The sequence below is a fragment of the Quercus lobata genome, chromosome 5, assembly GCF_001633185.2.
Source record: "Quercus lobata isolate SW786 chromosome 5, ValleyOak3.0 Primary Assembly, whole genome shotgun sequence".
Taxonomy (NCBI): Eukaryota; Viridiplantae; Streptophyta; class Magnoliopsida; order Fagales; family Fagaceae; genus Quercus; species Quercus lobata.
Genome location: NC_044908.1, coordinates 82,136,593 through 82,280,771, shown reverse-complemented (window position 1 = coordinate 82,280,771; position 144,179 = coordinate 82,136,593). Strand labels below are relative to the sequence as shown.

The window sequence follows — 144,179 nt, the reverse complement described above, 5'->3', positions numbered from 1 at the left end:
AATGCGGAGGCAGCTATAGTTTTAGATATTTGTTGGCCTTATCTCTTTCATCTTTAGTCGGCTACTCTACCCCTTGAGATGACCTACTTCTGAGGTCTGATCGTGGTGATACCACGTCCTGATCGTCTTCGGACGCGATCGTCCTCGGACGCATACTGCCGAGGAGGATGGCGTCCTCGGACGGGTGCACGACCTCGGATGGGCCACTGGCCCAACAATCCTCAACCAATTCTGAATCCTATGGGCCTATCGACCGAATGATCCCCACAATAGCCCCTCAAAATCCTACTTTTCGACTCCTCAGGAGAAAAGGTGGGTTTTGACGTCATGAGCCTGCACCTGTGCGCGTTTCGGGGCATGCCCCTGACGCTTCAGCGCCCCGATTTTGGCAGCATTAAATTCTGACAACTCCCTTGTCTCCCACGTTCGACGGTTAGATCCAAATCGAACGGTAGGGGGCTTCTCTTGTTCTGTGAGCGGGAATTTCGCCGCTCACAATCTTCACATGACTATAAAGGCGTTCCCAGATTAAACCTGTACCTTACCCTTAATGGTTACGCGGTTCCAAGGCCTATACACTGAACCTGCCTTCTTCCTGTCTTCACTGTTCTCCTGGCGACTACAAATAATCGTACGTTGTCCGAGGTCCTTCCTTTGAACCTGTAAGTCCTCTCGAAGCTTTTACCATTTTTATTCAAAATCAAAAAGTTTTTTCTCTACTAAGTTTCTTTAGAAAAAAGAAAAAGAAAAATGGGGAAGCAGAGGAATCCCTTTCGGTGTCTCGTCGACTCCGAGGAGGGTATTAGAAACTTCCGCATGAAGTACAGTATCCCACCAACGGTAGGGATGAGGTATGCGGCCCAAGGGGAGTGGGTTGACGCCAGGCAAACTGGGGAAGTGGTTATCCCCATGATCGCCTTTATTGAAGGAGGGATGACCATCCCCATGGGTAGTATCACCAGGGGTTACCTTAATTTCTTTAGGCTATCCCCCACCCAATGCGCCCCCAATATGTTTAGGATTCTGGGAAGTATAGACGCTCTGAATCAGAGAATGGGTCTAGATCTATCCCATCACGACGTGAATTGGGTGTACAGCCTTCACCGCTTAGCTGACCAGGACTACTATCTCAAGTCGAGATATCCTGAAGTAAGGTTGATTCAGTGCCTTCCTACTTCAAATAAGCACCTAAAAGAAGATTTCCTCATTTTTTCTGGGGAATGGCATGATGGTCTATCTTGCCCGACTGTGGAGGGAACGCCAGGTGGGTGCGAAGTTATAGACCTATGCTACTTAGCTCATAATCACATTTTAATCACCTTTACTATTTTCGCGTCTCGCAACTTTTAACTTTAAAATCAACGGTCTTGCAGATAGACGCTACACAAAGCCCAATCTCAGATTGGTCAATAAAGCGAGCCTAGACAGATTATTGAGAGCTGAAATATACGTGAACGAGGCTGATGGTCAATTACGAGCAGCACATTTAATTCTCGGATATACCCCCCTTTCTTTTGGCTTTCAGGCGCCGAAGTGCGTGATTAGGGCACGCGATCCTCGGCTTCGCCGTATCAGTGTTGCCTACGAAGGATTCATTGTCCCCGAGGGTATTCCACTTCCCGAACACACACCTCTCACAGAACCTCTTTCCGTGGCCAGCGTCTCAGCGGGGCTTTCTTTACCCTCACCTTCCCTCAAGAAAAAGGGCACCAATAGGAGAAGGAAAAGGGAAAAAAGCAAGCAAACCGTTGTAACAGTATCGGAATCCACGGACGATTTTGAGATTTTCGATCAGCCCTCAAACCCCGAGGAAAGTTCTGACGAGATGGGGGTAAAAAGGATACCCCAAAAAAGCCTAATGGAGCTGATAGGAGGTCAACAGGGAAAGTCTACACCTGCCCAAACAGTACCATCCCAGGTTTCATCTCTTCCAGCCAGGTCTCCTCCTCCAGTCCCCCGCCACCCTCCTCAATCATCCTCGCAAACAGCACCGCCAAGCATTGCCGAGCCAGAGAAGCGCAGAGAGCAAAAAAGTAAGGGGGTGGCAGATGCGAGCAGATCCCGCCCCACTCGAGAGGAAGATGTCCAACGAGCGGCGAAACAGCAGAAAACCAGACAATCTTCTACGCGGGGCCAAGAGAAATCCGATTCCCCACATCCCGATTCACAAGCATGGCTGCCAGTTCCTATGCTCGGTGGGGAACCCCTGCGAAACGACGCCTCTGTAAGGGATTATAACGGCGGCATAGGGTGTCATGTGGCCTCGGCCATAGAGGAGGCCTTGTTGCTCCCAAAGGATATGGCCGAGCTAAAGAATGTGAGGAAGAATCAACTCATCCTTGACAATAAACGATATTTGGGCATGGTGGGAAGCTATCTTTTATACTGCTTCATTCTGTGACTGCTACTCACTAATGCGTACTTTTCATTAACTATAACACTAACTCACCCCCCCTTTTTATTTTTTACAGATCATCCAAAATACCTTCAAGCTAGATGAGATGCTTAATGCTTGTTCTAACCAGCTAGATGGTGAAAGGAAAAGAAGGGTAATGGCTGTTCAGACCTTGTCCAAATCTGAACAGGATCTAACCGTCGCAAGGAAAAAGCTACTGGTCGAGGAAGAAGCTCGCAAGAGTGCTGAATCGTCATCAGAAGGCTACCAGAAGCAGGCCGAGGAACAGGCCAAGCTTCTGCGCGAGGCGAATGCCGAGCTGAAGAAGACTCAGGAGCAAGTTCTTGTTTTTAAGAAGCATCTAGAAGAAACTCAGAGGTTAAGGGAGAGAGCTGAAAAGCTTAAAGAACAAGCCGAGAAAGCAAAAATCGAGTCTGAGAAGGCAAAGGATGAAGCCGAGCAGAGGGGCTACGAAATCGGGATAGCTGAAACTGAGAAAGCGTTAAGAGCCGAAGTTCCAGAGGTTTGCCGTATTTTCTGTGCGAGAACCTGGAGCGAGGCTCTTAACCGCGCTGGGGTTGAAGCCTCATCTGAACTACGTAAGCCAGAGAACGTATACTACCCCGAAGCGATACGCCCCTCCGCTCCTCAACCACACCAAGCTGATATTCCAGCCCCAGCCATTAACCCCGGCGAGGAGGTTTTACCTCGCACCTCCTCTCCAGGAGCTTCCCCAAGCAAATCCATCACTGCTTCGAAGACCTATACGGTCTCACAGGGTTTTCAACAAGAATTGGACTCTACAGTTCAATCGGCTGGGGGCATCATCAAAAAGTAAAAAGATAGAAACTGCTTTGTAATTTTAGTTTAGACACTTAATAGAGGACTTTCTTGCTTACTTTCTTATCATTCTAATGGTTCTAAGTTATCTTTACACTTACTTACTTTGTCGTCGTAATTTTGGATGGATTTATTTCAGACGCCTCTTTCATTGTACGCCAATCTTGCATTTGAAGCTCTCTCTTTCTGACTCCTTAACGAATGTTCATAAGGCATTACTTTTACTAGGATTATGATTTAGAAAAACTCATCACCACTTTTTCTGCCGTTTAATAATTCAATGCACAACTTAGCAGGTAAGTTTCTACCGAATTAGTGGTCTAAGAATTTGACATAACATAGTTTCTGTTTAGCAATTCAGTATGAATGACAGGATGTTAATTTCCACTAAGTTTGCGGTCCTGGGACCTGGCATAACTCGGTTTCTGTTTAACGATTAAGTATGAATGATAGGATGTTAATTTCCACTAAGTTTGCGATCCAAGGACCTGGCATAACTCAGTTTCTGTTTAACAATTCAATATGAATGATAGGATGTTAATTTCCACTAAGTTTGCGATCCAAGGACCTGGCATAACTCAGTTTCTGTTATGAACCACTAAGTTGCGATCCGATAACTCAGTTTCTGTTTAACAATTCAGATGAGGATGTTAATTTCCACTAAGTTTGCGATCCAAGGACCTGGCATAACTCAGTTTCTGTTTAACAAGTCAGTATGAATGATAGGATGTTAATTTCCACTAAGTCTGCGATCCGAGGACCCGGCATAACTCAGTTTCTGTTTAACAATTCAGTATGATAGGATGTTAATTTCCACTAAGTTTGCGATCCGAGGACCCGGCATAACTCAGTTTCTGTTTAACAATTCAGTATGATAGGATGTTAATTTCCACTAAGTTTTGCGATCCGAGGACCCGGCATAACTCAGTTTCTGTTTAACAATTCAGTATGATAGGATGTTAATTTCCACTAAGTTTGCGATCCGAGGACCCGGCATAACTCAGTTTCTGTTTAACAATTCAGTATGATAGGATGTTAATTTCCACTAAGTCTGCGATCCGAGGACCCGGCATAACTCAGTTTCTGTTTAACAATTCAGTATGATAGGATGTTAATTTCCACTAAGTTTGCGATCCGAGGACCTGGCATAACTCAGTTTCTGTTTAACAATTCAGTATGATATGACAGGATGCGGAAATCATAGAATGCATATTTGACGTAAGTTAAAAGAGAATATTTGAATTAAAACTTCTTTACTAATAATAATACCTTCTGAGATTATTTACATTCCAAGGATGGAGTACAGGTTTTTCGTCTAGATCCTCTAGATAATAAGCCCCTATTCCAGCTACAGAAGTAATTCGATACGGTCCCTCCCAATTGGGTCCCAGTTTTCCCCAGCTTGGATTCTTAGTGGCCCCCAGGACCTTTCTTAGCACCAGGTCGCCTATGGCTAATGGCCTCATCCTCACATTGCTATCGTAGCACTGCTTGAGTTTGTGCTGGTAGTAAGCTAGCCGAACCATCGCGCTTTCCCTCCGTTCTTCAATCAGGTCTAAACTTTTTTCCAACATCGCATCATTATTACTCGAAGAGAATGCACTGGTCTTTAATGTCGGGAATCCAGTTTCCAGCGGAATAACGGCCTCGGCTCCATAGGTCATGGAGAAAGGAGTTTCTCCCGTCGAACGCCTGGGCGTTGTCCGATACGTCCAAAGCACATGTGGGAGTTCCTCCACCCATCTTCCTTTCGCGTCGTCTAGTCTCTTCTTAAGCCCATGGACAATGACTTTGTTAACAGCTTCAGCCTGCCCATTGCCTTGCGGATAAGCTGGAGTGGAATATCTGTTTCTTATTCCCAGTTCTGAACAGTAATTCCTAAAGGCATTGCTATCGAACTGGAGCCCGTTGTCCGAAACAAGAGCTCTTGGGATTCCAAATCGCGTAACAATGTTCTTCCAGACAAACTTCTTCACATCTATGTCCCGGATGTTCGCCAAGGGTTCAGCCTCAACCCATTTGGTGAAGTAGTCTGTGCCGACCAGCAGGTACTTCTTGTTTCCTATAGCTTTAGGAAAAGGGCCGACGATGTCTAGCCCCCATTGTGCAAAGGGCCAAGGACTTGAGAGAGGGTTAAGAACTCCTCCAGGTTGGTGGATATTCGGAGCATATCTTTGACACTGATCGCACTTCTTAACGTACTCCTGCGCTTCTTTCTGCATATTCGGCCACCAATAACCTTGCGTCAGTGCTCGGGATGACAGGGATCTTCCTCCTGTGTGGCTTCCACAAATACCCTCATGCAATTCTTCCAGGATTAATTCTGCTGCCTCGGGAGACACGCAGAGCAAGTATGGCCCAGAGAAGGACCGTCTATATAGCTTTTTATCTTCGGATAACCAGTACCGAGGTGCTCTCCTTCGTATTTTCTCAGCTTCTACCTTATCTTCGGGCAGCACATCACTGTCGAGAAATTTTAATATAGGGTCAATCCAGCACGGCGTCAAACTAGCTTGACGAACTTGGCAAATCTCCTTTTCTGGTGAAGTGGGAGTATGCAAGTCTTCCACGATAATTACCCGAGGGAAATTTCGTGCTGAGGAGGTGGCAAGGGTCGCTAAGGAGTCCGCGTGGGTATTCTCGCCTCGTGGAATATGTAATACGTCGAACGACTCGAACTCTGTTCGCATATGCCTAACCCGGTTCAGATACCCTTGCATTCTCGGGTCTCTGGCCTCCAACTCTCCAGTCACCTGGCCAACGACCAGCTTCGAGTCCGAGAACAGTTTTACTGCCTTTCCACCCATTTTACGGACCATACTCATTCCCATTATCAGAGCTTCGTACTCTGATTCATTGTTAGTAGCTGAGAACCCCAGCCTTAGCGACTTCTCAATGATGACCTCTTCGGGAGATATCAGGACCAATCCCAGTCCAGCTCCCCGTTGGTTTGCGGCCCCATCCACATATGCCCTCCATACCGGCCCTCCTGGCGCGGATATTATGCCAACCGATTTTTCATCCATGTGGTCTTGACTCCTACTAACTTCCTCAGGGCACTCAGCGAATTCCGCTACTAGATCGGCGAGTACTTGACCCTTCACAGAAGTGCGGGGCATGTATTTGATGTCAAAAGCACCCAGAATCGTTCCCCACTTGGCAATTCTGCCGGTATAGTCAGCACTTCTAAGTATGGATTTGAGAGGCAATTGGGTCAAAACAACTACAGTGTGAGCTTGAAAATAGTGTGGGAGTTTACGTGTCGCATGGACGACCGCCAGTATGGCCTTCTCCAACGACAGATATCTCACCTCCGCTTCATGGAGGGATTTACTTACATAATATACCGGCCTCTGGACGCCATTGTCTTCTCGCATCAAGACAAAACTGACTGCGTGTGGAGCTACCGCCAGATAGGCATACAATATCTCATCCACTTCAGGGCTAGACATGATCGGCGGTTTGGATAAATAATTTTTCAACTGCTGGAACGCCTCAACACACTCCTCGGTCCATTCGAATCCCTGCCACTTATGTAACAGACGGAAGAAAGGACGACACCTTTCGGCTGACCTGGAAATGAATCGGTTTAACGCAGCAGTCATCCCCGTCAACCTCTGCACTTCCTTTGGATTCCGGGGCGCTTGCAAACTGTTAATAGCCCTAATCTGATCTGGATTAACCTCAATTCCCCTATGGGTCACCATGTACCCCAAGAATTTTCCTGAACCTACTCCAAAGGAGCACTTCGAAGCATTCAGGCGCAACCTGTGTTCTCTCAGTATCCCGAAGATGCTAGTGAGGTCCTCCACATGTTCAGTCACTACCTTGCTTTTCACCACCATGTCATCAATATAAACTTCAATACTTCTGCCCAGCTGTGGCTCGAACATTTTCGTCATCATGCGTTGGTAGGTAGATCCAGCATTTTTCAGACCGAAAGGCATCACCTTGTAATGGTAGTTCCCAACCGGGGTCACGAAAGCGGTCTTTTCTTGATCATCGGTGGCTAACGGTATTTGGTGATACCCTTGAAAGGCATCCAAGAAGCTCATTCTAGGGTGGCCCACGGTCGCGTCCACCAGCTGGTCAATCTTTGGCATAGGAAATGGGTCTTTGGGACATGCCTTATTAAGATCCGTGAAATCCACGCACACTCGCCACTTCCCCGTCTTCTTCTTCACTACCACCGTATTGGCCAGCCATTGGGGGTAAAAGACTTCTTTGATAGCCCCAGCCTGTTTGAGCTTGGCAACTTCACTTCGGACTGCCTCGGCATGCTCTTTCGATGGTCGCCGAGGAATTTGCCTTCTAGGGGGAACGGCAGGGTTTACATTGAGTCGATGACAAATAAAATTTGGGTCTACTCCTGGAGCCTCATACGGGTCCCATGCAAAGACGTCCACATTAGTTCGAAGGAACTCCAGCAAACTCGCTTTCTCTTCCAGAGGCAACTTGGCCCCAACCCGAAAGAATTTCTCTGGATCATCAGCAACGGTCACCTTCTCCAGATCTTCACACTCTACCCCATTGGTTGGTACGTCTAAACCTGATGCTGGGGTCTTTAATTGCTATGACTCATTATCGGCTGTAGCCGAGGTTTCTTCCTCAGGCCGATGCAGTATAGCCGCTACCTGGCATTGCCGAGCAGCCGCTTGGTTCCCTACTATCTCCAGCACTTGGTCTCCGGACGGATACTTCACCTTCTGATGCAGGGTAGATGAAACCGCTTTAAGTGTGTGAAGCCAGGGTCTGCCCAGGATAGCCGTATACGGAGAAAAAACATCTACGACAATAAAATCCACCTCCACCACCTCCGTGCCTGACTGCACGGGCAACCTGATTAGTCCCATGGGAATGACTAACCTTCCCTCAAAACTGACCAGAGGGGAATTATAGGTTGTCAAGTCCTGCTGCTTCAAACCAAGCCCCTTGTACAAATCCGGATACATCACATCCGCTGCACTTCCCTGATCAACCATCACCCTTCGGACATCGTACCCACTGATCCTCAGCGTTACCACCAAGGCATCCTCATGGGGTTGTATGGTTCCCTCCAAATCTTCGTCTGAAAAACCCAAAACCAAGGGGACACGCTTCTTGGCTCTCTTCCATGCTTGAGAACGATCCTCAGCCGGGGATCGGGACACCGATAACACTCTGGTGGGGCAAGATCCAGTCCTCCCTGGGGCCGCAAAGATGACGTTGATTGTTCCCCGAGGGAGCCTTGATGAAGCATCCCCACGCACCTCGGAACCTGCTTGGCTCACCCTTCCACTAGAGTGATGCAAGAGCTGCCTTAATTTTCCTTCCCGGACCAATTGCTCCAAATGGTCCCATAAATTTCTGCAGTTGTCTGTCGTGTGTCCATGGTCCTGATGGTAATGGCAATACAAACTCGGGTTACGTTTTGTAGGCTCTCCTGCCATCCTGTTAGGCCATTTGAAAAATGGCTCGTCCTTTATCTTCTCCAAAACCTGCTGAACAGGCTCCCGAAATACCGCATTAACGACCTGGGCATCTGCCGAGACCGACTGGCCAACAAAGTCCCGCCTTGGTCGGTTGTTATTATAACGATCCGACCTGAAATCCCTCCTCTCCTGAGGGATCATCTTGGCCTTTCCTTTCCCCTGAAACTGATCCTCCTCTATCCTTTTGTACTTCTCTATTCTGTCCATCAGTTGGCGCACACTGGTAACAGGTTTACCCGTCAAGGATTTCCTCAAGTCGTGATCAGCTGGGAGGCCGGCTTTGAAAGTAGTTATGGCCACAGCGTCATTCTTCCCTCCTATTTCGTTGAACATCTCCCAGTACCTATCCGAATAACTCTTGAGAGTCTCGCCCTCTCGCATAGACAAGGTCAACAAGGACCCCAGCGGCAAAGGAGTCCTGCTGCATGTAATAAAACGAGCACCAAAAGCCTGGGTCAGTGCTTTGAAAGATCCAATAGAGTTGGCCCTTAAGCCATTGAACCACCTCATCGCCGTCGGACCCAAGCTCGACGGAAAAATCTTGCACATCAGGGCATCATCCCTGGAATGAATAGCCATCTTCTGGCTGTAATAGCTTACATGTTCCACCGGATCCGAATGGCCATCATACAGAGAGAACGTAGGTTGATTGAATCGCCGAGGATGGGTAGCATCATCTATGCTTCTTGTAAAGGGTGACCTGGAAATTTGACTCAAGGCTTTGTTCATGGCATCGTTTCCCACGCCCCTACTGGTTGGACTTTTACGCCTACGCCTATGGCGACGCTCCTCTTCGTAGGAGAAAGTCTCACTCCGCGGAGTTCTCGATCTCCGACTGTAACTAGTTCCATCCGACTCCCCGGATGATAGTTCGGAGCGAGGTGGGGAACGCTCCCGCCGTGCATGACGTAACTCTCTCTTCAAGTCTACAATTTCTCGTTGCAGATCCCCATCATGCTTCACGTGGGAAACGTGACTCTTCCCGCGTGTACGGGTTCTCGTGGTGTGAGTAGTATGTATGCTCCCCTCTTGGACCTCCCTCCGTTCGGGACTTTTTCGAGGACCATCATGCTGAGAGCCCCTTGACTCCGCCTGATGCGGGCTGATATCACCCTGATGCAGCCCCGCTGCGGGGTGAGGCAATTCCACTCCTTCCATCGAAAACGTTGTGTCGGAGGTTGTACAAGCTAACACAAGCTCTTCCCACAGACGGCGCCAATTGTAAGGACACGATTTGGTGACGAACCTAAACAGTATTGGGTTCGTACGTAAAAGGCCCAGACAATATGATTTGTAGAGCGTGGGTGTAAAGAGCTAGATTAACGGTGGTATCTACCTCCAAAATTTTCTTTCAAGCCCATACCATGTTTTCCTTCTCTTTTGTTGGTATAATCAACGTCTTTTCTTAAATCCCTAGTGTTACTCTCTCTCCCTCTCTTCTTCCTTCTTTCTCTTCAGTTTTATGTGTGCTCTCCTTTTTTTCTCGATCCCCTTCTTCATGTTCCTCTTTTAGTTTATATACTCCCCTTCGCGATCCATCTTCACCGAACACGTGTAGATTGTGCCCGGGGGATTTCTTTCTGTCCCATCTGGCGCCTCCTGGAACTTCCTATGGGCAGCTATAAGGCTGCTTTCCTGCTGCTCAGGTATCACCTCCACATTAATGCGGCCAGAGAGTTGGTTGAGAGGTCATTAATGCGGAGGCAGCTATAGTTTCAGATATTTGTTGGCCTTATCTCTTTCATCTTTAGTCGGTTACTCTACCCCTTGAGATGACCTACTTCTGAGGTCTGATCGTGGTGATACCACGTCCTGATCGTCTTCGGACGCGATCGTCCTCGGACGCATACTGCCGAGGAGGATGGCGTCCTCGGACGGGTGCACGACCTCGGATGGGCCACTGGCCCAACAATCCTCAACCAATTCTGAATCCTATGGGCCTATCGACCGAATGATCCCCACAAGACATATTAGTTTTTTTTTTAATTTAAAATATTGGTAATTAGGGATTTATTAAAGGAGTAAATTCAGGGTATTGTACATTTGGACTCTATAAGGGGCATAGCCTGAGGAATGAGCAAGATGGGTAATGTTATATTTGGATTTTTTGTACCAATTTAAGTTTTGGAGGTTTCTAGAATAGTTCAAAAATTTTGGGGAGATTTATAAAATTTTAACATTTGAGATAGTCAAATTCTAAAACTTGAAGATGGATCAGTGAGCAAATTTTTATTTAATTTTTTATTTTAACTCAATCACTAAAGATAAATTTTAAATTGTTAGAAGGGCACTTGCTCTCTAACTTTGCCATTGGTTGTATGCAATAATAAACTAAATATTTTAAGAGCAAATATCGAATTATTCCTTGGGTGTATGTAGTCCTCCCATCACACACACACACTAAGTGATTAAAGAAAGGAATTCGGTATGGGAGGCCCTAAGATGTTGATTAGAGGTTTCAATTTGAGAACATTATGAATTTTAGGAATCACTAAGTTAACCCCTTGGGGTTGCTCATTAGCAAGTTACATGCAGCTTATTGTTAACAATGTATAGCCCAAGAATCTATCTTTTATCATTTGAAGGTAAAGAAAGCAGCATGCTTGGAATCATTTGTGGCAAGAACTTTGTAGTTTGATAGTGTAGTTTGTTCTAATTAATAAGGAGAACTAGGGTCAAATCCTCCCTCCTCATTGTTATAATTCTCGAATTATCATCATAGAAAGAAGAGAAGAAGAAGAAGAAAAAATAATTCGTTGGAAGATACACAGAAAAACCGAGCAAGTTAACTTCACGTTATAGAGACAACCGGATACGGGTCAAACTCAAATGCCCTCCTCCTCAAGTTACTTGGCAATTGGTTCATCTTTTATGGTTGGTTATCTAATTTTATTTAGTTTCTGTTATGTTGACGTTAGTTCTCTTAGCCCGGTCGCACTTTCAACATGCTTATTCTGTTAGTAATTCAGTGCAGCCAAGTCATGTCTTTGACATCTCTCTAGTGTTCTGATTAAAATAACAATGTAAATCTATTTAAGTGTACAGTTTGTCCTTGGGCTTATGTGGCTGCCGTGACAAGTTAAATTCACAAGAGCAATCAATCAGGCCCAGTCTAAGAAGGTAAGTATTATTTTGGCTAGGACTTAGGTTGAACTGTTGAACTATAAATATGCCCTACACTTCATTTATTTTAAATCTGAACTGTTAAATATTAGCATTGATACACTATGTTGAATATGCTAGTATGGATGCGGAAGCGATATCCACGGAGGAAACCCTAAAGGACTACATCAATAATATATTAGAGTGTAATACAAATCCTGTGTTATAATAAATCATAACATGTGTATATATAGTAGACTAAACCCTAGATTAATAGATTTCTAGTACAAGTAGGAGACTTGGCTTGCACACAAAATAGAATTAGGTTTGGGCCTATACTAATGGGCTAATATATCTCTAACATGAACAAACAAATAATTCTGGACACCAGAAAAGAAAAAAGAAATATTATATAGGATTTCCGATCCAAGTGACAAAAAAAATATATAATCTTGAAAATTTATTGTTGCTTTATTCATGCCAAAATGCCAATTGCATGGTTTTGAAATTGCTTACTGCACATAAAACAGAGAGAAGAATAGCATGAACCATGAAGAGTTAGTTTTGAACACAATTTAATAACAATTCAATGGGCTTTAAATTTTTTTTCTTTCCACCCTGCTGTTTCCATTGTGATTTTATTGTGTGCGGCAATGTTCTGAGTTGAGATGAATTTTGCATGAAATAAATTGATTCAACAAGATAATGACATTGCAGCAATCTCATCCTAATGGCATGATTATTTTTAGTAAGTTTTAAAGAACATAAATCATTATTCATTCTCCGCCATATTGCAAACACCAATCTCTCATTTTTCTCATTACCACGCAGTACAGATCCTCAGGAATATTCTGACTCTCCAGTGGTATTTTCTACTCCATCAACTTCACTTTAAAAATAAAATATAAAAATCTATGGCAATTAAATTTCCTTCTTATTTTGTTAGTTTATTACTATTAATTTTTAAACTTGCCTTTTTCATGTTTTATGCTTCTCTATGCTAGCTGTTAAACCGTATTAGCAAACAATTCCAACTGCTGCAACAGTTGGCTGAAGTAAAGTTACCATTACACAATGACTGAGCTAGAATTTCAACTCACGGAAAATTTTTTAAATTAAATTAATCTAAAAAATATTAATCAATATTAATTAGAATTCTAATACTAAAAATTGTCAAACTTAGGACACAATATGCTTGTGCCTATAGGAGGCAAAAATTTGTCGAGCCAATTACAATATGCTATGTCAAAATTTAGTGAAAATTTCCAAATTTATGTCTCATTAAATTAATTAAATCAAATGATGACATATGTCATTTAAATTGACATCACATTGGCATATTAAAATTTGCCATATGTCATTTGGTTCACAAGATAAAAATAAATTTTTTATTCAAAATTTATATATAATTATCTTTATTAAAATAAATAAATGAAATAAAGATAAATTTTCTATTCAAAATTGATAGATAATTATCTTTATTAAAATAAATATATAAAAAATAGAGATAATTATTTATCTATGTTAATTATTATCTTTATCAAAATATGATCTTTATAAAAATAGATAAATATAGATAATTATCTCTAAGCAAAATTTGGGCCAATCAGAATCTACTACATATCTTCAAGCATATCAATTCAAAGTAAAGCGTATACTCTAAAACCACTATAAATAGAGAACATCTTCTCTCATTTTCAATGTCAAGTTTTCCAGAAGTCAAAGTCCTGGAGAAATTTTTCCTTAAGAATGAATGAAGAACATTCAAAGAAATTCACTTGAATCATTCTTCCAAGACTTGAAGTTCTATTGGAATCAAGCTCAAGAGCCTCCATAAACTTCAAAAGTTCTAAATCATTGAAGTTCAACGGATCAAGCCTCTAAAGCACTGAAGAATTTCAACCAAAAATCCAAGAATTTTTTAAGAACTTGAAGAACAACAAATCTCTAACAAGCTAAAAGCCAGAGATTCTTTGCGAAGACCATTTGATCAATCTTCCAATCACAATGAAGAAGATTTACGTGTTCTAATATGGGCCTAAGAATGCTGTGAGGCGGCTGTGAATGCTCTTAATTGTCTTTTTTTGAGATTTAGTGTGTGTTTGGCAAAAATTAAAAAGTCAGCTTATTTTAGTATTTAGCTTATTTTTGCTACTATTTATGGGTTCTACTGCACTTTTTTATACTATTCATAAGTCTCACTATACTATTTCAGCTAACTTTTACATTTATCTACAATACTTTCAACAAATTTTTTTAATTTTAGCAAAATAAGTAGATCACAAATAGACTCTTAAAATCAATAAATTACTAATGAGTAATATTACAGTCACGAACTATTTTACAACATTTCTACAAATTATTGATGTGACTAATTCTTACTAATTTTAATATTGGCCTGCCACTAACATCACACTTTTGCTTACCAATAATTATTTGGAGAATGTTAAATTAAGTCACATTAGCTGTTTGTAAAAATGCTGTAAAAAAATTTGTGTCTGTAGCATTATTCAATTACTAATTTTTGGGGTGTGATGAAATTTATGCATCTATGAGTGAAATAATTTTTTGGTATAAATATCTTCAAACCCCTAAATATTTTTGTATTTGAAAAATATAGTAACTTCCAATAACAACGAATGAAAACTTTACAAATGATAAATATAGTTTTTTTACAAAAGAAATTTTTTTTATAACAATTTCTTAGATAACAAGTGCTTCATGTGAGGTTTGAATCATAACAACAATTTCATTTATTATTATTCAAAGTTGCTACATTTTTCAATCACAAAAAAACCTAGGGTGTGATGAAATTTTTGCATCTATGAGTGAAATAATTTTTTAGTATAAATATCATCAAATCCCTAAATATTTTTGTAATTGAAAAATATAGTAACTCTCAATAATTATGAATGAAAGCTATTAACTTCTGCAAAACAAAAATATTATGAAGGAAAGCTATTAACTTCTACAAAACAAAAATAGAATAGCCTCTAAAAGCGTGGCTCACAGACTAGTATGATAAAGTGAAAAGTTTTCATTAGAATCGTAGCCCTTAAGGTTCAAAGGATAGGTCTGTCCAAAAAAAAAAAAAAAAAAAAGTTTCAGCGGATAAGAATTTGGTGTGTTAGAAAACGTAAGATCAAAAAGCGAAATATAATTTAACAAAAAAAAATTTGAAAAATAAATAAATAAATAAATAAATAAGTATTCTGACCTTTGATATGAAGGGCCACCATGATCTTGTCCATAAATGAGATTCACCTACACATGAAGGCACAAACATTGAGAGAGAAAATGTTATTGTTAAAGTGTCATCCACTATATGTGGTTACCGGGTAGTCATCATATTTGATGTCAAACAGTGGCTAGTTGGGTTTTCTTCAAGGGAATATGGAAACACTTTTTTCTTCTTTAATTTTTCTACTGCCTAGAATAATTCTAGAATAATTTGAGATAATGGAGGAATTATCACAGAGTTGGATGAAACTATCATTATTGGAGAGAGAAGGAACGGGGTGTCAATTAGAAGAAGAATTCATCTCGAACGAACATATCATTGCAGCTAAGTTTCTCACAAAAAGGGCTCTTAACACTAAGGCCATTGCAAAAACATTCACTCCACTGTGGCGTTCAAGAAATGGTTTCAAGATTAAAAATTTGGGAGATCATGTGGTATTGTTCATTTTTGAAAGCGAAACTGAAGTAGAGAAAGTCCTCAATGCTGAACCATGGTGTTTTGATAAGCACTTGGTAATAATGCAAAAATACGATAAGAGCAGGGCCTTGGAAGAATTGAAATTTGAGAAGACTTGCTTTTGGGTACAAGTCCATGGACTTCCCTATAAGTTTATGAATACTAAGGCGGCGGAGAAAATCTGTGAAGTTGTTGGACAAGTGATTCATTCTAATGATCCAACTGAAACGGAGGGAAGTAATTTCATGAGGATCCGTGTGGAGATGGACATATCACTACCTCTTTGTCGTGGTAGAGTGGTGTCTATGGAGAATGGTAAGAAATCCTGGGTAACTTTTAAATACGAGCGCCTTCCCAACATTTGCTATTGGTGTGGTAGAATGAATCACACAGACCGTGATTGTGGAATTTGGCTGGATAGCGAAGGTAGCTTAGAAGAAACACAAAAGCAATTCGGGCCATCACTACGTGCTCCACCTTTTTTCCCTTCCAAACGGAATGTGGTGGCTGTCCCCGGATTTTTCAGTCAAAAACGAACAGCCCAAAACGTGCAGCCAACAGAAGCCAGGCCAAAGGAAGGGGGCGAACCCAATGCTACTCCACGAGTCAAGGAGGAGCCCACGGTGGTGCAAATTCCGGATCCTACGGACAACGAATTGAATGCTCAATTAAAGGAAAAATCCGAGAACATTAATGTCCCTCAATTTTTAGAAAACGGTGAAAGGGATATTAACTCTCAAGACCCCATTAATTTCCCACAATTCTCGGTCCATTTGAATTCAAAAATGATAGGGATTAATGATCCCGAAAAATCTGGCGCCATGAAGTCAGTAACCCCAACGACAAAATTTGGAGTTAATTCAATTTATGGTCTGAGAAAGTCCACCAATAGCATTCAAGGAGGAGAGGCGGCCCATACTAAACCTAATGCTAATACTTCTATCTCAAACCCTATGTCACGTGAGGAGTTTGAAGTGGCTAGGGCAACAAAAAAAACAGGCACGTGGACACAGCGAGATAGGGGTCAGATCACGCAGCAACCAATTCAGGATGCATTCTCAGGTCTAGGCAAACGAAACTTCTTAACTATTGATAATCATTCCGATTTACCTTGTAGTAAGAAACAGGTTTTGAAGAATGATGAAAAAATCTCTATTCAAATGGTGGAGGCTGGTGCTTAGCCCCGCCAGGAACAATGAGTTGCCTAGTGTGGAACTGTCGTGGGCTTGGGAACCTACGTACAGAGAAGGAGCTTGGTGTTTTAGTCTGGGCAAAAGATCTCTCTATCATGTTTTTAGCCGAGACATGGTCAGATGAAGCAAGGCTGAAAGATATTAAACGGAAATTGGAGTTTGATCAGGTGTTTGTTGTGACTCGAGAAAATAGGGGAGGAGGTTTGGCGTTGTTTTGGAAAAATACTATTGATGTTACAGTGGAGACTTTCTCAAAAAACCATATTGATTCAATTATTAACAAAGGAAAGGATGGTGCATGGAGATTTACAGGTTTTTATGGGAAACCAGTAACACATTTGAGGCATGAAGCTTGGGTGAAGTTAAGACTTTTAAACTCCCGTTCTAACCTCCCTTGGCTTTGTGCAGGAGATTTTAACGTAGCTTTTAAGGAGCAATGAAAAACATGGAGGAAGCATGAGATCACAACCCCAAATGCAGCTTTTTCGAGATGTTGGTGACGAATGTGGGTTTCTTGATCTCGATTTTGTAGGACCTCAATTTACATGGAGCAAGATTATGCAGCGGGACACTTAGTGTGGGAAAGACTTGATCGGGGATTAGCCAATTATGAGTGGCTCACAAAATTTGCAGGGGCACAAGTTCATCATCTTCATTTGGATTCATCTGATCACCGCCCACTTCTGATCATCCTCACAGAATTGGAGGTGGTTCGTAAGAAGAAAATTTTCAGATTTGAGGAGATGTGGCTGTCCGACAAGGGTTGCTCTGATACAGTTGAAGCTGTATGGCTAACCAATGATTCCGATCACTCCAACAATCAGATCCTTGGGAAAATTGAGAAATGTGGTGTCGAACTCACAAAGTGGAGCCGTGAGAAGTTTGGTAGTGTGAGGAATGAGTTGGAAAAAAAGAGAAGACAATTAGCTGAAGTGGAAAAAATTGCAATGGAGTCAGGATTGAACAGTAGGGTGAGGGAATTGAAGAGTGAAATTGAAATTCTCTTGGATAGAAAGAACCGAATGTGACTGCAACGTTCCAAAATTCAATGGGCAGTACAAGCAGACCGTAACACACGGTTTTTTCATAGTAAAGCAACCAACAGGTACCGGAAAAATTTTATTCATAAGCTTAGGAATCCTAATGGGTAATGGAGCGCTAATAGTGAGGAAGTAGCAGATATCATCATCCAATATTACAAAGATCTCTTCACTTCCGCTAATCCCACGTTTCCTGAAGAAGTTTTGCTGACCATTGAAACTCGAGTTAGTGCACAAATGAATGAGAAGCTATCAGCTGATTTCAAGGCTTGGGAAGTACATGAAGCAGTGAAATAGATGGCCCCTCTTAAGGCACCAGGTCCGGATGGAATGCCCCCACTCTTTTTCCAACACTTTTGGCCTTTGGTTGGTGATGAGGTAACAACCACTATCCTACAATTCCTTAATATAGCCATGTTCCCTTGTCATTTGAATCATACTTTCATCTCCCTAATCCCCAAAGTAAAAAACTAGGAATTAGTTTCTGAATTTAGACCTATAAGCCTTTGTAATGTGCTGTATAAGATTTTTTTTAAAGTATTAGCTAATAGGTTAAAGAAAATTTTGCCCAATCTCATAACAGAACATCAAAGTGCCTTTACAAAGAGTCGCCTTATTTCTGATAATGTTTTGGTTGCTTTTGAGAGTCTTTATAGCATGCAGAATCACAAATCCAAAAAGGATGGATATATGGTAGTTAAGTTAGACATGAGTAAGGTGTATGACAGAGTGGAATGGTCTTTCTTGGAAGCAGTTATGAGGCGAATGGGGTTTACAGAAAGGTGGATCCAGTTGATGATGGTGGGTGTAAAAACTGTATCCTATTCTGTATTGGTGAATGGTGAGCCCAAAGGAATGATCGAGCCAACCCGAGGAATTAGGCAAGGAGATCCTCTCTCTCCTTTCCTATTCTCGTTGTGCACTGAGGGTTTGCATGGTCTCTTTTCACAAGCAGCCGGCCAAGAAGAAATTCATGGATACTCACTTTGCAAAAATGGTCCCAAACTAACCCATCTTTTCTTTGCAAATGATAGTTTGTTATTTTGCAGATCTACTCCTCAGGAATGTGACAAAGTTTTGGAACTCTTGGATACCTATAGCAAATACTCGGGGTAGCACATCAACAAAAGCAAAACCACCATTTTCTTTAGCAAATCAACTAAGCCAGAGAGAAAGCAATACATCAAAAATGCCTTAGGAGTTCCAGAAATTAGAAGCTATGAAAAGTATTTGGGCTTGCCCTCTTTGACAGGGAGAAGGAAGAAAGCAAGTTTTGAATATATCAAGGAGAGAGTTTGGAAAAAAATTCAAGGATGGGGGGAAAAATTGCTATCTCAAGCTGGGAGGGAAGTGCTCATAAAAGCCGTTGTTCAAGCCATTCCCACCTACACTATGTCTTGCTTCAAACTTCCGGTGGGATTATGTAATGAAATTGAAGGTCTTATTAGAAAATTTTGGTGGGGCCAAAGAGGAGATAGACGCAAGATCCATTGGGTAAAGTGGAGCACTATGTGTAAATCGAAAAAGGAGGGGGGGGTATGGGCTTCAAAGACTTGGCTTTGTTCAATGATGCTCTCCTAGCAAAACAGGCTTGGCGGCTCCTTCACAATGAAAACTCACTTTTCTATCGGGTTTTCAAAGCTAAGTTCTTCCCAAATTGCTCTATCTTGGAAGCCTCGGATTCAGCCAAAGGGTCATATGATTGGCGGAGCATATTGAAAGGAAGGGAAGTTTTGAAAAAAGGAGGGAGATGGAGAGTGGGAAATGGCAAGGACATCAGCATTTGGAGTGATGCTTGGCTGCTGTCTACCTCTACACCAAGGGTGAGTAATCCGATGGGGATTGACTTTCCAGAAGTAAAGGTTAATTCCTTGATCAATGCCCAAACACAAAACTGGGATGTGGACTTGTTGCATGCTTTATTCAAGCCAGAAAAGGTCCAACTGATTCGGGGCATCTCACTTGGTGATGTTTCAGCTAGAGATAAAATGGTATGGCCTAATACACAATCTGGAACCTACACGGTTAAATCAGGATATAATTTACTTTCAAAGGAGAAGGAGAATTTAGACCCTCTTAATACAAATCCTGCCCCACCATAGAAACTATGGAAGATCATTTGGAGCCTCTCGGTACCACCAAAAGTCCGAAACTTTTTGTGGAGGGCTGCAAGAAATGCCATCCCTGTTAAAACCAGTTTGGTCAAACGGCAGGTGCTTCAGAAAGAGATCTGTGATCACTGCAAGGCACATTCAGAGGACGTGATTCATGCCTTGTGGTTGTGCCCCTGTTTGAACGAAGTCTGGGAAACGGATATGTGTTGGAACTTCAGGAACACAGGCCATTGGGATGATTTCCAAAAACTCATACTGCATGTTCATGAGGCCGGGCTTGACTTGGAATTGTTCGCCAAGGTTGTTTGGTTGTTATGGCATCGAAGAAACCAAATCAGAGTTAGTAGTAACTCAGCAACTTCGCTCGGTCATATAGCTGCCAGTGCTTGACAGCAGTTGCAAGATTACAGCCGGGTGTAACCAGCGAAGTCAGCGACTGAGACGGCAAATCTCCACACAGCAGTGAACTGGTCTCCCCCACGAAGTCCATTCCTGAAGATTAACTATGACGGGGCAGTGTTCCGGGACTCAAACAGTGCAGGTTTAGGAGTTGTGGTCCGTGACAGTATAGGAGAGGTGCTTGCCTCACTAGCAAAGAACATTCCTCTTCCTCAGATAGTGGTAGATGTGGAGGCAGCAGCTGCAAGAAGAGCCATCATGTTTGCAAGGGAGCTCAGCCTTAGCTCGATAATCTTAGAGGGTGATTCGAAGATCATCAACAGAGCAATTCAAGCGGAGGAGCAGTCCCTAGCCTCCTATGGTAACCTCATTGAGGAGATAAAATTGCATGCAGAATCTTTTCTCAGCTTTAGAATTTCTCATATTAGAAGAAATAGGAATTTTGTAGCACATAGCCTTGCTAGACATTCTAGACATATTAGCGGTTTAGTAGTTTGGATGGAGGAGGTTCCATCCCACATTTTACCTATACTCTTAGCTGACGCTGGCTAACCTTACATATTAATAACAGTTGATTCAATTTGCTTCTCAAAAAAAAAAAAAAAAAAAAAAAAACTGCTTTAGTTTTTTTAGAAGTTGTTATCCGAATGAACGTGGTCTTTTTTTCTTTTGCATTTTTTGATAGGATCTGAACGCGGATTTGAGGCAAGTGTTTTTTTTTTCAATGGTGGGAATGTTACAATACGCAGAGGAAATGGAGGAGATGGAAGAAATTGTGTGTGTGTGTGTTTTTATTTTTATTTTTTTTAAGTTATCTAAAATTTAGGATTTTTTAAAATGATTTATTTAATTATTTTACATTTCTAACCCTCTTATTTGAACTTTTTAAATAGTTGTTTTGAAAAAGTGAGTTAGTGGAAAAATGTTCCTATTTTGTAGGCAATGTTTTAGTACAAATTAGCTATGTATTTTTACAGGATTATCCTTTACTTTTGTCTCTACTTAAACCTAGGGGTGTAGGGGTATTTTGGAACGAAAAAAAATCTGGTCCAAACAGGGAAAACCCCTTAAATAGTAGTATATATATATATATATATATATATCCTAATTGAGTAAGTTTCTTCTAAAGAGTGTCGACAAAGACATAATACTTTTCATAAATATTTTGTCAAAAATCAAAATACACTGTAAAGTATTATGAGAAAAGTTAACAAACGCTCTAAGAGTGTAAGTTTAAAAAATAATTTATAGAAATATTTTATGAAAAAAGAAAAAATAATTTCTTTTTTAATGGTTTTTTTTTTTAATATTTCTTATAAAAGTGGTATAGAACTTTTTCTAAAATGATTTATTAACAATTTCTCTAAGCGCACCCGTTAACGGGATCCAAGTATTATTAACTTCTAAAGTTTGTGCCTGTCTCTATATATTGTCACTTCTTCAAGTCCCAAAATTTATTTAATTATAATTACATTGCTAAGGAGGTTCAAATGATAGTTGAGTGCTATCATCATTTTCTATGGTGCTTGATGTTTGGGTTTGAAGTTTGAACTCCATCTCCCCCTATCCCAATTTACCTGGAAAAAAAAAAAAAAAAAAAAAAACTAGGGTTTGAATAGATGTCTACATTTTGTTAGTTCCATACATCTAGTTAGCTCAAGTAGTATACTCTATTGTTATCAAATAAAGTACTTGGTTTGAATTTTGTTTATACAAAAAATTAATTAATATCTTAACTTAATGATAAAAATAATCATCATGAAGCATGCATAATAAAATCAAGTCCTATCCCAACTTTAAAAATATTTATTAAAAAAAAAAAAAAGTCTACTTCTTTAAATGACGTGTAGCACATTTTGCATGCTTGGTTTGCAAGAAACGTCGGGACAAAGTAAATCCATTCAAGTCTATAGTTTATTGACTCTACCAAAAAAGAAAAAAAAAAAAAAAGTCTATATAGTTTGCCCTTTGGCTTACGTGGCTACTACGACAAATTAAAATTACAAATGCAATCAATCGGGCCTAGTCTAGGAAGGTAAAAATATTATATTGGCTAAAATTATGTTGACCTATTTTAAATCTGAACAAACAAATTACTCTGACACCAGTAAAGAAAATGAAAGATGATAAAAGATTTCTGACCAAGTGACAAAAAAAAAAAAATATATAATCTTGAAAATTTATTTAAGCTCCGTGTAAAATTGTCGGAGAGACTAACATTGCTAAGTTTGAATGGATGTCTTTGGGAGAAAATGGGCAAATGCTCTTTTCAAAAAAAAAAAAAAAAATTCTAGCATTTTGCCTATTTTCCTAAACTAATTAAGGAAATGTCTCTCTTTTGAAACTCGATTTTTTTAAAATCAAGTTATAAAAAATAAAAAAAATTTCAGAGCCTTATAGTGGAGTTTTAAGGAGCCTATAGTGGCGTTTTGTAACTTGACTTCAAGGAGCTCGAGTTTCAAAACGCCACTATATGTTCTTAAAACGCCATTATAGGCTCCTTGAAAACGCAACTATAGGGCTTAATTCGATTTTGAAAAAATCGAGTTTCTAAAAAGGGACATTTCCCTAATTAGTTTGGGAAAAATGGCAAAATGCTGGATTGTTTTTTTAAAAAGAGCAAAGGCCAATTTTGTCCGATGTCTTTGTTAACAAATGATACGGCTTAAGTCCAATTTTGAATATGTGTCTATATATTGATGCACTGGAGCAAAGCTTAACCAAAACGACAAAGTCTACAGAATAATATTTTATCTTTAAACATGCTTGTAAAAATAAGAAAATTTAACCAGTTTATTACTCTTACTGGGCAAATGCATTTTAATTTTTTTTTGACAAACTACACATGCAATATTTAGTGAATTTAAAACTTCAAGCTGTACCAGTTTTTATAGGAACATCAAAATGCTATCTGAGTTAAGACTATCGAGTTCATCGGTTGTATGCAACAGTAACTAAATATTTTCCGTTGAATTAGAGAACTCATTAGCAAGTTAAATTATGCAGTTCATCGCTATCAATGTATAACTCAAGATGCTATCTTCTATAATTTGTAGGAAAAGAAATCAGCATATATATTAGAAATAATTAATTCTTTTGCATTTGTCAATCAGACTAGTTTATGTTATGTTGACTTTTGTTCTCTTAGAAAAAAAGAGTTGAACCAGTCGCACTTTCAAATATTTAACATGGTTATCAAAAAAAAAAAAAAAAAAAAACTGAAACATGCTTATTCTATTAATTAGAAATTCACTAAAATTTATTTTTTACGCCGCTACATGCATGGAGCGAGTGTTTCAGAAGCCTGTGACCCAATAAACATGGGATTTATATGCTTATGAGTGGTCTGCTCTATGTGATGACCGTAGGAGATACTTTCTCTAGTACACATACTAGACAAAAAATTGTAGCTTTTGTTTATGCATGTACGTGTTTATATATATATATATATATATATATATATGTATATATATGTGCCCACTCTCTTTGCTAATATCACTTTTATTGTAGGTCACTCATGAAATGTTAAGCAACTATTGTGAAAACGAAAAAATGAAAAAGTTCTACAACTTTTATTCAATATGGTGTATCATAACTAATATTTAACACACCAAAGAAAAGTTTGAGAAAACTCTGCAATTTTATTTATAATAATCTGATTTGTCTTTGATGGTTACAAAATACATAAATATTGAGAAAGTAATATCCTAAAACGATTAAGAAACGTCTGAAATCCTAAATCACATTAATTATGAGATTAGGTGGCAAAATACCGAATTTTACCAAAAATAATAAAGTTAAGTAAAATGCAAAATCATAAATTATTGATCTTAAGGGTCATCCTAAATCAGATGGGACCTTATTCTAACTTTTAAACTAAAAATTATTAAAGAAAAAAAAATATTACTATAAATGATTGCATCTTAATATATTAAGAAATAATGATTTTATGTATTTATAATTTGTTAATATTATATGGATGCCTATTTGGAAGGGTTTTTTTTTTTTTTTTTTTTTTTTTTGGCTTATACTCAGAGTCACACTAGCTTGAAATCCTGAGTCTATCCCTGATTCACTCCGTTGTTATCCCTATTATCCCTACATGTTGATATATATGAAAGTGATGGTATTATAAATAAATAAATAAAAAATTGTGTGTGGCACTACCATAGTTTTAACCCTTTTTTTTTTTTTTTTTTTTTAATATCCGCCCGTTGAATCTTGAGAGAGCGCATTGTATCCCATGAGGGAAAGAATTGGTTCTCTTTCTATATATTATTATTATTTTTATAATAAAAAATTGTTAGCAAATGGCCTTTGGACCATTACCCAGACGCATTGCTTCATTGACAGCTGAGCTGATCCTCATAAGTCATAAGGATTGAAAAGGAAAGGCCAGTCGGTCTGACCAAGTGTTGGATTTTGTTGTAAAAAATAATATAAATAAATAAATAAAAAGAGCGCAAAATAACATTTTCCAAGCAAGTTCGCCAGGAACAAAATAACTTTTACGATTTGTTTTCACAATTGTTATTACGATCCGACGTTTTTTTTTTTTTTTTTTTTTTTTTTTTTCACCCCCCCCCCCTCCCCCCCCGCGAAACCGACTCAAACTGCATTCATTCATTCAAAAAATTCAAATCCAAGGACAAAGCCCCAGTTTCAACATCAACAGACTTAGCAAAGCGGGCTAACATGTGTGCTGTGTGCAACATTATTGGCACTTCTTCTAACACATTTAAACTTTATACACCTAAACCCCGCAGCAAGACAGCTAATGTCCTCATGAAGGTGACCGAGTCTGGACCAGCGAGCTCGTTGAGAAAGAATAGCCTTCATCACTGCACTATTATCTCCCTCAACAACAACATCTCTGAAACCTGCATCAACAGCAAACTCTAGAGCCTTCCTGCAAGCTAAAACTTCTGCTTCCTCGCTTGTAGACACCGAAGGGCCCGCCAGAGGAATCAGTGCTTGCAAAAACAGAGGCATCAAAGTTCACCTTGTAAACTGAACCCGATGGAGGTCTCCACCGTTGAACGGCCCCAACAGACACCGGTATGGCCAAGTGAACCTGTGAATCTTTGAACTAATCAATGTAATCCGTAGCTCTCTTAGTCAGACCCGAGGGATGCTGTATCTTACCACCATGTACCACCGTGTTCCTCTGATTCCAAATCAGCCAGCATTGCACCCAAAATAGCTCCAGTTCATCCCTGCTTAATCTATCCCTCATGTCCTCCATTAGATGGAAAAAATCCACCTGATCACACTCTTCTGCAATATACCTCGGCAACCAGCCAAAATGTCCTGAGCAACTCCACACTCCCAAAGCACATGGACCACCGTTTCTGAATAAGTTCACATCTTACATCGTGCACCACTCTCCTCTTGAATAAGTTCTCTCGGGTTGGCAGGGCATTATTCCAAGCCCGCCACCCAAAAATCTTTATTTTATTTGGAATCTTGAGCTTCCACAGCATATTCCAGATCAGACCACTCATCCCCGTCCTTGAACACTCCCCCACCTCATCCTTCTCTTTAGCAATCTGCCTAGCAATGTAATAGCCCGATCTCACCGTATACTCACCACTCTTAGTGTGAAGCCAGTACAAAAATCTGGTGCATACCTCCTGCATAGTGGAATAAGAAGAATTGCTTCGGCATCCTCTTTGTGAAACTTGGCGGTAATGAGTTCACGATCCCACCCCCACACATTCCAATCAATAAGCTCATTAACTCTCCACTCCCCTTCTTCCTCCAATGGTGGATGCAAAACCTTATTTGTAGGATTGTTTGGGATCCACCGATCATGGATCACGCTAATGGAAGATCCATTCCCCACTCTCCAACATCCCTTCTCAAGGATTGGTTGAGCTGCCAGTAAGCTTCACACGTAGGAGCTAAATCTATAATTTGAAGTGACAATTTGCGAGATCCAATCATCAAAATTCATATGTCCAGATAAATTTCATAATATTTTCTTTTTAAGTTGTTATTCTTGTTCTCCTATATCAGATTCAAAACAACCATAATATAATTAACTTTAAGTGAATAAGTAATATTTTCAGATTGATTACTTCATTTCCTCTCTAAGAAAGCTCAACTATTCATTATCCTTTTACCTTTTAGTAGGGTAGCATTTTTTTTTATTTTAAATCTCTTTAAATATACATTTAACACCTATTATATTCCAATTCCCTCATTTTGCAATAGTTTCTGCAACTTTAGTCTCCATGTGTTTACATGTATTTTTTCCCTTGCTCAAACTATATATATATTTTTTATCAAACATTTTAATTTATCAAAACTATGATCTTTATCTTACTTTTTCTATTTCATAGTGTTGGATCATGTGTTTTCATTTCAAAAATTCGTCCCAGATAATGTTTTGATGAAGAAGATATAGGTGTATAAAATAATTTTTATTTAAATATTAAGATAACTAATGAATAATTATTCATCCAAAAGTTTCCAATTTACAAAAATTTGTTAACTACTATGGCATTTAACTTCATGAAATTTCATTTAAAAATCTAATAATTTGATATATCTTTACATTAGTATTCTAAACTAATTAAAATTGAATGGGGTAAATTTAAATTTCAGAATGACGTCCTTCTTGGATAAATATTAAACTTATTAACATAAGAATAAACATATGTTAATGCGTTTATATCTTCTATGTTAAAAATTATTCCATGCTAAATTTAAACATAAATTCGATACAATGTTTATAGTTTGCATGTTTACATGTACTTTTTCTCATTGCTCAAGTTAATTTAAAATTAAAAGAAATTTTGACTTATCAAAACTGCAATCTCTCATTAATGCGATTACATAGTGTTGGAAATGTAACACAACACTTTAACGAAAAATTATTTATCTAAAAAATTACAATTTATAGAAATTATTTACGACTTTGGTATTTAACTTCATGACGTTTCATTTTAAAAATATAATTTTTAATATAGTTTTAACATTAATATTCTAAACTAATTAAAATTGAAATGACTAAGTTTAAATTTAAGGATGGCATACTGATAAGATAAGTATTAAACTTATCTTCTGCAATATACCTCGGCAACCAGCCAAAATGTCCTGAGCAACTCCACACTCCCAAAGCACATGGACCACCGTTTCTGAATAAGTTCACATCTTGCATCGTGCACCACTCTCCTCTTGAATAAGTTCTCTCGGGTTGGCAGGGCATTATTCCAAGCCCGCCACCCAAAAATCTTTATTTTATTCGGAATCTTGAGCTTCCACAGCATATTCCAGATCAGACCACTCATCCCCGTCCTTGAACACTCCCCCACCTCATCCTTCTCTTCAGCAATCTGCCTAGCAATGTAATAGCCCGATCTCACCGTATACTCACCACTCTTAGTGTGAAGCCAGTACAAAAATCTGGTGCATACCTCCTGCATAGTGGAATAATAAGAATTGCTTCGGCATCCTCTTTGTGAAACTTGGCGGTAATGAGTTCACGATCCCACCCCCACACATTCCAATCAATAAGCTCATTAACTCTCCACTCCCCTTCTTCCTCCAATGGTGGATGCAAAACCTTATTTGTAGGATTGTTTGGGATCCACCGATCATGGATCACGCTAATGGAAGATCCATTCCCCACTCTCCAACATCCCTTCTCAAGGATTGGTTGAGCTGCCAGTAAGCTTCACACGTAGGAGCTAAATCTATAATTTCAAGTGACAATTTGCGAGATCCAATCATCAAAATTCATATGTCCAGATAAATTTCATAATATTTTCTTTTTAAGTTGTTATTCTTGTTCTCCTATATCAGATTCAAAACAACCATAATATAATTAACTTTAAGTGAATAAATAATATTTTCAGATTGATTTCTTCGTTTCCTCTCTAAGAAAGCTCGACTATTCATTATCCTTTTACCTTTTAGCAAGGGTAACTTTTTTTTTTTTTTTTCTTTAATCTCTTTAAATATACATTTAATACCAATTATATTCCAATTCCCTCATTTTGCAATAGCTTCCGCAACTTTAGTCTCCATGTGTTTGCATGTATTTTTTCCCTTGCTCAAACTAATTTTTTTATTTTTATCAAACATTTTGATTTATCAAAACTATGATCATTAACTTACTTTTGCTATTTCATAGTGTTGGATCATGTGTTCTCATTTCAAAAATTGGTCACAGATAATGTTTTGATGAAGAAGATATAGGTGTATAAAATAATTTTTATTTAAATATTAAGATAACAAATGAATAATTATTCATACAAAAGTTTCCAATTTACAAAAATTTGTTAACCACTATGGCATTTAACTTCATGAAATTTCATTTAAAAATCTAATAATTTGATATATCTTTACATTAGTATTCTAAACTAATTAAAATTGAAAGGGGTAAATTTAAATTTCAGGATGATGTCCTTCTTGGATAAATATTAAACTTATTAACATATGAATAAACATATGTTAATGTGTTTATATCTTCTACGTTAAAAAATTATTCCATGCTAAATTCATGAAATGTAAACATAAATTTGATACAATGTTTATAGTTTGCATGTTTACATGTACTTTTTTCCATTGCTCAAGTTAATTTAAAATTAAAAGACATTTTGACTTATCAAAACTGTAATCTCTCATTAATGTGATTACATAGTGTTGGAAATGTAACACAACACTATAACGAAAAATTATTTATCTAAAAAATTACAATTTATAGAAATTAGTTAGACTTTGGTATTTAACTTCATGAAATTTCATTTTAAATATATAATTTTTAATATAGTTTTAACATTAATATTCTAAACTAATTAAAATTGAAATGACTAAATTTAAATTTAAGGATGGCATACTGATAGGATAAGTATTAAACTTATTAGCATATGAATAAACATATATTTATGTATTTATATCTTATACATTAAAGCATTAATTAATGCCAAATATATGAAATGTAAGCATACATTGGATAAAATGTCATCTTTACCTATATATTGGTTATTAGAAATTCAAAACCCTCATGATAAAGCGCACAACCTTTTAGGACATAAGGAATGGAATGAATTGCAGAAATCACATTAGAAAACTCACTTTTCTTGTCTTGACCATGAAAGATGCAGTTACTCGGGCTTTTAAGTGGAATAATGAGATTTTTTAATAATAAAAATAAAAAAAAGGATTTTGGGTTTGGAATTGGGTTTAATTTTATAGGTTTAGTTTTTGAGTGATACTTTTATTGTGAGGTTAATTAACTTGGGTTGAGTTTGATGAAATGTTTTGAAATCCATGATCACCTCTTATTTCTATGTTTCCTCTTTTAATACGAGATAAGAGTGCAAACACAGTCCTCAACATCTTCAAGGAGATTCCAATCCACTTTCAGAATTAAACACAAATTTCATTTCCAAGTAACGAGAAGAAGTTTGCAAATGCCTTTGCAATTTGTAGTATTAATTGAGTAAAGAAGAATGATAGATTACTCACCTAAATGAATTTACAGAAAAAAGAAAAAGAAAAGTATGTCGTCTAGCTATTATTCAACACTTGCCTTACTACACCTACCATTTTGTATAACATAGAATAATTTATTTTTATTTAAAAAAAAAAAAAGCATTTTAACTTATTAGAACTACAACCTTTTTTTTTTTTTGATAATTTGCAATTTTCATTAAAACTAAACAACAGAAACAGAGGGGTAATCTCCCTTACAAACAGCCTCAAGAGAGGGGGGGAATATTACCATAAGAAAAACAAAAGGGGCGGTAAGAGTTCAGTACAAACCTTGCAGCTTCATGAGCTGCAACATTGCACTTACGCTGGACCCACCTAAACTCACAAGACTCAAAACAAGAAACCAGACTATGAATATTACTAATTAAAGTGCTGATGGGCCAACTCGGAGTGAGGTCAGGTTGTGAAAGAGGGTCAAAACATAGCTTTGCATCTCCTTCGAAAATGACTGCGTTCCATCTCTCTTGAATGGCAATTTGCACTGCCCATAGAATTGCTTCAGCCTCTGCTTGAGATGGAGAACAAAGGTGATGCTCCTTACCCCAAATGGAGATGGCAATTCCCAAATAATTTCTAGCAACAGTGGCCAAAGCAGATTTTGAATTGCTTAGAGCGGCATCAACGTTGATTTTGATCCAACCTTGAGGTGGAGGAGACCAGACATCTACGGATTGTTCCACCAATGGACGGCTGCTAGGAGAGTAAACCTTTGATGCTTCCAGGAACCTGATCCGAACATTGTTCATGGCTTTATTCACATCAACTTTGCCCCCTTGAAAGATAAGGTGGTTTCTGGTCTTCCAAATCTCATCTATGATCAGAGCCATGTTAAGCGTTATAGTCCAATGTTGATCTGTGGGGATGGGAGCATGTGGTGGGTTTATGATCAACTTAATGATGTCTTCATTTGAGGTTAGAGATGCAGAGTCAAATCTAAAGCCCCAACCAACAGTGGTCCACAAAGCTTTGGCAAAAGGACAAAGAAAGAACAAATGCACATAAGTCTTCTCATCCGAATTGCACAAGCTACAGGTTGTGTCAACTTGCTGAATTCTGCGCTAAAGGTTCACCTTTGTAGGCAAGACGTTGGCACCGATCCTCCATAAGAGCATTTTGAGGCGCTCAGGGAGTTTAGCTTTCCATAAATTTTTCCAATGGGGTTGAGCTTGAACATTGTTGTTAGAATACTGAAAAGCCACCTTATGGACAGACTTAACTGAGAAGTTTCCTTTAGGATTGGGAGCCATATGAGCTTATCTTGCCTTGGGGTGATTGGGATGGGGATGGTGAGGATTGCAATGGCAGAGTCTGAATCAAAAATCTCCTTGATCATGTTCTCATCCCAAGTTTTCGATGAAGGATCGAAGAGGTGATGTGCTTTGAAGGGAAGCTGTGAGTATACCTCAATCCTCGGCCGCGGTTTGAATCCTTCAATCCATGGAATCCATGGATCCTCCTAAACACTGATCGATTTGCCATCGCCTAGTAGGTAACATGCTCCTTTCACAACCAGATTTTTTGCATCCTCAATTGCTCTCCATGTTGGGGAAGCTATTTTCTTTGGTTCCGCTCTAAGCCAATCTTCTTTAACTTTGTACTTAGTGCGAAGAACCTCCATACAAATGCTATGCTTTCCTGAGGCCACCATCCATGCCAGCTTTGCAAGGAGGCCAGCATTAACTTCTTTGGTTTTTTTGAAACCCAAACCACCTACGACTTTGGGTCGAAATAGCTTGTCCCATTGTTTCCAAGCTATGAATTTACCCTCCTTCTCCTTAGGCTTCCACCAAAACCTTCTGGTCATCGAATCCAGCTTATCACAGTTTTTGGTAGGGACATGAAAAGCAGATAAAGTATAGCTGGGGATAGCTTGTGCCACTAATGTAATGAGAGTGCACCTCCAACCTGCAAGTTTCGATTCCAACTTTTCCTGCAGAAATTTGAAGTCTTTGGATGGAGATTTGGACATGAACAAGGGTGTACCAAGGTACACTACATCCTTTTTGAGGGATTTCATTAGGAGAAGATGCTTTATAGATCTTTTGTATCTTTTCTTGTTGCCTTGGAGAACAAAACGATATCGTCGGCATACATGACATGTGTTAGACCCTCTAACACTTGCTTTGGCGCCGCTAATATTGCCTAGACTCAGCTCCCTGTCTAGCATTCTTGATAAAACCTCCTGCCCTAGTATGAATAAATAAGGCGACAGGGGATCGCCTTGTCTTAAGCCTCTGGTAGATTTGAATTGATTCGACTTACCCCCATTGACCAAAACCTCAAAGGATACAGAAGATATACATGTTAGGATCCATTTAATGAAAATATGGTTAAACCCAAGATTTGAGAGAATAGCTTGGATAAATTTCCAATTAAATCTATCATAAGCTTTTTGGAGATCAAGTTTTAAGGCCATGAATCCAGATTTTACCTTCCTTACCTTGAAGCTATGCAGCAACTCATGCACCACCACTTGGTTCTCTACAATCCACCTCCCTGGGATGAATGCAGATTGACATGGGGAGATGATTTTGTGCAAGAGAGGTCTAACCTTCGCAACTAACAGCTTGGAAATGATCTTGTAGACCACGTTGCAGAGGCTTATAGGCCAAAAATTGTTGACTGTGGTAGGGTTGGAGGTTTTAGGAATAAGCACAATAAGGGAGCTGTTGGCTTCTTTCGGTAAGCTTCCATCAACGAAAAAAGATACTACAGCTTAGGTGACAGCTTCTCCAACAATAGGCTAGAATTCTTTGTAGAATAATACAGGAAATTCGTTAGGGCCGGGAGCTTTTAAGTCCTGCATTTGTAATAGAGCTTCCTTGATTTCTTCTGGGGATGGAATTCTCTTAAGACTTATATTCCTCCTCAGTAATGCACTGAGGCATGAGATTCTCCAGTTGCGGTGGGAATGTGACTTCTTCCTCTAAGAAAAGATTTTTAAAGGAGTTGAAGAAGATTTGTCTAATCTGATTCGGACTGGTAATCCATTGCCCATCCTCAGATTTGATAGCATCAATATGGTTCCGTCTTCTTCTAATAATGGTGGACAGGTGGAAAAACTTTGTATTTCTGTCACCCTCCTTTAGCCATAATTCCCGAAATTTTTGTTTCCATAGGACCTCAGTTCTTGCAAGCCATTCAGAAAGCTCAACTTGGAGCTCTTCTTCTATTCTGCCATTGTCATCAGAAGGAGGCTTCTTTTGGATTTCAGTTATATTTGTCATAATCTAATTTATCCTCACTTGGCAGTGCCCGAACACTTCCTTATTCCACTTTCGGAGAACCTCTCTCGTAGCCGTTTGTTTTTTGTAAAGCCTGCGAAATGCTTGACCATGTGTCTCCTCATTCCAAGCTTTTTCTATTATCGAATTGCAACCATTGTCATGAATCCAAGTAGCTTCAAACCGGAATAGTCTATGGGCAAAGCTGTCTTCTGGATTGGTGTCAAGCAGTATGGGGGTATGAACAGACATAATGGCTCCCAGATGGGACACTACAGCTTTTGGATAGGCAAGCCTCCAGGAAATACTAGCAATGCCTCTGTCTAATCTTTTTTTAATTGCTGAACTTCCCCATTTTCCTCTCGCCCATGTGAAAGCATTTCCAGAGTACCCCAAATCAATGGCTCCAAAATCAAAAATAAGCTCCTTAAGGTAATTGGTAGTTGAGGAGTCATTGCCTCTCCTTCCTCCTATGGTTTCGCTGTCATCCATGGTGTAGTTAAAATCTCCGAGACATGTCCAAGGGCCTTGGTAAGCTCCTAGGAGTGCCATGAGATTCTCCCATGCTTTTTTCTTTTTGGAAGGGTATGGTGGGCCGTAGAATGCAACTAGTAACCACTCATAATTTGCATCAAATACTTTAACAGTAATCAGGTTCTTATTATACTCAACCTGCTGAATTGCAAACCCAACTTTCCACATAACACAAATACCTCCTGCAATACCTTTAGCCTCAACAACACACAAATTAGAAAACTTTATTTCATTCATTACTTCTACTATTCTAGAGGCTGAAGCCTTTGTTTCACTGAGAAAAATAACATCTGGGCTAGTCCCCTTTATTTAAGCCTTAAAGGCTCTAACTATCGCGGCTCTGCAAATACCACGACAGTTCCATCCTAGGATTTTCATGGAGAGGTTGGGGGCTTGAAAAGGCCTGCCTCGTCAGCCGTAGAAAAATTAACAAAGCATGATTCAGAGAGAATAGGGGAAATAGAAAATCCACGTGAATAATTATGGTTGTGAATGGTAAAGTCGCAATGTTCACCATGAGGAGCTGTAGGTACCTGACCTGATGGGTGTTGCTCAACTCCAGGTGTAGTGACAAAATTGGCCTTCGCAGGGTCGAGGAGATTAGCTTCAGAGACATGATCAGCAATCTTAACCCTTTTTGAGAGAATCTCTAATTCTTTTTGTGAGAGTTTTCTTTTGAGAGGAAGGGGAATCGGATTGCAAGGTTTAGCTTGAATGGAATGTGGTGTCTGGGTGTTCAACACATTGGTAGGGATTTCAGATTTGGAATGTGGAGAAAGACGTTGGCTGAGCAGAGGTTGTTGTGACAAATTGTTGATCTGGGGTAAGTCTTTATTAATTTTGGCATTTTGTTCGGGCTTGGGGGAGAGGTTTGTGTTTGGGCTAGTGACAAGTGGGCCGAATCCAGGTGGGTAGAGTGGGTTTGGGTTTTCAATTTGGTCCAGACATACAAGTGGGCATAGTGGGTTTGGGTAGTGATGTTTTGGTTTTTCAATTTGATCCAGACAGATAGGTGGGCTTTTGGCATATGGTTCGTCAGCCTTTTATGATTGGATTGGAGCGGAATGGCTGACGTGTGTGGGTGAGGTTGTTAGCTGATGACTACTGGCTCCTACCTCTAAGTCAGCATCTTGGGACGTGGGCAGAATTTGCGTTGTCACGTTGTTGGTACCAAGCTCCTGTCGTACAGCACAGTGGCTAGGCTCCTGCACCTTGTCCTTTTTTGATGCCGTTGCATTGCAAGCTATCACAGGAAGGGTCAAATCAGAACTGGGAGGTGTTATGCCGGCGGGACAAATAGGGACAGAGGAGTTAGGAACAAGGAATAAATCCGGTGGAGAGGTGTTATTTTCTGCCCGGAGCCACGGGCCTGAGGCAGTGAAGTTATGGCCAAAAGGATTACAAATGCAAAACGTTTTGCCAACGCAAGCACGTGATTCATGGTCAATAATGCCACACCGATAACAAACATCTGCTAATTTCTCATACCTCAGACTGATCTAGAGATGAGGAAGGTTATTTCCAGGCAGGAAGATACCTGGCATTAGAGGTTGGAGTAGATCTACCCCGACTTGTATACGAATGAACCTTCTCCAAGATCCGTCTACTTCTCCAGCTTAATCAACTTCCACTACTTTTCCTGCTTTTTCTCCAAGTCTTCGAAGGTTTGTAGGTGATCTCCACAGATCGGGGAGGTTGTGGACTTGAACCCAGAAGGTTGAGGTTGAGAAAGGGATTTCCTGCCATGTGAGAGATGGATTCCAATGCTTAAGAACCAGATGACCTCCTCTGATGGACCAGGGTCTCCTTCGGAATGCATTGGTCATGTCCGCCTCATGCTAAAAGCTAAACTTAAACAGCTTGTTGTCTAGTCGAGTGACCCGGACTTGAAAAGCTGGTTGCCACGCCTTATTAACCACATCTATGACGACTGCTAAGCTTACCTCTTTAAAGGTAATGAGTTTACCTATAAGAACTCATGAAGGCTTCTCTGAGTTACATTGGTTTGGAGGGAGCTCTACGCATGCATCAATCCAAGAGCTATTTTCTGTGCGAGCAATGAGGTCTGTGACCTCCATTGCAATGCTTGAGAAAAGGGCCAGCCGGGTAGAAGATAAAGGGGAAGGTAGGAGGAGGATGGGGAAAAGGTTAAGGGAATATCGATGTACTAGACATAGGGGAGGGGTGCTACTAGAGAGCACGGGGAAGGGAACCTTTAAGGGTTAGTCTCTCGCATAGAACTACAACCTTTATCTTACTTTTGCGACCACATAGTATCAAAATATGTGTTTACATTTCAAAAATTGACCTCAGATAATACTTTGATGAAGAAGAACTAAATGTATAAACTTAAGTTTATTCATATGCTTATGTTTATTCACATGTTAATATATATAAACAACATTTGTCTTGTTAATTTGTCATCATTAATTTTTAATTTAGAGTATTGAGCTTTATTAATTTGGAAGTGAATGCAACAATATCTCTAATGATTATTCTTAAAAATAAAAAATAAAAAAATAAATCTAATACGCAAAAATAAGTTAACCACTTTGGTTTCTAACTTCATGAAGTTTCATTTACAAAAATCTAAAAGTTTCACTTTGGTTTCTAACTTTGAATGGATGTCTTTTGTTCACAAATGATATGGCTTAAGTCTAGTTTTGAACATGTGTCCGTATATTGATGCACTGGACCAAAGCTTAACCAAAACAACAAAGTCTATGGATTAATTGGAATTCACTAGAGAAAGAATTTGACAAAAAGTCTATATTTTATTAATAATTGTCTATAAAAAATATATACAGACTTAGAGACTTATTTAAGGACTTAATAAAACAAAATATGTGAAATATACTTTTCAACAATTGCAAACAGTATAGTTATTAAACCCGATCAAACATTGACCTGCTTATGAGCCGGGTCACTGGGTTACTGGTTTAACTAGTGAGTCATCCATCAAACCATAAAGTCAAATAAAAAAAATTATATATGTGTGTATATATATATATATATATATATTTTGGAAAAGAATATATGTATGTATATATACACAAACACATACATATACAAAAAAGTTTGAGAAATCATAATATAAATATTTAAATTAAAAAATAGACAAATAGCTAAATTAAACTAATCATTATAATTCACAATTAAGGTTTCACAATAATGGAGTAGTCTTTTGATGAGATAGAAGTCTGGGAGGTAAGCATACAAACAAAGAAGTGCATTTGTTTGATAATAATAATAATAATAAAAATTATGTTGTCTTCTATTTATGTTACCATATTATAATTCATAAAACAATAAAGAAATTAATAAAGTGAACTTATATATGTAATTTTACAAATTTCACAAACCCAACCAAGTGATAAAAACTCATCTAGTATACATAGGCCGTCACAAACCCGTCAGATTTAATAGGACTTGACTGGGTCTTGTGCACAAACAATCTATTTGAACAATAAAACCGGTTTATATGACAGGTCACCGATTTTCGAACCAGGTTTAATAACTATGCATTTATTATACTTTGAAAGGAGAAAGTTAATTTTTTTTTTTCTTTTTTCTGAGAAACCAAATCATTCTAATAAACACCTCGAGTGAATTCAACGTACACCGACACAATCTGAATCCACGTACGAATCCCAAAAAAAAAAATATATATTCAAAGACCATTCTCAAAGTTTGAGGGGGTCCATCATATTTGTCATGGCACAAAATTTTTTTATTTGTCCAAATGAATTAGAGCTTTGAACATACCGAATCTTACATGGGACAGTTCCAAGATGTCATTTCCTTTCAAAATCAGATTGTTTTTTCCACAGCAACGGCCCACACTCAAAAAACAATGTCCACGTTTTGCACTACCTACTTAACACGAAACAGTCTAAAAGGAATAAAATTCTCAGTGTATTCATGGCATCTTCAAAGCAAAAGGGGAAAAGAAAAAAAAAAAAATGGTTGGTGGTTTACTTGGCCCCTAGTCACATACAAAATTATTTAATTTTTTATCTTGCACAATATGATAATTATTAATCAATTTAAAACAAAAATGTATGTATCCAAAAGAAATTGTTTACTGACCCAAAAAAAAAAAAAAAAAAAGATTTATAGAATCGTTTCACGCCACAACAGTTTTTAGGATTTTGCATATGATTAAGGCAATGAATCAATATTTAAAGGTAATAGATAATGCATAAGTTTGTATATAAATATAAGGATAAATTGCAAATTACACTCCTAAAGTTTAAGGATGTTTGAATTTTACACCATGAAGTTTCAAAATTTAGATTTTACTCCTTGAAGGTTAGCGTTGTTTAGATTTTAGGTCCTAACGTTTTAGAATTTGGATTTTACCATTCTGAAATCTAGAGATTTTGGATTTTACTCCCCAAAGTTTGAAAATGTATGGATTTTACACCCTCATATTTTAAAATTTGAATTTTATCCTCTAAAGTTTAGGAGTATTTAGATTTTACACCCTGTCATTTCAGAATTTAGATTGTACCCCTTTAAAATATAGGGATGTTTGGAATTTACTCATAAAGTTTGGAAGTATTTGGATTTTACACACTGATGTACCACCAGATATAGTCCATGTTGTTTAAGCTGATATAGCCTTTTAATGTTTTGAATGAAAGCAACAGGTTTCTCAAAAAAAAAAAAAAAAAAAATTCAAATTTTTGGGGTATAAAATCTAAGCACCTCCAAATTTTATGGGATAAAATCTAAATTTTAATAGATAAAATCTAAATTTTAAAACAATAAAGCTCCAAGATAATGGCAACAATCTAAACTTTATTGTTGGAAGAAAAAAGTGCATTTAAAATTTAAAGTCCGCTATTATCAAAATATAATGCAACTATCTAAAATTTTATACTTTAGGGGTTGCCCCAAACTTAAAGAGTGTGATTTGAAATTAGCTTAATTATAAATATACATTAAAATAATGATGTATAAAAATATGGACTTTCAATAAATTATGTGTCAACATTAAAAGAAACAACAAAAAGTCGAACACCTTTGATTTTAGGTGCATTATTCATTTTCACAACAAATCTTATGTTTTAAGTTGTTATTAGTTCTAATTTGAACCTATAACTAAAATGACTTTTTTTTCCCCCAACCTAGTAACAATCTACTACTTAAAATTTGTTGTGAAAATGTTTGAGACATAGCATTTCTCCTAGTCCCTCCTTTTTTCTTTTTTCTTTTTTTCTTTTTTCTTACAATAAATGGGGCAGAGAGACTTAATATTATTAAATTACAACATTCTAGTCCTAAAATTGTGTAAATAATATTCAATTTCTGTGGCTAATTTGAATAGAAAAATGAAATGTTAATTATTTTTATTGAGAAAATTTATGTAATGATTTGAGCTTTAATAAAATGGAACTTTAAAATAACTAAATCTAAGATGTCATTACAAACCCATAATGTTGTATTTTTTTTTTAATTATTTATAAGTCCATAATGTTGTGTTTTTATTTGAGTAAATCTCCAAAATTCACTTCATGATATTTTGGGTTTTATTTTTTGGATAATTTTAAATTCTCAGCACCAAAAAATAAAAAGATGATATTTGAGCCAATATAAAATAAAAAAATGTCTAGGATCTCCAGCTGTTGTCCATTCAATTATGTTGTAGCCTTCTCCCCCTCTAGGAGTTTATGCAGAGTATACGAAAAAGTCTGGAAAAGGAAATCAAGTTGAAGGTATTACATCTCAAGCATAAGCAGCGAATCAACCATGGAAGCATGAATGCAGTAAATCTTCACGTTGTGCTGCTCAGACCGGTACGTGAATGTTGCGTGGAAGCAAAAGTTTTGTCCAGAAAACAACCTGCATTCAAAATATTTTCATTGTTGGTTTTTTTTTTTGTTTCTGATCATGGAAAGTAATGAATTGCTCATTTCAAATATGGTTTATTATATATTAAGAAAACATTTTCTGAACCATTCTTTAAGGCCTCTGTTTATTACCTTCCTTTGCTATTGAAAAAGAAAGAAAATTGATTTTCCCATTAGTCCTTCCTTCAATGAATAGTTGCTACAGATATTACCAGAGATTCTCTCACCGCAGTTTTAGTTGGGTCTTTGGAGAAGAGTACGATGCAGCCCATTTTTGCGGCAAGTGGGCCTTGAATAGGGTGTGATTAGTGTTGTTTTAATCGGTCATGTCCTCTAGGCTCTAGCCCCCCATACCCTTTTTTTTTTTTTCTTTTTAATTTTCTTTTAATAATTGTTACAATAATTTGGACAAAGAAATTCCAGATCAGAAAATGTCGTTGAATTAAAAGATTTTTGGTCTGTCATTCTAGTCCTAACTTGTGTAATATAATATTCAATTCATGGTTTCTCAAAAAAAAAAAAATATATATATATATATATATATATTCAATTCATGTGGTTGCTTTAAATAAATTAGAAACTTTTGGATTTTAAATTTAGATTAAATAATTGGAATAGAGAATGAAATGTCAATTATTTTAATTGATAAAATTTATGGAAAGATTTGAGCTTTATTAATTTAGCTTTGAATTAACTAATATCATGTGTTTTTATTTGAGTAAATCTCCAAAATTCACCTTATCGTATTGATATGTTGGTTTTTATTTTCGATAAAATATGTTGCTAAATTTATATAAAGTAATTTATACTAACGGTCATTCTTGAAAATCCCTTAATTGTTTAAATCATCAAATCCAAACAAAGCATTTTTTATTAACAAAATTTTGTTTCCCTGGAAAAAGAAAAAATAATAAGTAAATAAAATTATACTAGGAGACATCGAAGCTTCTAATAAGCTTACCTTCACTTCTCTACCAAATTTACTCTTAACAAAAAAAGACATCTAAATTTATAAATCTCATCAAAAAAAAAATTTAGACAATTTTACATCAACAACCGAAAAGCACAAATCTACTACCAATTTTACACATCTACTGACAGACACAAATTTACACAAATCTCATTGCCTTGTCTGCTCAATGTCGTCCTTGCTGAGGTTGATTGAAAACCATGATGAGACATCATCATATTATCGATGAATTGGGAGGTCAATCTTGTCATTGTTGCCTACAAGCGCTAGAAGAAAGCTCCATCTCGTTCTCCTTGAGTCGACTCCATTGTTGAGGTCCTCCAAGATAATGGCATCCCTATCCTCAGCCACACAAAGCTACTAAGTGAGAGAAGGGGAGAAATAACTAATAAAGATGAGAGATGAGGTGCTACAAGAATACAAAGATAATAATAGGTATCTTACACATTCAGCCAAAAATAAAATTTAAAAAAAAAAAAACTGGAAAATATATGCCACTTTTGAAAATTTGGCCTATTGTAAAATTCAAAGGAGAAAAATCCTATATGATATGAGGTAATGCCGTATTGCCGTTGATAGAAAACGGCACCATTTTGCTGAACTACAAATTTAAAACGACGTCAATTTTGTCAACGATGTTAGGAAAATTAATGAAAGGTTTTACTCAAAACCTTTTGAAAAAAATAGGATTTAAATTGATAATTTTAAAATGAGTATGATTAGTTTAAAACTACTACTATTCCATACGGTTTAAAACACGATTTATTGTTATTATTTTTCTTAAAGGTTGAGGTATTTCCAAGTTAAGCTATTATAATCACATAACCAATAATAAATAAATAAATTACGCTATAATTGGCAGTTCAAGGAACTCATAGTTTCATCACCCAATTGAAGTCTTATATCATGTCCAATAAAAATAAAAAGTCCTATATCATGAGATTCATGACAAAGAATTTTTTCCTTTATCAGTTTTTTTGATTTTCTTTAGTCAGGTGATAGCCATCGAGAGGGGTTGCAGTAGCAACATTGGTTTCCAATCGATAAGCAAGGTGATAAGAATATTCCAAATACAGAATGTCAAGGTGAGCAATCAGATTCACGTCGACAGCAAAAGAAGCACTTAGAAACAGTCCCATCACTATCAATGTACAAACATTTAGGAACCATTTTTATGCCTCTTTTTACTAGAGTCTTTGCTAGCTATTGAAAAAGAAAGAAAACTGATTTTCCCATTAGTCCTTACTTCAATGAAGCTATGCTCGGAGAACAGTTGTTTATAGTTGCTACAGATCATATTACCAGAGATTCTCTCACTGCCGTTTTAGTTGGGCCTCTAGAGAAGCGTATGATGTAGCCATTCCTGCACAAGTGGGCCTTGAATAGGGTGTGTTTAGTGTTGTTTTAACTGGTCATGTCTTCTATCCCCTCTTTTCCCTTTCCTTTTCTTTTTTCTTTTTTAAATTTTTTTAATAATTGTTTACAATAATTTGGACAAAGAAATTTGCTGGCCAAGCTTCCTCAAGTAAGGGTGTCCCACGTGTTTAGAGAAGCCAACAAGTGTGCGGATTGGTTGGCAAAATGGGGCAGTGTTATGAAGGAAGATTTTGTTGTTTTTGAGTTTCCTTTTACTACTGAACTGGAAACTTTAGTTGCCAAGGATATTAATGGCTTGTATTATGCTAGACTAGTTGCTGCTAGTATGGCAGCCGTTTCTGTGTAGTTGTTTTGTTGGTTTTTATATGAATAGCCTTTCAAAAAAAAAAAAAAAAAAAAATTTGATCCTTGATTTTCTTAAAGGAGATCAGACAATGTCGTTGAATTAAAAGATTTTTCGTCTGTCATTCTAGTCGTAACTTGTGTAATGTAATATTCAATTCCTGTGGTTAATTTAAATAAATTAGAAAATTTTAGTTTTTAAATTTAGATTGAAATATAATTTGAATAGAGAATGAAATTTCGATTATTTTAATTGATAAAAAATTATGGAAATATTTGAGCTTTATTAAAATGTAGCATTGAGTTAACTAATTATTGTGTGTTTTTATTTGAGTAAATCTCCAAATTTCACTTCATCATATAAATATATTGGTTTTTTATTTTGTATTAAACGTGTTGTTAAATATATATAAAGTAATTTATACTAATAGTTATTCTTCAAAATCCCTTGATATTTTTCAAAAAAAAAAAAAAAAAAAAAAACCTATACTATGAGATATTTTTCTTGTCCTTTTTGGCATTTTCCTTTGTTTACATTTTTTTTTAAGAATATTTATTAACCATATACTTAGTTGAAAACCTAATACCTCCTGAGGTGAGGTCTTAATATGAACTAGCTATCTAAAGGTTAATCGAGGATGGATTGAGAGTTGGAGGAAATCTATATTATTAGTAGCAAAGCTATTCGCAAACAAATCTTTTAACTGGGAGGCATTCAAGATTGCCATGATAAATAGATGGAAGCCTACTGTGTCTCTATACAGGCCAAAGATTTGGGAGAGAACGTGTTTATATTCTATTTCTAGGACCCCCTCGATAAAAAGATTGTACAAATGAATAGAGCATTCTCATCAGCTCTCTAAAAAAAAAAAATGCCATTTTAACACACCAAAAACCCACTTTATCATTTTAGAACATCATTTTACAACATATCATTTATCAGATGTTCTATACTTCAATTCTATACATTAAAATAATATTTCATACCCATTAAAATAATATATTTATCCAAAACACAGCAAAAATACAAATGCACAATCTAGTCACCACCGGGTCCAACAACCACTGCTACAACCACCGCCACAACAACAACCACCGCTACAACCACCGCCACAACAACCACAATCACCGGATCCTCCAACAAATTTCAAATCCAAAAACCTCAATCAAAAAAAAAAAAAAAACTCAAAATCTTCAACAAAACCCAAACCCAACAGATCAATCAATGACCAAACACAACCAACCATCGGCAACGAGATCGGCGGCAAGAGCTGTGGAGGACGATGAGCAAAGAACGGCGATTGTGGAGGACGACGAGCAAAGATCGGCGACCACCCTTGGGCGAGCAGAGGTTCAGATCGGCGAGCAGAGGTTCAGATCGGAATCGCCTTCTCAGGAAAAAAAAAAAAAACAGAGAGAGAAAGAGGCGCCGAGACGGGGAGATAAAGAAAATGAAACTTAGATCGGAATCGCCTTCTCAGAAAAAAAAAAAAAAAAAAAAAAAAAAAAAAAAAAAAAAAAAAAAAAAAACACGAGAGAGAAAGAGGCGTAGAGACGAAGAGATGGAGAGGAGAGATGGAGACCAGAGAGCAGAGAAAGAGAGAGAACTGGGCTGCGGAGAGAGAGAAGAGAATAAAATAAGAGAAAAAATTTATAACACATGTGTCCGTACCGTCTCATATTTGAGACGGTACTGTAGCTGTGTGCCAAATTTTTTGGCATTTGGCACACCTCATGAGGGTCTATTTTTGTTATTTGGTGTGCCAAATGCCAAATATTTGGCATTTGGCACACCTGATGGTAGTGCTCTTAGGCTTTTGATAAAAGCCTTTTACTGCTGCATGAGTTTTTGAATCAATGGCATTAGCATTTAGAAATAACTTAGATTAAAATATTTATTTCTGGCTTTCAATGCGAAAGTATTACAAAAAACTCTGCAAAAATTGAATAGAGGTAGTAATCCTTGTGTTCTTTTACATGAGCACAAGCATGCATATTTATGCTTGTTAAAAATTGGCCCTGCTGTCTATTGTCCAACCCACATAATTTTCATTTCATCTTCCTTCTTTTGCCAATAAATTTAATCTACTTGGTGGCCAAAGAATTTGTTAATAAAGCAGATGGTTTAAATTCTTCTTGCCGTGTTTGAACTTGAAAGCACCAAATGAAGATTATACTGCCCAAGCACTAAACCAGTAACTAACACCATCAAGCTACTAGCAGCCTCCTTCACATGAATTGAGAAAATCTGCAAGAAAACACGTTTCAAATAAGCTCAATGAACATGGAAGAAGCTATATTCAATAATTCTCTTTATGTAAGTAGTATTGGTGTCACTGCCCGAAATTGGGAAGGGAAACCAATTACAATAATTACTATAGAAACTGCAGAGCATGAATACTAAGCTCATTGAATCTGTAACAGTTTGTTATGCACTTGCAATCAACAGTATCTATAAAATTAAAATCTCTGGCCAAAACATGGAGAATTGATCACTAACCAAGACAGAGTGGACAAGTACTCCTAATTGTAGTGGGAAATGCTCAATATCAGCTTATATAAAATTTCCTCTCTGCCGTTCTTAACTCACAATTTGAAATTGATTGAACATAAATAAAACCTAAATGTTATATAATAGAAATTCAAATTGAAAAGAAGGATTGAAAAAATAAATAAATAATTGGCATAACCTAATGGGCTAGGTTGTGCATTTTATGCTCGACAAAAAACTGAGGCTTTTTATGATATTAACAGGTCTATTTAATATCAATGCTTCTAGAAAGCTCACCTTCACTTCTTTGCAAATTTACTCTTAACAAAAAAAAAAAAAAAAAAAAAAAAAAATTGATATAAATCTCATCAAAAAAGCCATAAAATTACACAAATTTACATCAACAACTGAAAACATAAATATACTACCAATGTTACACATCTACCAACAAATTTACATAATCAAGAACCTAGAAACTCTATTAAACTTGCCACTGCCCAACCACCCTGAATATTTTTTTGACCCTTCATACCCAATTTCAACTGACCCATTCATTCAAAACAGTCCTCCATGCTTTAGGTCAGATGGGTCGATTAGATTAGCCTTAGGACAATACCTTCCACTCCAAGCTCAACCCTGTACAAGTGACAAAATTTTAACTTTTATCATTTTAAAAGGTTTCAAATAAGTCCATCCAATTCTCTGAATTACATATCAGAACGTCATTTTCATCAATGATGTTAGGAAAATAATCGAAGGGTTATTTGAAAACCTTTTGAACAGGCAAAGTTTAAATTGAAATTTTTGATAAGTGTAGGATTAGTTTAAAATTACTCCAAAACAATAGGGTTTGAAATATAATTTAAAAAAAAAAAAAAAAAAAAAAGGTTGAGGTAAGTCCAACTTAAAACATTTATCTTCACATAATCAAAAGGAAATAAGATAAAAAAAAACATTGTTGTTGCATAGGCCAAGCAATTCATGGTTTGAGAAAAGCAATGTTAAAGAAACAAAAAAATTTCACAATATTTTTCATAACAATTAAGTTTGCAAGTTTTTACTATACCAATCATGACATTAATTTTTTAAACTACCACTAACACATTAATCCCTGTGAAAAATTTATATATATATATATATATATATATATTGTATCTATGGATTTTCTATTTTGAAAAACAACCACCCAAATGTTTCCCATCTTATCTTTCTGCGCACTGCAGTAAAAGATTATCAGTTCTTTGGTCTAAGATTAAAATTGAAAATTAGAGGAAGGATGACTTACCAATAATTTCAAAAGGAAGTGCTCCATAAGAGAGATTATTCTTCTAGAACTCGCTTGCCCTTGTCTTTTGGATCAATGGGTCTCCCTAGACTTCCAAAAATTGACCCCTTCCTAGAGCTGGAGGTTCTACTAGATGTTCCTTCACCATAATCATGCTTTTGCGTATCCCAATTTCCATCTTCAGTGGGCAATTGATGGATGAGATCCCAATCATCAGACGAGGAGTTCATACTATGGCTTAATATTGTTTGCTCAAACTCTTCCAACTCATAATTGTACAAGAGACGAAGGCCACATACCTCCACCTTCAAACCTGGGCAGTCAGTTGTAAATGACGCCTTAATGCAGTTGAATTGATTCAGACAATTTCGCCCTCTATAGGATAGCAAAATGCATCCACCTTGCGCTGTAGCATCACGAGATTTTCTTTAGTCAGGCGATAACCACGAAGACGTCTCACACCACCAATATTGGTTTCCAAATGACAAATAAGGTCAGGACTAGTATCTGAATCCAGAATGTCAAAAGTGGGCAGTTGGATTCACATTTAGAGCAATTTCTTCTCTAATTTACAATAGTGAACTTTCTTAGTTTAGTCTCACTTGATTAGTGCAGCTAAGTTTGTCCCTCTGCTTCAAGATGGACAATATAATTATAGGGCGCTAATGGGAACCATATCACCATTGCACAGGATCCAGGAACTGAACTGGCAAGGCATGTATGGTCTTCAATTAATGCAGGTACAGAGATATATGTTAGTGGCGCAGTGGTGACTGCAGAATGGTCTGTCACTGACTTTGATGTATTGGTTCCAGAAGATGTTACTAACACTGGCGGTAGCTTTGATTAATCTTTGCACTGTATATTCATTTTTTTTTCATCTACTAAAGAGAATAAGTAGAACTCTTTTTTTTTTTTTTTTTTTTTTTTTTTTTTTTTTTTTTTTTTTTGGGTAATTGGTTATTGCGGGGGCTCAAACCCCCGAGTTAGCGGTTTCATGGTAAACCAGGTACCACTTGGACCACAAGGCCCAGTGGTAGTAGAACTCATTTACATAAACCACGTTATTAAAAACAATTTTACTTTCTATTGATTTTCTATCATGTTTGTCTGATTTCAAACAAATTTCAGATATGAAACCTATATTTTTGTCCCCAAAAAAAAAAAAAACCATCATAAAATTAAGGAAATACACAAATCTACATAATTCTAGGATTTAAAACAATCATAATTTCTATTGATACGTATTTTTTCATGTGTTCAATATGACCGAAATGTAAGAAAAAAGAAACAGAGTGGAAGATAATGATAATAAGTTTGACAAAGCCTACAAAATAATCCAAAAAGAAACAATTCTCAGAAAATCAAGGTTTGAAAATGATAGGCCAAAAACGAGGATAGGAACAATTACTGTTGCAGTTGCTTTAGTGTTTATTTCTTTTTAAGTAGTGCAATTTTAGTTGTTTTTTTGTGTGTAATAGTGTGTGCAATAAGTTTTTGCTGTTGTTTTGTTTTGTTTTTTTTAACAAGGATACTAGAGAAAGAGAAGTGTTTGCCTTGTTAATGTGTAAAATTGCAATAAAATTGTAGGGGATTGGAAAGCAATTGACAAGGAGAGCAAAAATGCTATTTATTTCATAAATGAGGTGGAAAACGATAAATATCTAGAGTTATTTTTCTAATTGTTAGATCTTTTAAAATCCTATGGCGTAAAAAATATGTAACTTGAACCCACATCATATTTTCATGGTTATTCTTAAAAGAATTATATAAGAAACAATTTGTTTGGAATATAACATTCTACAAGGCAAGTTTAATAACATGCAGTTAAGAATATAGAACAAGAATATATATATATATATATATATATATAGTGATTATAGAATTTTAATTTATGGTGTCTATCTTGATAATTGCTCTTTATCATCAAACCAAGACCCTAATTTTAAGATACCACATGTTGAGCTAATTGTAACCCACAAAAATTGAATGTTTAACTAAGTGAAAATGATTAAATATTTTTCAATTTACTTGCATAATAAGCTCATATTCATAACTATATTAATTTTACTAATTTGCATTTTATCACTTTTAATGAGATGTCATATAATTAAAGTTAATTCTCAAAATATTATAACATATAGTAATAAGTACTAAACAATAAACATAGGTCATAAGTCATAACATAATTTCTTGCATGAGATAATTTATTACAAACTGTTTTCAAAAGCATAAGCAATTGCACAGGATATCTTAAAAAGGAGCATTCAAAGAAGAGCAGCAGACTAATGAAGGAGAGGTTATTCTAGAACTCGCTTGGCCTTGTCTTTATGCAGCGAAACAAGTCATAAACCACATCATTAATGATTCTCATTTGAACAAGCCCAAGAGGATATACTGATTAGGCCAAGAAATCTCAATGGACACAGGACGGTAGTATACAGTTAATCTGGTTACAGAAACTCGTGGAGAATGACGAAAGGCGAAGAGCTAGTAGTTCAAACAGAGGGAGTTCAAAGCAGCTCTGGCATGGGATTTGGGAGGCTGAATTATTTCCTATGAGATCTAGCAAAAATGCATTGCCCACATGGTTGGATGAGAAATCAAAGGAGGTTGAATTCTTTGCAGTATTGTTGAGTGAATCCTCATGGAGGCAAAGTTGGGTGGATTTATCATTCGCAGTGTTAGCCGAATCCCTTTGGTATTGGGGCAATCAGATCCTTCTTCACTGGAAAACCTTGCACGATTAGCAGCAGATAGGTTAGAAAAGTTCAAGAAAAATCAGGCTGTTCAGTGAAGCCCTCCAAAATCGAGCATCCTTCGAGGTAGTAAGCACCCGAACCAAGCTAGTACAAAATAAATTTTAAGCTTACTGTTAGACTCTTTGTATAATAGAAAACAGAATTTAGCGCTAAAGTAAAATCTGAATACGGCACGGAATGTGGTTTGATGGTAGGAGTGCTTGTCGAGGCACCTAGAGAGGGAAAAGGCATTTGGTATCAAATGATACCATGTTAGCAGTATCAAAATCTAATTAGTGTGGGACATGTTAACAAAAAATAATTAATCCATTAACAATTGAAAGACATATGTTAGTAAGTAGTTATTTTTGCACACATGTTTCTCATTTATTGAGTTTTAATACGGATGGCGTGATACAATTTGATATAAAATACTTTTTTCTAGAGATGAGCGGTTTGAGAGATAGTTCCAATAAAGCCCGTGTGGTACACGTGGTATTACTCATTACCATCATGTGACGTGGGGTCGATGAGTCTACACCAGATATCCATTTTTTTTTTTTTTTTATTCTCAAAAAAAAAAAAAAAAAAAAAAAAGAAAGAAGAAGAAGAAGAAGAAGAAGAAAAGGCAACAAAGTAATAGCCTTAACGGCTATTAAACAAGCTTCAGTTAAACAACCTGTAGCTTTGCGTTTATCAAAGACATAAGTAAAACGACATATTGTATATCACGCATGTATAGTCAAGAATTTAAATCCAATCTCAACGTTCACTTTCTCCATCATAATATTACAATTCAGGGGGTCTGCCATTTTTCACTTCTTTGAATATGTATGCCACTCGTGGGACACGCATATAAGCCTTTGATGAATTTTCTAGAGAGCAATCTTTATTTCTAAACCTAGTCAACTAGTCCAAATCAAATTCTTTTATTTGGTGAATAATAGAGGTTTGAATGTCCTTTAAAAGTGGAAAAGAAGGCCAAAGTGAAGAGGAAGAAATAGCCCATCTTACCGAAACTGATGCTTTGACTTGAAAAGCTGGGGGACTGAATGGTTCATATATGTACAGTTAAATTTCCTTTTCTTTTCTTTTTTTAATACGTGACTAGTCTCATCACATGAGTGAATCCTCATTCTTTTTATTTATTTATTTTTTCTGTCAATATTAATTTTATTATATATTTTTAAGACAAAAAATTTTATGCTAATAAGAAAATTCATAGGTATGATATAGAAAATTATAGTTTAAAACTTCAAATGTGCAAAACAAAATTACATCCGTCTAAATATTGATTTGAATTACATCTACTTGAATTATCTCCTCTCTAAATATCTCCGTCTCTCTCTCTTTTTCTTTGTAGTTTGCACTGAAACCAGCCCACACCACCACACTTTCATCCACTGGCAACACTTCTAGATAAAAGTTGTCTCATTCACACCAGCCCTTTTGAAAAACAAAAACTTAGACAGACTCGCCCCCTTTTTCTTGGATTGTTCAAACCGAAATTCAAACAGAGTGTGGACTTGGAGTCAACAATCTTGTCTAAGCTAATGATGGTGTGGCTCAATCATAACCATTAACCGAAGTAAGTCACCAAGGCCACTGTTTGGTCAGAATTTCTGTAATAAATATCAGCTCCACCGAAAGTGAACGACCTTGATTTTGAATACTTTTTGACAAATTGGAACCACCCCACATGCATGTTTATCAACCCTTTTCTTTCATTCTTGTTTTGATCTTAGTTCAGTTGAATTTCACTGTAATGGTGTGAACTGAAAGAACTTTGAGGCTTGTGTTGTGTTTGTACTATTTTGGGATTTTTCTCATTATATTTGCTTTTCACTTTACATTAGATAATATGTTAGTAGTATCTTAATTTATAGAATTCCTCTTGGGAAAAATCTCTTAAAGCCTATTGTTAATCTGAGAACATGGCTACTGACAAACCTTCCCGTAGAAGTCATAAACTATGCTATGCTGTAATGGCAATTTTCTTTGTTATCATTGTCATTGTTATCATAACCTTGTTCTTTACCATCTTCAAGCCTAAAGACCCCAAAATTTCCCTCTACCCTGAAGGCATAAAAAACATTGACTTCTCGGCCTTAACACCTAATGTCACATTGTCATTAGGCACTGTTGTTGCAATTGAGAACCCAAACTATGGAAGCTTCCAAGTACAAAAACACCACATCTTATGTTACATATCATGGGGAAGTTGTGGGTGAAACTCCAATTGAGCAAAGATATGTGCCTGCACGCCACAAGCTTAACATTACAACTTCTGTGGAGCTTATGGCTGGTAAATTGCTAATGAATCCCCATTTATTATCTGATTTTGCTGGTGGGAGCTTGAATTTGACTTCAACAGCTGTGTTGCCTGGGAAAGTGATAGTGCTAAACATCTTCAAGTTCCATGCCACCGTTTATAACAGTTGTAATATATCTGTTTTTATTAGTCCTCAGATAGTAGAGTCCATGTGCAAGACCAAACTCAAGTTATAATTTTTGTTGTTATTCGTTCATTTCCCTGCATATTTCCTTATCATCGTGTAATCACATAAAAAATAAGTAAATAAAATGGAAATCCAAGGAACTCATCATGGTCTCTCTCAATCAAACTCCTACATCATCTAAATGAAAGTTTCCCATCTGACTTATCCAAGCATGAAAGATTATGGGCAAAATTTGCTTAATAGTATTTTTTTTTTTTTTTTTTTTAAATGGGTGAATAGCATATGTTTGAAGTTATTTAGTTAGTTAAACTGTTTTTGAAAGTCGAGTTTGGCAAACTCAACTCGACTTCCCTAACTAATTATATAACTTCTTTCATGTAATGCTTTCCTAAATTTTTTCTAAAAACATACTATTTGGCAAATTTTACCAAAGGTTATGAGTTTTTTATTTTTTATTTTTAATATGAATTCTTTTTTATAAACTTAAAATCATTATCATTGTTTGCTCAAAAAAATAAAATCATTATCATTGTATATATAAAAGGAAGAACCTCATGTTTTGGCACTACAAAAAACTCGTCCTACATTAGCGTTTTTAAACTATCGCTATATCTTGTATTTGTTTAGAAGAAATACCCTAGAACAGTGGTTTAAAAAGCGTCGGGATAGGGTTTCAAAACTGTTGGGACCTATACCGGCAGTTTTAAAAACGCTAGAGTAGGTTTTTCGGACCTATTGTCACACTCATTGCACAACACTACAAAGCATCAGGAAAAAAAAGGCGTCGGGATAGGGCATTTGGACTATACCAACACTTTTTAGGGTTATCCTAGTGGTTTAAAAATACCGAGATAGCCCCAGTTTTTTGTAGTGTGGAGCCTAAGATTCTACCATATTGCGCATTTTTAAAGAATTCATTTATTTAACCTTCCACCCCTCTTGTAATTATAAATTAGCACCATGTGTCATTCATTTTTGAAAGGAAAATAATAGGGACCAAATATGAGCATGTTAAAGCAGTTTTTGGTATATTGCTGGTAACAAAAAACATACTGATTTATCTTTCTACACTCTCTATCTCCTCTCTGAAGGTGTCTCACCATTGACATTGGCCTTGCATCCTCTTGCATTGTGCCCTTCCCTTTGACATCTCCCACACTTGATGGGCTTGTTTGCTCTAGACACTCTTTAAGAGTTCCTTGGCTCATTAGCATCCCTCTTCCCTTTTATGGGTGGCCTGCCTAGTGGCTTATAGATAGTAGGTGCAACAGGAGCAAGTTTTGGCCACTTGAAATCCACTCAGACTAACCAAGCATGGGAGGTATGGGTGTCTTGTATGCCTCTACATAAGCATCTTTGTAGTAGTATAGATGGGTGTAATCCTCTAATTTCTCACAATTCACAAAAATGGCTGCAACTCCATGCATGTAGGGGATTCCTGTCAAGTCCCAGACTCTACAACTGCATGTCTTCCTTACCAAGTCCACCACATGCCTCTACCTCTCATTGTCAACTTCATACACAAACCTCCCATATGGCATTGCACAGAAGCCTTTAGACTCTACTTTCAACTTCTCCAACCTGTCTTCTATGTTTGGACACAACTTGCCACCATACTTTTCAATGCCAATCCTCTTTATGTAAAGTCCGCTCATAAACCTAATCCTAATCCATTCCAGCATTGATAATATTAGCTTATCTCTAGCCTTCACAATCATGGAGTTAAAACTCTCACTCAAATTGTTTACTAAACAATTTGTCAAAGCCTTAGGAGAAAAGTGAGATCTGGTCCACTGTGCAAGATCTATATCTGCAAGATATTTCCAAGCTTTTTCATCCAAAGTCTTAAGATATTGCATCCCCCTTTTAAATTCCCTAAGTGATGTTGTGCCAGCACACCTCCACAGAAGACTCTTCAACTCCATACCCTTGTAGTTAACCTTGAAGTTGTTGTATATGTGCTTTACACAATACCTATGCTTTACAATTGGGAATAGTCTCCATTGCAGGTATAAGGCCTTGAGTATTACAAGCAAGTAAGCAAGTAGGAAGTATGATCAATATGAAATCATAGGTAAGTAATAAACATGAGCACTATGATAATACCTTTTGCTTGTGACTAATGAATACCAGATTAAGATCATCTAGCCTGCCAATGTCATCTACAAACTACTCCAAGAACCAAATCCAGCTGTCCTTATTCTCTTGCTTAACCACAGCCATTGCCACTAGGAATATATTGTCATTTCTATCCTTGGCAATGGCAGACAGTAATTGCCTACCAAACCTACCCTTCAAGTGGCATCCATCCAGCACAACAAATGATCTACAATCACCTAGAAACCTAAGTTTTTGAGCATTGTACCTAATGTGCATCATTTTGAACTTGGGTTATGCACTCTCATCTTCCATCTTTGTTTGCAATATCACCTTACTTCCTACATTTGTCCTTCTTATCATTTCTACATAATCTCTAAGTAGGCCATACTGCTGCTCTTCATTTCCAGTGATCAAACCCCTAGCTGCCTTACTTGATCTATACACTTGACTAAGACTTAAATCAAAAGAAATCTGCTGCATAACATGGTGTCTAACACTTGAGACCTCCCAATTAGAATTTTTACTAAAATCTTCCAAGTTCTTGTTTGCCACATATGTTGATGTAACTTGACCATTTGAAATGTTAGGGGACAGGTACACTCAGGATTAAGTGTCTTGATCTCAAATGTGCACTCTCCAGTAACCATTGAAGCATAACACCTCCATCCACAATTATTCTTACAATGTACAGAAATCTTCTTCTTCTCATTTAACTTCCACTTGATATCAATGTGATTCTGAATGATATACTCCCACAAAGCCTTCCTACAAACCTTGGAGTTTGGAAATTTCATCCTTTTTACCAACTTAACATTTGTCATATCAATCTTCTCACTGAATTCTGGGTTGCCAGGTCTTTGCTCATCATTAGAACCATCCATACTTGCAATATCATCCTCTAGAGCTGGTTCAACCCATTCCTCATTTACATCTTTATTTTGAGGTGGAATAGTGTTTGGCTGGGGTGTATTTGTGTTTGTAGGAGGTGTATTAGTATTTGGCTGAGGTGTATCAGTGGTTGGTTAAGGTGGATCATTGTTAGGCTCAGGTAAAACAGTGTTAGGCTCAGGTGGAACACTATAAGGTGGAGAAGACTCACCAAATACATCATTATCAAAGTCTTATCCTTCCACATACAATATGATAGTGTCTCTTGGCCCTCTTGCATGAAGCTTACACATAGACACCACATCTGCATCATCATGTATGAGCCTCAAGTCTTGCTCCAAGTTGTCCCCAAGAGCTAGATAATGAAACCTATATGGTTCAACAATCCCCAAATCCTTACATATGCCTTCTATTTCAAAATAATTAAGCCTATCAGGATCCTTATACACTATTTCAACTTTCCCACCAAAATACTTGGGTTTCGCAAAAAAGTACCCCCATAATGTACCTCGAATTTCACTTCCTCATCATCCATCTACAATAAAAAATTACCATTTTACATATATACAATTAAAGAATTGTAAAGAATAAACACTTGTATGTTTCTGTTCTGCTATTAGGAGGCAACACACATATCAAAGGGACCACATGTTTCTGTTTTGCTTTTGTTTCTGTTTTACTAATAAGCACATGCAAACTCTAAAATTAAAACCCAACAGATTTGTAGGGTCCACAGTGAGACACAATGATCATGACAGACAAAATGCCCATAAACAACAACAAATCCAAACCACAGGTGGTCACATTTTTCATAAATATCAACAAATTCAACCAATATTCTCAATAATGATGAGCTTGGATAGAAAACTACATGTAACATTGACCGCTTACTCCAAAAATTAAAAAACCCAAACAAACCCAAATAAAAATAGTTTGAAAACCCAAAGAGTGACTAATTTCTTACCTGGATTTGAGTCCCTCGAACAACCCGTTGCTCATCTCAGTTTATTCTTGCAACACAATTTCTATATCAAATGCAGATGGGGATTTTCGTGATTCTAGGGCTCGTGAGGAAAGAGTTTAAGGGTTCATGGTCTTGATCATTCTTATGTTGTGATTTCTATTAAAAAGGTGTTTTTCTAACGACTGAAGGTGAGGTGAGTAACGGAGAGCAAACGAATTGAAGCTCAATGGGCAAAGTGTTAAGTTTTAAACCACAGATACGCAAAGTGAAAACGAGCCAAACTACAGGTGAGTTTACTGTAATTTCCCCATTATAAAAATTGCAAAGTATGAAATACCAAGCTCATTGAATCTTTAACAGTATGTTAAAACAATTTTTAGAAGAATAATTATTGATGCAAACATTTACAATTTTAATGCACATGGAATCAGCTGGCGGAGCTAGGAATTTTTGTTGAGGGGCCCAAGTTGTAGCACTAATATATTTATCAAGACAACCCCCCAATGCACATATACACATGCTTTTTTATTATATACACCTTTTTATTTGATAAGTTATATATATATACACACACACACACCCAACAAAAAATAAGAACTTAGTATTTTCAATCAAAATTATGTTTGATGGCGATCTTTCATAAAATAAAATTCATTTTTACCAATTTTATAGTGAAATTCTTAAAAAACTTCATTTTCCATAAAATAAAATAAAAAAGTATCTAATTTTATACTAAAGTAAGTAAAAAATCTTTCAATTGAACTAATGAAATTTTCAAAAATATGAATAATTTAAAACTTAGAGGAATAAGCTAGGCTTCAAACATATTTGAAGCTATCTTACTCTAACCCATTATGTGGCAACTAAAAAAACATTTCATGTGTAGTTTTAGTGACATTATTTTTTTAATGAGTCAATGATTTGTTAATTGCCACATAACTGCTTGAAAAAAATATAAATTAAAACAAATTTGGTGCCAAACTTTAACAAATATTTAATAGAAATAAGAGCACGCTTTACAATAAAAATAAAATTGCACAAAATAATGCTATGTTTCTATAACTATTAGACCATTTATTTATTTTAAGAGCATCATTGGACTAAATCAAATATTTGTGGAGGGGGGAACTCTTATTTTTGTAGACTAATTTTTGAAAAATTTAAAATAATTATATATATATATATATATATATATAAATTTCAAAAATTTGGGGGCCACCTTACACATAGCTACGCCCTCTAGCCAAGACAAGGACAAGTTGACATGGAAAATTTTTAAGAAACACAAATGAAAATTAACTCATTCACCTAAGGAATTCATTTTCAATTGTTAAGAGGAAAGCTAAAGATGAGCTTGCCTCAATCCCTGCATAAACTACAGGTCGTGCAAGCTACTAAACGACAACGTTATAAGAGAGTTTATTAACGGAGCACGAGATATGCACGTGTTTTCTAGGTGTGATCCGCGCGTCATTAGGTGATTTGATTAAAGTGTAAATCAGTAAGTTATTTCTGTTTTCATTTTCTAACGGCTAGTCTAAAAGTTTTATAGATTAGTTTCAGTCCTTAATATAATCCCTCTGTTCTCTCATCAGTATACAGAGATTAAACTCTCTCTCAATTTTCTGTTTGAGTAAGCTTTTAACATCATATATTTCAGCTACAATCTTTATCGAAAAAAAAGCACTCGTAAAGACAGTAAAGCTTTTAACTTCATTGTATCTCTCATTACGAGAGTAACGAGACCACCAATGTACTGAACAAGAAATGATAGAAAACACTCTTCTGAGGATCAAGTTCAAGGTATTACATCTCAAGCACAAGCAGAGAATCAACCATCTGTACATGAATGTTGCGTGGAAGCAAAAGTCTTGTGCACAAAACAACCTGCATTCAAAATATTTTCATTATTGTTTTGTTTTATGTTTCATAGAAAGTACTGAATTGCACATTTCTGTTATGGTTTATTATATAGCAGATATATATTAAGAAAACATTTTCTGAATCATTCTTTTATGCCTCTGTTCATTACCTTCCTTTGCTATTGAAAAATAAAGAAAAGAAAGAAAATTAATTTTCCCTTTAGTCCTCCCTTCGATGAATAGTTGCTACAGATATTACCAGAGATTCTCTAACTGCAGTTTTAGTTGGGCCTTTACAGAAGCGTATGATGCAGCCCATTCCTGCAGGAAGTGGGCCAGGTGTGTTTAGTGTTATTTTAACCGGTCATGTCCTCTAGGATCTAGCCCCTCTTTCCTTTTTAATTTTTAATTTTTAATAATTGTTACAATAATTTGGACAAAGAAATTCGAGCCTTGGTTTTCTTAAAGAGATCAGACAATGTTGTTGAATTAAAAGATTTTTGGTCTGTCATTCTAGACCAAACTTGTGTAATATAATATTCAATTCATGTGGTTGGATTAAATATATTAGAAAATTTTAGATTTTAAATTTAGATTAAATAATTTGAATAGAGAATTAAATGTCAATTATTTTAATTGATAAAAATTTATGGAAATATTTGAGCTTCATTAAAACGTAGCAATGAATTAGCTAATTATAATTTTTTTTAATAAGCAAACTGAAATATTATTAAAACAAAATCAAGATCTAAATACATCTTGGATAAGAGCTTGCTGAATACAACAAGGAGTCTCTTCAATCCAAATTACATCGTTGACAATGCTTTGAGTTTGTCTAGTTAGAATATGGGCTAGCTAATTGCTAGTCCTTTGCACATGAGTGTAATATTTTTTTTATTTGAGTAAATCTCCAAAATTCACTTCATCATATACATGTTTTTTTTTTTTTTTTTGATAAAATGTGTTGTTAAATTTATATAAAGTGATTTATACTAATAGTCATTCTTCAAAATCCCTGGATTTTTTTTTTTTTTTTTTTTTTTTTTTATAAAAAAAAAAAGGCTAAAATGCAAAACTAACCCTTTAATTTTCTTCAGATTTCATTTCAGTCCTCTAATTTTGCTTTCATTCATTTCAGTCCTTTAAATTTTAAATTTATTCAATTAAGGTCTTTTCGATAACTTTTGTTAAAATTTTTTGAAAGAACAATGTGGAAAATATTTTTCAATCATTAATTGAATTTTTTTAATTTAAAAAATTTGAAGAAAAATTTAAAAATTTTGAAAAATTAACCACAACATATAACAAAATTGATGAAAAAGTCTTAATTGAATAAACTTGAAAATTAAAGGATTGAAATGAACAAAAGCAAAGTTATAGGACTGAAATAAAATCTAAAGAAACTTAGAGAGTCAGTTTTGCATTTTTTTTCTTTTAAAAATTATCTAATCCAAAGTCCAAACAATACATTTTTGATATAGCAAAAAAATTTTCCTGAAAATATATATATATATATATATATATATACTGAGACATTTTTCATGTCCTTTTTGGCATTTTTCTTTGTTTACATTTTTCTAGAATATTTAGTAATCATATACTCAGTTGAAAACCTAACATCTCCTCAGGTGAGGTCTAATAGACCCACTCTCTCTTGAGGATTTGAAATAGCTATCTAAAGGTTAATCGAGGATGAGTTGAGAGTTGGAGGAAACTTAAATTATTAGTAGCAAAGCTATTCACAAACAAATCTTTTAACTGGGGGGCATTCAAGATTTGCATGATAAATAGATGGAAGCCTACTGTGTCTTTGTACAGGCCTGAGATTTGGGAGAGAATGTGTTCATATTCTATTTTTAGGACCCCCCTTGATAAAAAGATTGTACAAACCCTTAGGCTTTTGATAAAAGCCTTTTACTGTTGCATGAGTTTTTGAATCAATGGTATTAGAATTTAGAAATAACTTAGATTAAAAAATTTATTTCTGGTTTGCAATGCGGAAGTATAACAGAAAACTCTGCAAAAATGGGATATAAATAGTAATCCTTGTGTTCTTTTACACGAGCACAAGCATACATATTTATGCCAGTTAAAAATTGTCTCTGCTGTCTATTGTCCAACCCATAAATAATTTTCATTTCCTCTTCCTTCTTTTGCCCATAAATCTAATCTACTTGGGGCCCAAAGAATTTGTTAATAAAACAGATGGTTTAAACTCTTCTTGCCATGCTTAAACTTGAATTCTCAGCACCAAATGAAGATGATACTTGAGCCAAAATAAAATCCAAAATGGTCGGTTCAATTATTTGTAGCCATCTCTCCCTCTAGGATTCTATGCAGGGTAGATGAAAAAAGTCTGGAAAAGAAAATCAAACATAGGAGTGACAGTGTCAGCTGTTAAAAAGTGCAAACTGACAATGCACTCGTTTTGTGCTAAGGGAAAATTTTCCTTACATGAGGAACTCCATTTCGTAAGAAAGTTGAATGTAAAGGAAATTGCCCAAGCACTAGACCAGATTGATCACTAACCAAGACAGAGTGGACAAGTACTCCTGATTGCAATGGGAAACGCTCAATATCAACTTATATAAAATTTCCTCTTTGCCATTCTTAAATCACAATTTGAAATTGATTGAACAAAAATAAAACCCAAATGTTATATAATAGAAATTCAAATTGAGCAGAAGGATTATAAAAATAAATAAATAATTGGCATAACAACATAAAGATTGATGCTTTTTATGATATTAACAGGTCTATTTAATATCAATGCTTCTAGAAAGTACACCTTCACTTCTCAGCAAATTTACTCTTAACAAAAAAATAATAATAATAAAATAAAATAAAATAAAAAAATTTATAAATCTAATCAAAAAGTCAAAAACTTACACAAATTTTCATCAACAACTGAAAACATAAATACACTACCAATATTACACATCTATTGACAAATTTACATAATCATGAACCTAGAAACTCTATTAAACTTGCCACCTGCCCAACCATCTAGATATTGTTTTTGAACCTTCATACCCAATTTCAACTGACTCATTCATTCAAAACAATCCTCCATGCTTCGGGTTAGATGGATCATTTAGATTAGCCTTAGGGCAGTCCCTTCCACACTAATTAGCTCAACCCTGTACAAGTAGACAAAATTAAAAATCATTTTTAAAAGGTTTTAAATAAGCTCATCCATTATTTTCCTACTAACCCTGCTGATAGGAAATGACACCATTTCACTGACTTATTTATCAAAACGTCCTTTTCATCGATGATGTTACGAAATAATGGAAGGGTTATTTAGCCCTTTTGAACAAGCATAGTTTAAATTGAAATTTTTGAAAATGTGTAGGATTAGTTTAAATTAATCCTAAACAATAGGGTTTGAAATATAAATTAAAAAAAAAAAAAAAAAAAAAAAAGGAAAAAAGGAAGAAGAAGAAGATAAGGTTGAGGTAAGTCCAACTTAAAACATGGTAACATTATATCTTCACATAATTACATAATCAAACGGAAATAAGTAGAAAAAACAACCACCCATTGTCTCAAAGAATGTTTTGAGTTAGTAAGCTTTTACGGTTTTTTTTTTTTTTTGGTCCATGGACTTTCTCTTTAGAGAAACAACCACCCATTGTCTCAAAGAATGTTTTCCATCTTATCTTTCTGCGTGGTCAAGATGATCAGTCTTTGGTGTAAGGTTAAAATTGAAAATTAGAGGGAGGATGACTTTAACTTACCAATAAGTTCAGAAGGAAGAAAGAGCCCCATAAGAGAGATTATTCTTCCAGAACTCGCTTGCCCTTGTCTTTTGGATCAATGGGTCTCCTCGGACTTCCAAAATTAGACTCCTTCCTAGAGCTGGAGGTTCTACCAGATGTTCCTTCACCATCATGCTTTTGCTTATCCCTGTGACTTATTGTTTGCTCAAACTCTTCCAACTCATAATGGTACAAGAGACGAAAGCCACATTTCTTCACCTTCAAACCAGGGCAGTCAGTTGTAAATGAAGCCTTAATGCAGTTGACTTGATTCAGACAATTTCGCCCTCTATAGGATAGCAAAATGCATCCACCTTGCGGTAGCATCACGAGATTTTCTCTAGTCAGGCGATAAGCATGAAGAGGTCTCACACCAACATTGGTTTCCAAATGACAAAAAAGGCTAGTATCTGGATTAAAAATGTCAAAGTAGGCAGTTGGATTCACATCTATATCAAAATAAGCACATAGAACCAAACCCATCCAAGTACTATCATTGTACAAATTTGGAGGTAGATCGATTGTCACCCAGAACTCATCGCTCAGTTTAGGGAACCACTCCACAATTTCACATGGAGGCAAACGGGGATTATATAAAATGCATCGATCAAAGCCCTGTGAAACAGAAATATTGTGTTTTATGGGTGAGAGTGAGAAAAATTAAATAGCGGTAGATGGAATATCATGTTAATTTGAGACAGAAAAGCAACATAGTTATTAATTACCAGTGCGTCAGTTTTGCGGATTTCATTCTGAATCCAAGACCTCATTTTTTTATTTATACTCTCAGGCTCGTACTTCATGCAGTTCTTCACGCAGTTCTTGAACTCTTCCACCAAATCCTGGTACAATATACGAACGCCACAATTCTGCACCTTCAAGTAAGAGCAATTTGTCTCAAATGAAACCTTAATGAAGTCACAATCATATAGCCAATCAGGAAACGACCCACGTGGTATATAGGTCAGCCAAGTGAGTCCACCTAGCAGTGAAATCATGAGATCTTCTTTAGTTGGCCAATAGATATGAAGAGGTTTCACACTCAGATCATTAGGCCCATTACTTGATTCCAAGTGACAAATAAGTTTGTAAGAAGATATTGAATCCATAATGTCAATGAGAATAGCCACATCCTTTGTAACTAAAAAAACTGCACATAGAGCAAATCCCAGCCAAGCACTTCTATTAAGAAATTTTCGAGTTAGTCTGAATGTCACGTGGGACTCATCACTTTGAATGAGGAACCAATGCGGAATTTCAATTGGAGGGCAACAAGAATTATAGTCACAGGATCCATCAAAGCCCTGTAAAACAGAAATATTGTGTTTAATAAGTGAGAGTGAGAAGTTAAAGAGAGGTAATCTGAGGAAATATTATGTTTGAGCTAGGTAAAGCAAAGTCATAATTTATTAATTACCGGCAAGTGGCTTTGGGAGAGCTGATTCTTGGCTCTACTAATTTTCACTTTATAATGAGCTGTTAATTGATCGTTCAAATCTTGAACTCTATGTTGCCTTTCCGTATTCCATCGAATTATTATTTTCTCAAACCAAATGTCACCCATATGGTAGAAACTAAGCCCACATTTTTGCACAATTATACCTGGCCAATCGCTCATAATTGAAGCCTTGATGCAACTGCATTGATTGAACCTATCTAGAAACATCCAACACGGAATATAGCACAGCCAGAGAAATCCACCCTCAATATCTAGCCACGTAAAATCTTTTTTACTGGTGCGGTGGACATGGATTCCTAGCTCTGCATCGGCTAGGTCCGTTCCCAAAATACAAATAAGGTGGTGAGAGATCGATGAAGGATTTTCAATAATTGCAGTTTGATGCTTATCGCTTGAAAAATAAGCACATAAAACAAGTCCCATCCATTTGTTGTCATTGAAAAAAACATTGGATATATCAATTTTCACTGATGGCTCATTACTATGATAGTTGAAAAGATGTAAAATTTCCAATGGGGGGAAACAAAATGAATATTCAGAGCGCCCACCCTGCAAAATAAATAAAATTATAGGACGTAGAGGGGGAAGTTAATGGTGTATTTGAAACAAAGAAACTACTCATAATTTCTTACCAGCTGGTCATATTTATTGAGTGGAGATACAACTTCGTTAGGAATATGCGGAAGTAATCTCATTTCTATCTCGCCACTACGGCTAAGTTCACATTTGAAATCCCGATGTGCAGAAATGGAAGCATTGCAATGTTTTAATTGTTGCTCAAACTGTGACAGATCATGCTGGTACAAAAGACGAAGCCCACATTTTTGCACCATCACGCTTGGCCAATCACTAACAAACGAAGCCTTAATGTGGCCACATTGATGCAGCATATCCTTCAAGGCCTCACCAGGTATGTAGGATATCCAGATGAGTCCAGAGAATTGACGTAACCAGTCGTCCTCTTCATTAGTGGTGCGGCAAACGAGGATTTGATTGTCTAAACTAGCTTTACTCGTTTGGAATTGACAATATAGAAAGTGGGATGAATTTGCTGAAACTGCATTTTGTTGACCCCATGGGATTAAAATAGAAGCATATAGAGCGAGCCCCAACCAATTGTTGTCTTCATACAAATTTGGGGATATCTCAATTGTCACCGAGTGCCCAAGACGACAATGATGATTAAACCAACTTGGAGTTCTTCTTGTTGGGAAACAAGAATTATATAATGTGGACGGATGAAAGTACTACAATGTATATACAAAACAGAAATACAGTGTCCAATTAGAGGGAGAGAGAGAGAAGACTATTAGAAGTTAAATTGTTTAATTAAGCTTTTTAATATTTGACAATATTATAGTGAATTCATATGACAAGTTTGTTTATGTTACGTGAAGAGTTTATAAATGGGAACAAAGAGTTGATTTTCAAATTGAAATTTTATTTCTTGAATACAATACAATAGTGTACAAAATGTTATATCATGCAAAATCCTAAATGTAGTATTGGTTATACCTTTATATTTGTAATATTTAATTATAACAAAAAATTGATCGTAAAATGAAGAGGATCCTAATACTTATATACGTGGGGAGTTTATATAATAAATGTAATTGGGATAAAGTTTGCATGGTGTAGTATATAACTATATATGTCCCATGCATTACTTCATTCCGAACCAAGAGTGAAAAAAAAAAAAAGTTAAAAGTTAAAAGTTTTCTTCCTGTTCTTGAGAATGTGAGTTTCTTCCATTTAGTGTTATGTGAATAAGGACGAAACCGAGATTTTATATGTGTGGGCAAAACATGAATAATTTTTTTGACCATTTAAGAATAAAAAATACACTAAAATTCCAAGCTAAATTAATAAATGAAAAATAAAACTATCATTTATCAAGCATTAACGAAATAAAAGATACAAAATAAGTGTTTTTTAATATTTCAACTTAATCATATATGATCCATTAAAATGGAACTTAGTGTTTTTTTATATCCCAAAAAGCATGTTTGATATTAGTTTTTACTAAATTTTGTATCAATTTCCCCTTTAATATACTAAATCAAAGAATTATTAGAAAATTATATTCCATTTAGTTGCAAAAAACATTATTCATTATTGAAACTAGTGTATAACCTCGTGCATATGCACGGGTATATATATATATATATATATTTTTAAATCACAATTACATACACATATATATATTATTTGAAATCTAATTGGATCTAGACTCTTTGATTTTTCCCCCCAATAATTCACTTGCTACAAAAAGTAACAGATTAGATAGGACACATGACACAAAACTGAACTCCAATTAAAAGTCAATTTAAAATCTAATTGAATTTAGATCTTTTGATTTTTGCACCTAATAACTTACTTGACACAAAAATTTAAAAATTAGATGAGACATGTTGTGCAAAAGTAGACTTCAATTTAGAATTTAATTAGATTTTTTCTCTGCTTTAACTGTTAATATATATATATATATATATAAACTTATAAATTTGATTTTTTTTAGTTATATGGTTATGTTTTTTATGGTTTATTATATTAGACACCTTGTTTTCTACACTAAATTAACTAATTTGGCACAAAAATTTTAAAATTTAAATTAAATGAAACACGTAGCATAAAATTAAACTCTAATTGAAATTCAATTTTTACACTAATTAACTCACTTGACACAAAATTGTAAAGTTTAGATTAGATGAGACATGAAGCGCAAAATTAGACTCTAATTTAATTCCAATTTAAAATTTAATTGGATTTTCTCTCTACTTTAGCTATTATTATATATATAGATTGTACGGGTCTACAACTCCAAAATTGCAAAAGAAACTGAAAGAAATAGTGTAAGTATACCCACTTTATAAGAAAATTATGAGGCTATTGATTTATAGTCCATACTAGTCATTGACATAATTTAAAAAATTAACTAATTTTTTGAAATTTAAATGTCGAACTACATTATTGTAACGAGCATTAAATTAAATAAAAAAGAGGGGGGTGGGGGGATGGTCAAATTTTTATTTGGATTCCACGTGCCCCACCTACCCCACCACTCATCTTACACTCAATGGCTCACTCATTTGCTATATTTTCTTTCTTTTCATTTTTTCCAACACAACAAACTCCTCTCTTCACTCTCTCACACTCTCCCACCAATGCCACTTCAATCCAACATACCCACCATCATTTTTTCGACAAGATCACAGGAAAATCTTTAGAAAACTCTAAGCATCTTCATCCCTTTTATTTGAAGTAAAGATTTTTTATCTTTTTTTTATGGGTATTATGCTTTTGCTAGAGGTTCTCTTTATCTAAGTTTTGATAATGATATTTCTATGATTTATAAGTTTTGGAAGTGATATTCATGTGTTTATACTTTATATGTATGGGTTTTGGTCTTGGTGGATGTATTTGATGAGTGTGTATATGATTTTTACAATGGTGGCTATCTAAGGCTTGTTATGGTAATAATTTAGGGGTTTTGTTTTATAACATTTGGTAGATGGTGAATATAATTTTTATTAATTACTAGTCGTAGATCCACACATTGCGTGGGAATAGATAATTTTATTTTAATTATGGTATATTATATAACTTTTCTATAAATTTTGTAGAAAATAATTTATTCTCCCAAAAATTTAAACAATTTCTAAAATTATTTTTCATCTATCTATCTATACCATCATTTTATTATTTGGATTTATTTGATTGATATTATTCATTTCATAGGCGGTCCATATTTGATAAATTATTTTATCGTGCGTTATATTTTTCTAATTTGTTTTTCCTATGTAGCTAAATTGTTTGAGTTTCAAATATCAAAATTTTCATTCTCTTAAAAAAATTATTATATTTTTAATTTTTTTTAGTGTAGGAGTAATTTCGAATTATTGATTGAGTTTTGTTTACTAATATAAATACATGAGATTAGAACTGCATATTTCTTAGACATTTCTAAAAGATTATACTATATTATAAATTTAATATTTAAAATAATATGTACGAAAAATGTAGACTTTATTTCTAAAATTGAATACTTCAATTGTCAAAATGAAAATAATTATCTGTATACAAACATAAAGAGAACATGATTAAAATTATTTTTTTGACTACGTACACTTTTATTTATTAAGATTTAATTGCCTCTAATTGGATCTTCATATCGCATTTTTGTTACTACAATTCTGTTGAGTCTACTCATCTGTCACATCATTGGCCACATCATCATTCTTTTTATTATATATTTTTTACTTTTAATTTTTTGACAATATTAAATATATAAGTATATTGGCTTTAAAAAATTCATCTTAGGCTGTTTTACCTTTACAAATTCATTTATTTTTATTTTGATGTTATAACTAAATAATAAATCAATGAAAAGTTAAAATTAAAATATTGTCTATACATATTCATCTTGTGCGGTTTAATTTAATAGTTGATAGATACATTCAAATACATAGCCAATATTTAATTTTGATATAAATTCAAAATCTCACTTCCAAAATAACTAAGTATTATGTCAAAAAATTAAAAAAAAAAATCAAACAAAAGCTAAAAGATGGAGAGAGAAGACTTGTAACTAAAAACTTAGAGAGAGAGAGAGAGAGAGAGAGAGAGAGAGAGAGAGAGAGAGATCACCTTTTTCGAGAGAGAAATAGAAAATAATATGAGAAAATTCAAAATAAAAAATCATAGTCATAAGTCAAACACCAAATTATCCAAGCCATGATATATAATAGAATAACATTATATTCTTGTAAACTATTTTTATATGTAATAGAATAACATTTAACAATCATAGAAAAGGAAAAAAAAACAAAAAGATAATAACTTAACAACACAAATTAAATACAATGTTTCATAAAAAAAGAATAAATTATATATATATATATATATAGAGAGAGAGAGAGAGAGAGAGAGAGAGAGAGAGAGAGTAATCACATTTTTCAAGAGAAAAATAGAAAATAAAATGAGAAAAAGAAGTATTGAAATTCAAAAAAAAAAATAGTTATAAGTCAAATACCAAGTTATCCAAGCCATGATATATAATAGAATAATTAACATTATATTCTTGTACACTATATATATATATATATATATATATGCAATAGAATAACATTTAACAACCATAGAAAAGAAAAAAACAGAAGATATCCTAATAACACAAATCCAAATTTCAACCCAAAATAAAATTCTAAAAAAGTCACAAATACATCAATCTAAAGTAGAGATATCAAAAACAAAAAATTCACACAAAAATAATACATGAGAGAGAGAGAGAGAGAGTGAGAGAGAGAGTAATAACCTTTTTCATATGAGAAAATATTTATAGAATGGGAGAGAAAATGTTATATTTATAGTAATAGAATGAGAATATGAATAGTCAAAATAAGAGGAAGATAAAGAGTAACATTAAGGTTGAGAGTAGTGGAGAGATGAAAAAAGTAGAGGGAAGTTATGGTTGGAAGTAGTGGAGAGAAAGGAGAAATATGTTGATGATGTGGCCGCTGATATGGCTCAATGGGAGCATAGCAACACTAAATGCTATACTTCAACTTTTAAATATATATAGATTTGGAGCTAGTTAAAGAAATTATGATTTTTGTGTCATGGGTCTCTTGATGATATTGTTAAATCTTATGGAAGCTAGTTATAATGTTGGAGATGATATTGAATGGGTTAATTTTATAAATTGGAGTCTATGCCTTGTGAATTAATTTGTTGAGAAGGTTTGAAAGTAGAATACTTTATTGGTGAGGTTATATACTAGGCTTGCCTAATTAAGTGCTTTATTTGGTAATCCCGAATTTGTAACTAGATACAATTTTAAGCTTTGTGCTCATTGTGATAAGTTTGGGATTAAGGTTTTTAATTGGAAAAGAAAGAGAATAAAAAAGAGAAAGAAGCAGAGGTGGATTGTGATAATACCTGGACTATGGAGTAGCCAAACCTAGCTTTATCCTCAAAATCCAATCCACCATTAGAAACCCATAGTGTGCGAACTCAAATTTTGAATCTTTTGAGTTTGTGAGATAGAAGGAAAAGGGGAATACGGTAGTGGGTAATTGAGAATTTGGGGAAAATAAAATGCGGGAGAGAGTTATTCTAATGCAACAAATTATTGCAAGTTATTGCAATTAATAAAAGTTTGTTGCAATATATTAGTATTTTTAAATCTCTATTTGCAACAAAAAGTAATTTACCCACATATGTATGTTTATTGCCACTATAATGTCTCTTTATTAAAATAGTTTTTGTTGCAAAATAGCTTCTTCTTCTTTTTTTCCTTGTAGTGAAGTTATTTAATTTTTTCTTAGTGGATATATATATATAAAAGATTTTTTTTTGGGGTTAGTAAAAATGGATTTTGTTGTTGTTTTGTTTTAGAATGTTACTAATTTCTTAGTTGATCACTTTAATTTTTGAGTTTTTTGGTTTAAGAGATCATTTCCAATTTTGGAGGGAGGCCATGCATGATTTTTTTACAAAAATAAAAAGCTTCAAATTTGATAAATTAATATATAGTTATATACTGCTTAATAGAAATTTAAAATCCAGGATCCTTGACTTTAGTGTTTGGAAGTGAGACTCTATGAAGGTCCACCAACTTCCAACACAGAGGACTATATATATATATATATCATAGAAATTAATTAAATTTGCACAAATAGGTAAGAATTCTTACCCGGAAACGATTGTGAGGGAATGAGTCCTCGAAAGAATGTTGGGCAGTTACACTAGTCTCCTCCTGAGAAATGAATAACTTTTGGGGGCGCAGGTACTCATAATAGTTCTTAGTTCCAATGAAGTGCGCAGAATAATTATCCCATATATTGCAGATTGCTTGGGGATCGCAGGAGCCAAGAAAGCTATCAAATGGGGTAGAGCATTGCACCAGTATTTGTGTTAACTCTTCCATGTTATGCCGGTATACAAGACTGAACCCAAAACTCCGTGCAAACAAATCTGGACTTCTGCTTCGAAGCTGGAATACAGCCGAAGCGCTTTGACTCCATAAATGTGCATGCGTTGTACGTGGGATGAACATTACCCAAATGAATGCACGTTGATTTAACGTAACTAATTCGTTGTTCGTAGTCAATATTCCACAGCATACTAAACGCGAATAACAAGTGCTGGTCCGCATAAGACAGCTGAATGGGAGCATTCCAATTTTTCTTGAACTCAGACTCCGACGAACAGCAGTTGGATGCATATTAAATGAGAAAAGACCACATAGTGCAAATCCCATCCAATCAGGATCATTAACAAATTCTGGAGATAGCGGGATTTCAATTGACCGCACATCTTCGTAACAAAACCACAGTGGGATTTCACGCTCAACAAAACAGCAATTGAAGATTTCACCCTCATCGAAGTTTTTCTGGAAATTAAACATGGTTGAATGAATATCAGGCGCGAATAAAATTTTGTTTTTTTAGATACAAAAGTATTTGAACTCTGTAAATAGTTATTATTCTTTGTCCATACATCAATGAGTTCCCTTTTGATATAGGCTAAATTTGAACTTATTTCCCTTATTTAACAACAAGAAATATTACTAGCTAGTTGAGTTTGAACTAACTAAAATCTGCTAATGTATATATCTGTAATTTTTAACAAAAAGCCTAAAAACACAAAAGTTCTTAAAATCATTTTCACGACTAATGAGATGGTATGTTATGATCAGTAATGTTATACCTATGAGAAAGGGATGTTATTTTAATCACAACTTAGCATATCAATAATTGTGAAAAATATTGAAAATAATATTTGTGACTAATTTGATTCAATGAGTGAACAGTTGTAAAGTCTTTATTATTTATAAAATACTTAATTGTTAGTTTAAAACCCCCGTTTAGCTAAAAATATATTCTGAAAGAACAGAGTTTCAGAGAGAGAATAATACAACTTGTACTAATATCCTATAAATATGTTGACATAAAAAATTGGCTCTAGAAATATACTGCACGTGGGGGTGACAATTAACCTTAACTAGATTATCCATATCGATGTCTTTAATGTATCTATGAATTATAAGCTTATTATGTATTTTACCATTAGCAACGACTATAATATTTTAGTTGTGAGCAGAAAAAACTAAATTGTGTCTTGTTTATCCTCTGTATGTATGCTATGATACTAAGGTTAACTTTCTTGAGAGAGTGAGAGAGAAAGAGAGAGAACCTCTAAACATGCTTTGATCAAAGATTCACTTGACATAATACTTGCATATTGCTCTTTCCTAGCTGTCGTGAAAAAACCAGTAAAAGAGCTCGGACTTGTTTTCGAAGAGGTACAACCCTGTACTATATTTTCAATACTTGGTTGAAGGATAGGCATGGGTTGAGGCATCCTGCAGATATCAAAGAACATATCTTAGAAACTCAACATGCTAACATAAAAACTTGATAAATGTCTAATTCAGGTTAACAAAAAACAGTTTCCAGTTAAAAATACCTTTGCAGTGAGGAAGAGAAACCAAAATCTTTGCTTGCCTCCCTTTCCTCAACTTGATGTAACAAATTTTGATAAAAACATTCATGATAGGCATCTGGACTATCTAATATGCACTGGGCTAATGTTTGCACAAAATTTTCAACATCTTGCTCGTATACAAGGCGGAGTCCACACTCTTCAACCTGCACATCTGGTTTATCGTGTTCAAATGAAGCCCCGATATGTCGACACTCTTCCAGCCGAAGTAACACCTGTGGTATATAAAATACCAAAATTCGATGGGGTGACTCAACAAAAATGTCTTTAGATTCCTGAAAGACCCTGTGACGAGCAAGGCAAACTCGATCACTAACTAAAGGACCATAAAAGTTGAGAAAACTTGCTAAATCCTTATTGTCACCAGATATTGCTGGTTGCTTGTGGACAGTATAATAAGCACACACAGCAATTCCCATCCATCTCCCATCGTTCTGCAAATTGGTGGGCAATTTAATTCTTATGTCGGAACAAAAATTTCGATTACTGAACCAGTTTGGGACTTTCGTATGAGGAAAGACATAATCATATTTATGGTTTCGAGCCAAGTCTCCCTGTAAAATAAAATGAATTAAAAAATTGTTCAAATGAGTGAGACAAATATATATATACATAGAAATATAATGTTCAGTGAATAGGGGAGACCTGATACACTCTTAAAAGCAATGACAATAGCTTTCCTTTAAGTCGGTCATTGGACTGACTAGATTCCACCTTATCCATCTGGAATTGGGATCTTTGCTTCATCTCGCCACTAGCTTCATATAGAAACTTTACCAGATCTTGCTTGTACAGTACACGCGCACCACACGTTTCGATCTCGATATAAGTGCACTTGGTCCTAATAAAAGCTCTAATGCAATTGCAATCCACTAAATGGTCTCTAAGTTTCCCGGCTGGAATAACTATCTTCAATCCAAATGAACTAGCATGGCGAAAGGGTTCAGCTAGATTTTCGGAGAAGCTAAAGAATAAGGGACAAGGTATGCATGGACCTTCAATTATGTCTGATCTACAAATAAAGTCAATAGAAAGTTCATCATCCTGCCCAGAAGAAACATTGTTCAAATTTTGAAGGATTACAACACTAGTAAACAAAGCAATCCCAATCCAATTTCCATCACCACGCAGATTAGAAGGAAGCGGGATTGTTAAAGATGACCCAGGGCTCTGATGGCTGAACCACTCTGGAGTTTCAGTTGAATGCAACGACTCGATGAAGTACATGTTTTGATTAATTATACCCTGTAAAAATTAAAATGCATAAGCATAAAAAAGATGTTTAACGCGCATGTTTGTGATATTGTGTTGTGTGAGAGAGAGACCATAAAATATCTTTCAAAGATTGGATCGTGGTCATCGTCTGTTACGCTCGGAAAGTCGATGAGTGCAAATGGGCCAATATTCTTGCTCTCACAATGAACCATTGTGAATATTGTTTCATCCGATGTCCATGCAACACGTTGATTTGAATGCTTCTCCAGTAAAGGACATCCTAGTGCTATTACAAATCCTACACTTAACGGAAGGTCTGGCAATGATTGGAGCCTGCTACAATCATTCATCACAAGAGAGTAAAGCTTAGAAAGCTGAGAAATACTATTAGGCAGGTGTGTAAAATTGTTTTTGCTCAAATTCAGTTCCTGCAACGAGGATAAGCAACTAAGATCATCGGGGAGTCCACCGTCCCATAAATTGCGGTCAGATAGATTGAGAGATACAATAAATCTTAACCAAGGCAACAACAGGTTGCGAGCCTCTCGGATAGGGAAGAAACCTTTGAAAAAAGCATCTACAGCACGGACGAGGGAGAATCCGTGCGAAAGCCAGGTTTTAGGGGGTTGTGGTTGAACCTTAAATCCCGATAGATTGAGAGTTTTTAGAGACGGCAAATTGACACTTGGGAAACTCGAAAGGTTTTTGCAACCTTGAAGACTCAAGACCGTCAAGCCAGTCAAATGCTCGAGTGATGATGGCAATTCTTCCACAGCAGTCCCATCTAAATACAGCTCTAACAAGCTTGTCATATTTATTCCAATCTCTGAAACCTTCTTGAGACTTGAACAGCCAGATAGAATAAAAATTTCAAGAGATTTCAAGTTCATTTCGCAAGGGAGGCCAGTAAGACTTCTACAATCTTTAAGATTTAACAAAGTAAGCTTATTGAGAGCTCCAACAGATGGGTGAAGCTCATACAAACCTGTACATCCTTGAAAAATCAGCCTCTCCAGATTTGGGCATCCGATGAAGTTAGGAGTCTTGACTAAGACTTTAGAGTCCCTAAGATCCAGGAGTCTTAACTTGGTCAAGTTCTGCGATAATAAATAGATATGGGAAATTAAGTAGTCAAGAACTTAATCTGCATTTTAAAAAAATAAAAAAAGAAACACTAGCATACATTAAGGTAAAACTTACAGTGAGTCCCTCTGGTAATTGCTTAATGTGGCTGCGAGGCATGATGAGTTCAACAAGATTGTCCGGTTGAAAACTGCTTGGCATGAATTTCAAAGGATAATCATGCCATTCCATCATTCTTAACTTATTAGAAAGAAAACAGAGGCCCGTTGGAAGGTGCACATTAGAAATTTTAAGCAACCTTAGACTTTTCATATTTGAGAAGGCTTTGTCATCCAAGTTTTCTTTACGTGGAGGCAAGTTTAGCACCATGTCTTCTTTAACTTCTATTCCTTGGAAATCAAGAACTATGCCTTCTACAACTTCTGTTCCCTGGTAATCAAGAACAATGAAATTATTGTTGGGAAAGATATAGCAAAAAAATTGCTAAAATTACACAAATACACACTTCTCTAAGTTTATGTCTATATACAGAGCCACTTACAGTATTTTCCTTTAGCACATGAAACACATCCTTACAAAACCATAACCTACTACGTCTTCCAGGCTCTTGTGATGATTCACGACTAACAATTCTCCAACCCATCTCTTGTATTAAATCATGCATCTGTAATTTTCCCCCTAAAATGGCAATGAGAGATTTGTCCTTGAGAGTTTCTATATTCTTCTTGCAACCAAAACCTTCTATATGTGCCACTCTATTTTTATCCTCCCCTTTGAAGAAACACGCAATATCCAAAAATAGATTTTGCTCTATTTCATTCAATCCCCTATAACTTATTTCAAGTTTATCAAGAATTTCTCCTTCAGGGATTTCTTCTAATTGATGTAGATAATCTTCCCATACCATTCTTGGTCTATCAATCAAGGAGGAACCCAAAACTTTAAGAGCTATAGGAAGCCCTCTAGCATACTTCACAAAACTATTGGACAAATCCTCAAAATCTTTTTTAGAATAGGTTTGGTTAAACACAATCCAACTAAAGAGCTCCAAAGCTTCATCATTATCTAATCCATTAACCTTATATATGGTACCCAGGTGATGCCTTTTTAGCAAGTGCTTATCTTTACTTGTGATAATGATCATACTCCCTAGACCAAACCAGTCAGGGCTCCCAGCTAATGCCTTTAGTTGTTCATCTTTGTCAACATCATCAAGAACAATAAAAACCTTCTTATTTAGTAGTCTCTTCTTTATGACTTTGATCCCTTCATGATGGTTCCATATGTTTACTTCTTTTAACATTAGGGTCTCAGAAAGAAGCTGTTTTTGTAAATTAACTAGACCCTGTTTATCTTTTTCAATTGTTTCTCTAATGTCACGAATAAAGCTGCTAGAATCAAATTGATGACAAATTCTGTTATAAATGACAGATGCTAGAGTGGTTTTACCAATCCTAGGCATCCCCCAAATCCCAATGAAGCGCACATCATCTGACGTTGTACTGACTAAGTTCATCATTTCCTTCACACGTGAGTTTATTCCAACAAGGTGCTCAGAATCATCTGATAATTCACGATTCAATTCATCAAATATGCTTTTTGTGATTTCCTCAATATCTACTGATTCGGGACTGTAATAAAAAAAAAAAAAAAAAAAAAAAAAAACAAAAAACAAAAAAGGTACAATAATTTGATGAGACAAGTGTGCTAGCCACAAAGAGATAAGAATTTAAAATAAAAAAAATAAAAAAAAAAATCTTATATTACAAAAGCCAAGAAAAAAACCTTATGTTAGGGGTGTCAAATGGGTGGATTTGTATGGGTTTGGGGTGGGCGTAATTAGGTTGAGTACATAAAACTCATTTACCCAAATACCACCTAAACCTAAAAAAATGACCGAAATACTCCCAAAACTTAAAAAAAAAAAAAAAAAAAAAAAAAAAAAAAAAGAGCAAATAACCCCGAAGCCTAAAAATTGGCCAAAATAACCCCGAAACCTAAAAATGACCAAAATACCCCTGAAATCTAAAAAATGACCAAAATACACCCCGAAGCCTAAAATAACCAAAATTCCCTCAAACTTATAAAATGACGAAAATGCCCCTAAACCTTTGAAGGGGGTGTTTTTGGTTATTTTAGGTTTTGAGAGTATTTTGGTCATTTTTAGGTTTAGGGGATATTTTGGTGATTTTTAGGTTTCGCGGATATTTCGGTCATTTTTTAGATTTAAGGAGTATTTTGGTAATTTTCAGATTTCGGAGATATTTCAGTCATTTTATTAGGTTTAGGGGGTATTTTGATGATTTTTTAGTTTCGAGAGTATTTCGGTCATTTTTTAGGTTTATGGGGTATTTTAGTCAATTTTTCAGTTTTGAGGGTATTTCGGTCATTTTATAGGTTTAGGGGTATTTTGGTCAATTTTTAGGTTTCGAGGATATGTTGGTCATTTTTAGATTTAGGGGGTATTTTGATAATTTTCAGCTATTTGGGTATTTTGGTCTTTTTTAGATTTTATTTTGGTCATTTATAAATTTAGGCAGTATTTTGGTATTTTTTAGGTTTAGGGGGTATTTTGATAATTTTTAGTGGTTTTGGGGTATTTTAGAGTGGAGTAATTTGTAGAAATAATACTTGGATCATAATTAGATCTAATTGGATACCTAGTTAAAACCCAATAAAAATTAGTGTTAATTGGGTTTAATTGGGTTAATACCCATTTAACCCAATTAATATTTGGGTGGGCTTGGGTTTCATTTAAGTGGGTAGATTTAGGTGGGCAACTTAGTTTGGGTTAATTTTGCTGCCCCTAAATATTAAAATTTTCACTATAATTTTTTTCTTCTTAGAAAAAATTTCACCATGGAAATTATAATAGATGAATTTTATTCTATGAACATAACTTAAATTGGATATAATAAGTTATATATATAGATATATATATATATATATATATATTATATTATATTTAGCGTGGCCCCTCCATGACAAATATCTTGGCTTTGCCACTTGAATGAATTAACTTTTAACTCTATAAAGTTGTATATGATGTTCTTTTATTGTATTTAGATAATTTATGACTGATTATGAACTAAGTTTTCTAATTATCTCTCTTTCACATTTTTTAAGTCTTTTTTTAGGGGTCGAACATAATTGGAACAGAAGATTTAGCAGTAGTTAAGATTTTTTTTTATAAATTAATCATATAACAAATTTATATGAAAGAAAATCGTGAAAAAAAAAAACGTGTAAACACTGTTTAGATTTAACAAAAAGAAGAAAAAAAAAATTAAACAATTGATTTTCTTTATCTTAAAAAACACTTACAATTATCATACATAAATATATAATATGCAAGATATTCTATACCTCAGCCCATTTACTACCCAATGTATACGATTTCTTAAAAATACCAAATATAAATAAATAATTATAAACAACATTAATGTATATTATAAGATTTTTTATAAGCATTTTTTTAAGAGTTTTGATTTTTGATAAGCATTATATATTATTATATGATATTAAACTCAATCACACTATTATTTATCATCTATTGTAATATATTTTTTTAGTTAAAGAAGCAACTTAAAGTTTTTATATTTTTTTAATTATTCAAAAGAATATAATGGGGCATGAGGGATATAAAATAAAAACTAGACATTTCTAATGGAATGCCCTATTTGAGCTTATACAACCCTATATGGATTTCTTTGTTAATTGGGAAAATTACAACTTACATTCATGTGGTTTGGTCAAAATTTAAATTTTCTACTTGTAGTTTAAAATTTAACATTTTATCTACCTAAAGTTGACTGAAATTTAAGTTGCCTACCTAGATTCTTTTTTATTTTATTCGATCTTGTATATTTAAGTTTTTTGTGTTTTTGGAGGAGAAAAACATAAAAGTGAAGCAAAATCACATATTTAGCCATGTTTTTAACAGAGATGAGTTAAGAAAATTTAACTTAACTAACCTCACGTAAGTAAAATGTCAAATTTTAAACTATAAGTAGGCAACTTAAATTTCAGTCAAATCACATGTGAGTAAATTGCAATTTGCGATTGTTAATTAAAACAACCTTTTTTTTTTTTTTTTTTTTAAGGAAAAAAGCAACTTAAAGTTAAAAGTTAGCTATGGAAACATCTCAATTCTCAGCCACAGAACACAGAGTTCTATCAAACAAAACAAATAAAAAAATCATACCAGTACATAAACTAGAGAGCAAGAGAGATACCAATTCAAAAGTTATCCAAATCATTGATGATATGACGAGAAGAAAAGGTAGAATCTTACCTATCCACTAAATGCCTTCCGCGGATCTTGCTCACTTCTTTCAGTGCAGATCTCCACTCTTTTATCTGTTCTTCGCAAACCTTGCCATCTTCCTCATGCTTGAGAAATGCTTTCTCAAAACTCTCCCTCTGATTCCCAACATCTGAGGGATTTACATGGTAGAAAATAGGCCGAACTTTCAACCCCTTCTCTTTCATACATTCAAGAATTTTGACAAGTTCGTTCAAACACCACTTTGAAAAAGCATAGTTTTTTGAGAGAATAATAATTGCATATTGAGATTCTTCTATTGCTTTCATGAGCCCTGAAGCAATGGGCTTTCCGTCCTCGAGTTTTTCATTATCTCTATAAACAATAATGCCTTTTCGTATCAAAGTAGTATATAGATGATCTGTAAAATTCTTTCGGGTGTCCTCACCATAAAAACTGAGAAAAACTTCATATTTCCTTCCAGACATAGAAGAAGAAGATGAGAAAGACAAGGATATACTGGCTTTTTGAGTGCTGAAGGAAGCCATTAGAAACTCACAACCAATAGCTTGTTTATGGAAAATGGAGTACTAAAAGAGAATGGAATTTTTTTTTTTTTTTTTTTTTTTTTGATGGAAGAGAATGGAACTTGAGCAAAGCTATATGAGAACTTCAACTTTCTGTGGAGGTTTCAGTTATCATTCGCGGTATTAAACTCCTGGCGACGTGGGAGAAGCATTTATAGGTGCCTAAGTGGGAACACATTAAAAATAGATTAAAAGTTCATTTTAGACAGTTTTTATTATTTGATACCTATACTCTCAATTATTATCAATTTCGTCTTTTAAGTTTGTAGTAATTGCTAATGAGATCCTTCCGTCTATTTTCATTAATGAATTTGCCCTGACGCCACCAAAACAGCCTACGTCATAGTTTTTTTATTTTAATCACATTCTACTCGAGGTACTGATTCGGTTAAAAGAGGGACAGAGCATATAGATTAAATAGAACCTATGATTTTCTAACTTTCACATCTCCATCCACCTCTCCCGGAACGGACCACGTAGATTAAAATTTTACATCAGTGTTGTCGGTAAATAAAACTTAAGTCTAAGAAACTCAAGATACAAGTTTCATAAATAATTTCAGAAATATGCTAACTAATGAAATTATTAATAAAATGGTGTTAAATTGCAAAACAAATCCAATTTATGACCCTTCTCAGAAGTTTCAAATGTCAAATCATAATTGTGATGGAACAATTCTGTTACTAGTCTAAATCATAATTGTGATGGAACAATTCTGTTACTAGTCTAAGTTATTGCTTTTACTAGTCTAAATCATTATTGCTTTTTTTTATCTCTCAAAATTTTTTTTTTTTTTTTTTTAAATCCGATTATGACCCTTCTAAGAAGTTTCAAATGTCAAATCATAATTGTGATGGAACAATTCTGTTTCTAGTCTAAGTTATTGCTTTTAATTTTTTTTTTTTTTTTTAATTTTTAGAGACAGCTTTAAAAAAAAAAACTATGTTGGCTTTTGCAAACTAATATATATCCAATCTTTCGGCATGAAGTCATAGATTCTAGAGAAAGCTGGGACTGCGCTAGGAATAGAACAAAGATTAAATGGAACAACAAAAATATCAATCTCTTAAAGCATCAACAGTGGAGCTTGTATATGTCAAATGTTCGCATCAGCAGTGGAGCTTGTATATGCCAAATGTTAGGAACATTTGACATTTAAGCCCCAAAACTGCTCAACAATGGGAAGGCCATATCGTATATGCCAAATTGTTTTTGAGATTTAGCTACAGTACCATCTCAAATGTAAGATGGTACTGCAGCTGAATGGTATAAAAAAAAAAAAAAAATTAATACTCTGATTTCTCTCTTCTCTCTCATTTTAACCGGATAATTTCTCTCTCCTCACTCATTTTTTCTCTTTCTTTTCTCTCTCTTCCTTCTCTCTCTTTCTTTCTACTTTCTCTTCTTCCTGCTCTCTCTTCTTCAACGGAATGGAGGCAACGGCATGGAGGCTCGATCAGAAAAGTTGTGGTGGAGGCGTGGAGGTCGTGGGTTTTCGGCGTTTGGGTCAAATTTGGGTGGCATTTGGGTGGTGTTTGGGTTGGCATTTGGGCGGTGTTTGGCGTTTGGCGTTTGGGTCGAAGATGATGATGATGATGACGGGTTTGGGATGAATTCAAACGGCGACGGGCGACCCTCTCTCTCTCGCCATCGCTGCCGATGAGAACAGATGGGTTTGGGTTTGGTGAGAACAGATGGGTTTGATTTTGAATTTTGGATTTTGGATTTTAATTTTGATTTTGGATTTTGATTTTGATTTTGGATTTTGATTTGACTGGATTTGGCTGTGCTGTGTTGCTATTGGATTGTGTTTTTTTTTTTTTTGGTTCAGCTACTGGGGTTTGTGGTTGTGGCTGGTGGGCCGACAGGGGAGGTGGTGGAAGTAGTTTTGGCTGGTGGGCCGATGGTGGGGTGGGTGTCTATGGCTCCATCGGAGTGGGTTTTGGGTCAGTGGGTGGTGGCGTGGGTTTGCTGCTTGGGTTTTTTTTTTTTTTTTGGTGTTGACGGTGGATTATGGGTTGCTGGTGGTGGTGGCGGTGGTGGTGATTGTGGTTGTTGAACAAAAATAAAGAGAGAGAAAGAATAAATAATTTGTTTTATTGTAAATGATGGTAATTGTGGGATATATTATTTTATTGTGTAGAAATATTATTTTAATGAGTAGAATAGGAAAATAAAAGTTGAGATGTTGGGTGTATTGTAAAATGATATGGTATAATTGATAAAGTAGGTTTTTTGGATGGTAAAATAAGATGAGATATGAAATCCAGATGAGGATGCTCTATGTGATCTCTATTAAATTATGGCACAAAAGGTATCCATCATTTTCTTTTTATTACACAAATTCTATTTCTGGTCATAATTAATAGTTTTGAAGATTCCGTATCTCACTGGATGATAATTTTTTTTTTTTTAAAAAAAAAAATTTCCAAGAAGCATTTCCTTTTGAAACCAGATTGAATTTTTTATTCTTTCTTATATTTCATTTGCAACTTAAGTTTCTTTTAATTATGTGAATAAAGCAGTCTTCCTCCTGAAAACTTAATAAAGCATTAAAAATGAAAAATTATGTGAACACTTTAAGGGTCTGTTTGGATATAACTTATTTTTGTTGAAATTGAAAATTGAAAACTGAAAAAAACTGTAGCAAAATAATTTTTAAATATGTGAATAGTACTGTGGGTCCCATTTTTAATATTTTTTTTTTTTTGAATAAAGTGGTTGTGGTCCTATGAACAATGGTGAACAGTAATGAACATATATAAACAGTAAAACTTGTCTCTAAAAGCTGAAAAGCTTATTAAAGAAAAAAAAAACCAAACGCCAGACACAATAATAATTCCTATCCAAACACTTGTTAAGAGTCTAGCCAAGCTTTTGCCCCTAGGGCCCACAAGCACAAAACAATGTCCGCATTTCACACTTCACGCTCAACACGAAATGGCCAAAAAGAGATGCATGAACCTCTTCTTCATGGCATCTTCAAAGCAAAAGGCCAGCTGGGAAAATATTAAAATAGAAAATAATGATCGGTGGTTTATTTTATTTTTGTGTGCTTGGTATGGTTCACTTGGCACATACAAAGTCTTTTTAAATGATGCGCAGCATGATTATTATTAATCCAAAATAATATCCACAAGAAAAGTATATATATACACACACGCAAAAGATAAAGTAAATAATTACACTATTTTGAGTTGAAATTCTATAGTTCACAGTTAAAATAATATAAATATATTTAAAACGAAAAAAAAAAAAAATATATATATATATATATATATATTGAACTTTTGACTTTGTGAGAGTGAGAGTGAGAGCGTGAAATGGAGAAGTGATTTTGAACTTTTGAATTTGTATTTAACCAAAATGAAATTGTTTTTAATGTGAAACTGGAGAGCACTATGGTTGGATTGGCCATTTATTTCATATATTGTTAAATTATTAATATATGTTTAATATAAAATAAATAAATATATATGGGTGTGGTGCGGTGTAATTTTGTGCAGATTTCTTATCGTAAAACCGCACACTGCACTATATAGTGCAGTGTGGTGCAGTTCACTATCACTTGCAGTGCGGTGCGGCTACTCAATTTTACGGGCAGTTTTGATCGGTATAGATGTAGCCGTGCAATTAGTGCAGTTTGATAGACACACTTAAATGAAACAGTTATTCATGTATAATAGTAATACTGTCATTTAGTTGCATATTTATTATACGGATTAATTATTACATCTACATAGGAATAAAAAAGAATAAGTATTCTTTACAACAACAACAACAACAACAACAAAACTATTCTTTAATTGAGAATTGCTATTCTCACCTCCTCTCAATCATAGCCCCAAAAAATCCCTATGACCGAAATTATGCCAAATTGAAAAACATGAACCATTGGTAATCTATCTAAAATGATGTTATTTCAGTATATTGAGTGATAACTATTTACATTGCATGGTGTAGCTGGCTATGCAACGAATTTCATACGTTGTATTTAGTAGTGAAATTTTTTGGGTAGATTTATAATTAACTTCTGTTGACAAAGTTAATTGTAGGCTGGAATAATGTGTTCAATTGGTCTGGGACAGAGTAAGAGTATTGCTGGCAAAAATGGAGATTTGCCCTTTTTAGCAAACATTTCAGCAAAATGCCCATTTTCTGACACTATTTAGGTCCATGTCTCTTTTTTTAAAACTCGATTTTCAAAAAATCAAATTATATGTAAATTCAAAAACTTAAAAAATAAAATAAAATAAATAAAAAAGGGTGGAACTTGAGTTTGTGGAACTCAAGTTCCACTTAAAAGTTTTCTAAGAAACTCGATTTTATAGATATCAATTAAGTTTCACATTGAAACTCGATTTTATTAAAATCGAGTTTCAAAGTAGGAGCATGGACATAAATAATTTCAGAACAAGGGCATTCTGCTAGAATGTTTGCTAAAAAGGGGCAAATCCCCATTTTTGCCGAATATTGCTTGTATATATGGACAATTGTTTTTTGACTAATGTTGTATTGTGTTATGTGTGGCACCATTTTGCTGCATCTTTTGGTGAGAAATTGATTTGGGATAGAGCAAGTGAAAGAAGGAGAGGAACAAAATATTATACTTGAGGGGAGTGAATTTCAAAAGAGAATACGTGAAGATCTTGTGATTTTTATAGAAATTAAAATGAGGGAAATTCAGTCTTTTTTTAATTAGTGTGGACACTATAAAAAAATGTATTTTTAGTGACGAAAATTAGTGAGGAAATATTTTTCGTCGCTAAAAATACAGCTTTAGCGACGAAATATGAATTTCGTCCCTAATAATGAAAAAAATTAAAACATTTAGTGACGAAAAATAATTTTTGTCGCTATTGTGATCTGAAAAAGGGGCGCCAACGGAGGGAAACTTTGGCCCGAGCTTAATTAATCTATAGTAACGAAATATTTTGTCACTAAAAGTTGAAATTTTTAGTGACGAAATATTTCGTCACTGTAGGTATTGCCATGGATAGTATTAGTGATGAAAATCCTTTCGTCGCTGTAAATAAGAATTAGCAACAAAAAATAGTCGTCACTAAAAATAATAATAGTTTTACAGTTCATTGTTTTAGCGATGAAATCATATTTCGTCACTAAAAGTATGCTATAGCAACGAAAAATGAATTTCGTCTCTAAAAATCTGTACAAAATCTAGGTTTTTAGTGACGAAATTGACTTTCATCGCTAAAAACTTAAAAGCTAATACCTTTTGCGACAAAGAGGAAGCAATAGCGACGGAAATATTGCATCACTAAAGGCCTGATTATAAATAACCTTTTATATCACTTTCTCCTCATTTCATTTCACACCCAAAGTCTAAACACCCACACCGTCTTCATCGTTACACAAGGCTCCAACCCTTCAAGCCACCGTCGTCGAAGCCAATAAGCCAATCGACGCTGAAGCCAACCGTCGCCGATAAGCTCTATTCCGTCGCCAATATCTCTATTCTATCCAATATCTCCATTCCATCGTTGATAAGCTCCATTCCGTCAGCGATAAGCTCTATTCCCCATTCCATTGCAGATATCTCCATTCCATCGCCGGCGATCTCGCCGTCCTTTTTGCCGTCGATCTTGCCATCGATCTCGCCGTCGATCTCGTCCAATGACTCTTCCTCTTCGCCGATCCTTCACCTCCTACTAGCGACCCTTTGCATTCCCTACCGACGACCCTTCGCATTCCCACTCCTCTGTAAGTTCTTCCCTTGTTCTTTAATATTGCATTCCCACTTACATCTTTGTCATCTTTGTTTGTTTGATTTTCATTTTTTTTAACATATTTTAGATACCCACTTGTTATAATCTTCAACATCCTAATACCTTTGTTTGTATGTATGATCTTTTTTTATTTCACTTTGCCTGATTTTTTCAAGGTTTGCCTATGTTGCTTATTTTTCTCCATTTTTTATTTTGGTTTGTTTATATTTTTTCTCCATTGTTCTATGGTAAAAGGAATTTGAAAAGTGAATTTAGTTTGTAATTTATATATATATATATATATATATATATTTAGGAGCTCTGCTCTACAATTTGTGAAATTGGGGAGGTGGGTTTGTTTGAAATCTAGGTTGGACTTGGCTACAGGGGTTGGATGTTGAAATTATAGTTGAAGAAGTTGAATGGTAATAAATTTGGTTTATCTAAGTTTAGTTTAATTGAGCATGTTGGTGTCATATTCTTGTAGGATGAGAAATTTGGATGACTACTATATTACATGTGTAAGCTATGAGTTTGCGTAGTAATTTATGAGAGGATCATTTTCAAGACTGAAATACTTATAAATTTAACTTTTCTTTTGCAGGCTAAATACACATTGTTTGCGATAACTTCAGATTTTTTCTGAAAGTTGTAAGCTTATTTTGAGTAAAGTAAGTAAATTTTAGTTAAAAACCTTATAAAACTCTATACTTGTGATGTTGGAAATTGGATTTGTAGTGGTATGTTGTGTTGGAGCAAGCAGGTGGCTTGCATGGTGTTATAAGGTGGTTTAAATACATATTAAGAGTGTTTTTCAATTCTTGCAAATGTGAATGAATATTGTTGATTAGATGTGATGAATAGTATTTTATTTGATTTAAATACTTGTAAAACTCTATACTTGTGATGTTAGAAATTGGTTTTATGATGGGTTGTTGTGTTGGAGTAAGCGGGTGGCTTGCATGGTGTTATAAGGTGGTTTAAATACATATTGGGAGTGTTTTTCAATTCTTGCAAATGTGAATGAGTATTATTAATTAGATGTGATGAATAATATGTTATTTGATTTAAACACTTGTAAAACTCTATACTTGTGATGTTGGAAATTGGATTTGTGGTGGGTTGTTGTGTTGGAACAAGCGGGTGGCTTGCATGGTGTTATAAGGTGATTTAAACTAATATTAAGAGTGTTTTTCATTTCTTGCAAATGTGAATGACTATGCTTGATTAGATGTGATGAATAGTATTTACTTGATGTCAATACTTGTAAGCATTATAGTTGGGATATTTGTGATTGGTTTTGTAGTGGGTTGTTGTGTTGGAGCAAACGGGTGGCTTGCATGGTGTTATAAGGTGATTTAAATTCATATTGGAAGTGTTTTTAGTTTCTTGCAAATATGAATGGACCTTGTTGATTAGATGTGATAAATAGTATTTTAATTGATTTCAATACTTGTGATGTTTATGATTGGTTTTGTTGTGGGCTGTTGTGTTGGAGCAAGCAGGTGGCTTGCATAGTGTTATAAGGTGGTTTAAATTCATACTGGGAGTGTATATTTGTGTGTGCAATGTATATTTGTTTAAGTATTAATATAGACTTGTGCATTCATGAATGGGATAGAACTTTATCTATGTAGCTTATAGACTTAGATGTTAGAATACATTATGCATGAGTTGTCCTTATTTTACTAAAGTAGCATTCATCTTGTAATTGTAGTCAAACATGGATAAAAGTTGTATGACAATGGGTAAGACACCTGATGGCAGATTAAGTCATCCATATATTGAAGGGGTCAATGTATTTATTAATTTTGCAAAAGCGGTTGTGGACTTGAGTGGTAATATTTCATACCTGTGTATTCATTGTGTGAATTGCTATCGACAATCTCCTCATACTCTGCGTATCCATTTGCTTCATCGTGGGATTATACAATCTTACATTAATTGGTATAATCATGGAGAACCTCATGTATTGAATGAGAACATTTATGATAATGAAATGTCGGATGGTGATCATATGGATGGTATCGATGCCTTGGTAGGTGACCAAATTAGAGGGGAACCAAGAAATGCAACCAAAGATAAGGAAGTGCGTCATTTTGATAAACTTGAGGAAGATGCAAAGCGTGAGTTGTATCTGAATTGCACTGATTATAGTATCTTGAAGTTTGTTATTGAGATGTTGAATATAAAGGTAATGACTAACTTGAGTAATAAAGGACTTGATATGATCCCAGAACTGCTGACAAAGGTTTTATCGAAAGGTAACTTGGTTCCAAGGTCAGCTTATGAAGCAAAGAAGATATTACGTGACTTGGGCATGTCATACGAGCATATAGATGCATGCAAAAATGATTGTGTACTATTTTGGAAGGAAAATGAAAACCTTGATAAATGTCCGGTGTGTGAGGTGCCTAGGTACAAGGATACATGTGTCCAAGGTAAGATGATTCCTCATAAGGTATTGCGTTACTTCCTGTTAACACTGAGACTAAGGAGGTTGTACATGTCAAACCAAAAAGTTAAGGACATGAGATGGTATATAGACAAACATGTGGACGATGGGATAATGAGGCATTTGGCTGATAGTGAGGAGTGGAAGAAGTTTGATTTACAACATCCTAATTTTGCCCTCGAGCCTCACAATGTAAGGCTGGGGTTGGCTATAGATAGATTTAACCATTTTAGGAATATGAACAATAAGTATAGTATGTGGTCTGTCATACTTATCCCTTATAACCTACCGCCTTGGTTGGTTATTAAGGAGCCATATTTTATGTTGTCCTTGCTTATTCCTGGTCCTCATTAGCCGGGAAATGAGATTGATATTTACTAGAAACCATTAGTTGACGAGTTGAAGGAGTTGTGAGAAGAAGGTGTAGAAACTTATGATACTTATAATAAAGAGCATTTTTATATGCGTGCAACTTTGTTGTGGACAATATGTGACTATCCTGGATTTGATAAATGTATATTGTTTTATTCATGATCTAATAAATATCTTAAATGTTGTTTATTAGAAAAAATCAAGAAAGAACTCTGAAAATAGGAAGAAAAATTCAGGCAAACATAGATGCGGGACAAAGGCACTTACTATTAGGGTTGATGATGAGGTGTGTGTTTTTTCATTTTCTTAAATCTTAGTATATTGCATGTTGTGATTAATTAAATATATCTATCTAACACTTGAATGTTAATTAATTAGACAAGTAATAATGACGGTCAAGCTCCTGAATTGGCAAAAATCTTCAAAGATGTTCATTTCAATTCAAATACAAATATGTGGATACACCATGAGGATGGAGCGACATATGTATGTTTATCATTCCATCCCTATCATGTTTGTAAAGCTATAACATATGTAGTATTAATGTTGTGATTGCTTGTTTCTTTCTCTCTTTCAAATGATAGGAAAATATTCTCAAAATGCAAGCGAATCATTGTCAAAATCCTAATGCAATTCCCTTTACACAAGAGGAGATCTCAAACTTGGTTTTTAAGAAGAAGCCTGGTATTGTAAAAGGACTTGGCATGAGGCCTTCCTCTTCTCTAGTAACTAATTCCTCGGTGGAGTATATCCAACGGTTATAAAATGAGATAATTGAGCTCAAAGAGGCAAAAGTTAGGGACCAAGAGGAGCGAGCTAAGGACCAAGAGGAGCAAGCTAGGGACCAAGAGGCACGAGCTAAGCAAGAAGAGGTCCAAAAGAATATTATTGACTTTTTGAGAAGCAAGGGTTATGATGATGCTCTTACCTATGGGGGTGGTTCAACTTCAAGTTAAAATACTTTTTGGTTAGTACTTTATTTTAGTAATTGACTCACACTATATGGTGTGATTACTTTTTTTGATGCATTATTTGAAACTAATTGTATTATATTACACTTGAAAATCTATATTTGCTTTCTACAACTTATACATTAGGAGTTGTGATTTTAATTTATTGGTGTGGCTACTCTTAATGCATTGTTAGAAATATTTCTTATAACATAGTTAATGTTTTTACTTTACGATTTTAATGTAGTATTGTCTTTATATTTGTGCAGATTGCTTATTGGTGGCTTTTAGGGGATTTACTTTTGGCATTACTTGAAGACATATGAGGACATCTTCTATTAGCTCTAATTATATTATGCTACCCTTTTTGTATTGTTATAAAACATCTTAAGTTATTGTATGTATTGCAAACAATTATTATATAGAAGGAGTTTGAATTGGATACTTGTTTTATTTTTTACTTATGGAATGTATGGATCTTTTTTTATAAATGTATTGTTGAAATAAATGTGTTATTCAATTGTGAGGTTTTAATAATGTAATGACATGTTACAGGTTAATATCAAAGCCATGAAGAAAATAAAAACAGAAAATAAGTTTTAGCGATGAATTTTTTCGTCACAAATATAGCGACAAAAAATTGTTTTAGTGACAAAATATTTTGTCGCTAAATGTAGCAAAATTTTGTAAGAAATGGTTTTAGTGACGAAAATTTTAGTCGCTATATATGTCTGGATTTTCTTAAAAATAGTTTTATTGACGAACTTTTTCGTCACTATATGTACCCGAACATAGTTTTAGTGACAAAATTATTCGTCACTAAATATGATTTAATAAATTAAAGTATTTTTAGTTACTAAATATTTTTGTCATTGAATAGTGCTTTTAGCGAGGAACCATTTAGCGACGAAACATTTTCTCCGCTAAAAGTTTAAAAAAAAAAAAAAATCAAATCAGACTTTTAGTGTCAAATTTTTCGTCGCCAGGACTTTTAGTGATGGGGTTTTAGCGACAAAATGAGTTTCGTCACTAAAAGTCCAATTTCGTCACTAAAGGTCCTTAGTGACGAAAAACTAGACTTTTAGTAACGATTTTTTTCGTCACTAAAAATACATTTTGTTGTAGATGTCATGTGCAAAGTTACATGACTCTAAATTTCATGATTTTTCATCTAAATTAACGGCTAACTAAAGGTGGGGTGCAAAGTGTGCAGGAGATAATATTTTAGGAGAGTTAAGCGTGTATTATTCTCATAGTTTATGGGGTAAGTGTAACATGAGATATAGTTTAAGGAGGTAAAATGTAATTTTCTCAAGTTATTTCATTACAATATCTTCTATTCTCCTAATATAATTTTCATGCAGTGAACCAAACATGCCATTAGCGACCAATAACCTAAGTGATGTGTTCTTTTTAGAAGATGCAAGCATGTGAGTTTTTAAGACTCGAATTCCACGTGGTTTAAAATTTCACATTAGTGTTGCCAACACATAAAACTCGAGTCTGTGAGACTCAAGTTGCTACAGTAAACTCGAGTCTAAAAGGCTCGAGATGGTAATTTCATAAATAATTTCGGAAACATGCTAACTAACGAAATTGTTAGCAAAATGGTGTTAAATTGCAAAAAACAAATCCGATTTATGACCCTTCTTAGAAGTTTTAAATGTCAAATCATAATTGTAATGGAACAATTCTGTTACTAGTCTAAGTTATTGTTTTGAAAAGATTTTTTTTTTTTTTTTTTAATTTTTAGAAACAGCTTTTAAAAAAATTGATGTTGGCTTTTGCAAACAAAAATATATCCAGTCTTTCGGAATGAAATCATAGATTCTAGAGAAAGCTAGGACTGCCAGCGCTTATAGTTTGATTAGGAATAGAACAAAGATTAAATGTAACAACAAAAATATCAATCTCTTATATGATCTCTGTTAAATTATGGCACAAAAGGTATCCATCATAATTTTTTTTTTAATTGCACAAATTCTATTTCTGGTCATAATTAATAGTTTTGAAAATTCCGTATCTCACTGGATGATAACCTATTTTTTTCTAATTTCCAAAGAGGCATTTCCTTTTGAAACCAGATTGCTTTTTTTATTCTTTCTTATATTTTATTGCAACTTAAGTTTCTTTTACCAGTCAGTCAACAAAGAGTCTAGACTTTGCTTTTTTTATTCTTTCTTATATTTTATTGCAACTTAAGTTTCTTTTACAAGTCGGTCAACAAAGAGTCTAGACTCAAAATTTCTACGAAACTTGATCCAAGCCAAGCTTTTGCCACAACGTACGGCCCACAATAAGCACAAGACAATGTCCGCATTTCACACTTCAATTCCCGCTCGACACGAAATGCTCAAAAAGATAGAGATGCTTGAAACTCGTTTTCATGGCATCTTCAAAGCAAAAGGCCAGGGAATATATTAAAATAGAAAATAATGATTGGTGGTTTATTTTATTATTGTGCGGTTGGTATGGTTCACTTATTGGCACATACAAAGTCATTTTTAATGTTGCACATCATGATGATTATTAACCCAAAATAACAACAAAAAAGAAAGTATATATATACGCAAAAGATAAATCAGTATTACAAGCTTTTTTTTTTAAAAAAAAAAAATTTGAATTTAGTATTATAATTTTTTATTCATTCATCTCTTCTAATGTCATAAATTTTAGAGGCTTGCCAATCAAAGAATATCCAATAATGAAAAACTAGCAATTTAATTAGGATGGACATCTGAGGTCAAAAAAATTTGTAAGTAAATAAAAATTTAAGCAAATATTAATCATAGAGATTCAAACAATAAAATCTTACTAATGACCTTGTTTTTCATGAGAATCCCCCCCCCCCCATGACCCTCTAATTTCCATGTCTTTCATGGACAAACCAATTTGTATAAAATAAAGTAAATAATTACACTATTTTTAGTTGAAATTCTATAGGTCACATTTAAAAAATTACAAAAAGAATGCCAAAGAAAATGAAAAAAAAAAAAAAAAAAAAAAAAACCGATTTGACATATGTGCCTTTACTCATAAAATGGATAAATACAACAAATAATTGCTTCTAATGGCAATTACAAGGATAAAAACAAAAACAAATAAGATAAGAAAATTGTGTCATCCCTTGTTCATTTTATTCCAAATTTTTTTTCCTACAATTTTCTTAACAAATAAATCAAAATCTCGCACAACAATCAAAATCAAATGAGCAATAAATGAAAAAAAAAGGAGGTAGAGAATTAAGAGAATTCCCTTGAAAGGAAGGACGACTCTTTCTTAAAGAGAAAGAGAGATGTTTTTGTTTTTGTTTTTGTTTTTTTGAAGTTTAAATAGTTGGATGAGAGGTATTTATTTATGTTTAAAATTTTGCCAACTATACAAAAGGATTAAGGAAATGTGAAAGTGCCTAAATTTTAATAGATATAGATAAGGGGTTATAGTTTCAAATTGTAAATATTCTTTTTTCAAAAAATATATTATAAATATTCCACTAAAGAAAAATTGCAACTACCCTATCTTTCAAAAAAATTTCAAAAAATATTATCTATTATTTATTTTTAGAGATAGTAATTTTATTTTGATAGGAGTTTTTCTTCGTTATATGTAATTATTTAGAAACTTTTTTTTCCCTGTATTGAAAATGATATTTTTTATATTTATTGTTAAACCAATCTAATGTGATACTTGTATGGTACGGTATAAGAATAAGTATTTATAGTGATTGTTCGTTTTTGGTCAAGTCATGCTTTATTGCTTTAATCTATATTGCTTGATCGCATTGTGCTTGCTCCATATGCATTTCAAGATTTCTACTTACAATGATCGTCTCGTGTTGTTGTTTTTTAGGAAATACTTGTTCATATGGTTCAAGAGCTTCACAGATTCTAGGGTTAAGTGTGAGTGAGTTTTGTTTAACTGTTCCTAACTCACATGTTAAGTCTAGAGTTTATTTTAGGGTTTTGTCACGAAATAGCCAAAAGGGGAGATTGTAAGGTTGAATTTATTCAATCATTTTGTTGGCTTTATTCTGTACCAAATATACTTGTAATTCAGCATTTAGAAACTCTGTATTTAGGTGGGAATCATGTAAGGGTAGTGTGTGAGAGAGTGTAAAGAAAAGTTCAAGAGTGTAAAGAAAAGTTCAAGAGTGTGCACTCAAGAAGAGCCTCGCGACTGGATCTCGCAACTGGCGAGTCGCCAAAGGTGACACACGTGTGAAGCATGCAAGGGGAGCTGAAGGGTCACACCCACTATTGCACTACAGGACAAAACTTCTAGTCTGGACAGGCAGTTAGCTCGCGACTCAAACTCACGACTCGTTCCAATCGCGAGGCTGAGTCGCCAGAATGCCCTGTTTGTTAGAAACCTGACCTTTCGCATTCCTCATACACCCTACTATAAATACCCTTATACCCACGAAATGTAGAGAGATTCTAGAGAGAATTTTGAGAGAGAAACCCCAAAGAAAAATAAGATTGACTCATCCACAATCCTCATCCTTTGATTCTCCAAATTCCTCTAGTCTCATCCTCTCCAATGTTACATCCTTGAGAGGTACACTAGCCAAATCCTTATCTCACCATACCCATATCTGTAAGGAGGTTATTTGGTGCTTGGGAAGCAGTTCAGAAGGGACCAATTCATTTTGGTTGATGCAATGGGTTATTGCGGGATCCAGTAAGCTAGAGAAGACAAGGTTTGGCGTAACCCTGTTGAAGCAAGAAGCTTGGAAGGCTTAGGTGCATTGGGTAGATTAGGCTTGGAGGGTCTTCTGCTATTCATGTATCCCAACTTTATTCTCTAGTGGATTATGGACCGTTTGGAGGGCGGTGGAGAGGTTTTTCGCTGAGGACTTTGGTTTTCTCTTCAATAACACATCGTTGTGTTGTCTTTGTGTTTGCATCTCTCTTCCCTTAATCTTTTCCTTTTAATTACTACTGTGGTTATGATTAATTTCGGTTTAGATTGTTTTACCAATTCTATTTTATATTATTTTCATATTCCGCACATACATTTTTTGATTTTAAGCTTGTGTTGGTAATTTTTAATTTGGAAGTCTAAACGTTCATAAGTGTTTTACACACTATTTGAACTTTCATAAAGATATAACTCATATATGATAGGAATATCCTTAGTTAGTCACAAACACATGCAATATTGATCGAACAGTTTTGCATAAATAATAATATTATAATGTATATAATTAGAGTATTCACATTGGGAGTGCTCAATCACCAAAAATGCTATATTAGCCATCCAAACACCGAAAGACCTTGCTTCATCCCATATACTAAATCTAAATATATTTGGCACCTTTTTTGGGGGGCAAATGCTATTTTTTTGGTGTTTGGAATTGTAATATAGCATTTTTGGTGATTGAGCACCAAATACATTAGTGAAATTCCAAACACCAAAAAATACCAAATACTAAATCTAAAAGGCTCCCCCTTAAAGGTAAAGCTCTTCACCTTAAGAACCAACCAGTAGCCAGCTAAAATTAGGAGGTATTTCAATATTTAAACACCATAAACACATGTTTGAGCAAAATTTAGCCAAAACATTTTTAGCTTTTTGGGGCATTAAATGCTAAGTTTTTAGCACTCCAAATGTGAATACTCTTAAGCACCTATTAAAAACAATTACACATATATTATGCTAAAATGGTGTTTTGTTCTTAAAGTTTGAATGTCATTCAATTTTTGTTCCTAACTACTAAGCTTATATATATACCCCTGACCTAATAGCCTTAGGAAAGGAACTTGATTCTGAAAGAAATAGAGTCAAAAGAGAAGCTTATAAAGCCAACCACAACAAGAAACAAAAGGTTGAGGTGTTAGAAAAATGGCAAGAATTCATGAAAGAGATATCCAGCAATGTCCCTTTCTTTGAATATTTTGAGAACCATTTTGAGTGGCACAAGAAATCTTGTGTTCTCACCAAAACCAACTAGACCAAGAAAACCAATGAGGTTATCCAGTCTAGTCACCCTCCTTTAGAAGCCATAACCTTTAAGCACAAAGGAGAAGATGTAGTTGCTACTCCCTTTAAATTTCCTTCCAGAGAAGAGAAACTTGTCAAAAAGGTGATAAAACAGAAAAACTACACTAACCAGTGTCTACATGTTATAGGAAAGCAGCTCAATAAGGTGGAAGAAAGGATAGAAAACAGGGCTATCCTCTAGCCAGGAAACCAAGCCAAGCCTATCCCAACTTTAGAGAAACCCCTAGTCAAGCAACCTGTTACTAGGCAAACTAGCCTCAGGTCTAAGGATAAAATAGTCTTAGAAATTGTCACCCAGAAGCTTGAGGAACTAGTCAAGAAGGAACCAACCACCCCTTCAATGAGCATTGATCCCCGACTTGCTGTCTTAGACATCCATACAACCTCTAGTAGTTGTAGCAGAACCTCCTCAGAAAATGAAAAGGAGATATAACAACTAGAAGACCAGTTTCAAGGTTTAGAGGTGAAAAGACTTCACCATCCAACCCAAACCAGCTTAACCAAGAATTGGTATCCCAGACCAACACCCCCTGACCTCCAATTCAAGGAAAGGAATGTCAGCAACCAATTCTCTGTATCCTCTGGTAAACTCTATGAATGGAACATAGATGGTCTATCAGAACAGGAGATCCTAAATAAAATCCAGCATATGACTATGGTGGCCAATAACTACCTAAATGAGAGTCGTCCCCACACAGAAATCATAGAGCTCATAACTTTATATATATATATATATATATATATATATATAAAACGTTTTTTCCCCATAATCATTGAAAACATTATACTTTTTGTACTTGACTTTTAAAAAAATAATAAATAATTTTTTTTGAGCCACTTACCTTAATCTTTAAGGAAAATTAAAAGAGATAAATGGAGGTGTTGCTATAAAAACTAATAGCCATCTAGTCCAATGCCATTTCACCTATATGTTTTGTTAGAAATGTGGTGGTCAAATCCCCTCAACTTTTATTCAGGAAAAAACATAAAGTTAAATAAATCCTATTATTAAAATTATAATTAACCACTCAAATATTTATTAATGTTATACTACACAATAAATTGTTATTATCAAAAAAAATTGATAGATTAAATTTTAACAAACTTCATATTAGTCAGAAGTAAATACATTCCTCATCTATAGCCTAAAAAAAAAAAAAAAGTGACCGTCGTCTATGTAGAGATTCTTATTTCTTGTGTGAAAATATGATCGAGAGGGAAAAAAAAAAATCTCTCTCCTCTCTCCTCCTATTTTAGCATAACATTGTCACACTTCTTCTTCTTCTTCTTCTTCTTTTGCCTTTTCTTTCACCTTGTTTCAATCAAGTTAGTTGGTTAGGTTAGTTTAGTTGGGGAGCTTTGGCAATACCATTGCCGAAATCACTTTTTCTCTCTCTCTCTCCATTTCGTCACATCATTTCACTCTCCTGATGTAGGACACATTTTATTATTTAATTATTGTAATTTATTATTTCTAGTATTTTAAGATCTTCTTCCATAACAAATTACCTAAGAATACCAAAAATAATAAATTACATAAAAATCCCTATATTGGTATTTTCTTGATTTTAGGATCTTCTTCCATAACAAGGCCTTCATTAATTTTGTAAAGTTGAATTTATTCAACTATGTGTTGGCTTTATTCTTTGCCAAATTTGCTTGAAATTCAACATTTAGAAACCCTATATTTAGGTGGAAAATAATGTAAGAGTTGTGTGAGAGAGAGTGTGAAGATTTAATCAAGTGTGTGAGAAAAGAAGACTCGTGACTGGACTCATGACTGACTCACGAGTAGTGACTCGCCAAAGTGGAGCACACGTGTGAAGCATGCAAGAAGTTGATGAGTCAGGCCAGTTGGTACATTATAGGACAAAAAGTACAGTTTGGAAATTTTGGTAACTGGCGACTAGAACTCGCGACTCGTCTCAATCACGAGTGACTTGCTAGTACACCCTATTTTGCTGAAATTTGTCTTTTCATATTCCAACTCTCACCCTACTATAAATACCCATATACCCATGAAATATAGAGAGTTTCCAGAAAGAATTTTGAGAGAGAAAAACAAGATTGATTCGTCCACAATATTATACACTTAATTATCTAAATTTCTCTACTCTCACTCTCTCCATTGACATACCCATGAGAGGTTCATAATCCAAACCTTTACCACACCCAATCTGAGTTGTGGGAAGGCATTGGAGCTTGGGAAGTAGTTCAAGAAAGACCAATTTACATTGGTTTGAGCAATGGACTAATTGTGGGATTTGAAAAGCTAGAAAAGACACATTTCAACGTAACCTTATTGAAGCAAGAAGCTTAAAGGCCTTAGGTACATCAGGTAGATTAAGCTTAAAGAGTCTATTGCTATTCATGTATCCCAACTGATTTTCTAGTGAATCATTTTCCGCTTGGAGGGCGGCAAAGAGGTTTTTCGCCGAGTTCTTCGGTTTTCTCTTCGATAACACGTGCCAGTGTTATCTTGTGGTTGCTTCTCTCTATCCCTTACTCTTTGCTTTTAATTACTGCTGGTTGTGATTTATGGCTTAGAATGGATTGTTAAATTGGGTTTTTGCTTATATTCATCATTCCGCACATCTATTGTTTGAATATAAGCTTGTATTGGGTAATTTGATTAAAATTGGGGTCTAAACAAGCACAAGTACTTATACTTGGTGCATTTTCATTTTGGAAGTTCTTGAAGTTCAAGAAAGATGGCAAAGGCTTTGGCAAGGGAAAACTCTCATCATTCAAGAAAGACAAGAAGGAATTCGAGAAGAAGGAGTCCAAGGAATCCCCTAATTCTCAAGGCCTCACTTGTTATAAGTGTAATAGACATGGTCATTTGAAGAAGGAATGTCCTACTTACTTGAGAGGAAAGAGTAAAGCTCTTGCAACTACTCTTAGTGACTCGGATAGCTCTAATTCCAACTCTGAAGAAAGTTGTGATGGAGATGGCAACTACTCCGCTTTCATGGCCATCACTTCAATAGATTCAAATGATGATTTGAAAACATTGAAAGAAGAGCTTGGAGAGCATACTGATGTGGAAACCACTGATGATGGTGATGCTCCGAAGAAGAAGAAGAAGATTATGTGTGTGAATAAAACAAGAAGTTGCAAGAATCCTACAATGCCTTGCTTGAAGAAAGTGGTGACTACAATAAAATAGCCAAGGCAGCCGTAAAAAACATGAAGAAAGCCAAAGAAGACTATAAGAGTGTACTTGTTCAATACAAGGAAGCAAGAATTGAGAATGAATCCTTGAAGGAAGAGCTGAACAATGCATACTAGAAAATCAAGTTTCTTGAACTTGAAGTTGTTCAAGCCAATGCTAAAGTAGAAATGGTTGCTTCCAAAAAGCTTGATGAAGTCTTGTCCTATCAAAAGCCGGCTTCAGATAAGAGCAGTTTAGGATTCACCAAAGAAGGGAGTTCTAGTGGTCAAGCCATTAAAGAAATGAAGTTTGTTAAAGGCAAGGATGTATTACCACCCTCGGCTAAAGAAGAGAAAGTGACCAAGAATCCCGGGGTGGTGAATCAAAAGGCAATAGTGAAGAACCCCAAGGATAATGTGACTAAACTGAATTGCTTCAAGCTTCAAGCATTAAAAAATACAGATTCTCAAAGGCCTCAAAAAAAGGGAAAGGAGCGGAGAATGTGAAGCAAGCAAATGCACGAGTTGTTAATCCAATCATTGGAGAAGTAATGAGGATGATAGAAAGCATCACAACTTGTCTAGCTAGTTTCACCCGAGGTTTGAGAACTATGTTTCAAGTACCCCCTCCACTAGGGGCTTCACTCCAAACGCACGTGCCATGTGGGTGAAGAAGGGTACTCATACATAAGCATTACAATATGTCCATGCATTAATACTTCCTATGTTTGTTTATGACATGTTTGGTTGTGTGCTTCTAGCATGTTTCTTTTTATAGCTTTGTTTACTTTGTGTTTAAAAGCTTTTGTTTCTTTTTGGTCAATCTTTACTTTGTTGTATCAAAAATCCAAAAACACATAAAAAGTAGAAAATCTAAAAGTTTGATCGACATTGTTGTGCATTGTCACATGCATGTTTGGCCTTGTACCTTTGTACAAATGGCTTTGTGCATTTATGGGCTTAGCTTGTTATGTATGCACCTATATCATTGTGGGAAAAATCTTGACATCTATGTGTGATTGTTGTAAATCGATCTTCAAGCTTATCATGAATGTCTAGTCAACAGTCATGTTGGTTTTGATACATGCGTAAACTTGTGCCTGTATCTTTTCCCACTTTTTTTTTTCTTTTTTTGGCTTAAAGCTCAACAAATATCAAATATCAAAAAGAGATAAAAAGAGTTGAAAAAACTGTTGCTAAGTATCTAGTATTTGACTAGGCAAAAGGTAAAGCAACATGTATTTGAAATGTATAATGCCTAAAGCCAAAGGCTTGTTCATCAAATAAAATATCAAAAATTTTAGACATCACTCTCAAAATGAGTGTAAAAATAAAAAATGATCAAATGTTATAAATTGTAAGAAGCCAAATGAAAAGTTTCAAAGAATTGTAATCATTTTTGTGGGAGGTCATATATGTTTATTTCTACAATTGAGATAGACCACTTGACTTAGTACTAGTTGTGTATGTCTTGATTGAATTGATCATTGAAGCTTCATTTTAGACTAAGGACTATTCTACATGTGATATTCACACACAACACACATGTCTAATGTTCAATGAATGCCTTATTCATTTGCTCAATTGTACTTGTTTAAATGTGTTATGGTTGTCCAATATCATGTTTGATCAAACCCAAAAAGATTTTGAGTGTTTTGATTGTTTTTGGAAGTTATTTTTGTTTTGAAAAATCTTGAAAAATCCAAAAATGTGTCTCCCTGCATTTTCGCGACTCACTTGCAAGTCATACTTAGTAGTGAGACAAGTTACGAAAATACAGAGGTGTTGAAGTTCTAAAAAAATTTTTCAGTAAGATGTTGCGACTCACTCGCGTGTCACTCACAAGTGGTCATGTCAGTCGCGAAAAACACTTAAATTTTTTTTTTCCCAGAAAACTTGTTTTTATGAATTTCAACCCGAGGCATTCGCAATTAACTCGCAATTGGTTTGCAAGTTTAATTCTCAATCACAAAAAAGACTTAGAGAAAATTTTCAAAATCTGGGTTTAAGTGATTTTGGTGACTCATGTCGCAACTCACTCGTGAGTCAATTGAGTTAGGAAAAACGCGTGTTTTGCAAAATTAAGGTTAGAATCTAACAGTTTTTTTCAAAACTTTTCACTTTCCCTCGCATCATTTTGGTGTCTCTTTGTCTTCTCCGCCTCTCACTCTCTCAAAACCTCCATTCTCTTCCAAAAACCTCCATTAATCTCTTCAACTCTTACTCCAAATCCAAGAAAAGTTATGGGTTTTCACTCCTTTTTCCTTTATTTAAAATTTAAAGCATTCTATTTCATGGATTTGTTAGTTTTGTTGAGATATTTAAATACTGTTGAAAAACATGGTTTTTTGATGATTTTGTTGATGTTATAATGCTTGCTTATCATGTTTTTGTCAATATTATCACATGCTCATGCATTATAACATGCTTTATGTTGTGTTGTGCATACCATTGTTGATAAAATGTCTCTATAGATGTTTTTGTGTGTAATTTCGGACTCCATTGAGTACAAAATTTAGGGATAATCATGTTTCCGTGTTTGGAGCAATCAATGATTATGTGTTTTACACTTTGCCCCTTTGCATGTTTTCATGCCCCTTATATGCACACTTTTTTATATGATGCATACACATACAATCTTTGACATGTTGTGTTTCTAATGCCATGATTCTATCATGCTTAGATGTCTAGCATCCTCACATGTCATTTTTATTTGAATTTCTCTTTAAATTTCAGTTTATAGGGTTTAATTCGGTTATTGTTTTTGGTACTAACTCATTGCTAATCAAGTTTGTTGCTATTTGTTGTGTTATGTTTGTGTGTCCTTTTTGCTTGTGATGTATAGATGTCTCCATTCAAGAAATAAGCTGTGAAAGGTGGTCCTAGTAAGGGCAAAGAACCAATGATTGATCTCACAAGCTCACCCCAAAGACCAAAGAGATCTCGGTCATCACCAAGTGACTTTGATCACACTAGATTCAAAATCTTTGTTGCATATCATCCCTACCTCACCAACTTCAAGAATGCCCCTCTAGTTCTTGAACGTTTGGTAGAGCAACATACTCTTAGCAACACCAACATACCTCAACACTTTGCCTCCAAAGATTGGAACTATCTTATGGGTGGTTTTGATGAAGTGTATGAAAGTCTTGTGAAAGAGTTCTATGCAAATGCATCTTTTGATGATCATGAGCTCTAGTGTTGGGTGAGAGGTACAACATTCACCATTTATCCAGAGTACCTTGGTCTCATCCTCAAGATCAACAGGCCAATCCTTGGGGTTTCCTCCTATATATGATGATCTATGTCCTAAAATTGAGTTCTTAAGGTTGAATTTGGGAGAAGATTTGAAACTATTTTCCACCAGATCTTCAGTGAGCACTGCCACCTTCTATCTTGAGCTGAAAACTCTGACCTTGATTATGTTTAGCAATCTCTATCTCTTCACCAACACTGCTTACATAAATCTTGGTCAAGCTGTGTTTTTATGTGACCTCATGAATGATGTGGAAATTGATATATGTCATCACATCTTCCACATTTTGGTCAAGACAGCTACAAGAACAGCATCAAGGAATTGTCTTCCATTTTTTTCTCTTGTAATGAAAATTTTGAAGCTCAAAGGTGTGCCACTCCTGGAAGATGAAAGTCCCCTTCCAAAAACTCAACCAATCAACATCCGAACTTACAATTCAAGCAAAGGACACTCAAGTGCATATCAAAAGGCTCCAAAGCATGAAAGTGGAGCTCCTCCATCTAGCTCAAGTCAAATGGATAATCTTGTGGATCAAATCAAGGAGTTAAACACTAAGATGTCCAGACTAATCTCCATCATGTATGCTTAACACAATCGGATATTTACAAAACTCACATCTCTTAAGACACAAATGGATCAAATTCAACGAAAACTTGAAAGTGAAGATGAAGATGATGATGATTTGCTATTTCGAGACAAAAAGGGGGAGAGGATGCACATGATAGGGGGAGATGGAGCATAGTCAAAGGAGGAGCCAAGCCAAGCTAGCATATTTCGGAGTTTTATCTTTTGATTCTAAGCTTTTAGTTTTATCTTTTACCTTTATGCATAACTTAGTTTATGTTAGTTTTACAAGCTTGTGTTGTATATATAACTATGATACTATGCTTATTTACCTTGCTTTTGTAGCTTAGTACTTTAGTTAATGATGCATTATCTTTAGTACTTGTGTACTTTGTTGGATTTTGTATCCTTCTTGATGCAATTTAAGTCCTAATGCTATTTGCCTTAGTACCTTTGCATCATTTGAGTGTTGGACATGCAAATGATACTTTGCATTGAGCTTATTGTACTTGCATGTCCGGATGTTCATTTACTTTGTAAATGTTCATTGTAACTATTTATAGTGATTGTTCATGTATGGTCAAGTTATGCGTAATTATCATATTCATACTTGCTTAATCGCATTGTGCTTGATTCATATGCATTCTAAGTTTTCCGTTTACAATGAACTTAATGTTTGAATTTTGTGATATTGTTTTCAGGAAACTTGTTCGTATGATTCAAGAGCTTCACAAATCTAGAATTAGGTGTGTGTGAGTTTTGGCAACTGTTCCAACTCACATTTTTAAGTCTAGAGTCTGTTTTAGGGTTTTATCACGGAATAGCCAAAGGGGGGGATTGTAAAGTTGAATTTATTTAATTATGTGTTGGCTTTATTCCGTGCAAAATTTACTTGTAATTCAGCATTTAGAAACCCTATATTTAAGTGGGAAATAATGTAAGGGTTGTGTGAGAGAAAGTGTGAAGATTTGATCAAGTGTATGCAAGAAAAGAAGACTCGTGACTAACTTGCGAGTGGTGACTCGCCAAAGTGAAGTACACGCGTGAAGCATGCAGGAAGTTGAAGAGTCAGGCCAGCTGATACACTATAGGACAAATAGTATAGTCTGGACATTCTGGTAACTGGGGACTGGAACTCACAACTCATCCTAGTCGTGAGTGACTCGCCAGTACACCCTATTTTGCTGAAATTTGTCTTTTCACATTCCAACTCTCACCCTACTATAAATACCCTTATACCCACAAAATGTAGAGAGCTTCTAGAGAGAATTTTGAGAGAGAAACCTTAGAGAAAAGTAAAATTGATTCATCCACAATCTTATACACCTGATTCTCCAAATCCTTTACTCTCACTCTCTCCACTAACATACCCATTAGAGGTTCATAATCCAAACCTTTACCACACCCAATCTAAGTTATGAGAAGGCATTGGAGCTTGGGAAGCAATTCAAGGAAGACCAATTTACATTGGTTGGAGCAATGAGCTAATTGCGGGATCCGAAAAGCTAGAAAATACACAATTCAGTGTAACCTTGTTGGAGCAAGAAGCTTGGATCTATATTTTGTTCTGTGACTTCTACATAATCTTCAAGAACAATAATTTCTTCAACATGCAATTCTTCCTTTAATTGTGGAATATGTGGCTCTTCAAAATAATTCAAGTATGAAAGTTTTGGTCAATAATAATCTTGTTTTGTATACAACAAAAGTTCATCACAATCCAAACGAAAAAAGTTGATAACAAGCATCTTTTTCATCTTTGACCATGAACGAATTTTGTATTCACGTTGTTGGATTCAATTAGATTGTATTCATTCCCACCAACGTAAGGCATATCCACTAAGTTTATACAAAGCAATTTTAACTTTTCTCTTATCACAAATATTCTCATAGTTAAATAAATCCTCTAGATCCAGTAACCAATCAAGAAAATATTCTTTATAAATAACCATTAAAACTTGCAATTCTTCTGTAAGGTCTGTATGAAATTTGCTTACCAATAAGTTGCCCATGAGTTATGTCTCCAAGACAGTTATACCTATTGTTTCCATGTTCCAGTGACGGCATCCTAGCAAAGATATTTATGAGTGCTAGTTGTACTTCACGTAATACTTGCTAAGTTTTCTGTCATTGGAATTGCTATCGTCTCATACGTCAGCCACCATATCAGGATAAGTTAAGGCTCTGATACCAACTAATGTTGTAAAAGCTTGAAAAAAGTACACACGATACTCTCTTTGATGGATAGAAACTAATCTGTTAGTTTTTGGATAATGAACCTCAAATCCACGAGGGGTTCCTTGAATCCACAAGGTTATAAACTAGAATCCATTAGAGAAAGAATTCAACAAAAAGTATGTATTTTATTAATAATAGTCTATAAAAAAAATGTTTACAGACTTAGAGGCCTATTTAAGGACTCTGTAAAACTTGGTAGACAAGAAAAATATGAGAAATATAATTTTCAACAATTGCAAACATTATAATTATTAAACCCGACCGAACATTAACCAGCCTATGAACCGAGCATTGGGTTACCCGTTTAACTAGTGAGTCATCAATCAAAAGGGTAATTTTGCCTTGGAAATGTGCATCTTGATCTTGGTCATTAGAACCTTAATCTCATTTCACCAAAATGAACTTGATGTTGTAACGATCAAATCGACTGGTCATAAACCCTAATCGGACCACCAGATTGAAAATTATCATCAAATCAAGTTTTAATGGCTGAGATACACCATCACAAATTGAGTTCGACTATATGTGATTATGAACAATTAATTTCAATTGGTTATAAGTGTAATCAATTTGAGATCAAGAATGTGTCATAATTTGATTGGTTAGGACTACATTTTATGGTGAGGTTACATACACCTAATTAATTAGATAGTTAAACATTAATTATTCAATGAGTAATTTGTGCAATTATCTTTTAATTAGAGTAAATTTGTAATCAATTAAGTCTGAAATGGGAGTAATTAAAGCCATTTAATGTTAATTGGGAGCTAGTTTGGGACCTATTAATGTTAATTGTGCTGAAACTATTTTCTAACAAATGACTCCTGCTCACCATTTTATCGATGTCTCTCAAAATATTTTGAATCTGTGAATGAGGTTAATTTTTCCATAAACTAGACATTCAGGGCTTCAATTTGAGCACAAGAACAAGACAATTCTGATCAGAATTAAGTCAGATATGATTTTTCGAAATTGACTCTATAGGCTATTACAGCAGTGACGGGAAAACCAAATTTTGACTTACTCCTCACTCCCACCAATCTCTCAATTTAATGCACCAGATTTTCCCCAAGGCTAAAATGAGGTCTAGGTTCGTGATTCTTTATCAACCCTCATTAAATGACCTTCCGTTCATATTTCTTCCACCACTACTATATAAACCCTCATTCTCCTTCATTCCAAGACAAAAAAAAAAAAAAAAAAAAAACCCCCTCTTTCCTCTCTTGAGTTCTAGTGAAGTTGAGTAGTCTTGTCATATCTTAGTCTTCATGAGACTCAAGGTATTGAGTGAGACTCACTTTTCCTCTCCTAACTCTTCTTTTCCTCCACCCTTAGGACCTCTACCAAGAGTCTCCTCCTTTATCATATGGATCTTCCATAAAGGGATAATCCATTTCCCTAACTTGTTTTTTGTGTTGCCATGATGAGAATTTAAAATTAAAGTATGATAGTAACTATTTAATTCTCTTGAATATGTTTGAATGTTCTTAAATGTTCTTCATATGTTCTTGATTGTTCATCACATGCTCATACATAACACTAGTTTCGATCTTAAATCCACATCAAAAAACATGAAAAAAATGTTTGTTTAATAATTCTTTTAAATTTTTGAATTTAGGATATCACCATTCACACACATTTACTAGAGTTTATTTTTCAATCCAAATGTCATGCTTAATAAATTGAATTAGAGTTTATCACATGCATACACATTAAATTCAACAAGCAAATTGATTGATAACATATTGAATGATGTGATATGAATGTTGGCCACAAACCGGTTTCACCGAGCAAGGTGGGTGCCTAACACCTTCCCACCTTATAACATAGCCTCCGAGCTTAGATCAAGGGTTAGTAGATCAAATGCTTATCCATGTAATTTTTTATTTTTAGATTGTAACTAGGAAATAAAACCATGTACTTTATCTTAGATTGTATCTAGGACTAAAGCTATGTGATTTTCCTATGATCAATGTAAATTCAATTACAAATTAATAAATGAGGAAATTTTCAATTTTGGTTTTCTTATTTATTCCAATAATTAAATAAATGACGACTCCATTGTAAAACCCTTAATCTAATGGGGAAAATATTACTAGTCGAACCTCCATTTTAAGAGGTAATAACACGACTCCATCCATTCACGTGAGTTTGGCCCAACATCCTATAAAAAGGGGCCGGGGGCGCGGTCTCTCACAAGAGACTCAATATTATTAAATTACAACATTCTAGTCCTAAATTGTGTAATTAATATTCAATTTATGTCTGGCTAATTTGAATAGAAAATGAAATGTCAATTATTTTTATTGAGAAAATTTATGTTATGATTTGAGCTTTATTAAAATGGAACTTTAAAATAACTTAATCTAAGATGTCATTACAAACCCATAATGTTGTTGTTGTTGTTTGTTTGTTTTTTTTTTTATTTTTTTTATTTTATTAATTTTTTTTTTTTTTTTTTATAAATAAGTCCATAATGATGTGCTTTATTTGAGTAAAATCTCCAAAATTCACTTCATCATATTTTGGATTTTATTTTTGGATAAATTTAAATCCTCAGCACCAAAAAAAAAAAAAAAAAAAAAATTGATGATACTTGAGCCAATATAAAATAAAAATGTCTAGGATCTCCAGCTATTGTCCATTCAATTATGTTGTAGCCTTCTCCCCCTCTAGGAGTTTATGCAGGGTATACCAAAAAAGGTCTGGAAAAGGAAATCAAGTTCAAGGTATTGCGTCTCAAGCATAAGCAGAGAATCAAATATGGAAGCATGAATGCAGTAAATCTTCACGTTGCGCTGCTCAGACCTGTACGTGAATGTTGCGTGGAAGCAAAAGTTTTGTCCAGAAAACAACCTGCATTCAAAATATTTTCATTGTTGTTTTGTTTTGTTTTGTTTTTTGTTTTTGTTTTTGTTTTTTTTTTTTTTTTTTGGGTTTCTGATCATGGAAAGTAATGAATTGCTCATTTCAAATATGGTTTATTATATATTAAGAAAACATTTTCTGAACCATTCTTTTAGGCCTCTGTTTATTACCTTCCTTTGCTATTGGAAAAGAAAGAAAAGAAAGAAAATTGATTTTCCCATTAGTGCTTCCTTGAAGGAATAGTTGCTACAGATATTACCAGAGATTCTCTCACTGCAGTTTTAGTTGGGCCTCTGAAGAAGAGTATGACGCAGCCCATTTCTGCACCAAGTGGGCCTTGAATAGGGTGTGTTTAGTATTGTTTTAACTGGTCATGTCCTCTATGCACTAGCCCCCCCTTCCTTTTTTCTTTTTCTTTTTAATTTTTATTAATAATTGTTACAATAATTGCACAAAGAAATTCCAGATCAGAAAATGTCACTGAATTAAAAGATTTTTGGTCTGTCATTCTAGTCCTAACTTGTGTAATATAATATTCAATTCATGTGGTTGGTTTAAATAAATTAGAAACTTTTAGATTTTAAATTTAGATTAAATAATTTGAATAGAGAATGAAATGTCAATTATTTTAATTGATAAAAATTTATGGAAATATTTGAGTTTTATTAAATTTAGCTTTGAATTAACTAATATCATGTGTTTTTATTTAAGTAAATCTCCAAAATTCACTTCATCATATTATATGTTGGTTTTTATTTTGGATAAAATGTGTTGCTAAATTTATATAATGTAATTTATACTAACGGTCATTCTTGAAAATCCTTTGATTTTTTAAATCATCTAATCCAAACAAAGCATTTTTACTTAACAAAATTTTGTTTCCCTGGAAAAAGAAAAAAGAAAAAAGAAATAAAACTATACTAGGACACATTAATGCTTCTAGTAAGCTTACCTTCAGTTCTCTACAAAAATTTACACTTAACAAAAAAAGACATCTAAATTTATAAATCTTATAAAAAAAATTTACACAAATTTACATCAACAACTGAAAAGCACAAATCTACTACCAATTTTACACAACATACACAAATTTACACAAATCTCATTGCTTTGTCTGCTCAATGTCATCCTTGCTGAGGTCATTCGAAAACTATGATGAGACGTCATATTATCCATAGGCGGAGGGGGGGGGGGGGGGGGGGGGGCCATGGGCCCCCCTAGATTTTCCAAAAATGCTCCCTTCACCTATATTTTATGTTAAAAATTTTAAATATTGAGTAAAATTTAGGTGATGGCCCCCCTTCATTTTTTTAAAAAAGTATAAATGTTCTTTAATTTATTGTTGCCTCTTTTATTTTTCTTTAATATTGACTTTTTTTGTCATACATAAGCCATTAATTTTAGGAGCATATAAAGTATAAGTTAATAAAAATATATAAGTAAATCTCTCTAGCAAAAGAATTTTAGAAAATTATTAGATACTCCCGAACTACCATAAATGCATACTCTCTCCTCTCACATGAATGGTGGGTCCCACCATGAATTTAATTAGTGGGACTCACTATTCATGTGAGAAGAGGGAGTACGCATTTATGATACTCTAGGAGTACACAATAATTTTCCAAAATTTTTTATTGTTTTCTAATAATAAAATCACACGCATTAATTTATATAAAGAGTTAAAGTTACCAGAATACAATGATATATTTGGCTTGGCCCCACTTGAGAAAATTTTCTGACTTCGCCACTGACATTGTCGATGAATTGGGGAGGTCAATCTTGTCATTGTTGCCTACAAGCGCTAGAAGAAAGCTCCATCTCGTCCTCCATGAGTTGACTTCATTGTTGAGGTCCTCCAAGATAATGGCATCCCTATCCTCAGCCACACAAAGCTACTAAGTGAGAGAAAGGGGAGAAATGACTAATAAAGATGAGAGGTGAGGTGCAACTGGAATACAAAGATAATAATAGGTATCTTACACATTCAGCCAAAAATAAAATTTAAAAACAAAAACTGGAAAATATAGCCACTTTTTAAAATTTGGCCTATTGTAAAATTCAAAGGAGAAAAATCTTGTATGATATGAGGTAATGCCGTATTGCTAGTCGCTCTTGGACAGTATAATAAGCGCACACAGTGATTCCCATCCATCTCCCATCACGCTGCAAATTGGTGGGCAGTTTAATTCTTATGTCGGAACAATAACTTCGATTACTGAACCAGTCTGGAACTCTCATATATGGAAAGACATAATCATATTTATGGTTTCCAGCCAAGTCTCCCTGTAAAATAAATTGAATTAAAAAATAATTCAAATGTGTGTCACAAATATATATATATATATATATATATATATAGAAATATAGTGTTCAGTGAAGAATAGGGGAGACCTGATACACTCTTAAAAGCAATGACATTAGCTTTGCTTTAAGCTCTGTTTGGATTCGCGGCATGTTTTGGACGTCTGCCTTTCAAGTATTTTTTTTTTTTTTAAAAGCAGCACGTTGTGTACTGTTCATTGATCATGAACAGTAATTTTAGACTAACAAACAGTATCAAACAGTAATAAACAGAATTTTTTTTTTTTTTTTTTTTTTTCAACAAAATAAGTTATATTTAAATACATACTTAAGCCGGTCATTGGACTGATTAGATTCCACCTTATCTATCTGGCATTTGGATCTTTGCTTGATCTTGCCTTTAGCTTGTACAAACTTTTCCAGATCTTGCATGTAAACTACACGGGCACCACACATCTTGATCCGAACATAAGGGCTGTCACTCGTAATCAAAGTGCTAATCCAACTGCATTCCTTTAGACAGTCTCTAAGTTCCCCAGCTTGAACAAGTAACTTAAGACTACGTGAACAAGCATGGCGATAGGGTCCATGTTGAATGTTAGAGGTGTCAACGACAATCGAGGGACATCTATCTACAGGACCTTCAACCATGTCTGATCTACAATTAAAATCGATAAAAATTTTACAATCTTTTCTGTTCAATTTTTTATGGACTATAACAACAGCAAACAGAGCAATCACTATCCAACTACTATTATCATGCAGATCCAAAGGTAGTGGCATTCTTATAGATGGCCCAAGGTTCTGATGGCTGAACCAATCTGGAATTTCAGTTGAACTTGAAGAGTCGCAAAAGTTTTTATTTTGATGAATTAAATCCTGTAAAATATTAAAATACATAATTACAATGATGTTCAACGCACATGTTTGTGTTGTGTGTGAGAGAAATAAAAAGAGATAGAAATATGAAGTTGAGTGAAGGAATAGGGGGAGACCTGACACAATCTAGAAGTTTCCACCTTATCAAGGTCACATTTGGATCTTTGCTTCATCTTGCCACTAGCTTCAGCTTCTAGAAACTTTCCCAAATCTTGCTTGTACAGTACACGCGCACCACACGTTTCGATCTTGATATAAGTGCACTTGCTCCTAATAAAAACCCTAATGCAACTGCAATCCTCTAAATGGTCTCTAAGTTTCCCGGCTGGAATAATTACTCTTAATCCAAATGAACTAGCATGGCGTAAGGGTTCAGGTAGATTTTTGGAGAAGTTAGTATAAGGGACAAGTTGTGCGTGGAACTTCAATTATGTCTGAATTACAAATAAAGTCAAAAGAAACATCATCCTGCCCAGAAGAAACATTGTTCAAATTTTCAAGGATTACAACACTAGTAAACAAAGCAATCCCTTTCCAACTACTATCATCAAGCAGATCAGAAGGTAGCGGGATTGTTACAGATGACCCAAGGGTCTTATAGCTGAACCACTCTGGAGTTTCGGTTGAATCTAAAAACCCAAGCAAGATCTTATTTTCGTGACTTTCACCCTGTAAAATATTAAAATGCATAAGGATAAAAAAGATGTTCAACGCGTGTGTTTGTGACATTGTGTTGTGTGTGAGAGAGAGATACCTCCACAACTCTTTCAAAGGATCGTAAGCTCGGAATGCGGATGTTTAAACTTTGGTCATTATCCTTGTTGTTACAAATAACCATAGTGAACCCTGTCTCACCCGAAGTCCATCCAAAATCCTGATTTGAATACTTTTCCGACAATAAAGGACATCTTCGTGCCTCTACAAATTCTATACTTAGCGGAAGGTCCGGCAATGATTGAAGCCTGCTACAATCATTCAACTTAAGAGTTTTAAGCTTAGAAAGCTGAGAAATACTATCGGGCAGACGTGTAAAGTTGTTTTTGCTCAAATCTAGTGTCTGCAACGAGGATAAGCAACTAAGATCATCGGGGAGTCCACCGTCCCATAAATTGCGGTCAGATAGATTGAGAGATACATTAAATCTTAACCTAGGCAACAACAGGTTGCTGACCTCTTGGATAGGGAAGCAACCTTTGAAAAAATCATCTACAGCACGGACGAGGGAGAATCCGTGCGAAAGCCAGGATTTAGGTGGTTGATTAATTCCCGATAGATTGAGAGTTTTCAGAGACGGCAAGCTGACACTTGGAAAACTTGAAAGGTTTTTGCAACCTTGAAGACTCAAGACCGTCAAGCCAGTCAAACGCTCGAGTGATGATGGCAATTCTTCCACAGCAGTCCCATCTAAATACAGCTCTGACAAGATTGTCATATTAGTTCCAATCTCTGACAAATTCTTGAGACTTGAACAGCCAGATAGAATAAAAATTTCAAGAGATTTCAAGTTTATTTCGCAAGGGAGGCCAGTAAGACTTTTGCAATCTTTCAGATTTGACAAAGTAAGCTTATTGAGAGCTCCGATAGATAGGTGAAGCTCATACAAACTTGTACATCCTTGAAAAATCAACCTTTCCAGATTTGGGCATCCGATGAAGTTAGGAGTCTTGACTAAGACTTTAGAGTCCCTAAGATCCAAGAGTCTTAAATTGGCCAAGTTCTGCAATAATATATAGATATGGGAAATTAAGTAGTCAAGAACTTAATCTGCATTTAAAAAAATAAAAAAATAAAAAAGCAACACTAGCATGCATTAATGGAAAACTTACAGTAAGTCCCTCTGGTAATTGCTCAATGTGGCTGCGAGGCATGATGAGTTCAACAAGATTGTCCGGTTGAAAACTGATTGGCATGAATTTCAAAGGATAATCATGCCATTCCATCATTCTTAACTTATTAGAAAGGAAATTGAGGCCTGTTGGAAGGTGCACATTAGAAATTTTAAGCAACCTTAGACTTTTCATATTTGAGAAGGCTTTATCATTCAAGTTTTCTTTATGTGGAGGCCAGTTTAGCACCATGCCTTCTACAACTTTTGTTCCCTGGAAATCAAGAACTATGCCTTCTACAGCTTCTATTCCCTGGTAATCAATAACAATGAAATTAGCATTGGGAAAGATAGAGCAAAAAAATTGCTAGAGTTACACAAATACACACTTCTCTAAGTTTATGTCTATATACTAATCCACTTACAGTATTTTCCTTTAGCACATGAAACACATCCTTACAAAGCCACAACTTATTGTGTTTTCCAGGCTCTTGAGGTAATTCACCACGAACAATTCTCCAACCCATCTGTTGTATTAAATCATGCATATGTAATTTTCCCCCTAAAATGGCAATGAGAGATTTGTCCTTGAGAGTTTCTATATTCTTCTTGCAACCAAAACCTTCTATATGTGCCACTCGATTTTTATCCTCCCCTTTGAAAAAACACGCAATATCCAAAAATAGATTTTGCTCTATTTTATTCAATCCCATATAACTTATTTTAAGTTTCTCAAGAATTTCTTCTTCAGGGATTTCTTCTAATTGATGCAGGTAATCTTCCCATACCTTTCTCGGTCTATCAATCAAGGAGGGACCCAAAACTTTAAGAGCTAAGCCCTTTAGCATACTTCACAAAACCATTGGACAAATCCTCAAAATCTTTTTTAGGATAGGTTTGTTTAAACACAATCCGACTGAAGAGCTCTAAAGCTTTATCATTATCTAATCCATTAATTGTATGTATAATAGTACCTAGGTGATGCCTTTTTAGCAAGTGCTTATCTTTACTTTTGATAATGATGATACTCCCAAGACCAAACTAGTCAGGGCTCCCTACTAATGCCTCTAGTTGTTTATCTTTGTCAACATCATCAAGAACAATAAGAACCTTCTTATTTAGTAGTCTCTTCTTTATGACTTCGATCCCCTTATGTTCGTCCCAAATGTCTACTTCTTTTACCATGAGTGTCTCGGAAAGAAGTTGCTTTTGTAAATGAACTAGACCATGTTTTTCAACTATTTCTCTAATGTCAAAAATAAAGCCACTAGCTTCAAATTGATGACAAATTCTTTTATAAATGGCGTATGCTAGAGTGGTTTTACCAATCCCAGGCATCCCCCAAATCCCTATGAAGAGCACATCATCTAACATTGTACTAAATAAGTTCATCATTTCCTTCACATGTGAGTTTATTCCAACAAGGTGCTCAGAATCATTTGATAATTCACAATTCAGTTCATCAAATATGCTTTTTGTGATTTCCTCAATATCTATTGATTCTGGACTGTAATAAAAAAATTATTATTATTATTATTTTGATGAAACAGGTGTGCTAGCCACAAAGTGACAAAACAACATTAAATGTAAGATTTTTTTTTCAGTAGAAAAATTTGAGCCATGTTTTCAAGTATTAGAAAAATGTGTAAAATTTACACATTTAAAAATGACTCAATGACTGTAAAATTATATAAATCTATAAGTGTGTTATAATCATATAAATTTATAATGGCATTATTCATTTTGTATTTAGTTTTTTATTATTTCTTTATATATAAAGAAGATGAAAAAAGAGAGTGGATGATAGTTGTTGTATGTAAGAAAAGAGAAACAATTAAAAAATCAAGAAAAATTTTATTTTAATGAAAGGTAGTCTAAAATAGATAATCTAATTTGTGGTTTTTTGAAAACTAAATATGTAAAATATAAAAAGTAGGTTCTTATGCTAAAATAGATAGAAATTTTTGCTCGAGTTGATACTAATGCTGTACGACATCGAGGTGCCCAGATCCAATTGGGCCTTGGATTCAGGCCCAGTAGCACGACCCAATTTTTCAATCCCTTTTTATTCTACCCTCACAAACTACAAGTCGAAGTCTCGTCACCTAACTACTGCTCGGCGTAAAATGCCTGAATAATAAAGAAAGACTGAAATCCGAACATACCATAGCATGCTCGGCAGTTTCCAGGAAACATCACTACCGAGCATATTCGCTTGTGTTGGAACCAAGTTCCAAGGCCACGATCACTGCATTCCACTCTCACCTAAACATCCACTTACAACAGATAATATTGGACCTTCAATTGCACTAACTATGGCAGTAATCATGATCTCTCCACTAATTTAGATCTATAAATAGGAGAAATTGGGGAAGGAAAAATGGTGGTTGAGAGGTTCACAAAAGAGATAGAGAAGAGAGCAAAACAGCGATTTAGAAACAGAGAGAATAAACTATGTTGAGTCTCTGTGCCGAGAACAACCCAAAGTAGGAAATTCTAAGCCCACCTTATAAGTAAGTTGTGAGCCCAAGTGAGGTTAAGCCTAACTGCCTCATTTCCGGCACGCACAAATGCTATTATCGGTCAAAACAACCTGAAGATGACGAAAGGCAAAAAAAAAATAATAATAAAATAACTTGCTCTTTCATACTTAAGCTAAGGGCCTTTTAGCTGAATTGGTACTTCCCCACAAGGTTTTGAAACCCAAACCGGACCGTACAATCCGAGTGGGTTAATCGGGAACCGCTTCTTAAAACGGTTCTTTAATCACAAAAAACCGGAAATTATATTTTTGTTGTGAACCTCTCAAACCGCAGTCAAACCACATGGTTTTCTGAACCGGACACAGGTTTTCCGGTTTCCTCTTCAGAAAATTTCTTCGTGAAGAGTAGTTTCAGGTTGGCCGGATATGTTCTTTAGGGAAGAACGAGTGAGACGGGAATAGAAAGAGGGAGAGTGAGTAAAGGATGAAGCTGTGAAAGAGAGTCTTACCTTTAGATCTATTATAATTTGCTTGAGAACTGAGGAAGATCGAAGATGAGAGACTGAGAAGTACTAGGGAGAGAGAGACACAAAATTTCAAATCTGAGAAGTAGGTGTTGGAAAGAAAAGTAAACAGATTGCTTGGGAAAAGAAGAAAAAAAAAAAGAAGATAAGATTCACATCTTCTATGTCTTGATCGCTCTCTCTCTGTGTTTTTGCAGATGCTGTATTTGCATTTTTGCCTCTAGAGTCTTCTTCTTCAGTTCTTTGAAGATGATATACTAGCATACTGCCTTGCTTTACTCTCAACCACAAAAGGCTTGCTTTATTGTACCCACTTATGCTTGCTGTCAAGCACTTCTTAATTTGATGGGAACTTGATTTTTATTAAACCCATTTTTTATTGGCAGACAAACCAATGTTTGCCCACCTACTCTTGTTTTTTTTTTTTTTTAATTCACAAATGGTGGACTATTCAAACGGGCATAAAAGAGAAAATATTAGATTGTATTATGCTTAGAATTTAATATATTTTATTTGCATGATTATGTTTGCTTAGAATTTAATATTTTTATTTACATTATGAAACTTATGACATAAAAAAATTATTTGAAATATAGTTCTTTATATTTATTTGGATTGTTTTAGTTAAATTTTTAATTTTTACTAATTTAATATATTTATTTATTTTTTAAATAATTACTAAATTAATTATGACGTCATCACGGTTTGACCCCGGTTTAACCTCGGTTTGACCTCAAAAATCTTGAACCTCTTCCTTTTATGGTTCAATGAATGGTCTGGGTTTGAAAACCTTACTTCCCCATGCACAAAGGTCATGGGGGAAAAAAGTTCTAACTGCAAGTTAGTAACATATTGTAATTATATCTATATTATAAAATAAAAAAATAAAAAATAAAAAGACAAAATTAAACCCTCTATTTTAATTGCGTCAATTTAAACACTGCTAAACTTTCATTCTATTGTCACACTACTACACTTTCATTCCCATTGCGAGAGAGAGAGAGAGAGCTTTATCAAAAAGGGAAAAACACATTAGAGTACTTAAAACATCACCCTTGTCTTAAAAAAAATACCATAAAGTGGCGGGAATAAAGGTTTTGATTGTCGCATTAATGAAAATGTGGAGTTTAAATTGAAACAATTAAATATATATATGATTTAATTTGTCACAAATATAAACTTAAAGGTTTTTAAAAAATAATTCCAAGAACCTTTTAAACTTCAGCAAAATTAGGCAATCATCAGGCGTACAACTTATATTACAAAATCCAAGAAAAAAATTGAATTACTTTTCCTTACAATAATTGCATTCATTACAAACTGTATGAGACACTCTATAGTCTATATGCCTGTAGAACTTTTTAAAGGCTTTCCCCATTAAAATAGCAGTTCCCTCCTCCCCCTAATTTGAGTTGGCTCACTCAATAGTCTTAAAATAAAATAATATAAAAAAAGGCTGATAGCCTAGTGATTTTAAAATAAGCGTACCTTTTTAACTTGATTTCATTTTATGTAGCTTCTTCATGTGTCAGATAAAGTTTTAGGTCATTTGTATTTTAGAAGATTTTATAGGTTTCATTGAAATTTTTTTCTTCAATTTAGTAGGTAATCTAGTAATTTAAATCACAAATAAAATATTTTAAGAATTTCACTATATAATTTTTTTAGAAATCACTATAGAAATTATAAAAGATGAATTTTATTTAATGAACATATCTTTAATTGGAGATAATAAGTTATATATATTTTATATTTAGCGTGGCCCCAAAGACAAATTCTCTGGCTCACCACTTGAACAAGTTAACATTTAACTCTATTAAGTTGTATCTTATGTTCTTTAACTGTAATTAAATATTTATAATTTATTATGAACTAAATTTTCTAACCATCTCTCTTTTACATTAGTTATTGTCACATTAATGGAAACTAATTTTTTATTTTGTCATTTTACCATGCATGTCAACAATTTTTATCCAACAGATAACGACAATGACTAAATTGACATGATACTGAAAGAACCAAATTGACACAATTGAAAGGATAATGATCAAATTGAAATATGAGATAAAAGATAGGAACCCAAAACGTAGTGTATCCTTAATTCACTTGTCAAATAAAAATATTCCAACAAAATAAATCTTAATTTTTTTCTCTCAATTCATAGTGGTTTTTTTTTTTTTTTAATACAAGAAAATGTCAAATATTTTTGCGATAGTAATACTAAAACACCAACAAAAGACCAATTCTAAAATTATCTCTTCTACGCAACAAATTTTTTTATATTCATATTTATCATTCACATGCGATGCTGATTATGAAAAGGGAAACAACAAACAAAATAAAGTAGAGACAAAATTACAATTTAAAACAATCAACTATATTGATAAAAGCCAATTAAAAGAATATATATCAAATCAGACTTTTTTTTCCTTGTTCCATCACAAGCAATATGAAAAATAGAGGAATAAATGGGTAAAAAAAAGAAAAAAAGGAGGAAACAAAAAATATAGGCTAAAATGCAAAACTCACCCTCTAAGTTTCACTTTTTGTCATTTCAGTCCTCTAAGTTTGACTTTTGTCATTTCAGTCTTCTAAGTTTCAATTATACTCAATTTAGTCATCTATTTAGTATCCGTTAAATTACACGTTAACGCAACAAAAGACATTGTTTTACAGTTAAATTAATATTTAATTTCTAAATTTTAGAAAAAAGTTAGGTAAAAAAAAAAAAAAAAAAAAACATAAGCTAAACCCAAAAGTCTGAAACTCGCGAAAAATAAAGTCAAAATAGTGCCAATTCCGTTTTGATGATAGTACCTAGATTTCGAAGATGATGAACACCACCTTTTTTGGATCGGAAATGGAATCAGATTCAGATTTGGAAGAGCGTGGTCTCGATGGCATTGGGATCATCGATAAGGTTCTGGGCAAAGAATATTAGTATGCATCCAAAGACGTGGTTGGATTTTATGATTGATGGGGAAGAGGACTTGGACAATATGTGCATTTTTTTATCTTCTTCTTTGGATTCAAATCAACAACCAAAAAGTCAATGCTTATCTTTTTGTAATTTTCAAGGCTTTTTAGTTTTATGACATAGATCTCCCTTTCTCCCTCTCAATCTCTCTTTTTCTCTCTTTCCCCTCTTGTTCTTCATGGGTTTCAGATTGGGTTTAGTTAGTTTTTATTTTTATTTTTAAAATTTTTTTAATTAACGTATTTTCTGAAATTCATAAATTAAAAAAAATTAAATATTAATTAAATGGTAAAACGGTGTATTTTTGTATAAGTTAACGGTGCAATTTAACGGATAGTAAACAGAAGACTGAATTAAAAATAATTGAAACTTAGAGGATTAAAATGGCAAAAGTCAAACTTAGAGGACTGAAATAACAAAATGTGAAACTTAGAGGATGAGTTTTACATTTTGTCCAAAAACACCATGGAAACTGTCAAAAATATAAATACACCATCACCATATTTATAATACTATTGGGGGGGGGGGGTGAGGGAAGAAAAATATAATTAATTTAAATCATGAAAATTACATTTAATTAAACAAAAGTTACCCATAACATGCATGGAGGGCAGGGTGGATGGTTCGCTCAAAACCACCAAAATTAAATTGAAACTATCGTGTCGTGAAACGTATTTCATGGTTGAAGAGTATATACCTACCCTCAACATAAAATCTTCAAATCCAACCCTTATTATCAAGCACCGAATCTTTTAGTACATATTTTTCTAAAAGAACAAACAAAAACACAAAAAAAAAAGGGGGGGGGGGAGAGAGAAAGATGTTGAGGATGCTACCTAATTTGACGAAGATGACGATAGAACTAGATTTTGACCAATATCCAACTTAATTCATTTGCACACAAGAAACTATAATAAGTAATAACATCCAACTTAAATAATTTTATGAAAGATGCAAGATACATTGTCGTGTTTATAACTTATATTTAAAAATAATAAATAAAAGAATCCTTATTTAGTTAGGAATTAAAGAGACCACACAAAATAATAATAAAAAACTTCTCTATATAATAATAAAAATCATTTTTCAAAATATATTTTTACTTCTAATGTTTACAAGCTTATAAAGTAAAAAAAAAAATTGTGTGACGCACGGGTTAATAGCTAGTTACATATTATTATATGAATTTAATTTATTTATTTATTTATTTATTTTATGAGAAGATATGACATTAACCTCATTCACACTATTATATGCTATATGTTATAATATAATGTTTAGTTAAAGAAGCAACTTAAAGGTAAACACCTGGGCTCTACTATTTATTTTCCTTCCTTCCCACCTAACCAAACACACTCAAAAAAGTTTTCCTTCCCATTTTCTCTCCAAAGTTTTCTATCCACCCTATTTCACATCCAAACAAACACACCCTAAAGGTAAAAGTAAGCCATGGAAACATCTTAGCAATAGGTTTAAAGCCACAGAACGCAGAGTTCTATAAAACAATAAAAACAAAAAAACAAAAACAAAAAAAAAATTATTACCAGCACACAAACTAGAGAGCTGGGAGATATCATTCCAGCTGTATCGAAGTCATAGACTCAAAGCTGGCAATATATATATATATATATATATAAATATATATATATATATATTTTTTTTTTTTCAATTTTTGATTTGGAATTTTTTAAATGTGGGAAAATTGGGGTCTTGTTAATCTGTTTGGAAGACCAGGGAGGAAATGTAAATTTTTGGTATCCAATATAATTTTTTTTGGTTTCTCTTTTTTTGTACCAATTTTTCTTTTTTTTAATACCAAATTGATTTTGATGGGTTTTACTTTACAATGAAAGATCTGATGAATAGAACAAACACAATCATAAAAAAAAATAAAAACAATTAAAAAAGACAAGAGAAGAAGATTTATAACTCCAGAGAGAAATATTAACTCTAACAAAATAAGTTATGATCAGAAAGGATTAGAATCACCAAAAAATATTTGGCAAATATTAAAACAAAAAAATCTTCAATTATTTCGTAAATCACATTATTTTGTAAAATTATTTATTGAAAAGCTATACATGAATATCCTTCTATGTATCATTAATGTACCTAGAATCAAAGCACAGCTCTTTCTTGAATTAACAAAAAAAGTTATTAATAAATACATTTACAATAATGAAGAGAATCGGGAAAAAATTGATAAAACAAATCAAAGTATATTTAACTTTAGTTTGACTAATGCAACCATTTGTTAATAATTAGAACAAAACCATATCAGAAGTTATCCAAAACATTGATGATATGACTAGAAGAAAAGGTAGAATCTTACCTATCCACTAAATGCCTCCCGTGGATCTTGCTGACTTCTTTCAATGCAGCTCTCCACTTGTCTATTTGTTCCGTGCTAACCATGGGATCTTTTTTATGCTCGAGAAATGCTTGCAAGAAAGACTCCCTTTGATTCCCAACATCAGAGGGATTTACATGGTAGAAAATAAGCCGAACTTTCAGCCCCTTCTCTTTCATGCATTCAAGAATTTTGACAAGTTTGTTCAAAAACCACTTTGAAAAAGCATAGTTTTTTGAGAGAATAATAACTGCATACTTAGATTTTTCTATTGCTTTCATAAGCCCTAAAGCAATGGGTTTTCCTTGCTCAAGATTTTCATTATCTCTATAAGTGTTAATGCATTTTTGTTTCAAAGTAGCATATAGATGGTCCGTAAAATTTTTACGGGTATCATCGCCATAGAAACTAAGAAAAACATCATGTTTCCATTGGGATGTAGAAGAAGAAAATGAGGAAGACGAGGATGCACAGGATTTTTGAGTGCTCATGGAATTTATTGGAAACTCACAACCTATAGCTTGTTTATGGAAAAGGGAGTACTAAAAGAGAGTGGATTTTTTTTATTTTTTATTTTTTTTTAAGAAAAAAGGAGAATGGAACTTTTTTTTTTTTTTGGAAAGAGAATGGAACTTGAGCAAAGCTTTATGAGAACTACTACCTATAGCTTGTTTATGGAAAAGGGAGTAAAAAAGAGAATGGATTTTTTTTTTTTATTGAGAAGAAAGAGAATGGAACTTGAGCAAAGCTTTATGAGAACGACTACCTATAGGTTGTTTATGGAAAGGGAGTACTAAAAGAGAATGGATTTTTTTTTTTTTTTTTTTTTTATGGAAAAAAAGAGAATGGAACTTTTTTTTTTTTTTTTTTTTGAGAAGGAAGAGAATGGAACTTGGGCAAAGCTTTATGAGAACTTATACTTTCTGTATCATGGTTCCAGTTATCATTCGCAGTATTAAATTCCTGGCAACGTGGGAGAGGCATTTATAGGTGCTTTAAGTGGGAAGATGTTCTTACTTTCATGATCCCACATACTTGATCCTTCAAAAACTTTTAATTTTTGTCTCATTCACTGGCTTAAAATGTTTTCATAAATACTTCATAGTCCGAATTTGGTAAGGATGGGGTGTAAAACTCATGTTTTACACCATCTAATAAGCGATTATTATATCAATTTTTTACTTTAAACTCAATTCGTCTTTCAACACCTAATAATACCATATCAACCTTTTACTTAAAACATAAAATATGGTATTTATTAAGATGTTATCACGTGTGATCATATGTATTAATGTTTTAGTAATATAATAATGAAGCATATCTTTATTGGAATGTGTAAACCAAAGGGTTTACACTTTACACCGAGTACTTATATAATTTAAAGGAAATGCTATCGAGTGCCCTTAGAGCACTGGTTAAGAATCCAGTTAAAGAAAGTTTTTATGGGGAAAGAAAAAAAAAAAAACAATTAATGTTTTGACAGCTTTTTTCATTTCCCATAAAAGTGATGTCAAAACTTTCCTAAAATGAATTCTTAACCAGTGCCCTTAGGGCACTCGTTAGCATGACCCATGATTTAATATGGGAAATGCTAACGAGTGCCCTTAGGGCACTAGTTAAGAATTCAGTTAAATAAAGTTTTTATGGGAAAAGAAAAAATACAATTAATGTTTTGACAGCTTTTTTCATTTCCCATAAAAGTGATGTCAAAACTTTCCTAAAATTGATTGTTAACGAGTATCATAAGGGCACTCATTAGCATGACCCAATACATTTAATATATATTTAGACACTAAGCATCTAGTTTGAACTTCAACCACATTTACACATTGAAACATTATGGTCCAACAACCTAAGGGGTATGTTCTTTTTATAAGAACTCGGGATAATAAAAAAATAATAAAAAATAAAGGAAAATTATTAGTTCCTTAGAATTTATGAAAATAACTGTTCTTTTGACAACATCCTCGAAAATTGTAATTCTCATGAATATCTCAATGTCCATTAAATGTGGGAGTTATAAAACCCAATTCCCATCATATTAGTAGGAAAGTGTCAATTTTCACAAATTCTAATTTTTGTAAGATTTATTGAGGTGATTCTTGAATTTAACTTTTCATTTCTTCTACTTCTTTTTTTCTTCTTAATACTCTAAATTAATTTGAGAAAAAGTGATATTTCTTTTTAATCCAAATAAAATGTTTAATAATGTGTATTTTTTTTCATGTCAAAATAATCCATAATAGTCAAATTATTAATTATTTGTCATTTACCTCCTAAATGAGTTTGTATAAGATTTTTTTTTAAAGAATTTATATTTTTAATTATTATTTTTGAAAATATGATACTATATTAATTCAAGTTCTATCTATATCTAGTAATCCAAATAATAATGGCAACCTTCAGAAATTCTTATTTTTGAATGTTTTAAATCTAAAAATTTATAATGGCACCTTTGGCGTGATGGTGAAATTTTAAATCAAGCAGGTGAGTAAGTTTGAAATTAATAATGGCATGATGGTCACTCCATAAGTACAAAATTATAGTGGGGTTGAGTTTTAGTCTTTAGGATGGAGTCTCACATACGTATATACTTAGGTTAGATTAGAGTAGAATATTTACCCCGCATTAAAAAAAAAAAAAAAAAATTCTTAACAACTGAGCAAGCCTTTAAAGTAAGTTTTTTTAGAAGATGCAAGCATGTGAGTCTTCTACAATATTTAATTGGAAACAAGTTAAGAATAGGATTGCCATAGCTAGGGTTGAAGCTAACATTTTTAACCAAAACAAAATTGAAATAAATATTTATGAATAAACAGAAGTTTGATGATTTATGACCCTTCTCAGAGATTTCAAGTATCAAATCATAATTGTGATGGAACAATTCTGTTACTGATCCAAGTTATAGCTTTGAAGATATATTTTTTTTTTTTATATACAATATAGAAATTCTACTCTAACCTAATCTAAGTGTAGATGTGTATAAAGTTATCTTCTAAGACTTGAATCTCAGCCCTTACTCCCCCCGCCCTATAAGTAAGTATATTTGTAGTGTAACCATTAAAAGTGTGCGGTAGTGCTTTGAAGAAAAGTTGATGTTGGCTTTTGCAAACAAAAATGTAGCGAAGCTTTTGGCATGTCCTTTTATTTCCAAAACACCATTTCCTTTTGAAATCATATATTCTAGAACAATAAGTTTAGAAATTAGAAAATTAAATCAGAGCTGCCATTCTTAGAAAACTTAATTATTAAAATACGATGCAGGAAAAGATATGGGTTTACTTTTTTTTAATTTTTATGTTATTCAGCACAAGAAATAAAAAATAAAAATCACAATATAATGTCAAATTTGCATAAATAATAGTATTTTTTTGGTTGGGAAGTCAGGGAGGACCACGTCAGCAATTCTCCTGGTGGACCTAATAATTTCTCGTTTGGTAGTCACATTATAGTCAAAATATGGTACTATATATCAATTAGGATATATATATATATATATATATATATTTAAAGGAAAATTTTTACTTGAAAATTTTTACAGAGGTTTTCCTTTCTTTATGTGGATTTCAAAATTCTGGATTTAGGATTCCTTATGGATTTAATCGTTTTGTGAAACTAGAATGATATATAATATAACCCATTTTACGTTTTCGGTAATTGTGGGGTGAAAGCTCTCACAGCAGCGATTTAAGCTCATGATGAGAGAATAACTAGCGGATCCCTTGAGATTTGCAACATGCTCATCAATTTTGGTTTTAAAGCCAAAAGCAAACGTGATGATGGTAGATATGTGTCAAAGATAGTAATCATAGCTAACAAGACTTCATAGATTAGATCTTAAATCTTGAAGATTATTTTGCTCATGCAAAATGCCTAAAGATTTCAAGGTACAGCTTGTATCAAGCAAGCTAGAGAGAAATGCAGTAGATTGGTGAAATGATATACAATACTGTATTTCAGAACGCAAAGAGGTAAGCCTGAAATTTCCTTATGGCCAAGAATAAAAATATAGATGATTAATTTTTTTTTCCTTTCCCCGTGATTATGATGACATTTTATTTTAAACAACTTATAGTCAGAGAAAAAAAAATATGTGATGAGGATTGTAGTGAGAATCTCAATATCAGTTCATTGCGCAAATATCAAATTTAAGATATCATTGATGAAAATAAATTTCAATTAAAGAAGTCAAACAAGATCAAGTTTTGACAAAATTGAACAATTAGAAGCCAAACAATTGAAGAAAGATCGTCTATTGAAGATGATATTAAAAAAAAAAAAAAAAAAAAGGAGAGGCTCAAGAGGAATTGATTGAGAAGAATTACAAAAATTATAATTTGGATACTTTGAAGGAATTACAAAAATTATAATTTGGATACTTTGAGGATTAAATTGAATTTAGATATGAAGGTGAGCTCATAACCCTCAAGTATTTGGATCCTATTGACGACACATTAAAGTCTGTTCACTTTTGGAGGCTAGTACAAAATTTTGATTTGTCTAGAGTTCTTTGTTGATTGATGTTGAAAATCAATTGGAGGCCAATGAGAAAAAAAAATTTGTTGCTCTATCTCAAGGATGCAAATTTTAAAACCACAAAAACTTAAGGTCGAGTTTCATTCAAATGAATGGGTCTAATTAATATAGGACAAGATATGATGTTTACTTTATATCATTTGTTAATTTTGAATTTTTATGTAATTTTCATAATTATAGGAGATAGAATTTTATTTCAATTTTAGGAATTTTCAAGGATTTGTTAGTCAAATTCAAGTCGTAATATAGTACTATAATAATTAGGAAATGTTTGTACTTGAAAATTAAATTTTTTGGAACCTTTGAATAAGACTACAATATGCAAAACAAAGATTATTTAGAGTTCATAATATCAAAATATATATATATATATATATATATATTCAGAGAGGCTTTTTCTTCTTTTTGGTGGACTCTCAAACTCTTTCTTGTGGAATCAAGAATCCCTTATTGATTTAAAGGTTTTGTGAAGCTAGAAGAAGATCTAGTCTATTTCAGGTTTCCCTTCTTCTTCAAAATAACAAAGTGATACTTGTGAGCCTTTTGGTATAAGTGGTACTTTTGACTCTCCTTATATGGTAGAGCTCAATTTCTTTTTTCTCCACTCAAATCAAAACTTGAATTTGATCCCGAAGCTAGTGCCCTTAAAATCCTATTGTGGCCAAAAGAAACAAAAGCAATAAATAAATAAATAATAGTTAAATACATCTTTTTACTCTACATAAAAAAATAAAAATAAAAAGAGGGTCTTTAGCGTAGACTCATTAATCCCACCATGTGATGGTAATAAATAATACCACAATTCCTGTCAAGTATCATATAAAGTAATATAATAACATTTACCAGCCAGCATCCAAAGCTACACGGCCCACACTCGTGGTGATAATTAAATAGAACATTGGGGTCATTCCTCGAATCTCCAAGCCATAACATGCACGTTTTTTCCACAAAAAAAGGCCCACAAGCACAAATCAATGTGGCCATTTCACACCACCCACATGAAAAAAAAAAAAAAGCCACACCCGGGGTCATTCCTCGAATCTCCAAGCCATAACATGCACGTTTTTTCCACAAAAAAAGGCCCACACGCACAAATCAATGTGGCCATTTCACACCACCCACATGAAAAAAAAAAAAAAAAAAGAAGAAGACAATTATCTGAAGAAATGACCTTTTTTTTTCTTGAGAAATGACTTGACAATGTTGAATTGTATAATTACTTTAAACCGACCAAAGGAAAGATCTTTAGAATTGTTTAATGCTACAACAATTTTTAATAATACTAGTCGCTAACCCGTGCGATACACGGGATAGTTGGTTAAATAACAATTACAAATAATCATACAAAGTGCGCAAAATATGTTCTTTGATTATAAATGTAGGGTGTTTCACATAACACATAAAGATCACACCTTGGTTTCTCTATGTCAATGAAGAAATTATTGCCAACATTCCAATAGCTCATACACAAATTTGGGCATAATATGAAGTCACATAATGCTCAAATGCAAATCAATTTATAGTCTACCACCAATATAAATCATATAAAAAAATTTATTGATAACATGAATATTTAAATGTGTAAATAATCTCATGACAGCATTAGCAAGACAATGCATTTGCTACCAGGGAATAATATGCCACATAAATACATGGGGCACTATCTCACTATCTCTTATAAGAAGCAACTCATAAACACAATATTCAAAACTTTGAAAAGAAACAGCTGGCAAATAGTCTAAGTATCTCTACTTATCTACTCTTTATGGCCCCCAATTTTGATTATGCTGGCTTCTTGGAAACTGTTGAGAATATCATTTGCAGCAACATATATTTGTGTCAGATGCATCTAATTTCCTTTAGATACATCTTAAGTACATGAAAATGATATATAGTAGTAGTTTGAAAGAGTGTCTATTTGAAAGGAATCAAATGAAATGCCTATATATTTCAGTTTCAACTATCTCTATAAACAATTAAAAGCAAATTTCATAAACTCTTTGGATACATCTTAAGTAAGACATACAATCAATTTCAAAAACACCAAATGTTGGGTTGAAAGTAGTACACAATTATTCAAAGCAGTGCTATTAGGCTCAGCCAAGCCACTCTCTATGGAAAAAATTTAAAATACAGTAAGGTTTAATATTTGAAGCAATTGCTTGAAATCATTTAAGTACATGCCATCAATTAAGCTGCTTGAAATCATTTTAAGTACATACCATCAATGAAGCTACAACATTAACATTGTTCGTAACATTATTTTATTATTTGTAGCACAAGTTCTTGGTTTGTGATAAGCAATGTGGGCATGTAAGATATACATCGGTGCATGGAAATCTACAAAATCACCTACACAAAAACAAAAAAGGAAAGAGTTAAATCAATGATTGTGTAATAATCATAGTGCAGTTTAGATAGAGAAGAATTCTAAATGCAGGTTTAGTCTCCTCCTTTTTTGGGTCTATAAAATTTACAAAATCATAGATGCATTGCAAACAAACACCAACTGATTTGATCAATCTATGATCAAATTAGAATGGAGTATATACGTTCATATTATGCTATTCTTTCCTAATACCTGAATAACATGAACTTTTAAAAAGGGAAGAAGTGAGAGACCAACCACAACAAATTAATATCTTTCCTGATATTTAGTTTTTTAAAAGTTGGCAATATCCTATAAAGGTTTGCATTTTGAATTTCTCAACTCCAAATATTTTCCTTGTTCATGACCTTTATTTATTTTATTTTTTTTGTATATAATACAACAATCACACTCATTACTTAAAATTAGGACTCAAAGTCATTAACTTACAATTAGAAGATTTTTAATGCACCTATCAAAATGAATACTCATGGCAGTCTCAATTTTCAATCAATCTTGTATTCCCAAAATAAGGCTACATTGAACAAAGCAGAATTCTAACAAAGAGGCAAATGAATTGCAATCTGCACTTCAATTTTCTTCAATTGGACAAAGACATAGGAAATGAAAAGATGGAAAAAAATGACATCAACAAAGACAAATGTAAGCAAGAATCTACCTAAAAAACCCTATCTCTAAAACTGAAATTTCGCAACCAACATTAGGAAAGAATTATAGTTTGATTCAAAATTGGAATCACATATATTACAGCACTTGCAACTCATGTTGATATAAGAGTCTTAGGATGCTCAGAACATCCTATGACAAAACTTAAAATTGAATGAAAAAATGGCATAAAGAAATTGAAACAAATCCTCTACCAATGACAAAACCATAACCTAAATAAAGAAAACTTTAAAATCTCACAAAAGTATACCAAACAGGGAAAAATATTCTAACCAAAAAACAATAATTGACCAAACAGATCCCCAGAAATTGGAAAAATAAAATGGGAAATCAGGGTACCTTTAACCCTAATTTAATTATTATTTTTGGCATAAGACCCAATGTCTAGTACAAAAACACGGTATACTGCAATTGGAGAAAAAGACGAAAAAGAATGAAATAAGACATCAGAAATTAATTAAGAAGATGGAATCTTAACAACAGTGAACAATATAGAAGTATTAAGGCATAAACAATGTAAGAATGGAACCTTTGTTGTTGCAAGGAAGGAACAGCGCAAAAGCAGGAGAAGAAACTATACAGCATGAAGGAAGGAAAAAAAAAAAAAAAAAGAAGCTATACAACAGTAAAAACTAATCTGAACCGTAAATTTAAAACTATCTTCACATTAAGACAGAGTTTTTATTGAAATTAACAAAACCCACTACGGGCTCCAAACCCATCAATCTAAAAGAGAAAACACTCCCAAACAAAACCCTAAATCATATTTAACAGGAAAACTTATAAAACAAAATTAGAAAACTTACTGGTAATAGTGTCTGAGAAAGACTGGTCTCTAACGGTGGTAAAAAGAAATCACAGAGTGGGCCTAATTTCTGAGCTTTTCTCTACAGCCAACGGCAACAACTAAAATTGCAAAAAATTGCAAACCATAAACTAAAACTCAATAGCCAAACAGAAAAACATAGAAGAATTAACCCCAAAACTTAAAGGAGGGTGTGGGATCTAAAAATTTAAAGCAACGCAAATCAAGATTAATAACAAAATCAAAAACCAAACCTAACATACCATATCGTCCCCCCAACGGCAAGATGATTCTGGCGAAAACCCATTAAGAGAAATAACTGCAGCCTCTGTCCAACAGAATCATTTTAGTCTCTGAAACTTGATTTGTCCCAATGTCCCATGAGAGGCGGTCTATTAGATCTGATTAGCGTTTGGGTTTTGGGGAAGGAGAAGGGTAGAGAGATAGAAAAAGAGAGAGAAGGGTATGGGTCTTGCAGTGTTTGTTGGGCTGAGTTTGCGTTTGAAGGAGAGACAGAGACTGAGAAATAGGTTTTTGTATTGGGTATTGTTTAGAAGTTGAAGATTATCGGGTTTGTTTTGGGGAGAAATAGATATTGGGTTAGACATAATTATGGTGTTTAGGGTTTTATTTATTTTTAATAATTTTATTTTTATAAATAATGCTAACGTGGAAAATTTTGGGAGCTTCAAAAGTTTCAGTTATATATATATAGATGATTTTTGTCACTAAGTTGATTTTTACTTCTAATTCTATTTGTTATGATTTTGCATATCAATTAATACAATTTGAAAAATCAGTTGGTTGCATTTGCACGATTAACGTGTACGTGGACAACAAACAGATGCAAAAAGAGAAATCAAGGGAATGCTAATATACATAATTAATCTAATTAACAACTCGAACTTAAAACTGGTTAATAAGTGTTTTAACAAAAATCTAAAAACCAACAGAATATATTGCACAATTGATCTTATTAAACAAGTTGGTAATTTGGCTAATTAAAATCAACATCAACTGTGTTCTATAAATATATATATATAAATATATATATATATATATATATTTCCCTAATTGCCACCAATTCTCAGATGACTAAGTAAATGAAGATATATTTTAACAAGAACAAGAAAGATAAATATACTTACAGGCAATTTTAATATCGTACCTCACTACCATGTTCTGTATTCTCATTTCCTTTTAAAGTTACTTGGGTATTTGTCCCAAGCTAACTCGACGATATAAAACGTGGATGCGAGTAATAGTATACTCTGTTATGTGCTGGTGATACCTTTAAGCTTATCCAAATTGTACCTTCGGATGTGAGACAATGATTACACAAGCAAGCCTTCATCTTTTTTTCTCTCCAAAAAAATAAAAATAAAAATAATAATAATAATAATAATAATAATAATAATAATAATTGTGTTAATAAAAATGATCGTAATTCGAGGAGAATGATAAGCTAATTTTGACATAAAACTACTACAGTAAAAAGTTAATGCTAAATGGACACTGACTTTGAAAGTCAAGGAATCAAAAAAGAATGCCTTTTTTTTTTTTTCTTTTTTTTTGAGATAGATGTGATGTGGACATATCGGCTGGGCGGTGTCATTCCCGCTACAAGCCCCTTGGTCGCTTTTTGCTTTATTCTTTTACTTTTTCACTTTATTCTGTTCTTTAATCAGTCATCCAATATATAAAACAAAGAATTAAAATAAGTTGCAGAACCAATTCCAATGGAATAAATACGAATGGCTGAGATTTAAATTTTTAAAAAATAATTTTAAATGTTAATTATTAAATAAAAAATGTGAATAAAAATTATAATTAAAAAATAAGAGATGTAAAAAATAGTGTAAGAGGGAGGTGCACTTGGTAAAGTATTACATCAAATCTTAATCCTTACACAGTTTCATCTTCTCTTCTTCTTATTCTTTTATTATTATTATTATTATTATTATTATTATTATTATTATTATTATTATTATTATTATTATTTTTATTTTTTTTTATTAGTGAGTTTTAATCCCAACTTCCCTTGGGGAGGAAGATTCAAGTTAGTCATGTTACGTGTCCACTTTTTTAACATGATTTCCAATGGACGAGTGTATCAGATTCTTTGAGAATATTTAAATTCAGCATATCATGCTGTCCTTGAATTCCTTACAAACAATTCCTTTGTTTTTTTCTGGGTTATAAACATTTACATTGTCTATGATCCATTGATCCTTTGGACGTACAGGCTTTATGGGTATCCCACAGCCTAGCTTGTTTATGACAAAAGGAGGGACAAAATTGTCCTAAGCCCTTTTCGGGCAAAATAAATAGCATTCTACTCCATTTTCCAAACTAATTAGGAAAATGTCCATCTTTTGAAAATCGACTTTCTCAAAATCGAGTTATATATATATATATTTATATATATTTCTGGAGCCCTATAGTGTCGTTTTAAGGAGCCTATAGTGACGTTTTAATGACTTATAGTGACGTTTTGTAACTAAATTTCCATGAAATCGAGTTACATGAAATTTTTTTTACCTATAACTCGATTTCATGGAACTTGAGTTAAAAAATGTCATTATAGGTCCTTAAAAACTTCACTATAGGTCCTTAAAAACATCACTATAGGACTTAACTTAATTTTGAGAAAGTCGATTTTCAAAATAGGGGTATTCCCCTAATTAGTTGGGGAAAATGGGTAGAATACTATTTATTTTGCCTAAAAATGGCAAAAGCCAATTTTGTCCCAAAAGGAGTATTAAAAGAGAATGGAATTTTTCTTTTTTTCTTTAAGGAAAATAGCTAATGGAAATCAAAAAAATCTTAATGAGAATTTTCTGTATCAAGGTTTTAGATATCCAATGACCGCTCTAAGAATTCTTTTTTGGGTTGTTATTAAGTGAAAGCTCAAATAGTGTGTAAAACACTAATGAATGTTTAGACTCCCAATGTCAAATTAAACCAACACAAGCTTATACCCAAACAATTGATGTGCGAAATGATAAGTATAAGTAGAAACCCAATCAAATAAACAACTCTATACCATAATTAATCACAACACAATAGCAATTAAAAGGTAAGAGTAAGGGATAGAGAGATGCAAACACAAAGATAACATGGCATGTGTTATCAAAGAGGAAACTGAAAAACTTCTCCGCCGCCCTCCAAGTGGTAAAATGATCCACTAGAGTATAAAGTTGGAGTACACGAATAACAAAAGACTCTCCAAGCGTAGTCTACCCAATATACTTGAGCCCTCCAAGCTCCTGCTACCAATTGGTTAAGCCTAACTATGTCTTCTCTAGCTTTCCAGATCCTACAATAAGCTCATTGCATCAACCAAGTGAATTGGTCATCTCTGAACTGCTTCGCAAGTACCAAAACACCTCCTCACTGATATGGGTATGGTGAGATAAAGATTTGGCTAATGAACCTCTCAAGGGTATGTCAATGGAGAGGGTGACAATAGAGGAATTTAGAGAATCAAAAGTCTAAGATTGTGGATGAGTCAATCTTTGGTTTTCTCTAGGGTTTCTCTCTCAAAATTCTCTTTGGAAGCTGTCTACATTTCGTAGATATAAGAGTATTTATAGTGGGGTACGTGAGGAATGTGAAAAGTCATTTTTTCTACAAAACAAGGCATTCTGGCGACTCACTCTCACGACTGGAACGAGTTGCAAGTTTGAGTCGCGAGATAATTGCCAAGCCAAATTGTACTTTTTGTCCTATAATGCTCCAGCTGTCGTGACCCTTCAGCTTCTTGCATGCTTCACATGTGTGGCATTTTGGCGAGTTGCCAGTCGCAAGTCACTCACGAGATCCAGTCGCAAGAATCCTCTAAATGCTCACACACTTGAATTTCTTCACACTCTCTCACACACAACCCTTACATTATTCCCACCTAAATATAGGGTATCTAATTGCTGAAATTACATGCAAATTTGACACGAAATAAAACCAACATATGGTTCAATAAATTCAACCTTAAATTAAGAAACTTAAATTATAAAAAATTTAATAAAAACATAATTTTATATATTGATAGCAACAACAAAATGTAAATACATAAAATCTTACAATTTTGTTCTACAACTTTTCTTTTTTATTTTAAAATCGTTGAATGGTAATCTTATTATCAATGATACAAGCTACATATTTTTCAAAATTCTAGTTAAATAAAAATTTTCTTGAATTTTTCTTTCTGATTATAAAGGCCTAATATATTGTTATGAGGGCCAAAAGTTAAGAACAAAGTTTGACTACTAACTTAGTTGTAGCCGAAGACTACAACTTTTATTGAAAAAATTAACATGACTAAATATTTTGAAAATATAACTATTGAAGTGCATGTGTTTTATGTTCTTAAAACACATGTTAAGTTTCATGTCAATCAAATGTTATTTACTATTCGATCTATATATTTATTTTTAATCAATGTATAATTTTAGATAATAAAAATTCAAAATTTAAATATTTGATTGATGACATAGTTATTGATCTTTAATTTTCTTGAAGTTTACAAGTATGGAGGATATAAGAAAAAAAAAATGCAATCCAATGGTAGTGTAGGAGGGGAAAAGCCAATAAAAAAAATATCAGTTGGGCCCAACCCAATGAGCATTTGAGCCTCAGTTGCTTACTGGGATAGGCCCAACATCACTGTGTGAGCCAAATTAGCAAGACTGAAGAGCATTCGTTAGTCTACGTGGTCTAAGGAAGGGCCTCTCCTCGGGGTATCAAATCCTAACTCCCAAGGCTATATGGCAAAGGGCCGTTGAAAGAAGGAGAGACATGCAAGCAATAGACGGAGGAAGCATCCAGATAAAGCACCCATCACCTCCCCCATTTAATACACTCTACCAGCTCACTCTGCCGCATTAATGGCCGAATAACCTTTGAACAGTGATCCCACAGCTTGCATCCTACCCTACTACAACCAGCGCAATAGTTATGGGACAAGTATCTAGAGAAAGACCCCTTGCCATCCAAGTGGAGGGCTTAGATGATGTCTCGACAACTATATGTAGCCGGGGAGACCCCTTTGAGCAGGGGATTGTGAGCGCAAGGGAGGGGGAGTCACCACCTAGTTTTCACAATGGCTTAGAAACCATGTATATGGCATCCTTTCAAGGAAGGACCTTTTTTGATCTTACTACCAGAGATTGGGCCTCCCATCATTGTGTCTCACGTCTTAACCAAAATAAAAACACATTCAAAACTTGCATTCTAAACTCACATATACACTAACATACATCTAGCATCCAAACATGGCATACATTAACCCATAACCAAACATGTACTACACCAAAAGCCAAACAATAGAAACCACATAAAAGAAACCCTAGCATACATCTAAGCATGTGAAACCCTAATCTAACATGTTGTTCAACCAAAGGCAGCCACCATGTGAAACACTCAATCAAACAAAAGAAATATTTACAAAGGAAGGAAAAGCTTGAACTAAAACTAACAAAACAAGAAGAGAAAACCTAAAACAAGTGCATGATCATTATGAGATGCATGATTTTACTCACATTGGCAGCAACTCAGTACCTATGGCATCAATACATGAACATGTGATTTAAATAAATAACACAAAGATAAACCCTAATCTAGCATGTGATGAACAAAACCCTAAAAGAACATATGAAACAAAGGCATGAATATAGGAAACATACATAAAAGAAAGGTTTAAATAGAAACATAGCAGGCTATACAGAAAAACATGTGAAACGAAGAACGTTTCTGGGCAGACTCACACGTACATAAGGAATGGCTCACGTATGTGTGAATGTGCCCCACGTACGTGGGGTCCAACCCAAAAGCATAGAAATGAATAAAAATAGAGCACAACACAAAACCCAAATTCTAGCACTCAAACATGCTTTCAAACATCCAACAAAACTATAAACACACTACTAAAACATAACTAAGCATAAACAAAAAATTAAAATTGAATTAAAAACAATAAACAAAACAGAAATGTAAAGAAATGAAAAGGAATAAGGAAAATCTATCACAAACCAATAAGAAAGTGATTAGTAAACTTAAACTCGAGGGTTTAGGACCAGAATAGGTCCCAACCAAGAAAACATATTGACTTAGGGTACTTTGTGAAAATCTCCCTTTTGATTCACTATTTTCTAGTGAATCGTGGGTTTTTCTTTGAGTGTTTCATCTCCCTTTTGAAAACTACCTTTTAAGGCTATAGTGTGAAAAATGGGGTTTTGGGCGGCTCTTAAGGGATGTGGGATTCGCTCAAAACCTCAACTTTGAATGCATAAAAATTTCCATATATGGCTTTTGAAACCCTAGCCACATACGTGGGATTAAGGCCACATACATGAGCTTTAAGCCACGTAAGTGGGCCTAAATTCATGTACGTGAGCTAGGTTTTCATTTTGCCATTTTTTCTGATTTTTTTCCATTTTAAACACCACTTAAGTCAATCTTACTTCTGATTGGGCTCTAAACCGGCCTTGAGCCCTTGAGTTTAGGCATCATTGGGGAATGGGGGTCCGAGTCGTAAGGGATACAAAATGTAATGTCTACAAGGATTATAAAAAATGACTCTAATGAACCTAGAGATAATCCAATTGTTGTATAACTGAGAAGTGTATTCTGTAAGAACCATTGCTGCTCGGCCAAACCGATACTTAACCTTCACATGCAGGGTAGAGGAGACTGCTCCCATGGCATGGAGCCAAGGCCTGGCTAGAATAGCCGTGTAAAGGGCATACGCGTCCACTATAATGAAATCTACCTCCACCATCTCCCTCCCAGTTTGTATCAATATTTTAATCATTCCTCTAGGGATAACAGTTTTTCCATCAAAATCGATTAAGGGGATTTCATAGGGACTGAGGTCCTCGGGCATTAAACCTAGCCCCTTGTATAAATCAGGGTCCATGATTTCGACTCCACTCCCCTGATCAACCATACCCCTTTTTACTTTGTATCCTCCTATTTGAAGGGTGATCACAAAAGCGTCATTATGCAGTTGGATGGTGCCCATTTATCCACCTCCATGAAGCCCAAAATTAGGTCCTCCTCAATTCTACTCCTCTTGGCCTTCCTAGCTTCCTCGCCAACTGCTGGCTATGGGGAGATGGTCATTACCTCCATTGTCGAAGCAACCGTCCCTCGCGGGGTGTCAAAAATAACGTTGATGATCCCTAAGGGTGGGCGCATGGCTGAATCCCTTTGGAGGATGGACCCTGACTTCTCTCGTTGACTAGATGGTTGGTGCATAAGTTACTTCAACTTTCCAGCCTTGACCAATTAGTCCAAAAAATCACGGAGCTGTCTTGTAATATTCTCTTTGACAACTAAATTCCTTGCCTATGGTGGTTTTTGGGGAGCTTAGTTGAAAAAATCTCTCCTCGGCCTATTAGTGGCAAAACGGTCAAGCCCAGGATCTCTTCGCTTGGGTGTGAAGGCCTTTGCCTTTCCCTTGCCCTAGGCTTTGGTCATCTTCGACCCTCTTGCACTCCTCTACTCAGTCCATTAGCTGATGCATATCCCGAGCTAGCTTCATGGAGAGGGACTTTCTCAAATCAGAATTCATGGGAAGCCCCATTTTGAAAGTTCTGACTGCTACGTCATTGAATTCCCCATCAATCTCATTAAAGAGCTCCCAATACCTATCAGAGTACGTCTTGTAGAGTAGAAAAATTCCGCATAGCAGCCACACAGATCCAGAGCCTGCCGCATAGCAGTTAAAGTCCAAAGAGATTGGGGCTCCGGACAAGACCAATGGAGCCAGCGTACAGTGTGAAGCGCTAGAAAAATTCAAAGGCACATTTCTTTGAATCTTCCAATTGTCGTTACTATTTTTATGAACTAAGCAAAAACAAAACGCGTCAATACTCTATTTATATATATGTGTGTATATATTTATATTAAAAAAATTCAGGTATTCTTTATAGTATGTGTTTCGCAGTTCTATGGTCACAAGCTGGGATAACTTGTCGATTTTCTTTGGCAACTCATGTCATGATCTGTTGCTGTTGTAGATGGGCCTCATACAACTTGCAAAGTTGCAGTGTGTCTGACTGTTATACATTAAAATGATTGATACTCATAGGTTAGATTGATAAAGAAGAATGCACAAAATGGTCACCTACAATGCATACCATAATTTGACATGAACATAAGCATCACTTTGCAGCGCCATCCTCCTCCTTTCCCACTTCACAAAACGGGTATCATCAAGTTCAGTCAGATGTGCACCCTCATCATCAGTGACTAAATTTACACTAAAAGGTGCATGTCAGGTTAGCTGTAAAGCTTTTGGCTAGATTGAATAATACTATGAAAACGATTTCCACAATTGCTATATATATATATATATATAATTTGGGGTTAGAGGTCATGGTTGCGCCAAGTAGTTATTTTACTCTCACTAATTAGTAAATTAATGTTATATTATTTGTTAGGATGTATTTTATCAAATTAAGATATAATATTTAATAATGGTTTAATTTAGATAAAACTTTATCATTTAAATTTTAACAAATTTAAATTATATTCAAACCGAAAGTTTATTATCAAAATTTTTAAAACTTAAATACCATAAAATCCTCGCTTTTGTTCTTGTTTTTTTTCTTCCTCAAGTTGAATTTTTTTCAGTTAATATTTTATTAGGATATTATGTTACAAGGTTCTTGACTAAGGAATTCTATTCAAACTAAAAGTCTATCATCAAAACTTTTTGGACTTAAATCCTCACATTCAACATTTTTAATTGTTTCTATTTTTTTCCCTCAAGTTACATCTTATTAAGTTAATATTTTATTAGGATATTAAGCTAAAAGAGTCTTGACTAAAAGATAAGATTTAACAATAATTTAATTTAGATAAAATGTTATCACCTAAATTTTAAATTCTACTCCAACTAAAAGTCTATATATATTCAGCCATGGCTTTTCAATGCAATCCTTCTTAAACAATAAGTCATCTCTAAAATTAAATTTCACACAATACACCCATTTCCCCAAGATGTGCAACTTACACTTATGTTTAATCTAATAAATTTATCTTATTAATTGTTCTTTGCTTCTGAATTTGCATATGCAGGATATTATGCTAGAGGAATTTTACTATAAAGAAGCAAAACAATAGACACCTATTTAAGTTCTTGGTTCTCTTATGTAAGTTTTTAATTTTTTTTATATTCTCAATTTTTGAACTCTTTTTTGTATGTTTCATGTTAGGGTCATATTTTTTATGTAATTGGCTAATCTTTTGACAAAACACACTTTACTTGTATTTGGGTAGATCTAAGTTGGGCTTAATGTATCAAGAAGTATGTTGTGCAAACATATCAAGTGGTGTCATTAAAGACATGAAGGCTGATCCAAGAAATAAGTGAAGAAAAGCTGTTTCATTAAGTCTCGACACAAGCTCGATAGATATTGCTATCGAGAATTATTGGAGAAGCTCGACACAAGCTTGATTTATTGAGATCTATAATTTCAGAATTTCCAGATCTGAAATTCGACTCATGATGACTTGTTTGATTAGGGTTTCTATTCTCACAACTCTAGTCATATGTAAGACATATTTTAAAAGTCATCACACATGAAAACAAAGACCTAAAACTCATATACTCTGTGTGAAACAACTATGTTTATACCTATAGAGTTTTGTAAGTAAGTGTTTCTTGATTTCCATTGTTGATGAAGTGAAAAACTTTGCAGCTAACAACAATCAATCAAGTTTTTGGAATTAGTTACATACTGAGATCTGTGCAAACGAGTTAGCCACAGATTGGAGATTTGTGCAACAAAGGAAAGAAGGCTACTACAAGATTAAGTCCAATTGGGTATTGGAGTGAAGGTTCAACTGTAGGTTGGTATTTTGGGATAGGCCAGGGTAGTGATAAGATTCCTCATACTTACAACCACTTGATTATTGATTAGTGGATTTTTAAGAATGGTGACCTTAAATTCACCTAGTGAGATTTTTGTCTTGCGAAAAGTTTTCCCCATTTGTCAACAGATCACCGTGTCAATTTAATTTTCATTACATTTAATTTATTTGGTGATTTGTTAGTGCCTCTACGATTTGCATGTAATTTGACCCAATTAATCAACTTGGGTAATTGAATTAATTAATCAGGTCAATCTATTTTAACCCAATATTTTGATTTTGAGTTTTGGTCATTGTATTTAATTTGTGAGTGTGTTGATTTTTTAATTAGACTATCACTAGGAAAAAAAATCAGTATTTACTAATATAAAATAAAAGTTAGGTTTAGAAACTGTGGTTACACCAAGTGGCTATTCTCACTAATTAGTAACTTAATTTTACGTTGTTTGTTATGATACATTTCCTCAAATCAAAGGATAAATTTAACAACGTTTTAATTTAGGAAAATTTATCATTTAAATTTCAACAAATTTAAATTATATTCAAATTAAAATTCTATTATAAAACATTTCTAAACATTTCAACAAATCTAAGTATATAAAAGTCTATTATCAAAATTTTACCCTGTTGTAAATTAGTAAATTAATTGTATATTATTTGTTAAGATATATTTGTTCAGATTAAGGGATAATATTTAACAACGGTTTAATTTAGAAAAACTTTATCATTTAAATTTCAAAAAAAATTAAATTCTATTCAAACTAAAAGTCTATTATCAAAATTTTCTAAACTTAAATCCCACACAACCCACGTTTTTGTTTTTGTTTTTTTTTTTTTTTCTCAAGTTGCATCTTATTAAATTAATATTTTGTTAAAATATTAAGCTACAAGGCTCTTGACTAAGGGATTCTATTCAAATTAAAAATCTATTATCAAAAATTTCAAAACTTATACATACATACATATATATATATATAGAAAGAGAGAGAGAGAGAGAGAGATTATATATTCAGCTATGACTTTGCAATACAATCCCTCATAACAATAAGACATCCCTATAACTAAATCCCACACAATTAATACACCCCAAGCTATTTCCTTTTTTTCACGTTTTTTCCCCAAGATGCAACTTACATTTATGTTTTAATCTAATAATTTATCTTACTTGATATTATTTGCTTCTAAATTTGCGTGCATGATAATATGCCTAGGGAAATTTACTATAAAGAAGCAGAATTGTGAACACCCATTTAAGTTCTTCGTTCTCTTATGTAAGTTTTTAATTTTTTTTTTCTTTATATATGGTCAATTTTTGAACTCTTTTGTGTATTTTTTGATTTTGGGTTTTGGTTATTGTATTTAATTTGTGAGTTTGTTAATTCTTTTAATTAGACTATCACTAAAAAAAATTGGTATTGAGAAATTATTTTGTTTATTAATGTTTATGTTGGCTATGGCATAGATTAAACGTAAACCAAATAGGAATGATCAAATGCATATTAAGAAATTATTTAAAAATTATAAAAATAGATAAACACTGATAAAGTCTAAACTCTCAAAAATTAGAATTATTTTTATTAAAATTATTTACTTATGTTATAATTTATTATTACTATTTATTTAATAATTTAGTTTTAAATATTTAAAAAAAAAATTAGCTTACATTTGTTTTTAGCTTACATATCTTTATCAAACCGTGCATCGCACAGGTATAATACTAGTGTGTTTGTGTGTGTATATATTTATTTATTTACTTGGATTAATTATTATTATTATAACATGTCCTACCAAAAATTTTTTAAAAAAAATTGTTGAAATATTATGTCTCTATATTTATTGTTTAAGATTACACGGCTAAGGATGTTGAAATGATAATTATCAATCATATGTCGCTTGATGTCTTGGTTTGAATAGATGTTTACATATCTTGTGAGTTCAAGTTAGATCAATTGATAAAATTTTCTATTGTTGAATGTGAAACTTAGTTTAAATTTTTTCTACACTAAAATTCAAATGATGTCTTAACTAAATGGTGAGAGCAATTATCATGGAGTAGACTATAATAAATTCAAATCCTATCCTAAATAAATAAATAAAAAACAATCTATTTCTTTTCACCACAATTTTGAAATTAATAATTTCACATAAAAATAAAATAATAAAATAAAAAGACAGAAAAATAGCGTCACCCATGAAGAGTTAGTTCTTACCAAAATTTTAAAACAATTTTTTATTTTTTATTTTTCCAAATCCTGCTTTCTCCTTTGTGATTTTATTTTGTGTGACAATACTCCGAGTTGGGATGAACTTTGCATGAAACGAATTGATTCAGCATGCTAATGACATAGTAGTAACCTCATCCTAATGGCATGATTGTTTTAATAAATTTTAAAGAACACAAATCATTATTTATTATCCACCATATTGCAAACACCAATCACTCATTTTTCAGTATGGACCCTCAGGATTCTCAGTCTTCTGACCCTGCTGCTCATCCTCCAGTGGTATCTTTCTACTCCATATATAAATTCCATGTTAATTATGAAAATAATCTATGTCATTTAATTTCCTTTCTTATTTTCTTATTTATTATTATTACTTTTTGTACTTGCCCTTTTAATGTTTTAAAGTATACTTCCACAATCTTATTCTAAAAGATTATAATACATAAAATTGAATTGATTGGTGTTTGGCAGAACATGAATATTAGCCTTCTCTATGCTGGACAACTTTATGCCCAAACAATTCCAACTGCTGCAACAGTTGGTGAAGTAAAGTTACTATTACATGAAAGGTTTGATATCCCATTGGAGAGGGTGGAGCTGCACCTTAATCGTCTTCCGCTATCAGATCCGCTACCAGATGCAATGAATATGCTAGATGTATATCCTCATCTGAATGGAAAGAATGAGCTCTGCTTGTATAAGAAAATTCGTGTTTGGATTAAGACGAGCTCTGATGAACAATATAGCTTATTTGTGAATGAGAAACATAACGTGGGCCGCTTGAAGATGATGCTTAATGCAAAATATGGGTTGGATACCATGAACAAGCAGCTCCAATTTCCAGAAAATCGTGTTCTTGACAATGGTGCTCTTCTTTGGATTTACGGAATTCGTGAAGAGAATCAGCTATATCTAAAATGAGTTCCATTGGGGGTTAACTACAATGTTATAATTAATAATATAAATGCATGCGCCAAATGCTTAATTATTATAGGAAATTATATTTATTATATCTAGAGTTAAATAAATAAAATTGTATCCGTGCTTAATGATTGTAATAAGGACTTGTTTTTAAGTTTACAAGGCTGGGAAATTTAGTAGAATGTACCAAAGCAATCCAATGAATCTTCCATGAATTTTACTTGGCAGCATATGAAAATCTTGAACAAATATGATTTCAATCATTACCATATATAGCAAGTTTAAACTCATTTCATCTCAGAAAAAAGTTTTAAACTCATTTAGCAATATTGAGTTGGCACATATTAAATGTCAACTCCAGAAGAAATTAGATACTTGCCGCTAAGCATAAATGAAAGATAGATAAGAATAAGATGTATAGCTCAAATCTTTAGTCTGGTACTAGATGTAGATTTTTTCCCAAGGAAAATGCCTAATCTATTATTGCACATAATTAGAATTTGTCTCAAGACTCACCAATCAAACAATATAACTAAACAGAAAAGATCCAAGCATCACATAAAATCCTACCTAATTCAAATATTAAATATTGTCAAAGTTAGGACACAATTATATGCTTGTGCCAATTTGAAAACTATAGAAATATAAATAAATAAATAATAGATAGAGTAATCTATACAATAGCTTCAGGAATTACATACACGCACAAAATATTACTACCAAAACCATAGGTCCGTTGAAAATAATATTATTTTCATATTTACACCTTATATCTCATATAATATATATGTAATGTATACGGAAAATAAACAAATTGCAATAAAGATCTGGATTCTGGAGCTTGTTTTCATCATAAATGAATAAAATGAAGTAATCTTACAGTTATCAATGTCAAAATCTTTTGCTATGACTCAAAATAATAGCTAGAGAACATAATAAAACACATTTTCCTTATAAATAATAAAGTATATAGCACAACACATTTGCAATGAAAATAAAAGAGCATCGTATATTTATTCAAAATAACAGACTGAATACTATAACAAAATATCATTCTTATCGACGCATATTTCATTTCTCTTGTTAAATAAATTAAAGACCATGAAGTTCATGAGCAGTGTCCTACGAAGCCTTATTACATGCATTCCCTTTCAAAGGATCCAATTGTCCCTTATTAGTAAAATAATTGGCAAATGGCCACTTAATATCTTTGCATTTCTCTCTTGAACTTCACATTAGATTTTCCCATATTTTATCAACCTCAAAGCTTGCATAAATAAATTAAAGGAGGTATCAAGATTTTATATAAACTATAATTTCAAGTGACATTTGCAAAATCCATCCATCAAAATCCATATATATTAAAATAAATTTCACAATCTTTTCTTTTAAGTTGTTGTTATTCTTGTTCTCCTATATCAAATTCAGAATAACGATAATATAATTATCTTTTAGTGAATAAATAATAGTATTAGATTGATTCCTCCATTTTCTCTCTCAAAAAGCTCAACTTTTCATTCTCCTTTGACCTTTCAACAAGGGTAGCTTATTATTATTATTATTATTATTATTATAAATGATGGAAGCTAAATTTTTTTTAAGTATACATGGAACACCCATTACATTCCAGCGCCCTCATTTTTCAAAAGCTTTTAGCAGCTTTATAGTCTCCATGTTTACAGGTTTTTTTTTTTCCCTAGCTCAAGCGAATATTGAAAAAAAAAAACCACATTTTGAGTTATCAAAACTATGATCTTTATCTCACTTTTGTGATTACATGGTGTCGGAACATGTGTTTACATTTCAAAAATTGGTCCCAAATAATGTTTTGATGAAGAAGACATAAATGTATATAATAATGTTTATTCACATATTAAGATAACTATCATATTTCTTGTAAATTTGTAATCAGTAATTTTGAATTTAATTTGAATCTTTAGTTTTATTGGTTTGGAAGAATAACACAATACTATAATGAAAAATTATTCATCCAAAAATTCCAATTTATAGAAGTTAGTTAGCCACTTTGGTATTTAATTTCATGTAGTTTCATTAATTCAATAATTGGATATAGTTTTACATTAATATTCTTTTTTTTTTTTTTTGATACAAGATAGAATTATACTTTAACTTAATCTAAGTGTATATGTGTGTGAAGCTCCCTCCTGGAGACTTGAACCCCGGCTCTTGCCCCCCACACCCCATAAGTACTTATACTTGTGGAGTGACCATCGCACCAAGGGTGTGCAGTGGTTTACATTAATATTCTAAACTAATTAAAATTGAAAGGACTAAATTTAAATTCAAAGATGACATAATGACAAAATAAATATTAAACTTAATAACATATGAAGAAACATATGTTTACATATTTATATCTTTCCATCAAAACATTAACTCATGACAAAGTCATGAAATGTAAACATACATTTGAAACAATTTCATATCAAGTTTTACATATATGTATATATGATTTTGGGTTTGCAATTGGAATTGGAATTGGGTTTAATTTTATGGGTTTATTTTTATTGTGAGCTTAATTTGGTTTGGGTTTGATGAAGTGTTTTCATACTTGTTTGATGTGATTTTTTTACTTATTTTGTGTTTCAAGTTTAAGAAATGATATTGGGGTCAAAATTGTTTAGTTTCATATCAAAAAAATATCATTCTTAAATATTTTCAATATTGTAGAATTCAACAAGATAGTCCCGTTATTAGAGAAGAATGATATTTCCTATACTTCAATTTTTCATTAAACGAGATACACCCCACGCATAAGGCACATGAACAAACCCATTTCCAATTACCTCCAAAGGAAATTTCTAATCCGCTTTCAGAAATAAGTACAAATTTTTTTCCCAATTAGAAGAAGCTAGGTTTGCAAACACAAAAAAGTATGTCTTCTATTATTCACCGCTTGCCTCTCCCCTTAACAACATAGAATGGTTTATTTTTCTTTCTTAATTTTAAAATAAAATTCATTTTGACTTATCAAAATTGCAATCATTATCTCACTATTGCAACCACATAGTGTCGGAATGTGTTTACATTTCAACATTATATTGGCCCCAAATAATATTTTGATGAAGAAAACTATATGTATAAATGTATGTTTATTCACATTTTAAGATAAACAACATTTGTGTGGTCAATTCATCATCATTACTTTTGAATTTAGTGTATTGAGTTTTATTAATTTTTAAGTGTAACGTAGCAACAACTCAAACAATTATTCATAAAAATAAAAATAAAAAATCTAGTTCTCAAAAATAAGTTAACCACTAAGGTTTCTAACTTCATGAAGTTTCATTTACAAAAATCTAGTTATGTGATATAGTGTTGCATTAATATTCTAACTAACTAAAACTGAAAGCACTAGATTCAAATTTAAGGATGACATAATGACAAGATAAATATTAAAGCTATTAACATATGAGTAAAAATATGTTTATACATTTACACCTTCTTCATTAAAATATTATCTCATGTCAACTTCTTGAAATGTATAGATACATCTAATACATTGTCTTTTTTAATTTTATATATTTATATATATATATATATATATATATTTTTGGTTTCTTACGTTTAGAGTAATAAGGTTTAAATGATGAAAGCGGTATTAGAAATTTAACACCGTCATGATAACACAAAGAAACTGCTGTTGTTTATAATTTTTCTACCGCATTAATTATTTTAAAATTTACATTTTAAGCACCAACAATTCTTTTGGATATAATGGTTCTTGTTGCCCAACATTTGATTACTTTAAATATTATATTACCTATGGCTCAAGGTGATGGCTAGCCATACAAACCATAGTTATAAAAATATTACCAAACCACCGATTCCACCACTAAAACTGTGAACCAAACATTATCCGAAATGGTTTGATGTAAAATACCAAATATGCAATGACATATTATCAAATTGGGTAAACTGACAGATTGCATGGGTTAATCTTTTTAACCCGCGGATAAAACCAAAAAAATATCTTGTGTATTTACTAAACTACTGAAGATTGAAAAGATAATCCGATAAAAACATAAAGTGATAAAGACTAAAAGACTAAAGAGATAAAGTAGGAGTTAATCCATGAGATGAGAGTTGAGATTAA

At 34.0% G+C, this 144,179-nt stretch overlaps 4 protein-coding genes and 1 long non-coding RNA gene across 5 annotated transcripts; 2 read left to right on the top strand and 3 right to left on the bottom strand.

The window, feature by feature from the left end:
- Nucleotides 1-31,211: 31,211 nt before the first annotated feature.
- Nucleotides 31,212-31,922, bottom strand: LOC115991294 (uncharacterized mitochondrial protein AtMg00310-like). Its single transcript, XM_031115003.1, has one exon. The coding sequence runs from the start codon at nucleotides 31,920-31,922 to the stop codon at nucleotides 31,212-31,214; it is 711 nt and encodes a 236-aa protein (XP_030970863.1).
- A 29,054-nt stretch (nucleotides 31,923-60,976) lies between these two features.
- Nucleotides 60,977-108,867, bottom strand: LOC115991293. Its single transcript, XM_031115002.1, has 10 exons — nucleotides 108,603-108,867; nucleotides 107,936-108,486; nucleotides 107,698-107,734; nucleotides 70,537-71,126; nucleotides 70,264-70,432; nucleotides 68,762-69,460; nucleotides 62,700-63,314; nucleotides 61,334-61,912; nucleotides 61,137-61,223; nucleotides 60,977-61,018 (listed from the first exon to the last, which is right to left on the bottom strand). The coding sequence occupies exons 1-10, from the start codon at nucleotides 108,657-108,659 to the stop codon at nucleotides 60,977-60,979; spliced, it is 3,426 nt and encodes a 1,141-aa protein (XP_030970862.1). The 5' UTR covers nucleotides 108,660-108,867.
- Nucleotides 83,343-87,515, top strand: LOC115989197. The gene is made up of 3 exons (XR_004091842.1): nucleotides 83,343-83,442; nucleotides 86,859-87,241; nucleotides 87,494-87,515. It is a non-coding gene; the product is annotated as an uncharacterized LOC115989197 (long non-coding RNA).
- LOC115989196 (disease resistance-like protein DSC1) lies at nucleotides 108,858-110,998 on the bottom strand. Its single transcript, XM_031112860.1, has 4 exons — nucleotides 110,737-110,998; nucleotides 110,313-110,624; nucleotides 109,241-110,203; nucleotides 108,858-109,155 (listed from the first exon to the last, which is right to left on the bottom strand). The coding sequence occupies exons 1-4, from the start codon at nucleotides 110,857-110,859 to the stop codon at nucleotides 108,880-108,882; spliced, it is 1,674 nt and encodes a 557-aa protein (XP_030968720.1). The 5' UTR covers nucleotides 110,860-110,998; the 3' UTR covers nucleotides 108,858-108,879.
- A 28,347-nt stretch (nucleotides 110,999-139,345) lies between these two features.
- LOC115989055 lies at nucleotides 139,346-140,297 on the top strand. The gene is made up of 2 exons (XM_031112715.1): nucleotides 139,346-139,420; nucleotides 139,613-140,297. The coding sequence occupies exons 1-2, from the start codon at nucleotides 139,370-139,372 to the stop codon at nucleotides 140,060-140,062; spliced, it is 501 nt and encodes a 166-aa protein (XP_030968575.1). The 5' UTR covers nucleotides 139,346-139,369; the 3' UTR covers nucleotides 140,063-140,297.
- The last annotated feature ends 3,882 nt before the right edge of the window (nucleotides 140,298-144,179 follow it).

Excerpts from the sequence above, each read along its gene's own strand:
- LOC115989196 (XM_031112860.1), bottom strand. The coding sequence starts at position 110,859 with ATGCATGATTTAATACAACAGATGGGTTGGAGAATTGTTCGTGGTGAA. Across the intron at positions 110,204-110,312 it reads AATTACCAGAGGGACTTACT|AACTTGGCCAATTTAAGACT; the intron begins GTAAGTTTTCCA and ends ATATTATTGCAG. Across the intron at positions 109,156-109,240 it reads CCTTTGAAAGAGTTGTGGAG|GGTGAAAGTCACGAAAATAA; the intron begins GTATCTCTCTCT and ends AATATTTTACAG.
- LOC115991293 (XM_031115002.1), bottom strand. The coding sequence starts at position 108,659 with ATGAAGCAAAGATCCAAATGTGACCTTGATAAGGTGGAAACTTCTAGA. Across the intron at positions 71,127-107,697 it reads TGCTTTTAAGAGTGTATCAG|GGAGACTTGGCTCGAAACCA; the intron begins GTCTCCCCTATT and ends TTTATTTTACAG. Across the intron at positions 61,913-62,699 it reads TCAATAAATATGACCAGCTG|GGCTTTGATGGATCCTGTGA; the intron begins GTAAGAAATTAT and ends TCTGTTTTACAG.
- LOC115991294 (XM_031115003.1), bottom strand. The coding sequence starts at position 31,922 with ATGCTAGACAGGGAGCTGAGTCTAGGCAATATTAGCGGCGCCAAAGCA.
- LOC115989055 (XM_031112715.1), top strand. The coding sequence starts at position 139,370 with ATGGACCCTCAGGATTCTCAGTCTTCTGACCCTGCTGCTCATCCTCCA. Across the intron at positions 139,421-139,612 it reads CTGCTGCTCATCCTCCAGTG|AACATGAATATTAGCCTTCT; the intron begins GTATCTTTCTAC and ends GGTGTTTGGCAG.